At 41.2% G+C, this 144,179-nt stretch overlaps 1 protein-coding gene across 45 annotated transcripts; it reads left to right on the plus strand.

The window, feature by feature from the left end:
* Window positions 1-1,583: 1,583 nt before the first annotated feature.
* Window positions 1,584-57,694, plus strand: SEMA6D (semaphorin 6D). 45 transcript variants are annotated; one of them, XM_077939354.1, is made up of 21 exons: window positions 1,584-1,917; window positions 3,103-3,272; window positions 5,158-5,287; window positions 43,190-43,352; window positions 43,754-43,865; window positions 44,426-44,486; window positions 44,609-44,671; window positions 44,781-44,882; window positions 45,112-45,202; window positions 45,657-45,776; window positions 46,476-46,564; window positions 47,307-47,524; window positions 47,631-47,762; window positions 48,106-48,261; window positions 48,351-48,524; window positions 49,323-49,463; window positions 49,559-49,636; window positions 50,059-50,159; window positions 50,518-50,574; window positions 52,063-52,230; window positions 53,984-57,694. In XM_077939354.1, the coding sequence occupies exons 4-21, from the start codon at window positions 43,244-43,246 to the stop codon at window positions 55,270-55,272; spliced, it is 3,261 nt and encodes a 1,086-aa protein (XP_077795480.1). In that variant the 5' UTR covers window positions 1,584-1,917; window positions 3,103-3,272; window positions 5,158-5,287; window positions 43,190-43,243; the 3' UTR covers window positions 55,273-57,694. The 45 variants fall into 45 exon arrangements, with proteins under 45 accessions (XP_077795480.1, XP_077795485.1, XP_077795482.1 ...); XM_077939359.1 differs by having other exon boundaries at window positions 50,098-50,159; XM_077939356.1 differs by lacking the exon at window positions 3,103-3,272 and adding an exon at window positions 18,855-19,064.
* The last annotated feature ends 86,485 nt before the right edge of the window (window positions 57,695-144,179 follow it).

Raw genomic sequence — 144,179 nt, forward strand, 5'->3', positions numbered from 1 at the left:
AGGACAACTCAAGAGCTTTCTGTCTCCAGGTGGGTGGCGATTTGATTCCTCATCAAGCCAATGGCCACCCCCTTGCAATCTTTATGCAATGCACAGTATCCTCTGCCTGCAGAGAGGCTTGCTCCCTTGATGGAGAAAATACAGAATAACTGGACGCCAGGAAACAGGCACAGCTTTCTGGGTCAGAAGTTGGCTGGGGAAGGGCCCTGACTGCCAAGTAACTTGCAATGATGTCAGAGCCCAGCACAACCAGAAAACACCAACTAGCCAGCCAACAAAAGACCTAATAACAGGAAAAAAATCACAGAGCTGTGTTGCCAAAGCTGTTCTTTCCGCCCCCTACTCTTTTCTTCTAATTGGAAGAACAGCAGGAAAGAGTCTATATTTTAAAAGACTCCTCATCCTTCTCTCGAGCCCTTCTTTCCTTGGCTTACACAGTGTTAACTAGGGAGGAAACAGTTCTCCGGATGAATCCCGCAGCAGTTGCTGGGGGTGTCTTTTTTGAGTTCCTTTTCAAGGCTGTCCTTGGAAGTTTCAGAAACAACGAGGACCAGGGTATTTTTCCTAAATGTAAACATGTAACTGTGTTTGGGAGAAAGCAGGAACCATTGAGGAAAGGAAGTCCTTTCTGCGTCCCTCTCTTCTCTGTTTCACGGTAATTAACCATACTCAAATGAAAATTAAAAGTTTGGCGGAAAAAGCTCTCTTCTTTCTTTTTCTTTAAACAGGGGCATCATGGTTCATTCTAGCCATTTAGAGCCCTCAGTGATCCATAATTCAACTGGAAATTAATAAAACACAGCCCGTTCTTGGAAATGAAGTTTGAATTAAAATCCTCTTGTTTTGGAATATATGACTTTTTTTCCCCTTTCATTTGTGACAGTCAATTTTAAATGATGCCACTTCAAGGACATTTTCATTTCTCCCACAACATATTACACGAAACACTTGCCTGTAAAACCGGCTCATTAGCCTGCAAAATTATACTGTACAGAATGGCTTTCATTCAGAGTAGAAATGGGATTTTTAGTAGGCAATTTCTGTATTTTATAAAGATAAAGCAATGTTTGATTGCTTCTTCCCAGCTGTTTTGCTTAGTGGTTATAAAGAGAAATGGAGTGGGGGGAGGTAATGTGGGGGCGGGTTTGTAAAGATGTGCTTAAAAAATAAATCTTACACTGGAAAACTAAGGCAGAACTTCACGAAACAACTGCGTCCGCAGCTCTCCTGGGCTGCAGTGATTTGTCCTCTGGGTGTCTGGAGGAAAGCTCTGAAAGAAGTGAGCGAGAGGGAAAAAGAGGGAAAGAGGGAGGGAATCAAAAGGTTGCTTCGCAGGCTGCAGCACCCACCGCGATCTGGATGACTGAGACACTGGGAGTTGCTGGAAGGAGCAGCTCCTCAGAGGTGGGGAGAGGGAGGGTTCGCAGCAGAGCGCCGGAGAGGAGGGACGCGGAGGCCACCGAGGGGTCAGCAGAGCCGCGGCGCCAGGGTGGGGGCCTCCAGGCGGCGCTGGCCACGGCTCACCCGCGAGGGCTAGCGCGCCTGGCCGGCCGCGCCTCCTGCCGTCCGTACCCGGGGGTGGGACCCGCGCCGCGAGCTGCCTAGTGCGTGGAGGGAGCCAGGCTCCGGCTCGCCCGATGGATTGACTTGGAGATGGATCGAATTACACCATTTGCCGTGCATCGGTTTGTTTTGCTCCTGCTCTGTCCGGCGGCAGCGGCGGCGGCGGCGGCGGCGGCGGCGGCTGCTGCTGCTGTAAGGGGTGGTGGCTAGTTTAAGGATTCTATCAAGAAAGGCAAGACCTAAGGAGACAGAGGGATATCTATTTTTACAATATTTTTCTTTATTTTCTTTCTTCCTTGCGCGTGGCAAGCTTTTTTTTTTTTTCTTTTTTCTTACCAGCCTCCCCCCAATGAGGTAAGACCGTTTTCAACAATTTGCTAATGCTCTTGTGGCGCCCGGTGGGGGTCGGAACCTGAGATCCCGTATCGGGTCTGTGTGTGTGTGTGTGTGTGTGTGTGTGTGTGTGGCCAGTGGACGGTTGATTTCTTTTCCAAGCTGCTCTCTGCCTGCCGTGTAAGGGACGCGCGAAGGGCTACAGAGGTTTGGCGGACGCGTCAAAACTGGCAAAGCTGGCGGCTTAGGGGGAGGGGCAAGTGGACTTGGAGGCCCTCCTCCACTGTGCACCCCCTTGGAAAAAAAAGCGGAGGGGGCACCAAGTAAAAGTTTCTTGCCAGGCAGAGCCAGCTCGGCGTCCCCTACACATAGTTGGGGGGAGCAGGGGTTGCTTCGGTGCCGGGCACGGCGTCTCGAGCCAGCCGGAGAGAGCCGAGCCAAGGCCGAAGGAGCCGCCTGCAGGCTTAGCCGCCCCTCCCGCCCGTTGGCCCTGGAGCGGACGCTGGGACGGCCGGGGTCTGGCAGCTCCGGCCCGGCTAGGAGCGGGCGGGCGGGCGAGCATTATTCGCCTGCGTCCTGGAGAAGGGGCGCAGCGCTGCAGCTGAGGCCGGAGCAGCCCCTCGCGGGCGCAGGATACCTGTCAGTGAGCCCCGGGATTGCACGGCCCCCGGGTAGTGCTTGCCGGCGAGGGGCAGGGACTCGGGTGATTTGGCCACCCCCATCCCCGGCCCCCCTGGCCCGGGCACCGGTTCCGTCCCGGAGGGCGGCCACTTCCCACCGTCCCTCTCCCCCTGCTGGCAGAGCGCGCTGCGGGCGGACTCCCGGGCCCGGAGCTGCCCACCGCCCACCCCACCTCCCACCCGGCGCCCGGTGTCTCCTCCCGGCCGCTCTCCCCAGCAACTTTCCGTGCTTTGTTCCCCGGCTGGAAATGCTTTACGGAAGCGTCTTGGACAGGGTCTCCGCCAGGCGGCAAGAGCTCGGTTCTGAGATGTGTTACGTTCTCATCTCCCCATCAATTATGGATGGAAACAAATAAGGAAGAGTCAATTTTGCATGAGCCCCTTCTCCGGCTGCAAGAGGCGTCCTGCAGCCGGGAGGGAGCCGCCGCTCGCGCCGGCAGCCGCTGGCAGGGGCTTGGTGAGGAGGAAGGTAGGGAAACTTTTATTTCCCGTCTTGACAGCGGCGGTGTTTTTCCCTGGTCTGCAGAAACTGACACAGCAGCCGCCTTCCTTGGGCAATTTAGGAAGGCTTGAAGCTTCCTCTGTCGTGTGTAATTCTTGGATTGAAATGAAAGGTCATAAAGGACTTGAAAGTGTGGACGAGAATTGGGTTTGAAAAATTTGTGCTCCATCCACTCTTGGGACCACTGCTGTCAGGTGATTGTTTAAATCCTGAACTTGTTAAAAGGCGAAATGTCAGGGAGCTAGCGGGTCTGGGGGTGTGGAGGGGGACTGAAGTCCCGGTATAAATCGCAGCGTTTGAGGAACTTAAGGCAGTACTCTGTGTTCTGGGGTGACCAGTCGGTAACTGATGTTCCAGCATCCCGAGCCCTCAGCGCCGTCAGCTGGGTGATCTCACACAGAAGGCGCAGCACATCGTTACTATAGATATATAGACTTCGTCAACAGTCATTGGACCTTCTGTCTGCCACTACAGCGGGGCTTTCCTTTAAAAATAACTGTAGTGTTTCCTGTTACTTGGGGTGAAAGGGCAATGAGTGGGACGATTTTTCCCCAAAACTTCTGGCCATTAAGAATTTTAAGTCTGTAGTAAAAATTATGGGTGCTTTTTAAGGTTGCCCTTCCCCCTGCTTGATATTTGGGGCTATGAAGTGGATTCTTTTGTTGATTCCAAAGCTGAAGTCCCAGGGAAAGGTCTAACATTTTTCTAAACTGGTTTGATCTCTGTCCCTTAGAATATGAAAAATACTTGTTTGAAGACAATTTTCAAGGTTTCTTCTTTGTAGTATTAAGAAATCTCATCTCAGACCGCTCGAGGGAAGGATTTTACTATCCTTTGGTGGCTTAAAACAATAGGTTTTGATACCGGTTTACTCATGCTGTTAAAAAATAAATCCCCTTACTCTCTTAGGTGTCTAACTCAGGAAATTAAGTTGTGTGTAGTCATGTTTAATGTAGTGAGTGACAGGCATATTCTGTCAAGCTGGCAGATATTACACAAACATTTACTCTGGTTTAGATAAATAGAAATTGCCAGATAAGCCCTGAGATTTGGGTCTATATTACCATGAACCTAAACATCTAGAGATAAATAAACCATAGCTCAGTCATAGCTGAGTTTTGTTTTTTATAGTTACTGCCTGTGCTTTGTTTGGTTTAGGTCTCTAGAATGTACTTCCAGAAAGACAGTTAAATAGATAACCCCAAGGCTTCCAAAATGTGTTGTTGAGCAGCCTGTTTTCTTCCATTGGCACATTTTGTTAGATTAACAGCCAGCAACTATTTCTTACTGCATCCTACAGAATATTCCTACCTGGCCTTATTTCTAGTAGGGATGCTATATCGATAACCCTTTTTTTTTTTTTTTTTTTTTTTTTTTGGAACGTTTCTGTGATTCAGGAGAGTATGCCAGAAATATTGTGACTTCTTCATCACCGACAGCTGGTTAACTTGAGTTTGATTTAGATTTGTGGGCATTCTGCCCTCTTCCTCTTCTTTCTCTCTTTTTTTCTTTTGGTGCCCTTTAATAGCACCATCTGGTCATGTCTCCCCTGGTTTGATGGGTTGATGGATTTGAAAGATGGCTGTGATGTAAATCCCTTAGTCCTTAGAGTGAGGGCAGCTTAGAAATCCAGAAGACTTCAGAGTTCTTGCTTGCTGTATGCACAGAAAGGCTCTGTCCAGTAACTGTGATTGGGGTAAGCAGGCCCCTACATCAATGTCGGGGTTTCTATTGCTTGAAAGGCCACAAGCAAGTAAACAGGAATCAGAGCCTTGATTCACAAAGATGGCCATAATTGCTAAAGACTTACCGAAACTGGAGAAGTTCTTCACTTCTTGCTGCTCCATCATAATAAACCTTGGTAATTAGCTTAGTCATTGTTCTTGCATGTGAGTTTCACTAAGATACAAAGAGTGAAAAATGCATCTGAAATAGGGTCATTTTTCACCCTTTTGATGCGTTTTATGCAGAGTTAAGAGCCTGGCTGAATGCCTAACCATTAGTAGTGTAACCATAGGAGGTGAACTCTTTCCTTGGCATATTGCGAGATAAAATATTGTCTTTTATTTTAATTAATAGACTTCAAGCCTGCATATTCTAGATGCCTTTCTAGAGGAAGCAAGAAGCAGTTGGGGTGTGCCAACCAGGCAGTATTTATTGAATATTTATCATTTGCAAGGAGCTGTGCTAGCCAGTGTTCCAACACCAGGTGAGCCAGATATGTTTCTCTTGTATTTTCAATTGAACAAAAATAAAAAGAAATAAAGGATGGGAAAACAGACCTTTTGACAAGAAATGTAGATATGCTCCTTTCTTTAGAAGTGTAGTATTTTATCCTAGAGATTTTTAAAGCAAGATTGCCCGTATCAGATACTTGCAGTGGTGCAGCCTACCTGCCTTCAACAGTAGTGAATGATTCAATGTACTGTTAGTGTAATTCATGCATTGGATCTGTCCTTAGAGTGAGAGATCTCACTTTCTGTGGCTCATGTGAATGGAGACTTAGTGTTAATATCTACCAAAGCTAGTGTCTTAGGTTGCCGCTGATCCTGTGAACAGCTGCCAACTTCCAATTGGGAAAAAAAAAAAGTGTTCTGATTTATTCCCATGACACATGGAGAGAATAAAAATCACATAACTATTTTAAACATACCATAACACTTTTTAGTTGAGGTGGCTATTGTCGGGCAGAGTTTTCCTCCTCACACCCTGACAACACTGGCAGTGCCACTGACAATTGAAGCTGCTTGCATTTCTCCCAACAGGAAAACTACTAGACGTTCTTACTTTGAAAAACAACCATTTATGTAACCAAGGGCGATCAAATCAGTGGTCCACGCAGATACCACATGAGGTGTACTTATTTCTCAAACTTTCCTTTTCTATTAAGCTTTTGTTAACTCACCCAGATTAGCATTTTAACAACCCTGAAGTGAACTTCTGCCATTCTCTCTACTTGGACACAGTATGTAGATCATCCATCATCCTGTCCTTGGCTACAACAGGCTGCTGGCTCCATCACCATTTGGAGCTACACGGAATCCATCCGACTGTGAACAGCACAGCTGGCTACAGCAGTTTTTTCTTCCACACCACTGGCAGTATTGTCTGGCTGTGGTAACTAAAGTTAACACCCAGAGCGGGAAGTTTCCATTGTTTAGCAACCTGTCCCAGGCCCCTCATCCAGTTCTGGGGTTGCACCTGCTGAAAGGCCCTGCCACCTTGCAATCGCGTGTTCCATTTAAAAGGAGGCTTGCCCCAACCTTATACCACCACAGAAAGATTCTTGAGGCTTGTAAGATCAAACCACCAGAATCACAGAATTAGAAGGAGTCATTCAGCCACCACTCATCTTGCACCTTCAGAACTTAAGTCTACTTGAAAAGGGGAGGAAAGGAATGAAGTAGCCTTCAGCCTGTGATCCCAAATGACTGAAGACAGGAAAAGACCTACCTAGTTTCTTGGTGAACTGAGCATGTTATTGCCATATCCCTTTTCACAAAGAACATGCAATGTACCTAAATATGGGGCCCTTGTCTACTAGTGCCCAATACTTTCTGTCACCTTTTTTTTGTTTTGTTTTCTTCTTTTTACTCAATAAGATATCTGTTATAGTGGCCATTGCTTGTTAAAGCAAGAATAACATGAATTAGCTGGCTACATCTGTAGGTTCTGTTGCCAAACTTTTTTGTTTGGATGTTTAAACTTTTATAATTAGGAATCTAGTTTTTGGAGATTGATGTGTCAAGGGGAGACTGCTTCATGTTGGGTGTGAGTTAGCATGTAGTCTTCTCTCCATAACATTTACTAGTGAAATCAGCCACAAAACATCTGAAGGATGATGGTGATGATGATGGAGGCTGAGGAAGAAGAGGAGAAAGCAGCAACCACAATACTAAACACTTGATGTTAGCTTACTAAATTCTAGGCACCATCCTAAGATCTTTATATTGATTATATCATATAACCCTCAGACAGCTCTGTAAGGTGAATTATGTTATTATTGCTGCTTTATTGGGAAACAAAGTGAGGTACTGAGAAGCCGTCATTTTCCTGAGGTTACACAATGGAAAGGTGGTAGGGGCAGGATTTGAACTCAGGCTTCCCGACATCTCAGCCCACTTTTTCACCACTGCGCCGGATTGCTTCCAAGAACACAGACCGTCCTGCAATTTTCTGACTTCCTAATATTTCTGACATTTGTTTTTCAATGAAAAAGTCATGATTTGGGAGAAGATTGCATACTGAGTGAAATGATACGTACACTGTGGATATGCTCTTAAAGCACCATCTTTTTTCTAATCTAAATCATATTGTTATACTTTTTAAATTTTTATTCTGATTGGCCATATAATTATTACATGCCCTTCTTTTCAAGCATCCTAGAACGGTATCTTCTCCCACCATTTTTCTCCATGTTAGGCTTTCCTGTCCAAGATTACAGTGGCATAGGACAAATGGCAATATTCATCACTCTCCACCAAAAAGTGCTTCTGCGTCCGGGTGCGATTGACATTCATTTCCCTGATCTTGGCAGGTGAAGATCCATTACGTATCTTTGTCCCATTTCCCAGGAGTATTTATGGGCCCCATCAGCAAAGACAGTGAGAGCTGCAGCTGTTCAAGCATTAGTGACACCAGTATGGAAAGTGTATTACTGAAGTTAAAGTCTCTATTAGATTGTACTATACATTTTTCTTAGTTATGATGGAGGGAAAATCTTTCAATCTATGTGAGTAATCACATACATTGTTGAGAAATTCTCATGCATCAGCATTATTTTTTGTTCTTTTTAATTCAGGATCTCTATGAGAGGAAACAAAGGGAAATACGCATGACCACTACACATAATACTGAAATGTAAGGTTCTCAACATATATTTACAGGAAGGAATATGGGTTTTTAAAGCCCAATATGTTGGTACATATATAATAAGGCCTCAGGAAGATCTGCAATTACTTAGCCTATTATTGGAGTCTGTACTTAAAAATAACGTCAGGAGATTCTACTCAGCTGAGGAACTGGCACATAAGAACCAGAGCAGACGAAGCTCTTTTAGAAAATAACACTTCCACTCCCCAGGAGCAGGCTGTCAGGAAAGCAGGGACTGAGATTCCCCTCTCCATTGGCCTACGCCTCACTTGTTATTATAAGGGTCTTTACAAGCTTTTTTTTGGTCTACAGAGTTGTCTTTATTTATCAGTAAGTCCTCAAGCCTCCTCTGGGTAATTGGTGGATCAAATAAAGATGTTTTTAAAAGCTACAGAGGGAGAAGAGGAGGCAGAAGAAGGAATAAAGAATGTTGCAGTTGTTCTTGCCATTGCTAGCACTAACATTTGTTCATTCTGCTAACTTTTACCCTGGGTCTACTCTGTACAAGTGGGTACAGAGCAGGAGAGGGCTCAAAGAGGAGCATCACACAATTCCCAAGGTCAGGGATCTCACTGAGTGCTGCAGGAAAAACAAGGTGTACAAATAGCTGAAATGTTGTGTGTTTTAAGTGCCAGAAAAGATATACACAGTCTTAGGGAAATTGAGAAGAGTGAGAGGTTATTTCTGGTGAGGGTGATCAGGGGAGGCTCTGTGGAGTCACTGATATTTGAGCTGGTTCTTGAACTAGGTAGGATTTGGACAGGTGGACAGTGAGGAGTGGTGGTGGGGGAGGTGTTGAGAGGGAGGGAATTCCAGGCATACAGAACAGCTTAGGCAAAAGCCCAGGGGTGGGGTGGGGGTGAGGGTCTAGATCAGTTGTCCATATTTACGCCCTTACCTACGACAGACTTGTAATTCAGGTGTGAAGAGGCAGTTTGCCATACAATCCACAAATATTTATTGAGCCTGGTCTACTATACTTAGCCATTCAGCAGATGGCCCTACGGCTTAAGCCATCAGAATGAATAGGATCAATCTTGTGGCAATTCACTAGATTGCTCCGTGATCAGGACTAAAACCCGCACATCAGCTGCCAACTGGTTCAGTGATACACATGAACGTTGCAAGGAATAAGATGATTTGCCTCAAATTACCCAGCATCGAGTTCCTCTCATAGAGTTGTTTAGCAGAACCAAACTGGAAGGCTGTGGCTTCATTGGCTTCATCTTTTTTCTTAAACTTGAAAAGGTTCTAGACATAGATTCTATAATAAAGAATATGTTGCATATGTATATGAGGATTTTTGGAGGGGAGATAAGGGAATGTGAAGATAGGAAGTGGAAGAGAGGACAGACACAAATTGAAACCATGCTCATATGAGTTGGACTCTAGTTGCTGCTTAGACTGCAGGTTCTTTGAGGCTATATTGCGCGCTCATCACTGTAAGTTAGCAGAGGGAGTGACACGTAGTAGATATGCAGCAAGTGTTTTCATAAATGCAAACTAATTGAGTTTAACTTTTCATTACATTGCAGATATAGCTTATCATGGCTGGTAAACGGAAAGGAATGAGGTTGGAGCTATGACAGCCTTTTCCTAATAGAGAAAGGGGAAATGACTTGGAACGTTTTTAATACTTCCTTTTGGAAAATTTCATTTTAGGGTTCCCAGGAGGAAATCATACCTCTTTCAGGGCCTGAGTCTTCCAGAGAAACTCATCTGCCACTAATGGTCCCCAATCCCCCACTTTCCCACCTCCCTCACCTTCCTTTGTCCTGCCATACTCAACCCCCTCACGCAAGATAACCTGTTTGGACATTAGAGTTTCCAAGCCATCGTTAACCCTTTGATTAACACAAAGTATAATCAATCCATGGTTAAGTTTAATAGTGGAGGTAATAAGCTTCATGAGAGGAAAGACCAGAAGTTCTGTGTAGTGTAAGTATGCTTATTAAAACACATAATAAAGGAAAAATAGAATGAAAACAGTTACATTAGGGAATGATCAAGTCAATTGCTTTGCCAAGAATTGCTCCAGTGGTTCAATTTTCTATGGTATATTTAAGTCTGTTACAAGTTAATCGTTATATGACAGACAGTGTTAGAGACGAATCTTAAGTCTGAAGAATCACTGCCAATTAAAGATCAATCAGAAATTATAAAATAGGTCAGTAGGGAAAAAGGATTAAGCATATACAAATTCAATATTGGGAACTTCTCAGGAATATTCGAGTGACATAAAGCAGAGAACCTGTTTAGTTTAGTAATTGGTCTGGCTCCCACCCAGTTGCTTGTCGAAGTGAAGGGCAGGCTGCCTCCCCCTGCGCAGAGCACACTTGCCTACAGACAGGATCTAAAATAAACTGGCCTGGTTCAACTAGACTAATAATAACAGCTAGCACTTACTGTGTGCTTACCATGTGCCATGGCACAGTGCCTAGCACTTCAAATATGTTATCTAATTTAATCCTCACTCTACCTCTGAGAGTATAGGACTAATAGCTAACCAAGAGCCAACATATATTGAGTGCTTGTTATGTGCCTGATACACTTTTAAGAACATGTATTAAATCATTTAATCAGCATTCTTTGACATGAGTAATATTATTGTGAATATTCTCATTTTGTAGAGGAGGAAACTGAGTCATGGGTGATGAAGTCATTTTCCTAGGGTCAAACAGCTAGTGACTAGTGGAACCAGGGAACTTGGACCCATGATAGGCAGTGTGAGTAAGAACATGAGCTCTTGGAGTCTGCTTGTTGTGGGGTGTGAGTCTTGGAGTGTGACTCATATGCTGTGTGATCTTGAACAAATTACATCACCTCTCTGAGACCCATTTTCACCTTATAAAAGGTGGATGATGATGGTAGTACCCACCTCCTAGGGGTATTGTGAGACACACATGAATTAATATTTGAACAGCACTTATAATAGTGCTTGGCATGTAGTGAGTGCTATAAATATATCAGTGTCTGTTAAATAAAAATAAATGCAGGCTGGCTTCAGAGCCTATGCTTTTAGCCCTTGTACTGTGCTATCTTTTCACATGTGATTTTATCCTATCTCTTTAACTAATATATGTACCTTGAGGCCAATTCCACAACAGCTACCCTGCACTCCCACTCGGTATACTTGCCACACATTCAGCCAAACTGGAAAGGGGAATTTGGAAGGAGAGGTTCAGTGGACTGGAGATTTTACTCTAGACCTTGGCACCTTTTTGAAGATCCCTAAGCCCGAGGTCAGCTGTTTCAGAATTGTGGTGACAAAAGCCTGGCTTCCACTATCGGTTCTGTTGAAGGACAAAATATCGATAATTAGCACATGTTCTATGCTGGTGGCCCCAGGGTTGTTAAAAATGTGAATAATGTCATAAAAATTTAAGCACACTCCTGACCATCTCTGTCATCACCCACATCTTCGATCTCTACAAGTGGTCTTCAAACTTTAAATTTCATCACAATCATATAGGGTTAAAATGCAGATTTCCAGAGCCCCAACACCAGTGGGTCTGTTTTGCTGCATCTGGAATGAAGCCCAGTAGTCTGCATTTTTAAGGAACACTTCAGGTAACTTGTGCCCATTGTCCCTTCACCACATTTTGAGAAATGGTGCTTTAGTTTAGTCAGAGCTCCTCAAACATCAGTGTGCCTACAGATTGCCTGGCATCTTGCTAAAATGCAGATTCCCATCCAAGCAAAGTGCTAGACCTCAGGGTTACTGTTGGCAGGCCACTCCGTAGTAGATCTAAGACCTCTTGCCTACGGTGCGAGGAGAATGATTATGAGCCAAAGACATCCCAGCTAGCTCATGAAAGACTAAAGAAAGTAATAAAATCTGCTCAGAGCTAAAGTGGCTTCCCCCCCTCCCACCCTCCCAGTTTGCAAAAGATCTTTATAGCGAACAGAAATTTTGAAAGAAAAAGGGCACTCACTTATTTCTGCTGACTGGCCTGTATCATTTCATAAATGAAGTCCTGGGCCAGTATTCATAGCAACAGTTTTTGATTTAATGATAAACTGAGATAAGGGTAATCAAACTTCATGCTTCAGGGCATAAGGTGATTGCCTGCTGCGGTCAGGATGGAATTTTTTCCCTTGTGCTTTGCACAATTGACTAGATGCATTAGAGAGAGTGCTCAAGCCGTGCTTGGAAGAGCTGGAGGCCCAGCAGAAAGCTCCGCTGGCTGAGATCATATGGGAAATGGTTTGGGTGGCGATGAACAACCCCCATCATCATTTGGCTTTAGCATTTTTATGTCATATTAAGATTCTGTGTACTGTATGTATTTCTATAAGCCACACAATGAAGCTGGGAGCATACTGTATTTGGAAGCAGATGCCCTGTACTCCAGCCCTGGCCAACAGAATGAGCTTCTGAGTTACCTAGGGAAAGCACTCCCCACATGGAGACTCAGTTTCCTCACCTGCGGATGCCTTACTGACCCTGCACAATTATAATGAGCATTAAATAAGACAATATGGATAAAAGTGCTTCATAAAAACCAGATAGTTGTTGCTCTAGTGAAAAGTATTATTATGATACAATGAAATATACTTTGTGGAATCACTTTATTATAATCAGCCATATGTAAATTCACACTCTGTGTGGTGACATCATAAACATAATGACAGCAAACATTTATTGAGTTCTTAATCTGTGCCAAGCACTGAAGTTTTATTTACATTCTCTCATCTAATGCTCATGTCAGCCTTTTGGGGCACATACTTTTACTTCCTATATTATAGATGAGGACACAGATGCTCAAGGAGCATCACTTAGCTTCCAATCACTGTTGTAACGAATTTCCACAAACGCACTGCCTAAAGCCACACAGATGTAGAATTTTAGTTCTGGAGGTCAGAAGTCTGAAACGAGTTTCCCTGAGCTAAAATCCAGATAGCGGCTCCAGGACAGAATGTGTCCTTGCCTTTTCCAGCTTCTCAAGCTGTCCTCATTTCTTCACACGTGACCCCTTTCCTCCATCTTCAAAGCCAGCAATCCTATGACTGAGACTTCTTCCGTAGTCACTTCTCCCTCTCCGACCCTCTGCCGTTCTCTTCCATCTTCAAAGAACTCTTGTGGTTAGCTTGGGACCATTCAGATAATCCAGGAATCTCCCTATTTTAATATCCATTACTTAATTATAGATGCAGAGTCCCTCTGGCCATGTAAGGCAGCATATTCACCCATTCCAGGGATTAGGGCATGGACATCTTTGTTTTTAGGGGTGTGGACGTTATTCTTCCTCCCACAGTGAAGTACCTTGCTAGGAGCGTGCTGCCAGAGTCAGAATTCACACCCAAGGCTGTCAGTTCAAAGTCCACCATCTCAACTACTCACTATAAACCCTTCAATGTACTCAGTGAAGGAAACAATAAAATCATAGAATGTGAGTGGTGAGGAAAGCCCTGTTGCTTTGAGAATAATCCATTGGGGACTTTTAAATATAATCATCATAGTATTAACAACACAAACATTGACCTGATCTTCAAGTCCTGCTTTGTACTAAGCATACTACATGGAGTCATTCATTTATTTATTCTCAGCGTGTATATTGTTTATCCAATTAACCAGATTTACACGGATCCCTGAATCCATTTGTCTTTCACTGGATAACTGAAGGAACAAGGAGCATTTGGGGGGCCAAGGGACCACTTTGGAGGTCTATAGGAATGTGTTTTGATGGAACTACTACTTCAGCAAAGGGTAGTTGAAGAAGGATGGCAGGGGCAGTTGGGCCATCATTTTCTGGCTCTCGCACTGCCCCTTGGCAGATTGGATGGGGTTTGTCAGGTAAGACCAGCCCACTCCATCCGCTGATAGCCAAGACCATTTCCAGCCTGTGAGGACTGATACCCACAGAGACCAATCAGACAGTCAGGAGCCTGTATTCTGCTAGGTTTCCAAAGAACTATAGAAAGTTATCAGAGATCCCTCCCTCACTCTCTTACCCATCTCTCCCGCTCTTCTCTTCACCACACACTTAGCTAATCTCTGAGGTTTAATGTAATTTTCAAGTTCAAAATGTGTGCTCATTACTGAAAAGGCTGTCAGAGCAATTTGAAAAAGGAGTAGGAACACAGAGCTGAGAGTCTGGAAAAACACAGCCTAGCTGAACTGTTAGACAACCAGATTACCTGTGGACAAGGACTGGCCTTGCTAGCCTTAGTTTTCTCCTTAGAACAAAGAGAGGTGGTGATGGGCGGGAGAGAGTCTATATGACCTCCAGAGTTCTTTCTAGTAGTAGGATCCCTTCATGCTATGTTTATCTTCCTATTTTAATCCCCTAGGCAGTACAATCAAATACCATGCTGATTTTAGAAAATATGAATCTACTTTATGAACCTGCATGTAGCTACCTGCAAAAAGAGACAGACACACAGATAGTCCAACTTCTCAAATTTATTATTGCCATTTACATTTTATAACACTTTGCCCTTTTCTTTTGGGATCACTTAAACTTCATTGCTGCTAATATAGTTTTTAGACTCAATTTTCAGAAATACATAGATAATATTTTCAGTTAGCAGTAATTGCACCTCATTCAGCTCTCTGGGGTTGATGCGTTACCATTGCACAATTTCCCAGTAATTTTCAGTTATATCCCCAAAGAGCCACCCTGCCCCTCCCTGCCATTGAACACATAGAACTGAGAGGGCAAATGAGTTTCAAAGTAGAGAGCCAAACCTGACTTACTGGTAGTGGCTGTTGCAGCTTGTGCTACAGAAATTTGTAGGCCTGCATCCAAGGTCAAAGAGAAAGAGAATGCCTTCATAGGTTGGCAGTGTTCTATGAAAAAGGGAGAGTGTATGGTAGCCCTCAGTGAGCATGGTCTTTGTACAGGTTGATAAGTGTTTAATGCAGATGTCATCTGAAGTGATGTCCCAGCTAGCTGCAAGAACAGAGCTTCAATTATCTGATCCATGGGAAGGCAGATAAGTAACTTCCAATGCATAAAAAATCTTGGCAATTATTACTTTACCCAGTTCTTGCCATTTGATTTATTTTGTTGCCTTTTTCCTCAATTATTCCTGCTATCTTTAACCATCAAAGATTCAAAATATATGGTAAATGATTGTGCTACTATAGATATCGCCTTCACTCCACATATATGTATATGTAAGTATGTACGTTTGTCCATGCTATACATAGGTGTATGTAAATATAGACATATATAAAAATATAATACACCACACATGTGCCCCTACAGAGATTTTAAATGATAGTCTTCAACATCAGACAGACGTAGGTTGGAAACCGATGCTGTTTGCTTAACAGAGTTGAGAAATTGGGTATATCACGAGACCTCTGAGTCTAGTTTCCTTTTCTGTAAAATGGAGAAAATATTCTTAAAGAGATGTGATGTCAGTTAAAGATAATGCATGGAAATTGACCGTCACAGTTCCTAGAACACAGTAAGGTGCTCAATCATGTAGGGTTTCCATTGTTAGTATGCTTTGGACTACAAGTAAGAGGAAACCTAATTTAAAATTGCTTAAACAATTAGGGTCTTATTAAGTCACATAATAAGAAGTCCTGAAATGTGGTTGCTCCAAAGTTGGTTAATTCTTTGGCTAAACAAAGTCATCAAAGACTAAGGTGTTTTCCATGTTTCTTTGCCATTCTCAGCCTGTTAATCTTCTCCTTTGCTAGCTCCTTTCATGTTCCTAGTAAGACTGGTACACTCCAGGTGAGAATCCAACAGATCAAGAGACAAACTCTCCCAGGAAACCTTTCCTACTAACAGATTTCCCCAGGCTCTCATTGGATAACGTCATGTCACCTGCTCATGTATGAAGCCTAAAGCAGTCTTGGTCAGGGGAATGGGACCACTTCAGTTGACGCAAATGGGAGAGATTGGCTTACCAGTGGATACATAAACAAAATCACCATTTTGTTATAGAGAATTATACATTGTTATTTATACCATTGTTATTTATACATATTATCTATACACAGTGTACATTAAACACATTTGTGAATGTGCTTAAACTATTCAAAGTTTGGTGTTTGGCCAGCAATATTTTTCTGCATGATTTGAAAATTTTGCATACTTGGAACAGAACTTGAATTTGATTAGGTAATTTAAAAAATAAAAGATACGACATTATAAGAAAATGCTACAAAAATGTAGGCAGGATTCATAAAACGATTTTACTTTCACTATACTTTCATATTTTTTTTTGCTTTAGCTTCTTTTAAATGAGAAATAAGATACCCCTGCCAGATTAACACTTTGAAACATCATAGTAAACACGAGCCATAATTATGAAGGCACTTTTATCTCTTGAGAGGTGGAGACACAAATGCTAACTCGATTCTCTTCAACTCTGTAAGACATTTCATGATTATAAATTCACATTTTCTCATGGTTCCTACTTCAAAAAGCTCATTAACCCTTAAAGCTCTAAAGTTAAAGATTTGTAGTATTTCTGTTACATGTGATAAATTCTGTATCTACTGAGGACACGTACCCACTCACTTTTTTTTAATCCTTCTTATCACTTAATGAAATACACTACAGACTACCTGAGTGGAACTCCTGGCCTGGCTCTGAGTCCTCCTTCACCCTGTCCTGTTTAACCTGTTTTCCTGGTACAATAATACAATAAATCAGTCCTAAGACATCATAAAATACGGGTGAGGACGCTTCTCCTTTACCTCTCTTTGTACAGCTGATATTTCTTTGCAAGAAGCTGTAAAAATTAATCACCTAAATTTTCAATATTTGAAATTTCTACTTTCAGTGTTTTATAGTTGCGTTTTTGTTCACCAAGGTAAAACTTCACTCAGGCTTTATTGAATACAAGTCTTGTTCCTTAAGGGAAAGCAATAACCCTTGCTTCGCTACTCTCTCTATATTCAGTTTGCACAATTTTCCTTCCCAACTGTGCATCCTTGTGAGTCCAGAGAGTCTGGAGTTCAAATTCTGAGTCTGCCACTTAACCTCACAGAGCCTAGTTTTCCTCACTGGAAAATTAGGATAGTATTTCTACCAAATACGGATGTTATTGGTCTTCAGGAGGACATATATGCAAGGCACTTAGCATGGTATCTGACATAAACTCAGTAAGTTATAGTAGTTTTGGTTTTTATATTTACTATTTTCAAATCAAGGATGTTTGGCAATATACGAAACATTCTTTATGAAAGGCTTATGGATTTTATACATGGATTGGTTCCTCCCCCAGAAGATGTATTTGCATGGCTACTTCTAAAAGCATAAAGAGACAGAGAAAATGTAAGAACAATTCTGCATGTGGCATTTCTTGAGCCCATCAGAGCACAGAAGCAGCACCACATGTATACACGGCCACTCATTATTGAAGCTGATTCTGGAGACTTGTTTGTGGTGGGTTAGGAAGGTTTATCATGTTGTGAAGTGTTTTCAGATGATGAATTTTGGAACTTAAAGGATGAACTAAGTACTCATAGTAACTTTCTGGATTAGCTCAACCTGACCCTCAGTCTTAGTAGTAATTTTTAAGATGCTTCTAGGTATAGAATCATCTTATTCACTTATACATTCATTCATTTATCCATGCAACAGATGATTTTAGAGCATGTTCAGTGTTCACAGAGCTTTTCTTCCCCTTTGCTTTCAAAGCATCAAAGGCCAGTAAATCATGGAACAACTACATGCAGCATCAGTTTCCTGGGTATGTGACCTGCAGCTGCACTTGGTCCCATGCTTGGAATGTTCTGCTGTCGCCATCTTGAAATCCTTAATTTTTTTCAAACAAAGAGAATCCCATTTTTATTTACACCAGGCCCTGCGAGTCACGTAGCTGGTCCTGACTTCTCCTTTTCACCAATGACATTTACTCTGTATTGAGCTGAGTAAGCACACATGAGTTGAAAAGAACCATAGACTTTGGGTGTTGAGTTTCCACAGTGTCTCATACTCAGGAAGCTACCTAATTTCTGGCCCTTGGTTTTCTCAGCTGTAAACGAAGGCAGACTACACATGGTCTCCATGAACGTGGCTGGTAATCTTGATACCTTAGGAGAATAAGACACAGGTAAAATAATGCCAGGCCTGAGTTTGAATTGTAAGTGTGGTGACTCTACTTTCAAAACTAGAAATTACGGGGATTATGGGCATTATGGGGCCAAAATAAAAATGGAAATTAGCACTCTTCTTGAGAAAGTTGAGCTGTGTAGTTGAAATCTTTGACTTCTAGCCTAGGCCTACATACAGTTTGGTGGTTTTTAAAATATAAAATCAAATTGATTGAGCACTGGTATTATTCTGCTCATTTAATTTGGATCTGTCCTTTCTTTTCTATAGATTTTATGCTAATTTCCCAGGGGAGACTTAACTCACTCCTGTACTTTTGCCACACTTAAAAAAAATCTATAGCCAAGACCTTAAACCTCTAATATACAAATATTGACATCCCTGAGGATCTTCTGATTTTCAGCCCAAGAAGTTTTGTGTGTTGGGAGATCATAATAAAAAATATGTTGCCAGCCCTCTGGCATGGGTGCTAACCAATCAAAACAGACCCCACAATGTGGTACCAAGTGATTGGCAGCCCTACAGTCTTACATGTCAACGATAACTTTTAGAGAAGGCACTACAGTATAGTCATCATGGCCCAAATACCTGTTCTCCAGTGACCCAGACTCTCCAAGATGCAAGAAAGAGGTACCACTAAACACAGTGAGTCTGTATTGATTCAGTGTGGGAACCAAGATCTCTCCTAGTTCAGTCAGCTTGCACCTCTGCAAGCATTGCTGCAAAGTGCGTGTTAAAAGTTATAGCTCTTCAATGGCAGACACAGACTTCAGATACACTTGTTTTTCATCAACTTAAGGTCATTGACAAATGGAAATGATAAAAGACATTTCAAAGAAAACAACTTCAAATTAACTGAGATTCCGCAATCATTTTTAGATACACCTTCAGTTCTGCTTGAAGCCATCATTTCCTTGAGCAAATTTGAGATCACAAGAGAATGCAATGCTCAGAGTGTCTCTAATCACCCGCCTAAACATTCGCATCATTAAGTTAGTCTCTCCACTTTACAAGCCTGCTGTCGGCCTGAAGAGATGGAAGAGATGGGGAGCTTTTCCATAATGGTAAAAGTCCACAAACAACTCCAGTGTAAGTCACAGTATCAAGCCAATTAAGATCAAACCTGTGATGCTTAGTTCTACACATTTCATCACTTAACTATTAAGCAATTTTTACTTTGACACTAATCAAGAGGTGTTAATGCAGATTCTTTTAAACAACTCAAGTGATTTAGGGTGTGTGTAAGAGACAGAAGGAGAGAAAGGGAATGATTGTCTTTTCTACTTTCCAGAGCTATCTTTGGGCCTCTTAAAATTTGTTATCCAGTTTGTGGGGTTTGTTTATTTATTGACTTAGTTTAATTTAATTGTATTTAATTTATTTTTATTTTATTTTGGTGGAGAACATTCTGACTTAAGTCTGTTGGTCTGTTTTATTGTGTAGCAGTAGGCTGTTTAGCTTAGAAGCCTGCTAAGAAATGAGGGAGTTTACATTTTAGCTCCCAAGCCCCTAATGGTTGGCTAACTAATGTGTTTACATCTGTATTAGCATTGAGTGGGCTGATTTGGAAGGAGCCACAGAGATAAGAGAAGTCTGACTCCTTGTTGCCATAGCCCAGGCAGAATTGCAGAATCACCCTTATCTGCTATGATTATCTTATGACTGAGAAAAATGCTCAATGTGACCAAATTTTGAAATAGATTCAGTGTTCCAAGCAGCTATTTATCTTCAAAGTAAAATATAAACAAGTCATATGTAGAAATTTGTTTGTGAAAACACAGATTTACTGTTTTGCTACATATTCAGATAGGAATTTACTTAATGCTTAGTTTGTCACTTATTTGGATGGTGGTGATGTAGGGTGACGACTACAGTGAAGAGCAAGAAGGCTGGCACAGAAAATGTCCTTACTTCCTGCTGTCATACACACAGGACTTTAAGCGGGATTTTGGAATTTAAATAAGCCAGGTCTTCATTCTCCATTTCTCTGTGCATGTTTCAGAGTTGAGGAAGATCTTAAATGCCAGTATTTGAACAACTGGGATATAAATGTTTTTGGCTTTAAATATTCAAGTACACAATTGCAATCAGTTTTTTGTTTGCTTTTACTGGTGTAGATTTGACCACTGAGAAGTTTAAGCCAGGTTTTCTTTCTCCTGTGTGACTGTAATTTTAACTTTTAATACAAAAGACAATCCCTGTAATACCAGCACCAAGAGAACAGCAGTGAACAGCAGTGATTTGGAATTGGCATGGATCTTTGTGAAAATCAGATTAAAGTTCACTCTAAAAATAGCAATTGCTATTGCTAATTTTACTTTAGCACTTTATATTTCAGAAGCTTAGGAAGGAAAAAGTAGGAGGTAGAAAGGAAAAAGTAGGAGGTAAGAAGGAAAGAGGGAGCAGAAATTATAATATGCTAATTTAGCTGAAATCTCTTAATTACCTTCGTGTTTTCTTAGCGTACACCCACAGTACAAATTAAACAAAACATAATCAAGGACTTGTTCTCTAGGAAGTTATCCTCTAGAATAAATTACATATTCCAAAAATCATATCCCATAGAACCCCAGTACTAGTTCTTGATTTGATTCAACAGACAGACAATAACTGTCTTCACCAAGAAAAGGAGCTGTTTATTTGGATGGAAGGTAACTTAATGTTTTTTAGTGGAGCATCTTCCCATGCTCCCTTTTTTAAATGTTAAAAAAATTATAAAGTATTACTTTTAAAGGGGAAAAAATCTAAAGTAACTTAAATTTTTAAAAATCTATTTCCTTCTAGTATTTGTCTATATGTATCTCCAGTTTTATAAAGTTGTGATCAGTGAACATACAACCTTATATTTTGATTTTTTTTCATTCCTAGTATTGCATCGTAAGCTGAAGATTACTGGTTTTCATTATTATTATCTGAATGATTGCATCATATTTCATGAGGCTAGTGTAATATACTTTTAACTACTTCTCTGTGTTTACAATTTTAAGCTGTTTCCAGTTTGTTCACCATTATAAAATAAGTTTCATTTATTTCCTTCCTACTTTAGATTATTTGCTAAGGGTAAATAACCAGAAGTAAAATTACTGAGTCAAAGGTTGGTTTTAAAAGTGTGTGTTGTGTGTACGGGAGCATGTGTGTTACACATTGCCAAATTATTTTCTAAAATGATTGTACTAATTTACCCTGCCATGTGCAATGTATTGATTTCATCCCAACTTTACCTGTATTATCTTTAAAAAAAAGAAGCTAATTTCACTAGTGTAAAATTGTACCTCCTTTGTGACAATTTGCATTTCTGGTATTGCTATCAAGAAGGCTGATTTTTTTTAATTTCTTCTAAAAAAAAGGGGGGGATACATGTGCAGAATGTGCAGGTTTGTTACATAGGTATTTGTGTGCCATGGTGGTTTGCCGCACCTATTGACCCATCCTCTAAGTTCCCTCCTCTCAGCCCCCATCCCACAAGAGGCCCTGGTGTGTGTTGTTCCCCTGTCTGTGTCCATGTGTTCTTAATGTTCAACTCCCACTAATGAGTGAGAACATGCAGTGTTTGGTTTTCTGTTCCTGTGTTAGTTTGCTGAGGATGATGGCTCCAACTTCATCCATGTCCCTGCAAAGGACATGATCTCATTCCTTTTTATGGCTGCATAGATAGTATTCCATGGTGTATATGTACCACATTTTCTTTATCCTGTCTATCATTGATGGGTATTTGGGTTCGTTCCATGTCTTTGCTATTGTAAATAGTGCTAAGAAGCCTGATTTTTTAAGACTGGGACAAGACATTTTAGGGACAAGTTTCTACTGTTTGACACATAGAAAAGCAACCTGAAGACTATTACTAGGGAATTGTCATAACATCTGTATTCTGACCAAAGACTCTCTGTTTCCCTGCAATATTTCCAGCTTTGACAGCTAATTTTAATCTTCAGCTGGACTGAGAGGAAAGAGCAAAGGAAGCAGGATTTCAGGATTAAGAGAGTGCTGAGGGGATCCAGGGAAGGATTCATTTACCCAGCCACCTAAGAAACCATTCCACAACCTAGTGCTTAAAACTACCACGATCATTTGTTTAGCCCTGAATCTACAATGTGGGCGGAGCTCAGCAGAGACTTATCACTACTCTGTGTAGTATCAACTGGGGTGGCTCCAGTAGGTGAGGGGGGGTTCAATTCTAAGGTGGTCATTCTCATGGAAGGCCAGTGGGTGCTGCCTGTCAGCTCAGGGCTCAGCTAGGGCTGAAAGCCATAGCCTTAGTTCCTCTCCCTATGGGCCACTTCATGAGGACGTCTTCACAAGCACTTTGACTTTTTCATACTTCAGTAGCTGAGTTCCAACAAATGTCCAAAGAAATAGGAAGTGGAAGCTGCTCATGTATTAAGTCCTGGGCCCCAAACTGGCGTAGCATCACACCACCACATTCTATTATTCAAACAGTTGTAGCCCAGAATCACAGGGAGGATATATACACCCACTTCTGAATGGAAACAATATAAAAAACACTTAGAGACTGTGTTTATAAACTGTCATACAGAATTTTCAGCCCTTTGAGAAGCTGAAAAACTAGATAGTTGGAGCACAGTGGACTAGTAGATATTATAGCACCAACCTCCACCTCTGCTTTCCAGAGTCCAGGGATGGGTTCTCCATTAACCTAGTCTACCTTTTCCACAACAAAGAATTCGGCCAACCGTCTCTTGGACTGACTTTTGCACTATGGGGAATCTGCAGTATTCCACCACCCCCTGCCCACACAAGCAATCAGGTCTCAGGGCTTTTAATCATCTGTGTAGTTGCTCTTTCCTATTAAGATAGATTTTAGAGGTGGGTCTGAGCGTGTGATACATCTCAAGAAGAATAATGACATGCATATTTGGTCCATGTACACTGGCAAGATGCTTAACTTCTAATGTGTTGACAGCCATATGTATGAGAATCCTGCCTGATTGCTGAGTGGTTGATTTAGGTGTCTCTATTACTAGGAAAAGGGAAATTATTTGAACTGCAGTTTCTTGGTCCAGTCTTCCAAAGAATATTCCAAGAGACAATTTGGAACATAGAAGAAGATGTTGAAATCATCAGAGTGGTCTTCAGAAAAGGTTAGAATATGACAGGGCAGGGGACACAGCAGAGAGGAAGCATAATGATGCTAATAATCATGTCAACACAATAACCATAATAATAGCTAATACTAATTGTACTTATTTGCATAAGTTTAAGTTTTCCGTATATTAAGTCTGCAACCCTGGAAATAACCATTTTAGATAGGTTCAGTTATTATCTACTTTTAATAGATGTGAAGTGAAGTAGCTTTTCCAAGATCAAACAGCTGGCGGGTGGTGAAGCCAAAATATTCATAAAGTAGAGCCTGCTTTCCCATTGGTTTATATGAGGGTGCTTATCCTCCAGTGTGGTGAGAGGATGACCATCATCCAGGAACTCCCGAGGGTTTCATGCATTGCCACTCCTTTTTCAGCCATTTTGTGGGGTTGGGTTACAGTATTTCTGTTGATAGTTGAAAATAGAAAGTAAAAAACATGGCCAGGCATAGTGGCTCACGCCTGTAATCCCAGCACTTTGGGAAGCCGAGGCAGGTGAATCACCAGGTCAAGAGATCGAGACCATCCTGACCAACATGGTGAAACCCTGTCTCTACTAAAAATACAAAAAGTTAACTGGGCGTGGTGGCATGCACCTGTAGTCCCAGCTACTCGGGAGGCTGAAGCAGGAGGATCACTTGAACTCAGGAGGTGGAGGTTGCAGTGAGCCGAGATTGCACCACTGCACTCCAGCCTGGTGACACAGCAAGACTCTGTCTCAAAAAACAAAACAAACAGAGAAATGTAGACAAGCCTTCCAGAGATAGAGACTTGCCTTCTGACGTACTTCTCCCTCGTATCCACTCTCCCTGGTCAGCCAGATACTTAAAAGAAGGGTTTCAAAGGGAGCCTCTCTTTAACTCGGAAGGGTCCAGGAGCCAGAGGAGCGAGCCGTGGGCCCTCAGTTTATTTCCAATCTAGAGCACCTGAGCAGGGAGGTACCCAATATACTCTTCTCCCTGACGTTGGGGTAGGTCCCTGCTGCACCACTGCCCTGTCATGCCTGGAAACAAAGGCTTCAAGTTAGGTCTACGATGATAAGGAAGAGGCCTCTGACCACTGAGGTCCCTTAACTTCAAAGATAGAAAGGTAGGAGGAAGAGGTGGCAACCAATACGGAAGACTTAGGGAGACAGGATCCCTCGCTAGCTCCCTGCATGAATCTTCTCTTGTATTTGACTTTTTCATAGAAACTTTTACTTATTTATTTTTCTGACACAGTTACCTGCTAGACTATTAGTCTAGAAGGCGGAAATAGTGCTGTTCATGTCTTAAAATAACCATCATAAAATCAAGCTAAAAAACTATGACAGTATTCTTATCTTAATAAATTCTTAAGTTCCTCTTTGTCCTCTCTGTTCCTTTTCCTCTGTGTTACCTTTTTCTGCTGCAGGGATTAAGACTACAGACGTTGGAGTCAAACTGACTTAAGCCCCATTATTTAGTTTTGTGACCAAAGGCAAATTACTTCATTTCCTCATCTGCAAAATAGCACCAACCTCCTAGGGGGTGCTTAGCATAATGCCTGGTGCTTTGTTAGCATGCAACCCTGGCTTGTTACAATCAGCTCTAATTTTCCAGTCTGCAACATCTATGTATTACACCTAATTCCAGGTGTGTCCCATGAAAACAAAATAAGAAGGCTAGGCACGGTGGCTCACGCCTGTAATCCCAACACTTTGGGAGGCCGAGGCGGGCAGATCACCTGAGGTCGGCAGTTCGAGACCAGCCTGACCAACATGGAGACATCCCATCTCTACTAAAAATACAAAATTAGCCGGGCGTGGTGGCACATGCCTGTAATCCCAGCTACTCAAGGCTGAGGCAGGAGAATTGCTTGAACCCGGGAAGTGAAGGTTGCAGTGAGCCGAGATCGTGCCATTGCACTCCAGCCTGGGCAGCAAGAGCGAAACTCTGTCTAACAAACAAACAAACAAACAAAAACAAAATAAGAAGGTTAGCAAGCAAACTCTTCTCTTAGTAGAGCAGGCATGTGAAATATTTTCTATTTGGGCCTGGGAAGTTATTCCTACTGACAAACCATAGATCCTGCCTTCTAGGAGTTCACAGTCTAAAGAGGAAGACAGGAGGTAGAGGAGCAATTCTACCCACTGTGGCAAATCCACAGTAGAAATGGATAGAGCGTCCTGCGAGGAGAGCGGAGAGAGGGATGGAGAAGGTCTCAGAGTGGCCGTGGGTCCTAAGGATGACTAGGAATTTGCCAGTCAGAGGAGCTGCAGAAGGTGTTCCAGGTGCAGAGAACAACAGGAGCTAAGGGCAGGAGGGCCTCAGCTGAGCTGGCCACTCACAGAGGAACTGCAGCAGTAGAAATAAGCTTGTGAATACTGATTTGAGCAAAAGTGTAAGCGATGTCAGTATAGCAGGGTGATGCAAACTGCGACTAAATAAAGCAGTGATAATAATACAACTTCTTCGCACTTGTATAGCACCTTTACAATTTATAAAGTATTTTTACTCACATTTTCTCACTTGTTCCTTTAAAAAAAAACCATGGTGAAAGAGGGAGTCAGCAGATGCATCCTTACCTCATCTCAGAAGAGGTGAGGTAAGGAGGGAGGAGGGAGCAGCCAGCAGTGCCTTGCTGCACTGGAGGGATCCCTCCTGTCCTTCACACTGGCCTCCATTCCCTCTTCTCCCTTGGGCAGCTTGGATGCTGCTGAAAGACAGTAAGCAGAAGGTATAACCGACCCACTTGACATAGAGCCTAGGGCCTGGGGACTGGTGATTAGAGCACCTCATAAACCAGGCCAGGCTGCGTCTACTTCTTGAATGTCCACTGATCTGAAGGCTGTCTGGGACTGTCAGCACACATGACATGAAAGAGGCGGCTCTACCTCTCTCCCCAGCTTGGAATAGATGCAGCCCCTCGGGAAGAAACCCACAGGTCCCTCCAGTTCTTTCCCCCAGTCCAGCTAGAGCGCCTTTCTTACTCTGGTTGTAATCCTACCTTATCCCTGTATCCTTCATACAAAGGACCCCACACCCTTTGTGTTTCCTGGTTTTGTAATCCTTTCTTTTTTGTCAGAGAGCTGCAAGTCTCTAGAGTGAGAGTAGGTGGGGAAAAGGAAAACCAGTCACACTTTTCCCTCCAAAGATAATGAGGCTAATTTCTCTCAATCTTTTCACCAATGTTTAGCCTGGTTGCGTGTCTAAAGAAAGCAACATTCTTTTTTCTCTATACCTCCCCAGGATGCCTCCTGTGATTAGAATAGAATTTGGGTCTCTAGGTCCAAGGCATTGGTCGATTTAGGAAATGGGCCAGACAACATCACTGGCTCACTGCTAAGTCCTATATGTCCTTTCCAGCAATTTCAAAATCAAGGGAAGCCCAAATCTCACTATGGTCACATCTGCAGCTGCAAGGACAAATGCCTACCAGAAATACTGCTGCATAATTTAATGCTTAATTTAATAATTTAATGCATAATTTAATATGTTGGTGTGTGTGTATGTTCATTACTGGTGATCGTGGATGACCTGTCATTAGCAGTTCATCATCAGTGGATAAAGGGCTCTGTGGAGATTTTTCAACTTTTTTTTTTTCCTTGAGAAGGCACAGGGTCTCACATAGAAATTCATTCAACAAGAACTATTAAAACCCTGTGGACTAACCACTTTTTTGGGAGTTTATTTATGGACATAAAAGACAGTTCCTGAACTCAAAGAAACCTACAGTGCGGGGGAATAAGTTATGAAAAGAAGGAACATACTATCATGTGATATGTGCTCTGATGAAAGTGAGCCCAGATTTTCATGGCCGAAGAAGGAAAAGAAGGAAAATCCTGGTGGGAAGTGATTTCTCATGAGGAATCAGTCATGAAGAGGAAGGGACAAGAAGAGCACTCCAGGTAGTGATGGGGACAGCACATCCAAAGGTAGAAAGGTAGGAGGAGCTGAGTTTGCACTGGAATGAGGGGGTGCTTTACCATGCCCAAAATCTAGGGTGTTCAGAGAAGTGGCATCCAGACGCTGTCCTCTGGTCCCTCTTGGCCTCATAGTTGTAAGACCAATGCTGAATGTCACTGTGGAACCTAGTTTTGATTTTTGTCAATGCAAATCCATTTTGAGCCTCTCTGAGATTAGCCCTGGAGGTCATAGAGCAGTGACCTGGAGACACATAACCCAGAAGCCTCTTCTCAGCAGTATGACCTCCAGCAGTTCTTTAACTCCTTGTCTGAAAAGCATCTATTTACTAATTCAGCAAATATTTGCCAAGTAGATAGTGAGTTCCAGATGCTATAGTGGGTAATAAAGATAAAGTATAGAACAGACAGACACGACTTCTGTTCTCCTGAAGCTGACACGAAGTTCAGTGGGGAAAATAGCTTCTGCCCTAAGCCTCTTAAGGGCAGCTTTAAGGACTAGAATAGATAAAACATATTTGCTTTGAAGACCATAAAGCACTGTAAGTGAAAAGCTCTTCCCCCAAACCCTGGTCTAGGCTGAATATCGATGAGAGCTAGGCACCCCAGTCCCCACCTACACACAGAAGTTTATTAAATCTCAGCTGCAAAGTACACTGGGAATGCAGAGAGGGGCTAAGAAACCATTCAGAGGTCCTGAGTGTATGTGAACTGAGCTTCCCACAGCACATCGTACAATTGTGTCTCCTTTAAGGAGACACTTAAAGGCCGTATTTCCCAAGGCCACATGGTTGTGGGGGAAAAGTGCACCCTCTGCCATTTCATCTGGGACGCCATCAGAATGCCAAGTCCACATTCGTAAGTGCCAGCGGAGGCTCGGTCGCTGTTCAAGGCATCAGTCAGTTTGTAGTACAAAGCCCATTTGTGGTTCGGCGTCACAGATCAGAGGCAGCGATCGCAGCGCTCTCCTGTCTCAGGGTACAGAGGGAGCACATGTACTTTGTATCCTAGGCAACGGCAATGCTACAGCAAAAAACTTAGACATGTGAATTGGGAGGAATGTTACTTTGAGTAAAGAACCGTTTTCAACCCAGGCACCAAACTCAGAATCATAAAATGTCACAACTTGGAAGGGGCCTTGGAGATCACCTGTGTTCTCATTGTATAGATTGGGAAACCGAGGCTGGAAGAGGCAAGTTGGATTTCTCATGGTCTGTCGGATCCTTAGAGGCTGAGTTAAGAGTAGAACCCAGATTTTTTACCTCCCTGTTATTTCCAGGTGTGTTTAATGTCTGGGATAAGACTAACATCCTCCAAGGTGATTCATAAGGAAGGTGAGAATAAATGTAGATAAGGGTAATATAATAGTGTTTGAAGCATAGTTATCTCTGGCATTAGAACCACACACCGTTCCTCAAGGTTGTACCTTTTGCCTTGAACAGGCTTCCTGGTACTCACCTCGTCTAATAGTGATTTTTATGGTGCTTACCATGTGCCAGGATCTCTAGTAAACTCTTTCAAGAACTCCTTCAGTCCTCAGCAACTCTATGAGGCAGCTGCTAGTAGTGTGATCCCGTCCCCAGTGTACAGGATAATGGAGGTACCAAGTGGTGAACTCGCTCACCCAAGGTCAGATCACTGGTTGCGCAACAAAGCTGGGGCACCTACCTGGGTAGCCTGGCTCCAGAGCCACATTTTCTGCCCCATACTCCACTGCCCAACGCTCCATCCCTGGCAGCAGCAAGAGCTGAGTTTGCTTAATACCCTCTTGGTCTTGCATCGATTTAGTAAAAATTAGGAACTGAGATTTTAAGAACGTGCATGGATTGACCTAAACTCCCATTTTGCCTCTGTGGACCCAGAGGTTCCAGAAGTTCATAGTCCATCAGATATGGAGCCTAGACAAAAGGCTGCAGGTAGGCACAGGTGCACTGACTCAGGCTTAGCCTGGGCCTTCCCTGAGCTTCGCAGGACATAAAATTCACCTGGGCTGTTTATTATTCTCATTCTTGGTCACAGCTCCATCTTTAGTCCAGAACTATCAAATGGAACCTAAATGATCATGGGCCACATTTCCATCAGTAGGACAAAATATATTTAAAAATAATTATTTTGTAATAATTATGAACTCACAAGAAGTTGTAATAATAGTACAGAGAGTTCCGTGTCCCCTTCACCCGAGAAGTACGTTTTGAAAAACAAGTTAGGATTGACTTACAGAATCCTGATAAGGTTAATGCTCTAGATCCTTCTGAGCAATCAGTAATCTTTCTCTGCATTTGTTAGAGACGGGCAACTGTTACTGTACTTTCAAATACAGAAGGCAAATATTAATACAAAGGCCTTATTTTTGGTGACCGAAAACCAAAGGACTTGGGACTAAACATTCTTGGCTTTTAAAATTTCACTTCTCTTCCTCTGGGTCGTTAGCGTTTTAACCCTTCTGAAAACTCATCACCAACTGTTTTAAAGCATGACATCACCTGAGAACCCCTGATGAGGCACTTTGCAGAATATCAAGCCTGAAGACATGAGCCTTTTAAAATAGAACGAAATCTCGTTGTTGGCAGTGAGGCTAACATAGATCATTGAACTCTGTTGTGACATCTGGGTTCTGCACTGGCTTCGCCACTCCTGGATCGTGAGTCTCTTAATTTATCTGCTTGTCCTTTGTCAGACAGGAATAGGAGCAGCAGCCCATCCTCAGTCCTTCTTTGCCAGGGTATTCATTTCTTTGAAAGCCTGAAAAGGCTCCATGGAGTACATTGAAAGCTATGGCTACACGGTGGTTGCATCAGACAAGTCACTAGCATCAGAACAAACATATTCTACTTGTCATCCCAGCCCAAAGGGCAGAACCAGGCATAGACCCAGGCCCTATTATCCTGAGCAGACTGTCACATGCAGGCCATATGGCAGCCTCAGCAGGTCATCTAGTAGAATAAGCCAGTGTTCCACAGCCAGGCTGAGTCCTTTGGCATCTGGGTCATCCCTTGGAACCTTGAGCCCTTCCTTTGTCTAGAATGGCTCCTTTTCCTGGAGGCTGAAGGGGAGGAGCCTGGCCTGGCTGGGATATGTGTATGGAGGAGATAACCAAAAAAGAAGGCTTTTAATTTCTCTTGTCAGTTAGCCTTGAAAGCCCTTCAGTTCCCCTGAAAAAAGGAGACACCATTGTTCATTTCTGCCACAACAATCTCCTGCTGCGTGTGTGTGTATGTGTGTACATATATACACACACATTACAAATGGTGTAAACGACATACCATACACAAATACAAAATAGTTTTGTATTTTTAGTAGAGATGTGCTTTCACCATGTTGGCCAGGCTGGTCTCGAACTCCTGACCTCAAGTGATCTGCCCACCTCAGCCTCCCAGACTGCTGGAATTACAGACGTGAGCCACCGCGCCCGACCTAATTATTGAATTCTTATCAGGCACAAGGGGTTTGGCTACATGCTTTACATAGGTTATCGCATTCTATATATATAGAGAGAGAGAGAGTAGAAGGTTCCTTATGCATTATATTTTCACAAAGCAAGTTATTATCTTGATATCTTAAGAGGCTGATATATTTTGTCATCTTCCTGGATAGCAGATTTTCTGCTTATGTATCAGGCTCATATTCTCATTAGTTTCTTGTATTATTTTCACTTTTAATGAGGATTGTTTCTAGGACAATTTTGCTTTAAAATGAATGTTATTCAATTTGAGTTAGGGCAGACAGGCAAAAACTTGTAGGCAAATTGTCGCTAGAATTGTGGTCCCCAGAGCAATGGTTCTGATCAGAGGTCAGATCCTGGGATTCTTGTCCAGGTTTGCTTAGAATTGGCAAAGACAGGTTAGATCCTGTTTTCTGTCCCTTCCTACCCAACTCTTGTTAAGTTCAGTTCCTTTTTGAATTATTAATATGTGACCAAAGTATTACTGATTCAGATATTCGTGTGCTTTGCTTTAAGAAAATCCAGACTTAAAGTGAAAACCTTGCATAAGAGGTTTTTAATTTTCAGAAAACTTAAGTCGACAGCTTTATCATGTACATAAAATATAACTCAAATAAAATTGACCCAACTTTGAGTAAGGCACTGATTTTAAGAGCAAGGCATTAATAAGGATCACCCAGACTTCCATAGCCTCAGCCTCCCCTTTCTTCTCTCCCATGGTATCTACTGCCACCTGCGTTTTTTTCTCTTCTGTCAAAATCCAGCGTGTTCTGATTCGCTGGGTAAGATCAGATCTTATAAATGTCTTCATACTGGTTTCTGGCTTATGGTATGTTCTATCGTTACTTAATTTATAACTGGAAAAAAGGCCATTGGCCAAAGAAAAGAATTTCCCATTGCAGAATTTCAGGCATAACCCAGTCATTAGTCAAGCTGATTTTCATTTTATATTTGTTTGTTAGGTAGTGAAGAGTCACATAGGATCCTTCTCTGCCAGTCCCATATACCCACTCTCTAATCTCAGGAATAGCCCTGCTTTTCTTCCCTTTGCTCTGGGAAAGCTGCAAAGTAAGCAGGAATTTCAGTAGTGGAAGTGGGGTGGTTGACAGAAATCATTTAGTTATTTGGCCTGTGTTGCCCATTTCTGGTGGGCAGTTTGTTAATGATGGGTAGGTGTGAAAAGAGGCATCTGTTGCCTTTTATAGAGAACCTCTTGGTTTTGCAGCACCTGAAGCTCATGAACTGGAGGCTAATGAGGATGCCGTGCCAGTGCTGCAGGAGAATGATGGTAGACTCAAGATTCGCTGTTGGGTTGATGGTGGAGAGCTGTTCATTTTGATGTGGCCTGTGTGCCACAGCGGAGTCCTGTCAGTGTTCTGCCTTCTTTCTTTATTCCTCCATTCATTAAGTATTTACTGAGGACCTGCCAGGTGCCAGGCCCTGCGTCTGATCCTGGCAGTAAAGAGGAAAATGATCCCTTGAGTAGCACAGCCCCGAGAAAATGTGAAAATCAGTAACATTGCTGTGAAGTGATAAGTTCTGCAATAGAAGTATTTATACAATATCATAGTATGACTAGCTGTCCTGAACGGAGCAGTGTGGCTAAAGAGGGAAGAATGAGAAAGGGGAGAGGGCCAGGTAAGTTTTGAGCTGGTGAATAGACAGTTTTCAAGAAGGACATTTTAGAAAGAATAGCGTGTGCCGAAGACACTGCTTTGGGATCCAGGTGGGGACGTATCAGTATGTGAAATGGAGAAGCTGGCAAGAATAGAATTGTGACGGATCTTGTAAATCTTGGAAATGAATTTAGACTTTACACATAGGCCTTCGGGAACCATTAAAGTGCTTTTAGACAGGGATGTAACTTGATAGCATTTGTGTTTTAGAAAGATCATTCTGGTGGCATTGTGGAGAATGCACTAGAGGTCTAGGAGAACAGAAACCAATGAAGAGTCAATTCTAGACCAATGAAGAGATAGAAGCAATGGGACGTACTGCCAGGTTCAAAGGAGAGGATGATGGAGAGGGGGCCGTCTAGGAAGACTCCCAGGCTTAAAACACAAGTGCCTGAGAAGGATATGAAAAATAGCAATAACAATAATAATAGTTGTAAATCTTTTTTTTTTCTTTTTCTTTTTTTGGAGATAGAGTTTCATTCTTGTCGCCCAGTCTGGAGTGCAGTGGCACGATCTCAGCTCACTGCAACCTCCGCCTCCCGGGTTCAAGCAGTTCTCCTGCCTCAGCCCCTCGAGTAGCTGGGATTACAGGCACACACCACCATGCCTGGATAATTTTTGTATTTTTAGTAGAGATGTGGTTTCACCATGTTGGCCGGGCTAGTCTCGAACTCCTGACCTCAAGTGATCTGCCCACCTCGGCCTTCCAGATTGCTGGGATTACAGACGTGAGCCACTGCACCCAACCTAATTATTGGATTCTTATCAGGCACAAGGGGTTTGACTACATGCTTTATATAGATTATCTCATTCAATCATCATAATAATATTAGTGCTATTATTATCCTCATTGCAGGCAGGAAAACAAGAAAGTTTGAAAGTGAAGTAACAGGCCCCAAGTCACATGGCTGGTAAATGGTAGTGCTTACATTTGAAGCCAGGTACTCCGAGCTCTAAACCTATGCTCTGCAGGAAATTCAGCAGGAGGAGACATCAAGGCAAAGTATCTTAAGTTCAGTTTTAGACTACTGAATTGAAATTGCCTATATTTTACCAAGGTCAAAATATCTAGCGGGGAGTTGGACAGCTGGATTGGAAGTGAGGAGTGTGGTGTGTGCTGGACGTGTGATCTGAGATTAGGGAACTGGTGGTAGTGAAGAAGGTAGGTGTCATGTGAGCACATCTCTAGAGACCCGGGATGGAACTGGGAAGAACGACATCCAACGGGCAAGCATGTTAAGACAAATTTGGGAAGACGATGAAAAGGAGCAGCTAGAGAGATGGGGAGAACTAGGGGAGTCAGAGGTGGAGTTTGAAGATCGGATGGAATGACCAGTAAGATTAAATGCCTCAAGGAGATGAAGGAAGATTTAAAATGAGGATTGCCTTGGATTTGGCAATTAGGTGGTTGATGCATAGACATTAAAGTTAGGCTAGAGTAGGCTACAAATATAATGAAAAGTGAGAAAATGGAGAATATGGACTCAGGCTTCTCTTCAAAGAAGCCTGGCTGAGAAAGGAAGTGGGAGAGAGAGAAAGCAGAGGCAGCCTCAAGGTCAGGGGAATGGCTGTTTGTTTATGATGATAGTGACTCGAAATGCTTGGATGTTGAGGAGAAAGAACCCTGGAGCAGTGCGAATTACACCAGGATGTGTATCCCACTAGATAGGGGAAGTAGGAATCCCTCCAGCTGTCAGGAGAACATGGATTCTTAGAGAAAAAACAGGTTTCTACAGTTGTAATTTAGCAGCCTGCTTGTATTGCATAAAATCAGTCCAGATTGGTGAAGTGACTTGTCTCTGGCCACCTAGCCAGTCTGTGACCCCAGATCTCCTAGTTCTTGGCCTCTTTCCTCTCTTGCTGCCAGTGTCGGTGGGAGAAGAATCATCCCTGATTTGTTCCTCATGGTGTGAGTCTCCACTGCTCCTATCAGAATGCACATCTTCACAGATTCTGATGTGTCAGCAGGGCTTCAGCTGTGTGGAAGGTGAGTCACAGAGCTGCTTCGTCATTTCCTCCACATGCCATGGGGCAGAGTTTTAGGTGGTTAATTATAAAGTGTCAGTAACATAACAGTGCTAGAATCTTCTTCCTCTAACCTGGGAACTCACATTCCCAGAAGGAGGAAGGGTCTCAGAGTCAAGGGCCTTTCAGCAATCTCCTTATGGCCCACAGTGAGAGAGGATGTATGTATTTGTTCAGACTTGGCACCTGCACACAGAACCTGTGTGCATGAGGTAGGGGTGGGAGTAGGGGAGTAGCAGTGGTGATTTCTTAAATGGAAAAGCCTCTGCTCCTTTAAAACACCACATCAGCCAAGAGTTACTTAGTGAGCCTGGAGGCAAGGAGCACCCATGCTTTTCAGAAGGGCCCAGGGTAGCCTGCCCCAGCTCTACTTAGGGGTCTCCTGGAATCTGTTTATATATAGTGATGATTAATAACCTAGTCTTCTTACCATGCATGGAAGGTGAAAGAAGGCCTGCAATTCAGTGGATATTACCTTCTTCTATTCCAAAGCTTGTGGTGTCAGCCAAGCTGTTATACCATTCTGATTAAATACTGACAGTGATCATTAAGATCTAAAGCCCTGCCCAGAACACACTGCTTAGAATCTAGGCACACGAATGCTATATAAACCTAAACCTCCCTTTTATAGTTGATGTTAAGTTATAACCCTCCTTGTCTTGGTAGGCTCCAAGGTATAGCAATCAACGTGCTTCTCTTTGCTCTCTCTCAACTTACCTAAACCCACTGCTCCTTTTTTGTTTAGTCTCAGGAGGCTCTCATGATCCATAGTTGGTAAATGGATAATTCCTGTAACGCCAGGTGCCATCATTCTCATTGACTACAGTGTGAGCAGTGCCCCCTGAAATGTCCTAGACTACAGAGTGAATGGTGCTCTTTGTACCACAGATCTAGTTCCACCCCCTCTTCTTCCTTTAGTTAGTTACAGCATTCTCAGCTAAAAGAGTCCACGCTCTTGGGAAGTGGAAGTGCCGGGGGCCCATCCCCCCTGGGTCTGCTGTCCTCTGTTGTTTGTTTAGCGGTATTAAATCAATCTAAATTAGACTAGAGTCCAAAATGCTAACCTTGCACTAAGAGATTCAGCGGGGAGGTGGTGATTCAGGACACATGGTTCATTCTTCTGTTTATTCCTTTATTCACAGGTGATTCACAGTTGTCTTGGGAATTGACAACTGTGAGATATACTTGACCCAAGGGACTGAAAAAATCTTCCCTAGTTTCTGAAAAGTTAGAGGGACTTAACTAGGCCAAGGACGGGAGGCAGAAAGGGCCATCTAGAGGGAAAGCAGGAGCAAGGCTTGGTAGGTGGCATGACATATTCCAGGGCTCAAAACAGAGGCAGAGTGGTAGAAGCACAGGAAAAAGAGGGATAGAGGCCCAAAGTGAGACAGGACTCCTTGTGAGAGGGGGCAGGACTCAGAACCTGAAAAGCCTTGAAGGCCACATTTAAAAGATTTGGGCTCCATCCTAGGAGTAATAGAAGGTTACTGGAGGATTATGAGATGCCGTGATTAGGTATATATTCTGAAAAGATCATTCTTCTTGTATCTAGAAAACGAATGGGAGATAAACAGGCAGACAGAGAGGTGGGTAAACCATCAGAAGAATGTGGTATGAGGAAAAGCAAGGAAAGGCGGTGTTTGGAAAAGCTGTGAACTGTCAACTGCATCTAAAGCTACTGAGCAGTCAAATGAAATAGGACTGGAAAATGTCCATTGCCTTTAGGTACCTGTAGATCATCAGTCTCTACTGAGAGAGGAGCTAGAACACAGAAAGTAGAAGAATGAGCAGGAGGTGAGGAAATTATAGCAGAAGAGCAAAATTTGTTTCAGTGCCAGTAAAGAGCAGTGAAGACCCCCGGTGATAGCTTGAGTGGGCTCAGGGCTACAGAAGGTATTTTCCTTTTGTGTGTGTGATGAGGGAGACATGGACACATTTCAATGCTGATGGACAGTATTTAATTGGTTAAGAGTTACAGAAAACACCAAAAAGAGAGAAATATAATCAGCGTCTTTTTATTCCAGAAAAGAGTGAAGAGATTGGATTTAAAGTGTATGGGGGGCCGGGCACGGGGGCTCACACCTGTAATCCCAGCATTTAGGGAGGCCAAGGTGGGCAGATCACTTGAGATCAGGAGTTTGAGACCAGCCTGGCCAACATGATGAAACCACACCTCTACTAAAAATATAAAAATTAGCTGAACGTGGTGGTGCACACCTGTAATCCCAGCTACTTGGGAGGCTGAGGCAGGAGAATTGCTTGAACCCAGGAGGCAGAGGTTGCTGTGAGCCAAGGTTGCACCACTGCACTCCACCCTGGGTGACAGAGCAAGACATTGTCCAAAAAAAATAATAATAAAATAAAAATTTTAAAAAGCACATGAAAAAGAGTTGATGTATTTGGCAATGGGAAAGGAGAAAACGGAGGAAGCTCCCATGTTACAGCTTTCATGTTCTATGTGAAGTAAGCTGTGGGTCAGGAGGAAAGAATGTAAGTAGAAGAGTATGGAGACAGCAGATCAGGGCCTTAAAGAAAGTGGGAAGTTTACATTTATGGATTCGGGGAGTGGTCTAATATAATTGAGAAACATAGGATCTCCATGGAGTTTTTGATGCTATTTGTAGTTGATGACAAAGAATTCTGTTATATTACTAGCGACTTGTCCCAGAGTGTGGTTGTCTCAACTAGTGCTCAGCTGCTCTGGGGAAGGTGCAGAAGGTGAGTGGCAGAGTTCATTCGAGGTTAAGATGTTGCAAGAAAAGCTGACAAGGACACAGAGGATGGAGAAGTCAGCAGCACAGGCAGAATAATGGACATGATTGACTATTGACTATTTTACCTAAGATGGATAAAGAGGTATGTCAGAATCAGAGAAGACTAATGACCAGCAGAGAAGAGAACAGTTAGTGGGCTGAAGGTCCTGATGAGAAGAAAGTAGAGCAGTATGAGCAAGCTGGAAGAACAAGAGGATAGCATCAGAGCACACGATGCTTTACTTTATGATTCTGAGGCGGAAATCCCCATATGGAACCATGGGCTGAGGCTAGTAAAGTCTTTGTAAAGCTAGAGAACATGATTGGGAAACTATCAGGTAAAAGAGAGGAGGAGGGGCAGGACTTATACCAAAGACTTTTTGTAAGATCATGGAGGCACAAGGTCTGGAAGACTCATCAGGAAACTAAAAGGAAGCAACTCCACATTCAGATCCTGAGGCAGGAGGAGTAGGAGAGTCTAAGCAGATCCTCTTTGCATAGTGACATCTTGGGACGAGAGCTAGGGGATAGCTTTCAAATCAACATGGTTTCTCTCTGGGTTCTTTGGGCTAGTGATAAAGTAGGTCTACCCCATTTCTACATTCTCATTTCCTTTGAGCTATCTAGTTTTCAGGAAGACAAAGACTGTGTACCACTTTCTCCATCTGGGATTTGTTAATTTCAAATTTGGCTACTATGCTGTAAACATAAAAAGAACTTGTGGCCAGATATGGTGGCTCACGCCTGTAATCCCAGCATTTTGGGAGGCCCAGGTGGGAGAATCACTTGAGGCCAGAAGTTCAAGACCAGCCTAGGCAACGTAGTGAGACCTCATCTCTACTAAAAGAACAAAATAAATTTTTTTTAAGTTTAAAAATTTGCATTAACCTTCCCTATAAATTCCCCTGCCCAAAGAACTTGCCTTCAATATTTCTTTTAGTTTGTATCTGGTAACAACAAATCTTTGAGTTTTTATTTGTATGAAACATCTTTATTTTGCCTTCGTTTTAGAAGACTATTTTTACAGGTTGTAGAATTCTAGGCTCGAAATTTATTTTCTTTCAGCAACATAAAAATGTCATTCTATGGCCTGCTGGCTTCCATTGTTTCTACTGATAAGTCAGCTGTCTGTATTATTCTTGCTTTTTGGAAGGTAATATATCTTAGTGTTCAATATTTTAAAAATTTTTCCTTGTTTCAACATTTTGAGTATAATGTGTCTTAACTGTTATTTCCTTATATGTAGAACTTCTTAGAATTTCTTGAATGTGTGGCTTATAATCTTATATCGGTTTTGAAAATGTGCGCAGCCATTATCTTGTAAAATATTGCTTCTGTCCATTTCTCTCTCTGCAGTCTCAGGGACTCCAGTATGTTAATTCTTTCACAAAATCCTATGTCTCTTACTCTCTTGTCTGTCTTTTTCAAACTTTTTGCTCTCCTTATTTCTGTCTGATAATTTCTATTTGTTTGTCTTCTTACTCACTAATCTTCTCTTCACCTCTGGCAAATATGTTGCTAAACACATCTATTAAGAAGATGTGTTATTTATTGTGCCTTTTTTTTTTTTGAGACAGTCTCTCTTTGTCACCTAGGCTGGAGTTCAGTGGTGCAATCTCAGCTCACTGCAACCTCTGCCTTCCCAGTTCAAGTGATTCTTCTGCCTCAGCCTCCTGAGTAGCTAGGATTACAGGCGTGTACCACCATGCCTGGCTACTTTTTGTATTTTTAGTACAGAAAGGGTTTCACCATGTTGGTCAGGCTGGTCTCGAACTCCTGACCTCGTGATCCACCCACCTCGGCCTCCCAAAGTGCTGGGATTATAGGCATGAGCCACCGCGCCCAGCCTTGTTGTTGAATTTTTATTTAATTCTTTTTTATAGATTCCAGTTCTCTGGTGAAATTCTCCATCTTGTCATCTTTTTTTCTTGGACAAAAAAAGCACAGTTATTTTCAAAACATATATTTGGTAACTCTAATATCTGGGTTACCCGTGGGCCTATTTCTATTGTGTTTTTTTTCTCTCTCTCTCAGTTGCAGTTTTTGGAATTTCTGATAATTTCTACTTGAATGTTGAGCAATGTATGTAAATAATTGTAGTCTCTGGATGATGTTATCTTTTTCTCAAGAAGTGTTATCTTTTCCGGCAAGCAGCTGGAGTGGGAGATTATATCCATTCAGTCTGGGACTTAGCTTACTGGATTGGATTGGAATTTTTGTAAATCATGGTTTACCTCACATTTTTCTCCTCTTCTAGAGTGTAGCTTGTCAGGGGGCAAGATGATAGCCTTTGGTTATTTACTGGTACTCCCTTCTTGGTGGGTCCAAAACTTGTGACTGCCAGAAATTTGACTTTTCTTTATAGCTATACTCTCATTTTTATAGAGCCTTAAGCTCTATGAAATTAGCAAACATAAAATTATAAAAATGTAACAGTATATTATAATATAAATATAATAATATATTATGTATAATAATATAAACGTAAATATTATATAAAATCATCAAATCTCCATAAGGCAAAATCAAATGCTGAGTTTGGGGCTAAGCTCCATGTACCTCCCTTTTCCCAAGTATCCTGTCACTCATGCCCTGGTTATTCTGGCAGCTCTGAACTCCCATTAAGAGCTTTCCTCATCATATTTAGTATTTAACATTAACAGTGTATGGGAGAAGTTCATATAAAATACCAAAAACTGAATAAACATACCTAGTCAGGCATTCTTGCTCTCTGACTGTGTCACAAACAGGAATGACTTCATGTGGGAATGTTCTTTACCCTAAGCTTGCATGTGAGGAAGACGGTTTCCTCTTTTTAGGAGGCCTGTCCCTCTGTGAAGCTGTGCCTTATCCTCTAAGAATGCTCCTGTCGTTGTTAGGACGGTATACATAAACAGTTTGGCAAATATCTGTACAAGATGAAGGAATGAACATTGCTTTTGTTTTCCACCTTTTTGTGAGACAGGATGTAACCAGAATAGACATGATGATATTCACTAAAATTTACTAAAGACTTACTGTGGAGCAGGCTCTGTGTTAGATGCTTCGTACTGATTATCTCATTTAATCCTAAACAGAGCCTATGAGGTAATAAAGATAGTTATTCCCATTTCATATTTGATGAAACTGGGGCTTAAAGAGATGAAGTTAATTTAAACAGGGTCCAAGAGCCAGGAAGTAAATGGCACAAACAAGTTTGAACTCAGATTTTTCTAATCTTCAAGATCCATGTTTTTTTTTCCAACATTTCATCCTGCTGCTTGGCCTGCCTTTTTTCAACATAACTAGTATCATGATTTCACTGACCCCTGGACTCCTGATACATCTTCTTATATAAAGTCAGAGCTAAGTAGTCTGAGGGATTTACATGCAAAGACATCCCCTTTCTGGTACATTGCTTTCAGGTATTTCCAGATTCTTCCCTCCCCAACCCATCCTTTGAAATATGTATCACATTAAATGCCTCCATTTATAACTACTATGGCAAGTCTGAATGTATTTTTTTTTTCAAAAATACAGCTTTATGCAGAGACAGGAAGCAGTTAGTGGTAGGGCTTTATTTTGGGAGGATTAGAGTGGTAGGGGGTGGGGCATGGGGAGAAATTGCTTTCTGCAGTGTCAGATGAATGAGTTATAGGAAATGATAGCTCAGCCAGCAGCTTGGTGCTTGCTAGTGAGTCAGCAGTGATTCCATCCTCAGCCCCAGTGCTGGGATCACAGCTGAGAGACACTCTTCCTGTTGAGGGCTCCTCCCCGCCCACTGTCTGGGACATGGAGGCTCTGCTTACCTGATGTGAGCCATTCAGTTACCTGTAACGGAGGAGAAGGAGACACAGAACAGTCTTTTTGTTTCAATGCAGATGTTTCTACACGTCTTTGGGATTAATTGGTATTTCTAATTCTTTTTCCTGATATCCAACAGAAAGATTCAGTGACTTTCCATCTAGAGAATGATGATGTTTGGGACCGGTGTCAAAGCAGAAGCTAGTTCTTAGGGCAACATTTTTTACTTTTATACTACTTCAACTTTAGAAGGTATTTATAAATGATCAAAACAGTATGGAAAAGCAAGACAGGAAGACACTCCTTCAGAAAAAGGGGTAAACAAGGAAAAACCATCTTGTCAGGACAATGGAAACCATGTAGAGGTAGTAAAAAACTAGAACCAAATCATTGTGGTTGTTGGGGTAGGATAGTAGGATTATCGGTGATTGCTTTTTTGTTTTGTTTTATTACTTTATTTTCCAGGTCCAATACATAGGCACATGTTGTAAAATTTATTCTATAAGTAGTCCTTTAGTGTTTTAAAATAACTAGTTGTGAAAAATAACTGGCCAAATAACTTTAATATTTTAGGATATCTTTTCCCCAAGCCCTGATGAGACTCTTAAAGTCAATCTAGTCATACCCAGGATTTCCTAGTAGGAAATGGGTAGAGAGGTCTAACTTTTCTCAGAATTTCCTATGTGCCAGGCATTAGCTTCCTTTTCACTCAGAAGGTGCTATTATCCATATTTTACAGATCAAGAAACTAATGCTCAAAGAGATTGAAGGAACGTTCCCAGGCCAATTGTTAGTATGTGGTATAATTTCATCCATGCCCAAGTCCTACTGACTCCAAAGTCCACACTCTTTTAACTTTAGTACAAAATGATGCCACCACAGTTTCCATTCCACCTGCTTTTTGTAAGGCAGTTTAAATGCGTTAACGTACTGCTGGATTGATCATCCACGAAAAAAAACTGTTGGAATATATTATTCTCTTTCTGAAAAACTGGGACTCTAAAATTCACATATACTTGACTTGTACTTTAGTTAGAGAAATATTTAGAGCATTGGATAGCATGCATATCTGTGTGCTTCACCTGAAGTCCATAAAAAAGGCACAGTAAGTACCTGATTTAGTGGTTGGACTCCCCTGGAATTTGCAGTGACTCTCATGATCTCTCCTAAAGTTCTTAGATACGTAAGACTGATGATAAAGTAAATGTTTTGTTGTTCAGAACAGTAGCTGGAAGTGACAGTTTTGGTTGAGGGAGGGGTGTATTGTTGCAAAGTAGAACACTTACAGCTTCACAAAAATATCCATCTCATTGGCCCAACAGGGCCCTCATTTATCTTTTTGATAAGCTAATAACATTTAAAGATCTCTTAAATTTTTTACTGTTATTATAATGCAATTAATGCTGTGTTTTGATGGCTTTATTGAGGTATTTATATATAACAAATTGCACGTATTTAATGTACAATTTGATTAAATTTAACACCTATGAAACATCACTTCAATAAAAATGATGAATATATCCATTTTCCCAAACAGGTTTTTGTAATGCTGTATTTTTGAAGGAAAAAAAATTCAGTCATTTATGTTCCCCTTTCCATTTGGTGAAAATGAGCCTGGACAGGGACCCAGATTATGTGAGTCTGGACTCCAATCTTGCCTTAACTAGCTCCACACAATTCAGTGAGCCCTTTAATTATTTTTGGCCCTTGGATTTTCATCTGAAAAAATGAGGGGGTTGGACTAGATGGTCCCTAAGGACCCCTACAGCTCTGAAGTTCAATAAAGCTAAAAGGACTGGTGTACTTAGGGTATTGGTTTGTGTCCAAATGGTTTTATGTAAAAACGTGGACTTCCCTAGTGGCCTGGTGTCAGCTGTGCCACTTCATCCCTGCCTTGCTTTGCTTGATTGGCTATCATGGAATCATTGTATTTCTTTTAATTCCCTTTCACCCTGATTCAGGGTCATTCATGTCATTGTCTCCATGTTGGTCTTGCTAAGCATAGGGAAATAGTCGACTTAAGAATTTAGGGCTAATGCTTGGGTAATGCTGGGAATTTGGCAACACCATAAGCAAAGAGCTGAGGAGGGATTATGACAGGATCATCAGCCCTCTGGCTATTTTTGAGGCAGCTTGAGCATTTTATGGGGGGCAGAGACAAGCTGTATTAGATATATTTCAGGACTGGGGGAAGGGAAGAGGATTGGAATTTAATTAAAATTCTGATCCCAACTTTGCCCATCTTCTTGCCAAGTCAGCAGCTAGCATTTCTGTTCATGGTTCTGGTGACTCTGCTGTGATGACATACGATTACCTCCAAAATTCTTGTGAATTTGCTGAAAACTTCAATATGCTCAACCAGATGCTTTAATCAGGACTGGCATGCTGCCATCTTTTGCCTGTGTTTTTGGCGATACCTAATCAACCACTGCCAGCATTCCTGGTGGGAGAGGGGATTTGGAGGGAGCTGATGGTGAAAACTGAGCTGATGACAAACAAGAAACCTATTTCATTGCAGCATAGCGATCTTTCCAAATTGCTTCTGTTTTCCAGGTAGCTCAGTGGCATTTCTGAGCAGGGGCTACCCTGACTTCACCTTGGCCCACCATGAGGGTCTTCCTGCTTTGTGCCTACATACTGCTGCTGATGGTTTCCCAGTTGAGGGCAGTCAGCTTTCCTGAAGATGATGAACCCCTTAATACTGTCGATTATCACTGTAAGTCGTCTCAAGAACAGTCTTCTATTCTGAGAAGGAAGCTTTTCTGTTTTTCATTTTCTAAGCATGTTCATTTTCAGAAAGAGGCAGAGATTTTTTATGTCTTAAACATGAATTTGCATCTGAATTTATCAGTAATCATGTCCTAGTGTTTGGAGAAAACGGGACAGTTTTGTTGGGCGCTTTTCTACAGCAACCCGTATATAGGTTATATATGTTGAGTTAAAAGAAAAAGACCATTTGCTGACATTCACTGCCTTTTATTCATTTATATTCAAGACCTTAAGAGAGGAGTTTAGTTAAAACCCTTCTACAACAAGTATATACGGCTAATCAATGCTGTTTATTGATCCCTCAGCTCCATAATCCTGAATGATGGTTTAGCCCATTTTTACTTGCAGATTCAAGGCAATATCCGGTTTTTAGAGGACGCCCTTCAGGCAATGAATCGCAGCACAGGCTGGACTTTCAGCTGATGTTGAAAATTCGAGACACACTTTATATTGCTGGCAGGTAATTTTCCTCTCATTGGTTTATTAGATTAAAATTCTTTTCTCTAGTGGTGCTTGCATTAATGTGTCTAGTTCATGAAAAACTAATATGTGATTGTGATCAAAAATTGCAAGTAGCCAGAAATATTCACTGAGAAGAGTCAGTGTTGTGTACCAGGAACAAAATACAAAGCTCAAGCCTTCAGCGGTGCTATTTTATTACTGCCATCAAGAAATCATACACCATTCTTTTTTCCTAAAGCAGCAGGGGAAAAAAAAACCTTTCTTTATGCGTTTTTAACTTAGAATTATTCAAGCAAATATCAGAAATATGTCTGTGCTAATACCAAGTAGCAGTTTGACCCATGCCTGGAGAGAAGAGCTTTCTTCGCTCTCTGACTACAGTGATGTATAAAAGCATCTCACTAATGAAAAAGTACTCTTTGTTGACTTTGTTTGAGACAGAGAAAATCCAGATGATCTCTAAAACACAATAAAGGCAGATCTGTAAAAATAAAATAAGAAGCAGCTTAACATTTTTATGTATTCACATGATATGTTTTATTGCCTTATTTCCAATAGGGATCAAGTTTATACAGTAAACTTAAATGAAATGCCCAAAACAGAAGTAATACCAAGCAAGGTGAGCAACTGTAGTTGGCAAATTTATTTACATTCCCTCTGAACCTGATTAATTTTTCCACTCCCTCCCCCGAAAATGTTCCCATTTAAAAACTGAACTTTGGTTTTGCTTGATTAATACAGAAACTGACATGGCGATCAAGACAACAGGATCGAGAAAACTGTGCTATGAAAGGCAAGCATAAAGTGAGTTAAACAGACAAATGTTTGCTAGATTTAGTCTTTCTGTGGGCTTGATACCACAGTGCCAGCACGTTTGAATGTCTGATATTAATGTTACTACTACTTTCTTTAGGATGAATGCCACAACTTTATCAAAGTATTTGTTCCAAGAAACGATGAGATGGTTTTTGTTTGTGGTACCAATGCATTCAATCCCATGTGTAGATACTACAGGGTAAGTATACTTTATGCGATGTGCTTCTTTTGATCAACTTTTCTCCCTTCGCTGGTATGCTGTTAGAGTTGAAACCTTTCTGCTTTCCAGTAATTTGTTTTATCTCTAGTGCTATGAAAGAATAAAGACAGAATTCTTCAAATGGAATTTTAATACAAATAAAACAGTATTGCCTTCAGACAGGCACATTGAATAGATATGACACTGGCTATTTATTTTTCTTTTGTAGTTGAGTACCTTAGAATATGATGGGGAAGAAATTAGTGGCCTGGCAAGATGCCCATTTGATGCCAGACAAACCAATGTTGCCCTCTTTGCTGGTAAGATCCTCTAGCCTAATGAATATAAATGATTAATGACATTGAAGGCAAAAAAGGAATGTAATGGAAGAGTAGAAGTTAATAACTTGGATACCCACCTTGATCTAAGTGTTCGAAAGGCTAAAATCTATGCACAAATTTCCAGAAAAAAAGAAAAAATTAAGGACAAGGATATTTCAGTGCACACTATAAGTATTATGACACCCTGTTGTTAACTAGGCCAGTGACTCCAGATAAGTTGCTTAACTTTTTGATGCCTAGATCCTTCATCTGTAAAATTAGATAATCCCATGGCTGACCTGTCACACATTGATGTGAGTATCAGGTGCAGCCCTATTTGTATAGATAATGGTAATACTGGTGAGAGCACTGCAAAGGGCATAGCACGCTACTGAAGCAAACACACTGCAGGATAATTATGGTTATCTTACCAAAATTATAACTTTGGTTTCAGATGGGAAGCTGTATTCTGCTACAGTGGCTGACTTCTTGGCCAGTGATGCCGTTATTTATCGAAGCATGGGTGATGGATCTGCCCTCCGCACAATAAAATATGATTCCAAATGGATAAAAGGTACCTTTGAAGAGCAGTGTCATGGGGTCACCAGGAGAGTGGATGGCCCAAGTGGGGACAGCAGCCATAGCCATCGAGACGTTCAGCACATGACTTTATATTGTTTATTTAGAACACATAAACACTGCTTTGGTTGTGAACAGGAGCATTGACAGGGAATGAGGAGACTAGTAGCCACCTCAGGAGAGTAAGTTCATCCAGGTGTTTATCCCAGGTGACCTCAAAAAAAAAGCGGGGGGAGATTTCATCTCTGTGTGTACCAATTTGTCTAACCTTCTAAATGCACATAATACTATTTGCCATTTACCCATCTTGGAAAGTTAACAGAGAGAATCGATTAGTCCGTATGAGAGCCATTTTGTTCTTCAGAGTCTAGAAATCAAGATTTTTTATTTTCAGTGTAAGAGGTTTTCTTCCCTAGTTAAATAGGTTAATGAATAAATCTGTTGAAACAAAGACCTTTGCTATAGTTCAGTTCCCTGTAGGTCTTTTTACAGTCCATTAGCTGACTTTAGAGACGACGGGTTCCCTGAAGCTTGAACACACCCATATTGGGACTCCTCAAAATCATTGGCAGATTGGAGTTCTTGTTGGCTTGAATGTAACTGTGCAACATCTGTCAGTCATGCCTTGCAGTCGGGGTCTTATGCTAATTGAATTATCCTTTAGGAACCAGTTTGTTTTTAATTTTTCTTTCAGAGCCACACTTTCTTCATGCCATAGAATACGGAAACTATGTCTATTTCTTCTTTCGAGAAATTGCTGTCGAACATAATAATTTAGGCAAGGCAAGTGTATGCATTTGGCTTGAATCGTGGACTTGTACTGCATGAAATTGAGACCACTGTGATAGAGTTAAGGATGCTCCCTTGGCATGTTTTCCAGCTCTCAATTCAGTGTACATAGGGCCAACTGCAGAGAGGTGGGTTGCCTGTCATGAGAATAATTGCTGGAAAACATCTGAACAATAACCTGAGTGGGAACACCAGCCTTGAGTTTTGAGAAGATTTCCTTTTTTTTCTGCAGCCACAGAGAGTGTTCTACAGGTACCCTTGAGCTATGGATGCTTTTTTTTTTTACTCTTTAGAAAATCATTCATAGTCTCTTCTTTCTCAGTGTCAAAAGGCAGGATAGAAAGTAGGGACCCCATTCAATTTTTAGTGTTTCAGTGAAGGCCCATGTGATTTTAAAGTATTACAACCCCTTCTATGCCAGGTTGAAAGACGACACGTTTCATTAACAATACAGGAAGCAGAGTTGGAGACCAAGTGCTGGAATGGTTTTCATTCAGCAAGGCAGATAGCTCACTTCTTGGGGAGCATGTTTAGCAAAACAGTGGCTCTTTTTTTTTTTCCATAGGTGAATCCAGTTTACCTTCTTACTGGACAGACCCCTAGAGAGAAGACTGCTAGATTCTTTTGAACCAGATGTATCTTTAGCATTTTTTGTCCCTCCCTTAAATAGCATCATTTTGTTTCCATTCCTTTCCATGCTCACAACCCCATCGCTTTGCTTCTGTCTGTTGGGCAGGCTGTGTATTCCCGCGTGGCCCGCATCTGTAAAAACGACATGGGTGGCTCCCAGCGGGTCCTGGAGAAACACTGGACTTCATTTCTGAAGGCTCGGCTGAACTGTTCTGTCCCTGGAGATTCGTTTTTCTACTTTGATGTTCTGCAGTCTATTACAGACATAATACAAATCAATGGCATCCCCACTGTGGTCGGGGTGTTTACCACACAGCTCAACAGGTGAGCGCAGGACCCCAGCACTGCACAGATGTTCTGTACATGCCCATCAGAGCCAAGACAGGCTCCGTGTCGCCAGCCTCTTCCTGATGGTTTTCTTCCTTTTCAGCATCCCTGGTTCCGCTGTCTGTGCATTTAGCATGGATGACATTGAAAAAGTATTCAAAGGACGGTTTAAGGAACAGAAAACTCCAGATTCTGTTTGGACAGCAGTTCCCGAAGACAAAGTCCCAAAGCCAAGGTAAATGAAAAAGTCGAAAAGGGTTTTGTCTTGAACAAAACCCTCCGGTCACTGGAAGAAGCCCTCCTCAGGGAGCAGCTTGGCCAACCTCCCACACCAGGAAGGGGTTTGTCTCTCTGCAGCATCTCAGACGGAGCCAGCGGATATAGCCTTGTGACCTGCAAGCTCATGAGTGTGAATGGAGAGCCCGTTGAGTTCAGGGGCATAGCATTGCTCCTTTAGTTTCACTCACTCTCCTTCCTCCCTTGACCTCTTCTCTGAGAATATGCACTTATTCCTTAGATACAGTACATGGTGTGGCAGGGGCAGCCAAGAGCATAAAAGAACGCTGTTTTCCTTTCAGGCCTGGCTGTTGTGCAAAACACGGCCTCGCTGAAGCTTATAAAACCTCCATCGATTTCCCGGATGAAACCCTGTCATTCATCAAATCTCATCCTCTGATGGACTCTGCTGTTCCACCCATTGCCGATGAGCCCTGGTTCACAAAGACTCGGGTCAGGTGAGATCGTATGGGAAACACTCCTTCCTATCCAACATTTTCTCTGCCCGTTGGCCTCCCCTTCTGATCTGTGCTGCCGCCTCTCGTAGGTACAGACTGACAGCCATCGCAGTGGACCATTCTGCCGGACCCTACCAGAACTACACAGTCATCTTTGTTGGCTCTGAAGCTGGCGTGGTACTTAAAGTTCTGGCAAAGACCAGTCCTTTCTCTTTGAACGACAGCGTGTTACTGGAAGAGATTGAAGCCTACAACCATGCAAAGTAGGTGTATGTTACGAGAATGCCCTTCAGTACTGCTCAAAAATTTCCGGCGTGTATTTCATCTAGTCGTGTCCTTTTGGCCCTCTAAATTAGCCATGGTTTGGCATAATAGTGTTTTGTGTTTTCTTCTCATTGAAATAAATCTTGGGTTTGTTTTTTTCCCGAGCCTACTAGGGCAAGGAGGGTGAACGGTTGATGAGTTTAAAAATCATTCAGCCCTTGTTTTTCACCTGTAGACTATGAGAACATTTTAACAGCACCTCTCTTATCTTGCAGATAAGATGCTACATGCAGCAGACAGTTGTGAGCTTGCATACACACACACACACACACACAAATATACACGCACATACATACACAGAATGTAATACTAGTTAAGCATTTCCTTCCTATCATTAATATGTAAGAGAATATTTAGACCATTTTTAAAAAAACAAGAAATAAAAGAGAGAAATGGGACTAAGGAGAGAACCAGAACCATCTAACACAGGAAAATTTAAATGCATTAAAACACGATCCTTTTTATTTCTATAGTCAAATGCGGCCTTCACAAATGCAATTCATTTCTATCATCATAACAGGAAAGCAATCTTTAAAAACCCTTTGTCCAGCCTGAAATTTAACCAACCGTGCAGAGAAGTAGAAGATGAATCACGTAATTATTATTTCCCAAACTATGTACTTGCCTGGTTTGTTACCAAGAATATTCCTTATGATTTCCCAGCTCTCAGTAATTGCTAAACCAAACCACACTTGACTGACCAAACATATGGCTTCAAAATGTATCCCACAAAATAGGTGCAGTGCTGAGAATGAGGAAGACAAAAAGGTCATCTCATTACAGTTGGATAAAGATCACCACGCTTTATATGTGGCATTCTCTAGCTGCGTTGTCCGCATCCCCCTCAGTCGCTGTGAGCGTTATGGATCATGTAAAAAGTAAGCTCGTGTTTCTTTACTTACCCCGGGTCTTGCAGCATCAAAACCTTTGATGATGAGAAAATCCGAGTTACATTCTGTTTGGTGTTATACAGGTCTTGTATTGCATCTCGTGACCCGTATTGTGGCTGGTTAAGCCAGGGATCCTGTGGTAGAGTGACCCCAGGGATGCTGTAAGTACACTTTCTCACGTGAGCTAGGATGAACTATCCTCTCCAGGGTCTCTAAAGCTAGAAATTGTGGAAAACTTCCAATTACACTACTTTTTCTTTCTTGCTTGCTTTCTTGCTTTCTTTTTTTTGTTTTTTTGTTATGGAAGAAACAGGAAAATGAAAACCAGGAGATGTGAGAAGGAAGGGCATAATAATACTTAAGGGAAATGGTAGACCTAATAATACTTAAGGGAAATGGATGGAGAGAAAAAACCAATTCTATTCTGTTCTCTTCAACATTCTAGTTCACTAGTTTTTAACAGAAATAGCCATTTTAGCAAGTTATGTTAAAATGTTTAATTTTTTTTTTTCTCTCTGCACATTCTTACTAATCAGTCTGTGTTCTTGGTTCTGCTCTGGTTGTCACTTGTGTTCCTATGAAGGCTGTTAACCGAAGACTTGTTTGCTTTCCATAACCACAGTGCTGAAGGATACGAGCAAGACACAGAATTCGGCAACACAGCTCATCTAGGGGACTGCCATGGTAAGACAGAATCTTCCATTCCCACCTGGAGCTGCTTTTTGACCACCTTTGCACGTGGACATTATTTTACAATCAGTCTTTTTAATGACTCAGGACACATACCACCTAGCATTTTAACTTAAACTTCGCAAAAGCTGAGCTGTTTGATCATGGGGATACATTAGAAAAGAGGCTTACTTTTTTTTCCTTCACCATTTACAATTTTGTAGGAAATCTAGAGAGAGATAGTCTAACCAGTAGGTTAATCTTTTTAATTTATAGTCTTTTTTTTTTTACTTTTTTAGTTAATTGGAATTCATAAATTTTTGCTTTCTTTTGGTTACTTTTCACTGATTACTTGTTCCTTTAATTCTTTTAGAAATTTTGCCTACTTCAACTACACCAGATTACAAAATATTTGGCGGTCCAACATCTGGTTAGTTTTTTTTAATTTTTTTGAATTAACAACCTTTTCTTTCCTTCAGTTCAGCATTTTCAGCCCCTTCTCCCCTCCTTTTGCGCAGTTTGGCAGCCCTTCATTTTTCTGCTTTGATTCATAATCCCACTGATGGTACCAAAAGACTTTTCTTACTGAGCACTTCACCCTTGTATAGCATGTTAACACTTCATCATTGACCAAGCCACATCCTTTAAGAAAATTCAAATGGGCTAACATAGACTGCATTCCAGCTGCACGCACGCCCACCCAAGCTTTCTTCTTTCTCACCTCTTTGCATTGTGAATGTTTCTTCTGGTCATCTGTATTTAATGGATGGCGGAATTTCATTATTTTTCCCCATCTCTCCTCACCTTTCCTATGACCTAGTAAACAAATACACATTTCCCATAAATGTGTATTTAAAAGTTTTAGAGATCTTTGAATGGTTTGCGCTCATCCTGCGAATCTTTGAATGTTGTGGTCTCGGTCGTGTGAAAAAGGCTTCAGTGGAGTGAAGCTGATTTTTGATGTATTAAGATGTTCAGTGGGCTCTCCAAGCCTCTCTGTACCTGTTTTGGAACCTTCTTCTGTAATCGTTGCACCAGTCAGAATTGCAGTCTCTGAGGTTTTAGCCTAAAAGCGTAGGCTTACATTTTGAGGGAAAATCTATTTGGAGGAAATCAGTACTAGACATGCTAAAAGGTTAAGTTACTCCCGGTCCTATTGCTGCTTCTAAAACTCACCAGCAATTCCTTTCCTCAGGGGGAGAAAAAGATGGCAGATCTTATATATCAGAATATCCTCGTTCAGTTTGTAAATGCCATTGCCTTTGCATTAGGTTCTGCTAACTCTTTGGAAGAAACTCCCCAGCAGTTTTGGAGAGTACAGGCAAAGTCTGTCCCTCCTTCGGTGTTTTACTGTCGGGGGCAGAGCCTCAGTGTAGTGAATAATCTACATATGGACAGGAGGCCACTAGTAACAACCTCTTAGGCAGAGCTGGTTTATCACATCCAAAATCAAGTCTCTTCATAGACTTAACCAGATATTTTCCGACAAAATTCCATCATAGCTTCTTCCCCAATAAAGACTATAGATTTTCTAACCATCTGTGAAAGTGCTTTTTAGGATGCATAAAAAGAAATGAAATGATGTCTCACAAGAGAAGGAAGAAACAGCAACTAATCTGCCCTGGGAATTATATTACCTTTTTCATGAGTGTCATTAGTAACCACAGGGGCTTTCCTAAGAGCCTTTCGAGTATCTTTAATTTTGAAATCTGCTTAATATGTCTTTACTGTTAATTTTCAGTTTTCATTCACTCCCTTGAAAGGAAAGAATTTGATGTAGCTTCCTCAGGCGTGTTTTTACAAAATCCTAGAGCAAACGTTCTCATGAAATTTACTCAAACTTTATTTAAAAATGCAACAGACCAATCAAAAAAATCTTGACATTATCCATATTAATAAAATCTGTTTGCCACCACAGACATGGAGGTATCTTCATCTTCTGTTACCACAATGGCAAGTATCCCAGAAATCACACCTAAAGTGATTGATACCTGGAGACCTAAACTGACAAGCTCTCGGAAATTTGTAGTTCAAGATGATCCAAACACTTCTGATTTTACTGATCCTTTATCGGGTATCCCAAAGGGTAAGGCCTCAGCAGGGACCTCATCTCTAACTGCATGGAAACCTGATCCTTAATATCACTGAGGAGTATGTGGTTCTCCAGAGGTGAGCCTCACTGGAGCTTCTGCGGTTGTACCTCCACCGCCCCTAGCTACAGTCTCTCTGGCTTTCTGTGGTTATATCTGAGTGCATTCCTTAAAAGATAAAAGAGGTGGAAAGCTGTTGGAGAAAAGGCTGCTGAAGCAGCCACTCAGACAATCTAATCTGTGTTGATTTCTGTCTGAAGAAGCAGAGAGCGTGCTGGATTTCAGGAAATTTCAAGGGTCACCGCAGCAAAAAACAAAACTCATTAATTGCAAATATCCTGATATCAGATGTTTTGTCTAGGAACCTTTCCCAGCCTCTTGTTTAGCTTCCATTCAAAATGCAGTCTGAAAAGGATATGTGAGATGCTAAGTTGCTTGAATGCCACAAGCAATAAAACATAACAGAATGCTTGTCCATAACTATCATTTTCAGCCCGTAATAGGAGCAGTTATAAAATAGCTGCCTGTTGAGTTAGCTTATTAGATATATTACTCTAGGAAAAAAAATCTATTCTTTAGTGCTTACTAAACTATGGTATCAGGTTTCCAATCAGTTTTTATGGCAGCGCATTGTCATTTATGATTTATATCGGTTGATTTTCATTTTATGTGTTTTCGTTGTAAACAATTTTATAATCATTCTTCATTCTTCTTTCTGCTTTGCTTTCTTTAGTAATACCATTTTTTTCTCCTTTTCTTTCTTGGTCTTTCACAGTGCCACTGAATTCCATAACATTAATTAAACATTAATTAAAAACAACTAATGTTCAAAGGCCTTAGCACTAACTTAAAGCAACAGAATCTTCAAAATCACTCTGACTTACCTTACTCTGGGATAGCTGTGTTTATAGCATGTAACAGACTTGAATACCTCTTAAACTAACATTTTTTAATTAATTGTTAGATGTCTGTGGTTGCATTAAAAGGTTAAGTTTAATTTCAATAATTATAAACTAATTTGCTCTTCTTTTTCTAGGTCTAATTTAAATATTTTCAAATATCTTCGGATAATTTGACAATTTTCTTAACTAATACGTAGTATGTTTCCTTAGACTGTCTGGATTTCTTACATAGTCGGTCATTCAAGAGTGCTTCACCCCAAGATGGAATGAAAAAAAAATTCAAGCAAACATGAAAGTCTCTTTTTATAGCTAACAGTGATCAAGCAGATATTTTTGGTTTGTGAACAAATTATGTGTTCTTATTTAAGTTAGTATAATTTTATTGGGATATTATGTTAGCATAATATATATTTATGCTAATTATTACAGTTTCCTATATCCTAACAGCTACCTTTTAATCCTGAATTAAGAGAAAATTATGCCACAAAACACATAATGAGTTTAAGGTTAGCTATTTAGAAACTATGCACTTCTAACTATTTTTTAGATCAAACTCTTAAACTTTCTAACATATAACAACTATTTATGAGGGATTGGAGGAAAAGAACAGAAGAATACCGATCAGTGGGAGATTAGAGTTATCCTGGCATTTGCAGCAATCCTGTATGTCTCTGGGGATCCTAGTTTGATTAAAGACAAAATATACAAGGAATTTTGGAGTCTACTTGACCCTCCAAGCTAAGCATACGAACCATGTGAAGGTCTTGTTGGCTCGTTGAAAGCCATTTGCTGTTTATTATTATTTTTAAAAAGCACCTCATTCACACATCTCATGTGTCTATTGCAGGTGTACGATGGGAAGTGCAGTCTGGAGAGTCCAACCAGATGGTCCACATGAACGTCCTCATCACCTGTGTCTTTGCTGCTTTTGTTTTGGGGGCATTCATTGCAGGTGTGGCAGTATACTGCTATCGAGACATGTTTGTTCGGAAAAACAGAAAGATCCATAAAGATGCAGAGTCCGCCCAGTCGTGCACAGACTCCAGTGGAAGTTTTGCCAAACTGAATGGTCTCTTTGACAGCCCTGTCAAGGAATACCAACAGAATATCGATTCTCCTAAACTGTATAGTAACCTGCTGACCAGTCGGAAAGAGCTCCCACCCAATGGAGATACTAAATCCATGGTAATGGACCATCGAGGGCAACCTCCAGAGCTGGCTGCTCTTCCCACTCCTGAGTCTACACCCGTGCTTCACCAGAAGACCCTGCAGGCCATGAAAAGCCACTCAGAAAAGGCCCATGGCCATGGGGCTTCAAGGAAAGAAACCCCTCAGTTTTTTCCCTCTAGTCCGCCGCCTCATTCCCCATTAAGTCATGGGCATATCCCCAGCGCCATTGTTCTTCCAAATGCTACCCATGACTACAACACGTCTTTCTCAAACTCCAACGCTCACAAAGCTGAAAAGAAGCTTCAAAACATTGATCACCCTCTTACAAAGTCATCCAGTAAGAGAGATCACCGGCGTTCTGTCGATTCCAGAAATACCCTCAATGACCTCCTGAAGCATCTGAATGACCCAAATAGTAACCCCAAAGCCATCATGGGAGACATCCAAATGGCACACCAGAACTTAATGCTGGATCCCGTGGGATCGATGTCTGAGGTCCCACCTAAAGTCCCTAACCGGGAGGCATCGCTATACTCCCCTCCTTCAACTCTCCCCAGAAATAGCCCAACCAAGCGAGTGGATGTCCCCACCACTCCTGGAGTCCCAATGACTTCTCTGGAAAGACAAAGGGGTTATCACAAAAATTCCTCCCAGAGGCACTCTATATCTGCTATGCCTAAAAACTTAAACTCACCAAATGGCGTTTTGTTATCCAGACAGCCTAGTATGAACCGTGGAGGATATATGCCCACCCCCACTGGGGCGAAGGTGGACTATATTCAGGGGACACCAGTGAGTGTTCATCTGCAGCCTTCCCTCTCCAGACAGAGCAGCTACACCAGTAATGGCACTCTTCCTAGGACGGGACTAAAGAGGACGCCGTCCTTAAAACCTGACGTGCCACCAAAGCCTTCCTTTGTTCCTCAAACCCCATCTGTCAGACCACTGAACAAATACACATACTAGGCCTCAAGTGTGCTATTCCCATGTGGCTTTATCCTGTCCATGTTTTTGAGAGGATGATGTTGTAAGGGTACCTTAAAACAAGAGACTTGCTTGTATTTTAAGAGAACCAAGTGGCCAAAGAAACTCTTTCTAACTTTGGCAACATCAGAACTTGCCACATGTAGCTACTGCAGCAAGGCTTCTGTGTACTTGCCTGAAAACAAAGGAAGGTGCTGGTCATTCCATTTCTTTTGTTTGAAGCTAAAGAGATGTGTAGCTCCCAGGGGCTACCTTACCAGTATAAAGAGCTGATAACAGTACTCAGAAGAATCTGTGAACAAATACTTGAAAATGGGTTCAATGTTGACTGCCATTATGTGTGGTCTTCCCATTAAATGTGAACGTTTTAATATGTATGCATTCACCTTGCCTCTTGCACAAATGTCGAAAAAAGATGGTAATGTCTCAAAGAAATGAACTTGTAGATTACCACGCAGTTTGCTAAAAATTCAATCTTTGACCCAAGCTGTAGCATTTTTTTTTTCATGTGTGGCATTTTTTTCATGCCACCAACAAACTTGTTGCGTGTGTGTGTGTGTGTTTGTGTGTGTGTGTGTGCTGTGCCCACTAGGATTTGTTTAGGTGCCCATTGCATCTTTTTGTGCTATGGAGTTGTTTACATTGAGCATAACTGAACGAGAGACAATACTACTTCCCACAGGAGTCCATTGGGTTCAGCTTTGAAAGAGGAATAGAATCGAGGCTCCTTTGACCATCAAAATGATGAACTTTACTTATGTGGTACCCAATGCCAGAATGTAAGAGTTGCAAGTGATTTTGTGCTGCTATTCATTAAAACTTCTATTCCAGTCTTGCCAGCTTAAGGAGATCAAGATATTAAGAGGTATCCTTGATTTATTTTCCAGTATTCAGTAGTAAAATTTTCCTGTCCACTGTGAATCAAAGCCTGAGTCACTCTATTTAACCTTAGACACATTAATAAGGTTTTATTTTTATTGTGTTTGGTTTTTTCCCGCATAGTAAAATTTCTCCTCCTTTAACTCCTCCTACCCCCCAAGGTAAAAAACAAAAAAAACAAACAAAAAATAGAAGACGAAAGAAAGACATATGAAAGGAATTGTAATTGGCTTAACAGAAACAGTCTGTGAAGACTAACAGTGGTGCAATCATGTTGTCTGTGTTGTGTTATGTGAGAATTTTCTCCTAAGTCATGCAGGTAATGACAATATACTGTAAATACCACATGTGAGTTTACCTGAATCTGTGCATTTTGTGCCTTATTCATGAGAATGATAGAAGTACTAAAATATGTCAAGTGTTTTCAGTATAGCACATTATTTACTGAGTGCCAGTTGTAAATGTTTTTCAACCAGCACCTGAAAAAGACTCTTTTCAAAAAATCACAGAAACAATCTAGAACAATTAATTGTTAACATAATCCAACCTCAGAGCAGCATTACATTCTTTGCCATGATAAACATTCCACTCCTGCTTTCCTAAGGATGAAACAGTGATAATGTGAACTCAAATGAGGTTTCCTGGGTAATGTGACACCTGCAGAAACTATAGAGCGTCATTTATACGTAGTTTGGCAGAAACCACTTACAGTTGATGATGCGCAACCCTGCTGACTGTTTCAGTTAATATGCTGCAGACCACACAGTTGTTTAGTGAACCAAATCTAGAAAGTACCAAGGCAGAGGAATGCTCCTGCTGTAGTCAGGCAAATGAGTTCAACTGGATTTCTTTTGACAATACTGTTGGTACCTATTACTTTGGGGAGGACAGGTTGCAGAAGACCAGATCATTTTTATACAGAATGTGAAATACTGATACAGCTATTCTTTTTTTTTTAAAGAACATTGTTTTATAAAGAACATGATTTCCAGTGATCTCTGGAGGCGCTAAAGCTAAAATTTCTGTTCTTGAAACACTTCAGCTTTGCAACTAAAATATTACAGATTAATAATAAATTAAACCAACCAATGATAAACACTACTCAGTCCACCAACAACAAACGTGTTTGAATTCACCTTACCAATATTAATCCCAGCGTGTGTAAAACGGAACAGTAACTCTATGTGACCCCAGATAACATTTTGTAACATTGTACTTCCTTGTAGTTTGTAATGTGAGTTCAATCAGTATTTATGTTGAAATTTCTAACATGAAATCTAGTCTCTATCCTGTTAATTTAATTTTTAAATGCTTTATCCATTTGTGCAAAGGTAAACGCAGATTGTATCTTTTTTAATGGTACGGCATAAAAAGTAACCCTCAAGTGAAGTGGCTCTATACTGTTTTATAGAGTACTTTAACATGTATAGATATCTTGTAAACTTGTATTGTGGATGTGTAAATAATACGTACTTTGGGTTTTTAACACCGCATGTAAAGTCAAAATAAAATATACAAATCATTATATCTTGCCTCTTGATATTGAAGAGGTTTACAACGTATTATATTTTTTAAATATTTTCAAGTCAATCGACACTGGTAAGAGTTGCTTTTAAAATCTGCCAAAATATTCTTGGAACAGTTGCTCTCCAGTCATGGTTGCACTACCGTTCTCTCCTTGGAAGGCTGGTACTGAAGGTCAGAGCCCCTGAGAAAAATGAGAAACTGCTCAGAAAACCAGCTGAACTGTACTGCATCAACAGTCAAGACGCTTTAGGCAAACAGAGGTGGTTCACATTATCCATAGATCTATCTAGTTCCACAGACATTTTTAAAATTCATGATTTGTTTTCCTGCATGAAATATTTCACATAATTTCAGTTCAAAATTATAACTGGCAAACAGGGTTCCCGTGAACATTTCTTGCAATTTGGTATAAGGAGTTTCTCAGTTCCCTTGTTTTAAACAAATAGAATAAATTAGGAGCTATCTAAATATCTAAATATTGAAATGGAAGGTAACAACATGATTCTACAGCTCTTTCTTAGCACCTAATGAGTTGGTGGCTGCTGTCATTGCTTCTCATGGATATTGACAGTGGCAAGCCACTTCTGAGAAAGACAACAGGGGTGCTTGTAGGAATCCCTGCCCTTTTGGTTCTAGCTGCCACTCCTGGCCAAAGCCCATCTGCAGCTCCCGTGTGGTCATGTTTTCTCAAGGACCTTCAGCAGCATCTTTGCTGAACAGCAGAATGGCCATATTCCTGTCTCGAGTCTTACTCTCCCTGATAGTGTCATCTAATTAGGGGTGCTGCATTTCAGTGTAATTTAGTGGTATCAGAAGTCCTTGTTTATTCCTATCATGGCATGCAATACTCCAGAGACATGAGGAAAAATTTGCAGGAATCCTTTTGTGAGAGAGAAAGACCAGTGGATGACCTGTTTGCCCCATTTCACAGCTCCCAGCACCACAGGTGGTGCCACCAGCCAGAGAGCCTGACCTTGGCCTTCCAAATGACCCCATCATTGGCAGGAAGTCTGTGTAAGTCTGCACACCATTATAGTGCTGGAGAAGAGGGTGGAAGGTGTCTCCTATCTCACTGACTTGCCGAAGTCAATTTGTAACTCAGATTTTGAACAAATGGATGAAAGAAGACACAAGGGAAATGCATCTTCAACCTTGTCTTGCTCTGTCGCCCAGGCTGGAGTGCAGTGGCAGGATCTCGGCTCACTGCAACCTCCGCCTCCCAGGTTTGAGCGATACTCCTGCCTCAGCCTCCCGAATAGCTGGGATTACAGGCACCCGCCACCATGCCCAGTTAATTTTTGTATTTTTAGTAGAGAAGGGGTTTCACCATGTTGGCCAGGTTGGTCTCGAACTCCTGACCTCAGGTGATCTGCCCACCTCAGCCTTCCAAAGTGCTGGGATTACAGGCATGAGCCACCACATGCAGCCTCCTCCTAGGCTTCTTTAGCATTGCATTATCACTCATTTGCATTGCCTGTTTCCATTAACTTGGTGTTTATTATACCTACTGCCTGTTTACTAGTTTTTCTGAGTTCAGCGACTTTTTTCTCTTCTAAAAAATGCACCTTTCTTTTCTCCCTTATAGAAGTTCTTGGCCTTATTCCATCATAGACATTTTTGATAATTTAATGAATGCTATGGACTGAAAGGCGCATTTCCCTTTCCTCTCCAGGACATTTACAGTCCCCTAAAATCACATCTGTGAATCCTCAAGATAAATGCTCAGATCCCATTAGAGACATAGGGTAAGGGAACTTGGGATTTTTTTTCAAAGGGAGCACATAAAACCAGAGAGTAATGGGACAAATACAATAAACTAACCAGGACAAGGCACTGTGCTCTGGTTCCAGAAATTCCATCGACTAAGCACTTGGTTACCCTGGGAAGGGGCAACTTTGAAGCCAGATGCAACACTTGAAATGCTGATACAGGCTAAGAAGAGAGGGCATCTCATCTTCTGCCAGGTAGTGTCATGATGACCCAGGTGCTGGTCTGGCACCAGGAGGACTCACCCTCCTGCCATCAGAGAGAGATCAACTTTCTCATCTTCTCCCAGCTGGTCTCCTTCATCTGCTTGTCAGAGGAGGGAAAAGAACAAAGTGTCCAAAGCAGCCCTAGGTCCAGGTCCAGGGAGCTGGGTTCTAATCCTCACCCCATCACTCATCTAGGGATTAAGGGCACTCCACCTCTCCTGACTTTGGTAAAGAGATGATTTGACATCCATTTCTCTGACAGTTCTATGGTCTCTGTCAACTCTGCAATTCTATTATTTTATGAATGCTATGCTTAACTATTACAAGTTCAATAGCTTGGTTGGTAGTATGTTTATGGATGCATGAGGCCTGCTTCCTGTTAGATATAAGATATATGTGAGATTAACAATAAGTTATGACAAACAGTGCACTTCAAGCCATTTACCTTGGATCTATTAATATATTTGACGTTTACACTTTTTGCATATATAACATGTGAAACACTTAAATCTCTGCCAGTGTTGCATTTTTTATCAAATAGATGTGATATCATAAACAAAGAAGAATGGAACTATAATAAAATCAATCTTTAATTCTTGAGGGGATGGAGGGTGCAAGGCTAGAGGGGGAGGTAATGTCTTGGTCATTCAAATAGTGAATCAACTAGAATTCATATGTAAAGAAAAATAGCATATTTTTAGCCCCTGTCTTATAATATAATTCTTTTTAAAAATTAGGTATTGATTACTGGTTGATAAATCTCATTTTAACATGCACTTGAGTACACTTAGCCTCATATGCAGGGTTTGGGTAAAGTATGAAAATACAGCGTTATATATGCACTGTTACTTGTGAGCGTTCTTCGTCAGTGTGAGATGGACCTACCCAATGCTACTGTAAAGACTGACTTCCGACCAGTTAGAGCAGTGGTAAGAAGGACAATTTGTCAGTGTCAAGCAGCCCTGTGCAGTGGAATGTTCCATGCTGATGGAGGTTCTAAGTCTGTGCTGTCCAACCTAGTAGCTTAGCGTATGTGGTTACTGAGTATTTGAAATGTGGCCAGTATTTGTGAGGACTTACTACACTGGGCAAAGCCATCTACAAGGCCACCCCTGCTGCTGCACCACTGTAAGAGGTCAGGCTGTGGCTCTGAATACAGCAATTCCATGAGGTATTTAACTCTGATTAAAATATAAGACATGCCTTGTACATTTTGTGTATCTACCCTGGGGCTTCACAGACAGTTGAACTCACAATTGATCACCCAATCAATCACAGATCTAGTTTGAGGTCTGTTTTCTGATTTAGAAACTATAATAAGCACATCCATTGACTGCTAAAAAGCATCAGCGCTTGGCTTATGTGGACAGACTTCTCTTACATTTTCCTGGTGCTTTTGAGCCCTATTCAGTTAATCCCCAACATGCCTTTTTTTTTTCTTTTTGAAAGGGATAAGATTGTCATTCCCATTTTCAAGGTACAGAAATTAAGATGAGTGTGAGTGTGACAACTGTGGACATGTAAATGACAGTCAGTTCAAAAATCAGGGCTAATTCACATTCTCACACTCATGCCCGATGCACAAGCTAACACCCTCTGCGAGAGGGTTGAAAAGGGAGTATCGGTGTTCAATCAGTGAGGATGGCCTCTCTCCAGCACTTCATGTATAATGAGGAGAAACAAAAAAGGTAGAATAATTACAGTATCCAGGAATACGTGCCAAACTTCTAATGAAAAACAGAACATTCAGTGACATCAGTCGCATGCTGAGCCATCATAATGAACATGCCAAATCAATTATTTGAAAAAACAATCCATGGGCTGAATTGACAAGGTGTGGGCTGAAAGCAACCAAAAGGATGCATTCAGAGATGCTACAAGAAACTAACTTGATGTGTCCAAATGGTACCCATCTAGGTTTCTGGGCATCTTGCCAGATCTACACCTGCGGACTGGCAGAGAGTCTCTGGGGAGAATTTGTTTATTTCTTACTTTGCCATTTCTTCATATTGAGCTGTGGTTGTATATTGGGAGTTAAACACAGTTACAGTTTTTCCACTGCTCCCTATGGTTGGGAGATCTTTAGGAGTCGGACTATCTTAAAGAATGTTTTCTGATCATTTGAGCTGCCTAGCCTTTTGTGAGGCATTAGAGTAAGCACACAAAAAAAACATCTGTTGAAGAAACAAATTTGGTGATCGCCCCAGCATCTTACCCTAAGTCAGGTGGCAGGGCCTTGCCAGACATTTGCAGCTGTTAATGCTAATAAACATAGTAAAAGCATATAGACCTTCTTAGCATTTGCAAATCAGGTTTTCAAATAAGAGGATTATAGCATTCTTTAACCATTGTCAAAGGAGCATCCCATGGGTTTGGGAGACAGCTTTGGAAAGTATAATAAAGAAATGGAACCCTTGGAGTACTTTTGCAAATGTGAAAGTTTAGAGAGTTTTAGGGAGCGTTTGGGATATGAATTAGGCTCCAAAGTTCAATGACATCTCAGGTTCACAGATAGAGTCAGGCAATTTGGAGTTTTGTTGGTCTGTATGTTACTGGAGTGACTCATAAAATTGAGATCAATTCTTAAGATTCAATCTGACCTGATGAGAGCCTCTTCTGGCTGCCCAATTAAGGCTTCACCCTGAAAAATTCCATCGGTTTTTCAGGACTTACTAAACTATTATTTCCAACTACCTATGGAACTCACACTTCATAGAAGTAGAAATGATTGACATCATGTGGTCTGCTTAATTTACATGAATATCATAAATGAGAGAAAAGAGCAAAACACTAAAATGGAAGAAAACAATAGAGTTCAAATTATTTTAAATATATGTACATATATAGGAGTCTAGAAGAAAACATACAAAAATATTAAAAACCGCTTAGAATCATTAAAACTGACATATTTTGAAACATGCTTCATTCAAACACATTTTTGAAAATTCTCTGTACATTTTTATTCTAACTTTGTTTTAAAAAGGAAAAAAAAAAAATCCTGGAAACAGCCCCTGACTTTGTTTAGTTATCTAGTCTCAAGAAAAGATGAAGACTTTATTTACCACTGAAAACAAACTCCCAAAAGTTTGATTTTGCTACATGGAAGGTATCAATGATTATGATCGACCTTGACATTCTTTGGTTCCTAGAGTGTCTAAATAAAATGTTTCTTTTTCTTTCTTTTTTTTTTTTTTTTGCTGGAAATACTGGGAATAAACCGATGAAATGTGGAAATTATAAAAAACCAAAAGACAGAACTCGGGACAGAACTAGGACCCAGGCAGAATAGCCAGGCAATGGCAGAGCACGGTGTGGGTACATGGCTAGCGTCCAGAGCAGAAACTCAGAATGGAGATGCTGTGGCAGCCTGGGCCTTCTCTGTGTCTCAAAAGGCAACCACACAAAAAACTGGAAAACCCCATTTTCTCCTTTGTCTTTTCTTTCCTAGATTCAAGAATAACAGAAAGCAAGGAAGCAGATGAAAAGAGAGCAGGTAGCTTTGAGGACAATGAGATTATTATGGTAATGACAACTTGGGAAAATATGAAATAATTAGCAGAGCAAACTCCTCTCCTCTGTGACAGCATGCCAGTCAAGGATGTCAGGAAAGCCACACCCCTTTGCAAAGTTCCCTGCCATTCCTCCCCTCCCCCTACTTTTTAAAAAGTAAATTTTCTCAATTTAACAAGTTCTCTTTTAGGAGAAGCAACTCTGCTCCTCCTTCTGTTGTAGCTATGGACTACCTTAAGGGGAGAGATGTTTTGGGGGTAATCTCAACCAGTCTAGCCAGGCAAAATGGAATTGGCATTTAATGGCCTGGTTGTATGTCATACTATTTCATTAGGGTTTCCACAGTTCCAACTTACATCAAGAATGTCAATACCAAGACCACTCAATAGGAAGATCTTGTTTCCTGAAAATGAGCCTAGGAATCAAAAGGCATAAAGCCACCATAGAGAAAATTTCCCCCATTGTTGAAAAAAATTAAGTTATTGCATAACTGGACATCTCAGAGGCATTCGAACCAGAGCGACTCCATTTTGAGTGAGGGCTAGGAAAATGAGGCTGGGACTTGCTGAGCTGCATTCCCAGAAAGTTAGGCATTCCTAGCCTCTAGATATTTACAGTTAAGGGAACAGATTGATAACGTTTACTAAACAGACGCAGACTTGGGATTGTCCTAATAGCCTGATATCTTGAGAACAAAAGCATTCCTAATTTTGCTTGAAAGATAATATATCGATTCTTACGAAAATTAAACCTTTATCAAAAACCTTTGTAGCAGAGCACATCTCCCCATAGTATTTTTTCATCATATATATGTGTGTGTAGATATATGTGTGTGTATATATATGTGTATATATGTATATATGTGTATATATGTATATATATGTGTGTGTGTATATGTGTGTGTGTATATATACACACAAGCATTGGACCTAGGGTGGACGTGTTCCTCCTACTTTTGGAAGCACCCTACTCTGTCTATGGAGTAGCTGTCCTTTCACAACTTTACCTTCTTATTTTATTTATTTTTTTTTTTTGCGAGACAATAAACTTTCCTTTGCTTTGCACTGTGGATTCGCCCTGAATTCTTTCTTGCAAGAGATCCAAGAACCCTCTCTTGGGGTCTGGATCGGGACCCTTTTCCTGTAACAGACGTGTGTCTCTTGGTTTTAGATCAGTCACCCACTGCCAGGGAGATAGCTCTGGAGTTAGAATGCTTCTACTGTACATATGAAATCTCCCCAGTTGAACAATTTCTAAATCTCCAGCATCTACAATGTGTACCCTGGGAACACTGAAAACACATTGGTCACATTTTGAGACCCCTGCTGCACTGGGCCTTATACACGTTTGGTGAGAATCAGGCCAGGCCCTAGCCTAACAAAGTTATTGCCCTGAGCCAGCATTGATGGTAGCCAAGAGCTACAACATTTTGCAGTTTTTCGCTTTGAATCTTTTATGCCTTTGCCAGTGATATTATCTTTTGCTTCTTTTCCTCTCATGTTTATTTGAACACCAGTATATTTAGGCAGTTATTTAGAAGACATACAAGAAAGATTCAGGTTAACTATGTTTGACAGAAATCTATAAGATAATCCCTGTATAAACGTGTCTAACAACTATTTGGTTTTGTTCACATCTGATTAAAACATAACAGGAAAAGTCACAGTTCATAAAAACAACACAACAAAAATTCTTGGCAGAATGGTTGAGTTTTAGAGCTTTGTGAAAAAACTCCCTTTAGTGTCAGAATAAACACTGAAAAAGGAAGGCAGGGAGTCTAGAAAGAATGAATTCCCCTTCAGCCCTATAATTAGGATCCTTCCACCATGTGAGTGGCAAAAAGCATGGGGAATGTGGCATGTTTGGAAATGTAAAATATCACTCTGAGGTCTTATATTTCCCTCAGGAGAGAAGGTAGCTTCCAGAAGCTTAGGAGGGACAGATTAATTACAGGCTTTCATTGGGAAAGCAGAAAGAGAATGAAGGATCTTAGAAACTAAACGGGAATGTCAGAAGACCCTGAAAACTTCTCTAAGAGCAAGCAACTAGTTGAAAGACAGAAGGCCACGTAGAGAACATTCTGCTTCATAACCATATTACCCTGACATCCCAAACAACAAAGTATGAGGGAGGCTGGGAAACTCTGTACTCATGCTTAGCTGGACTCTTTGATAAATGTTGAAGGAGATAGAAAGGAAAGTTGAATAGGAAGGAAAACTGGGAGAAGCTGGGGAGCAATGATAACATTTAAACACTAGTAAGCTAGGTACCTAAGTGTTTCTACACACTTAAAAGGATTGTCATAATATGCAACATAATATTATTTTGGTAAATAAATAATGACACACTTCCATTCTATAAGTATATGTATATTCTATGATTTATATAAGCATTGAGTAAATTATTAAAGGATAAACACCAAGTGTTAACGTATGTTACTGAGTAAAGTGCAGGAAGTCAAAATGGTAATAACAATAGCAGAATGTGACAGGGAGGATGACCACAGTAAAGAGCGTGTATGATATCATCCCATTCCTGAGTACATATCCATATCTACATCTATATAGACACACAAATACTGTGTCTTTATATCAGGATAAAGAGATGTGTGGAGGATCAGCATATTTGACTGTCTACCTACTAACCACCCACCCACCTATCCCTGCTCTAATTTCCCCACCTACAGAGCCTGAAAATGCAAAATACTTCCTTTTCCAGTCTCTCTTACACTGAAAGCTTAGACATGCGACTCAATTCTGGCCAATAGAATCCGAACAAAAGTGTGGGAGGGCTTTAAGGGAGGTTGTCTTTTCTAAGAAAGAGGGAATACATGAAGAAAAGTCTGCTTTCCGGTAGTGGAAGCAACAGATGGTGCATGGATCAGCAGCTGCCATCTTGATACCACGAAAGCAGGCTAGGGGAAATGTTCACATGCTGAAGATGGCATAGTAAAGAGATTGAGTGCCCTCAAGTCCTTAATGGCTATGTAGAGCTGCTAAACTAACCAATTTTGAAGACTCTCAGGTTTGGATTTCCTGTTACAGAAGACATGAATGCTTTTGTTTTGTTTTGTTTTGAAATGAGTCTCGCTCTTTTGCCCAGGCTGGAGTGAAGTGGTGCAATCTCGGCTCAGTGCAACCGCCGTCCCCAAGGTTCAAGCGATTCTCCTGCCCCAGCCTCCCAAGTAGCTGGGATTACAGGCACAAGCCACCATACTAATGTTTGTATTTTTAGTAGAGACGGGGTTTTGCCATGTTGATCAGTCTGGTCTCGAATTCCTGACCTCAGGGGATCCACACCCCTCAGCCTCCCAAAGTGCTAGGATTACCATAGGCATGCGCCTGGCGAATGTTCTTCTTGTCCCATTGTTGGTCAGGTATTGCTTCTTCTAGTCAAAAGCACCCTAACAGATAGAGTAAACAACATGTTCAAGATGGTCATCTCATAGTGGATGAATTAGGAGGGAAGATCGGGTGAAAATCTCCACCTCTCTCTTATCTATTTATCTGTCCTGTATAATTTGTTTACATTGGTGCTTTTCAAGCCTGGTTGTACATTAGAATCATCTGGCGAGGTTTTTAAAACCACCAAAGCCTGGACTAGATCCCAGAATAATTAATCAATTAAATTAGCATCTCTAGGGTGGGCTCAGGCATTGGTATTTTAAAAGTGGTCTCCAAAAGATTTTGATGTACAGAGTTGAAATCCCTTGCTCCGTGTTATGTCTTCTCTATGTATTATACAAATGCTCATGTGTGTATTTATCATCTACCGCTACGAAACAAACTCTTGTATTAGTTTCATATTGCTGCATAACACATTAGCACCAACTTGGAGACTTTTAACACTCATTTATTAGTTCACAGTTCTGTAGGTCAGAAATGTGGGCCGGCTGTACAGGGTTCCCCACTCAGGGTTGCACAAATCTATAATCAAGGTGTTAACTGAACTGTGCTCTTATCTGGAGGCCCTGGAGAAGAATCTGCTCACAACTGTCTCAGACTGTTGGTAGAATTCAGTTTCCTCTGATTGTAGGACTGAGGTCCCAGTTTTCTTGCTGGCAGTCGGCAAGGGCTGCTCTGACCATCCAGAGGCTGTTTTACTTCTTGTCATGTGGCCCTCTACATCTTTAAGACAGTAAGGCCATATCAAATCCTTCTTTTCTTTTTTTTTTTTTTTAAAGGAGTCTCGCTCTGTTGCCCAGAGTGCAGTGGCGTGATCTCTGCTCACTACAACCTCCATCCCCCGGGTTCAAGCAGTTCTCATGCTTCGACCTTCTGAGTAGCTGGGATTACAGGCATGTGCTATCTCACCCAGCGAATTTTTTGTATTTTAGTAGAGACTGGGTTTCACCATGTTGGCCAGGCTGGTCTTGAACTCCTGACCTCAAGTGATCCGCCCATCTCGGCCTCCCAAAGTGCTAGGATTACAGGCGTGAGCCACCATGCCCGGCCTCAAACCCCTCTTATTCTTCATATCTGTATGAGCTTTTATTCTGCTACCAGCCAGAGAAAACTTGTTGCTCTTAAGTGCTCACTTAAATATTTTAGAAGATCACATAAGGATCCTATTAGAAGGTCAACGGACTTGGGGCTTTAATGATATTTGAAAAATCCCTTCACAGCAGTACCTAGATTAGTATTTAATTGAATAACCAGGCAATGGGAATCTTAGAAGGGCAATCTTTAGGAATCTGTCTACCACAATACCCTCAAATTTGATGGCTGACAACAATAACCATTTATTTCCTTACAGTTCTGTAAGTTAACAACTTGGCAGGGCTCATTTGGGAGAGCTTACCTCTCCTCCTCAGAGTGTCGACCAGGCTTACTTGTGCATTTGCAGTCAATCTGTTAGTAGATTTGTCTGTGAGATTGGCTGTCCCCGATGGCCTCATATACCTTGGGTCTTGGCTAGGACATCTGGGACAGACGGATCTGTATTGTCAAATGGTCTCTTTGTCTCCCTGTGATCTCTTAACCTCAAAGAGGCTGCCTAGACTTCTTTCAAAATGCAGTGTTCCAAGAGAATGAGAGAGGATGCTCCCAGGCCTCATTAACAAGAGGCTTGGAAATCACACAAAATCACATCTGCCACCTCTTTTTGGTCAAAGCAAGTCACAAAGCCAGTCCAGATCAGAAAGTAGGGGAAATGGACTCCACCGCTTGATAGAGGAGCTGTAAAAAGTGTATAGCTGTATATATCACAGTGAGTAATCAATATTTATGATGATATATTAACAAAGAGGTGTTTGAATGGTTTTAGAGGTGCAAAAAATCATGGGTAGATGGATTTGAGTTATTCTCAGCTATAGCCCAACATAGTTCAGTTGGTTCTGACTGAGAAAATCCCAAGTGGTTAACTAAAATAGCATGTTAAGGTGTGACCATTAGATGCCAGCTATTCAGATGGCCAAAAACAAACAAAACAATCTGCTTCTACAAGTTTAACTTTTCAAACCTTAGAGTGGCTACAAAAAGCTTACAATTTTAGGTCCAGCACTTTAAAGAGCATTGTTTCTTTCTCAGAGGGATGTTTAATAAATGAGAATGGGAACATTTCTCTTTCTTAGTTTGAAGATAGTCTTGTTGTTTGCGATTAAGAATATGGAAGATGTTTGAGACTTTGCACTTTACAGAAATGACAAATAATTGAGCACATTTAGCTTATACTAATCTCATGAGGACACATTGTCTTCTAAAACTGTACACCTTTAGACCATGTAAGCTGGGTAAAGTATATTTGTTTCCATCAGTAAGCAATAGAATTAAGGCAACCATACCTATGTTTGAACTTAAAGCCCCTTGTTCATTGAAGTTTTCACTGTTACTTTTTGAAAACAACAAAAGCTTAGACATACATCAGATTTATCATCAAAGCAATCCATCACTTAACCATCAGAATAATCTTTCTAAAGCAGCCTTGACCACTAAATCACTCACAGATTACTTAAAATGCTTCAGTCATCCCCTATAGGAAAAATAATAAATAATAAAATGCAACATCCTTAGTCTTATATACAAGGCCCTTCCCAACATGACTTCCCTGTTGGGAAGAGGCTTACTATCTCCCATCCTTTCCCTAAATCGGCTTAGAAGACAGGATTGTTTATTCAGTGATTTAGTTATTCATTCCTTCAAACAAGTATGCATTGAGGGCCTGTTATGGACCATATATAGTCTTCTAGTAGCTGGAAATTTAAAAAATGATCAAAGTATTATTTCTCTCCACAATGGGGTCAAGGCTTATTGGAAAGACAAAGATAAAATAATGAATGGCAACTCGAGTACATTTTGTATGATGATTATTCTTTAACCCAGATACCCTTTTGCAACTATTCATTTATTTAATGTACATTTATCGAGTGTGTACTGTTGAGCCTCATGAGAGCACCCAGAGAAATCAGTGGAAATGCCTTGAGCTTAAGTTTTCCACTTTAACTGGGCTTTGATGATGAATAAAGAAACAAAAATGAAAAACACAGAATAGGCCAGGACAGTTTATGTATCTTTTCTTAAGCAGGGCCAATCCATGCAGGGGAAGGGTCTCTGGTCTGGGTAATTGCATAGCGTGCTGGAAAGTACCGCTGCTCTGTCACCAATGAGAAAGCACCTGGCTCAAGAACAAGCCAGGTTGTGTACATTGGTGGGGCTGTGAAATGAACCAGTTGTTCCCTGAAACCGGTGGTGGCAGACATGGCCTCTGGTCTTGGAAGGACAAACGACAAACTCACATTCTCTAAAATCTGTCCCCCTTCTGCTTTCTCATGTTTCCTGCCCCTGGTTCTTGGGAAATGGAGAGAGAAGCAGTAGAACTGGGTTAAAGGGATAAAGTAAATAAGCATTGCTCTGGGATCACATTGTTTATTTTTTTCCCATCATTTCCCATCATGTCAAGTGATCCCTGGGATAAGACTGAGTGAGAGCTTGGGAGATCTAGGTTGAGCATGCATTTCTGACATTCCACAGAACCCCACTCCACTCCCATTTGCCCTTGCACTGAAATGCTCCACTCATAAAATGGGACAACGGAAAACAAAAAAGAGAACGTCAACAAAACAAGGAGAGAGAAGATACAAGTTAAAAGAGGAAAGGAGAACAGCATGAGGGTGAAGATGGACAGATTCCCAGAAACAGCAAACTCTAAATCTCCTTCATGTGCCAGAGGCTCCAGTCAAACTAAGATTTCTCTTTCCTGCACATGCAATCAGGGTTTTTCAATCACCAGCCATTTGCTTCTCCCGTTTTATTCTCTCCACTTAAAATGTGCTTCTGCCCATCACTGCTACATGTCTGAATATCCTCTCTCTCCTTTGAGGTCCAGGGCACACACAGCCACCTCCTCTATGGCAGTTCCTTTGATCTGTCGGCTGGTAGCAATCTGGCCCCTGAGAACTTTTTAGTCTTTATCTGAACTCCTCCTATGATCCGTAAGACTTCTTACATTTCAATCAAATTACGTGCATACGTGTTGTTTCCCATTCTTGACTGCAAGCCTATTGCTGGAAGACTCCCTAACTAACACACTTTTGTGATCCTCTATAGTGCCAAGCTTAATCCTGAACATAACAGACCCTCAAATAGCTCAAGGCCAGAGGACTGAAGGTTTTAGCTCAGTCCGGCCTTCCTGCCTCCCTCTCCACATGGCTTTCTCTGCCTCCAAGTGCCAGTAGCCTCACTCTTCTTTCTCTTTGGGGTCTGCAGTTGGTCATCACTCTCTGCTCTTACTGGATCCCAGAGAATGCACTTCCCTTCTTGTTTCCCTACACCCCACTGACAGTTTTATAAATTCTCTATTAAACTCACTCAGGCTATCCTCATTTGCATGTGTTGTCAGTTTCTTGCTCAGATCCTAACTGACACAGAATTTCATCAATGGCAACAGTTACAGCTACTAGCTGCTGAACCACTTTATATACATTTTCCTCTTCTTTGTGTTTACAATAACTAAAAGCTGGGTACTTTTAACCTAATTTTACTCTTGAGAGATTCAGTGAGGCTAAATAATTTATCCAAAGTTGCACAGCTTATAAAGTCTCAATTTAAATAGTACCTTCTCACAAAAGACCTTCCCTACTTAAAATAATCACTTTCTCCCTAGCCCTGCAGTCACTATCCCCTTCATAAAACACTCATCATCAGATATTCTCTTATTTGTTGGTGTATTCGCTACTTGTCTTCTCCAACCAGAATGTGTGTTCTGCAGAAACAGGGCTCTGTTTCCTTCATGGCTTTATCCTCGTATTTGACGTTCAGGAAATATGTGTTGCATAAACAAGTGATTCTCCACCTTCAGTCCTGTGCTCTTCCCTCTACACCATGTCATCTGTCACAATAGCCTGGGATTATTTCCTTTCCATTTGCATCAACATCTTCAAACCCAGAGTAGAGATCAGTCAACTCTATCCATATCAAATTCATATTAACTCTTTGTACCAAATTGAGTCCTAAAATTGATTTTGATGCCTTCAAAGGAAAATTAAAGAGCCAAGGAGTAGTGTGTGTGTGTGTGTGTGTGTGTGTGTGTGTGTGTGCACGTGTGTTTGTATAGGGGTGGGGGAGAGGCAGGGAAAAGAAGTGGGAGGAGGAGGAGAGAGAGGGAACAGGAGGAGACAGGGAAATTCTCCAGGGCTGCAGCTGTACTGAGAGCTGTTTGTGGGCCTCTGATAAGGAGCAACAGGCCTGAGCACATGCAAGGCCTGGTGAATTGCTGTCTGAATTGCATTAAAGATTGTAGTCCTCTGGTAACTCACAGAGCAATGCAAAATCTTCAAAGACCTGTGCCTTAAAGAAACAACAAAGTGAAACTAGTCATAATTTAATAATAAATAAATAAATAATAAATACATTTAATAAATAACCCTGCAAAAATTTAAAACCAAATAACTCACTATTTTGAAAAAAATTAAACAGGAATACCATAGGTAGTGTATATTCCATAAACACTTTACAATCTATTCTGTTTCAGAAAAAGTTTCACATTCTCTATTAAATATACTGCTTGTAATTATACGATTTCACCTTTAAAATATGTTCACACTTCACAATTTCACATTTAAAATGTTTTAAAATTTCAATATAAAAGATTTCAAGTTCTTATAATCTTTAGTCATTTTCAAAACAATCAATTTTGGACATAAAAATTATTGTCCATTTTTTGTTCCATAAACTACTCTTTCCGCAAGAGCTGGTCCCTGCCTGCTGGATGTTTGTATGAACTCTTGTTCTGAGCTTTCTCTGTTTAGAAAGGACAGGATTAAGTTAAACTGTCATTTCACCATTGTCTATTCTCTGTTCCCCACTTCAAATTTCCCATGTACATCATTATAAGGGCATTCCCGGAAGTTTTCCAACAATCATAAACTGTAGTTCTCCAGGCTGCGAGTCCTAAGGGGAGGGAAGGAACCTTGCCCAGCACTCAGCAAATTAATGGCACTCAAAACTATCAGGTCGTCTGGCTGGGTGTACTCAGGGCTTCCTCAAGAGGCTAAACAACTCCCTTCTATCATATTGCTTTCTTTCCATATAAAAGAAGTTCTGGCCTGTTGGCAGACTCATAACTTTGATACTGTGTTAACTGGATAACTACAAGAACCTGTTGCTCCTTAAAAACTGCTTCTTAGAAGACTGGTATGGTGACTCATGCCTGTAATCCCAACACTTTGGGAGGCTAAGGCAGGAAGATCACTTGAGGCCAGGAGTTCATGACCGGCCTGTGCAGCACGGCAAGACCCTGCTTGTACAAAAAAAAAAAAAAATTTAAATTAGCCGGTGTAGTGGCTCACACCTGTAGTCTCAGCTACTTGGTTGGGAGGCTGAGGCAAGAGAATCACTTGAACCCAGAGGTTGGAGATTATCAGTGAGCTATCCTCGTGTTACTGCACTCCAGCCTGGTGACAGAGTAAGACCCTGTCTGGGGAAACAACAGCAACAACAAAAACAAAAAACTGTTTCTGAATGAATATGCAAAGGGGGAATTAAGCCCCTGCAATTAGCACTGACCAGAACAGGTGTTTGCAGGGAAACATCATAGTTTCAAATGAGAAAAATGGGACAGGAACAGACCTGAGCGACTCTGTCTGTTCATACATAGAGTGATGAAACCAATCATTACTTAAAAAGGACCAATGGTTAAAGATGAACACCACACCTGTGTAAGTGATAAGGTGACTCTTTAGCAAACCTAGGTAATTTATATAAAGGGTTGTTTTTATTCTTGTCAAATCTTTATTTGTACTGTACCTAAAATCCTTGTATATTCCATAGAGATATTGTTCATCAGAAATCCTTGAAATCTCTGAAGTGACCACATTATCATCATTTTTGGAGAGGAAGAAACTCCACGTTGCAGATGTCCCAAAGATGGACCATGGCATCTATCCCTCACCCTGACAATGAGGATGCAACTCAAGAAGGGTCACATACTGCTGAGGATAACTTGGCTTTTCAGGGAGTCTCTGGGTTGAGCCCATCTGTATCAGCAGATTCATGGCTATGCCCAGATCTCCAGGGGTGGTTTTAAAAGGGGGAGCCTCACAGAATCTGCATAAAAATTGTGCCTGTCAAAGTGATTTGCCCTCTCTTGAAATAACATCACTTTGTGTTTGGGCCAATAAAACTTTAAATTTTTTCTTTAAAGGAAATAAACACAATAGTGTGTTTTGAACTGTCTTCTTACATTATCTTCCAAACAAATTCTAATCATGACCTTGAGATGAACGCATTTTATGTCCCAGTTGTGGATCCAAAAATAAGTTACCAAAGAATGGGGATGCAAAGAGTATTACATAGAACATCGAGCTCAATGAGTTTTTTGTTTGTTTGTTTGTTTGTTGTTTTAATGCAGCATGGTGTAGGTTGATGTGCACAGGACTGGGGCTCAGGAGACTTGGAGCTAGTTTCATATTTGCCATGCAAGTTTACAGTTTCAGTTTCCCAAGAAACAAGAGGTTGCATCAACTAAGATCACATTTATTTCATGTCTTTGCTCTTGTGATAGTTTTTGCCGGCGGGTGAGAGGCTCCAAAGCCAGTGTGCCTGCAGTTGCATCATGATCTCTGCCACTTATTAACCGATATGCTGTATGAATTTGCCCTCCGCCAAAGACTAAACTATACTGTATCCAAATCTGTTCAATGGAGTCAATAACCATATGCATCTCTCTTAGGGGACTTGTGAAGATTAAACTAGTGTTTAGGCAGCATTGGCACTAATAAGTACCCTGCAGATATTAGCTATGATATTTTACTTATTATTATTTTGTCTTCATTGAGGAAAGCTAAACAAAAGCTTCTCATGGTGAGGGGAACATTCAGGCAGAATGATTGTAAAAGTGCGCACACAGGCATGGGCTTGACTAGTAAGGTTTTTGAGTAGGGGCTTCCGTTTTCTAATACCTGAATGATGAAAACATGAATGTCCTTGAAATGCTGCACAGGCTTTCACAGATGCAACCTTCTTCCCAGGAAAGTCACTTCTTTCTGGATAAACAAGTCAGGCCCCATCCAGTGGCAGCACTCCAAGTGAAGCCTCTTTTTTTGGTGTGATAGGAGTCTGAAATAAGCATTTCAATTAGATTCATTAAGACAGTTATTACTTGGTAATTGAATAGCAACAGATTGCAAAGGAACACTTATTGAGGTCTAATAAGTATGTAGGAGAGAAATCTTCTCCTTCTGTAATTCCATCAGCTATAAACCAGTGTAATTAGATTCTTACTAACACATTCAAATTGAAGGGAATGTTGAGGCATATAATTGGCACTTAGGAAGATACCTGTATTGTGTTAGGGTGCCTTCCATTTACATACTTATTAAGTGTCAGTTTAAGCTGTTAAATAATTGAGACTACTGGACAGTAGTAGGTCAAGCAGTTAAGCAAGAATTAAATTCTTAAACATATTAATAAATCAGGGTCAGATATAGCTTAAAATACAAAATGCAACTTTATTGTGTCCAAAACTTTGCATCAATACACACACTATTTTGATGCTTCTCATGAACAAATTCAGGACTCTAAATTGATTTTCTCAAGTATAACAGGTACATTTACTTATTTACTCATTCATTCATTCAGTTGCAACTATCCTTTGAGGAACTACTATTTGAACAAAAAAAGCAAGTTATTTGCCATCAATTTGATGATGGAGATAATGGTTCTATATGAAAAATCTATAATTGGTCTCACAAGCAAAGTGTGCTTGGAGAGCAAAACCACAAGAAACAAACAAATTATTTTCATATTATCTGTTTTAAGTGGGACACTATTCTCTCTAGAATTTCAATTTCCCACCAGTGATACAACTAGGTATTTGTACCTCCTAAATCAAAGTACAAGCTTCAACAATGGATCCTTATTTCTCATTATTTTCAATGCAAAAAGATTACCTGGTGCTAAGTGTATAGCAAGTTAAATTAAGTACTTATAAAACCTCATATAACGTTTTGTAATTAAAATGTATGTAATTGTTGGAGAACTTATCTTTAATTCAGTTACATTAATAAACAACCAAAATGTGGATAATCTAGTTTATCTTTTATTGAAACCAATCATGAGAAAATATAATTTCATTTTAAATACAAGAGTCTACCCAAATCCAATCCCACAGAAAATTTATAGGAAAACACAGGAAAGCAAAAATTGCTGCATATATGTGGTTGTTGTAAATGATTCAGATTGCATTTGTAAGACAGAAGACTCACTCGATAGACGACTGGGGCAAAGTGCCACTTTTGTTACAAAAGCCCCCATAAGGCAAAGAAAAGCCAACCATTACTACCACGCCCGCTGCTACACTCACACCAAAAACTAGGACTGGATTATATCCATTTTTGATGTACTTCATATGAGCGAACCTTGCCAGAATGTGTACATGTTGCTAAAAGTTGTCATTGCAACATCTTTTTCTGTCCCCCATCCCTTTTTTTTAGCTTCCTACTTATCTAGGAGAGGACAGAGAAGCAGAGAAAATGTCTTCTTTACTATTCTGGCACCATTTTGATTTTATTATCAGAGCCCTGGTAATATCACCACCTTATATTTATACATCCAACTCCTTATCTAGCAGACCAACCTCTCCCCTCTCCCTCTTTGTCACAGATACCATTGTCTCCCTCGTCTTTCATGCCCACTATCATGTGCCTGCATCTGACTCTACCCTTTTCTCCCTGTCACTAAGAAATGGATGTCACTAAGCCTTGTCACTTTTCCCCTATAACATCTCTAAAGCTCCATCTCAGTTCTCCGTGTCTCTAAAACCTTTACCTATGTTTTATCCTGTGTGAAGACATAAAACGAGCTTATGTGACAACAAGGGATTTATCTTAAACATAAGGGAGAATTTCCTGACCATGAAACACTAGAAAAGGCTCCTGAGTCTGCTGCGATGTTTAAAAATGAGAGACTCACTTTGGACGGGAATAATTTTAAATTTTCCAAACTACTCATCTACTTACTTGGGATCATTCTTCTCTCCCAGATGCCGCCCTCATACCCCAGTTCCTTCAGTTCTTGTTCTTGCCTTCATTATTTCTCCCTCAACTAAGTACATGATTTTCTTTACTGCTGATACCTTAGAATTTCCTTACAGATTCTCATGAACATTTTGCTAAACAATCACTTCAACGACTATTGTAATAGAGACTAACATGTATTAAGCTCTCACAATATGGCAGGCCCTGTCATAAGTGTCATAAGCACTTTGCATACATTATCTCATTTAATTTCATAACAACCATGTAAGGCAGTTATTAGCATTATCCCGATTTTCCAGTTTGAGGAAATGAGACTTAGGTTAAACAACTGGTGCAAGGTTACGTGGTTATTAAGGGTAAAACCTGGGTTTACACGTAGAAAGTCTGACATCAGAGTCCCTCTCTTTTAACTTTCGGGGCACCAAGAAAGCTACTTTATTAAATTTCAGGTTTGTTTCCAATAGAGCAGATGTTTGCTGCTTACCTATCAAGTATTCATTCCCACTCTTTTTTTAACAAAACATTACCCAGAATTTTCATGGAAAAAAAAATCACTCATCCTCAAACTGTCCTGAGTACTTGTAAGAAACGGAAGTTACTCAAAGCTCCAACCAGCCCTTGTTGGTTGAAGCCAAATGCAACATTCCACTTCCTTGTCAGTTATAGCAGGGGCATTGACGTGTCTGAGCCTTGCAATTCTTGCTTAGAATGCTGGGATTGAGGTGTTCTTTCCGTTGCTGAATGTGAAAAAGAAAACATGCCAACTGCTACTGGCATCCACCTATGACCACAAGAAGAACCAGTCTTGAGATAAAACTACTATATGCTCAGTCTGATTGCTAGGGAAATATTTATTTATATATATAAAAAGGCTACCATCCAGAAGGCAAAATAGAGACATTAAAAGAAACTGGTCGAGTTGTTTCAAAGCCCACCTAACCTTTGCATTTCTTCTAATGCAGCCCAGTGAATCTCTTTTATTGCCTTAAGACAACTTGAGTTGGGCTATTTCAAGGGTAGAAATGCATCCCTGTTTGCCTTACACACCTGCTGTCATGGTGTAACTGTTAGTAGTGCTTCCTTGCACTCTCAAAGTGTCCTCGTCTGTATAATAAATACTACAGCCACCCTAGTTTTTGTGTAACTAGGAACAAGTCCTAATGAATGCATTCAATTCTTCATCCAGTTTGATTTCGTTTTTGGGCTTTTGGAGAATACCCTGCAACTTGATATGAAAAGATTAAAAAAAAAAAAATTAACCCCCCACCACTCTGATAAATGAGTCATGGTGAATTTGACACATCAAATTTCTGAACCCTTTTTACTTTTGCCCAGCTAAGAAAAGTTGTCTTCCTGCCCAGATGAAAAGGTCATCTGAGAATCTGAGATTCAGTGAGTTCCTGACTGCTATAAGCTACACCTAAACTTAGCTGATCACTGCTCACAAGCATCTATGCCAGAAATCTAGAAGCATCTTATCCACATTCATTTTGTCAGCAGGTGAACACTAGGCTGTTTCTTGCTGCTCTATAAACAGTCAAATGTATCCCTTAGAATAGAAACAACTATGCATCACTGAACATCATATTGATGTCCTCAGCATAGCACATCAATGCAGGCACCCTGGGAGCCAGACGGAAAAGGTGTTCTTGGCACCCGACTCAGAGCTGGAACGGTGTACTAAGTTAACTACAGAGTCCTGGTAGGAACGCTAATTTTAGCAGGGAAAGAGAAAGAGAAAATGAGGAGAAAATAGTTCTAACAGAGACTAATAATTGAGAACCTTGGGATTTATTCTGAAATGCAGCACAGGGTTTAGGATGTGAGCTTCGGGGAAGAGAAAACATAATGATTACAAGGAAAAAATAAGGAAGACTAAAGTAATTTAATTACTCATGCACTTCCCATCCTTGAATGATTCCTTCCTCTCAAATTCTAAGAAAAGCTTTGAAAAGACGTACTTTTTTCTCCTGATAAAACCTCATCTCCTAACCTTTTATAAAACTTTAAAATAGCAATCGTGGCAACTAATAAAGTACATGTAACAGGGTGTCCCGGCTGGGCAGAGAATGGAGCTCCATTATTTTGAGTGTACTCCTTTGCATGTAGTAATTGAATCTAGCAGGGGAAAACTTGAAACTCATTCAATGAGGCTGGTTGGTCTCAAGGTCCCCACAGATCTGCACCCAGTGGAAAGTCTGGAGTGGAGGATCAGATGCAGAACTGCTCTTAAAAGGGGATGGGAGTTCTGACCACAGCCTGGAGGACCCTACAATATTTGTCCCTAACTAGGGCTCCAGGAATCTGTGTTGCATAATAAGGTATTCCAAAACTTGATAAGTTAAAATAAGGATCATTTTATATGGGTCAAGAATTGGCTGATTTCTTTGAACCATGTGGAGTTGACTGGAGTCCCTGGTATCCAAGTGGTGACTGGGCTGGGCTGAAGGGTACATGGGTTTCACTCCACATGTCTCAGTCCTCTTCCTCTCCATGGAGGCTCAGAGCCTCTCCACAAAGTTTCTCAAGCAGGGTACTAGTCAGGCACAGTGCTCAAAGAAGCCAAGGCAGTGGCTACCAGTCCTCTTAAAGGCTAGGCTTACATCTGACATAGATTCACTTGCACTATACTCTATTGATGAAACACTTACAGGCCAGCCCAGATTCATGGGGAGAGCAAATAGCCCCCACCTCTCCATAAGAAGCCTGTGAAAGAACTTGCTACCATTTCTAATCTGCTGCATCCAGCTGCAGTGGCAGTGTGTATGCATGTGTGCATGCATGTTTATGTACCTTGAAATGATTATATATCTCTAAATACTTGAGAGCTATTCATGCAACCTTGCTCTGGGAGCCTAACTTCCTTTCCACACTAAAAATGAAGTCATTTTCCCCCTTTTACTTCAAAAGTATTGCCCTAGGCATGTCTGGTACACCACTTTAAACCTCAGGTAGTGAAGAGATAGTCACTGTTATAGTGACGTGAGCAGATATCTGCCCTCAGAACTCTGAGGAACTGCTTGTCTTGGATTACTGATCCAGGCTTAGATCTACCACCTAGAGAGAAAGAAAGAACTGGATTGCTAATTGCTGTGATATTTTGAGGCTCAAGCTGAGTTTCTGCAGGAAATCCGGCCTTCCACCCTCTTCTTCTGACTTTGCAAGAGTGGTGATTAGGATCTCTGGCATTGGGGCTTGAGGTAGGCTTCCAGTTTCATTGACATAGAGAACAGCTAATGTTCAATTCCTGCAGGATTTGAGGAACAGTAGTAGAGACTGGAGCCATATTCTAGAATCCTAACAGTCTCTCTCTAGAAACATCAGGGCAAGGCTTCAGAGTCTCCAGGAAATACTGAGTACAAAATTGAAAAGCAGGCTCTTGCCTGTGATCCCAGAGCTTTGGAAGGCCAAAGTGGGAAGATCACTTGAGCCAGGAGCTGAGGCTGCAGTGAGCTATTATTGTACCACTGCACTCATGTCTGGGCAACAAAGCAAGAGCCTGTCTCTTAAAAAGAAAATAATAAGGCATAACAAGTCCAATTACCCTGGAGTGGGATGGGGCATGCAGTTAAATATTATTATATTTATTAGCTAATAATTTATTATTATATATCATTAGCTAATGATATTTGGGTGTTAAAAATTTGTGCTTACTGGCTGGTAAAGCCTGAGATGGGCATGATACACACACACACACACACACACACACACACACACACACACACACATATAGTGAAAAAAACATTAAAGTAAAACATCAGCTAGCTATTGATACCTGACTTACCAAAAGGAAAGATGAACACTACGGGAGAGTGACGCAAAGTAATCCCTTTTATTCTGTTCCATCTACCTTACTTCACTTAAACAGTTTGTGTTTCAGCCCCAGTAGGGAGTGGTAGTAAGTATTCGTGAGCTCCAGTTACGAGGCTTTTGTAGAGGTCCCTGGGGCATCCACACAACAGTCCTGCTTCATGCTGTAAACTAGGGCTGAGCAACCCTAGAATTCTTTTTTCCCCTGGGTTGTAAGTGCTTAAATTGTAGATCTGAAACTTGAAAGGAATGGAAATGCTTAATGGAAACATCATGTGTAATCATTTCTTGCTAGTGGCCTTTTCTGGTTTATTTCTCAGAAATATGAATACCGTATTTCACTATAAATGGTACTTTCATGAAGGGGAGAAATTATTAAAGAAAGAAAAGCTATTTGATCATCTTATTTTAAACTTCACTTCGAATTGTGGTATAACTCACTGTCTCTTAATAAAGTGAAAACTTTTAATAACAGTTGTGAATTATAATGTACTTGAGGCAATGCTGTTTAATGTTTGCTTTTCTTCCCCATTTTTAAGATAAATTTTTCATACAAAAAATTCTGTAATATTTAGAGGTATTATTTAAAGACAACAACCGTAGCACTGAGAAAAGAATAAATTGAGTTAAAATGGTCTTATTAAATTAGACAGGTGTGGTGGTGTGTGTCTGTAGTCCTAGCTACTTGAGGTGGGTGGGAAGAGGTTGAGGTGGGAGGATTGCTTGAGCCCAGGAGGTCAAGGCTGCAGTGAGCTCCGATTGTGCCACTGCACTCGCCTCTCAGTGACAGAGCGAGACCCTGTCTCTTTAGTAAAAGAAATAAAAGATCTTATTGACTGTCTTATTGACTAAATGTTTCAATGTACAGGAGGGCACATTGAAAAACTGTAAATGTGTGTGGTGTATGTGTATATGTATTTGTGTGTATGCAGGTATACACACATTTATACATATATATAAGAAAATATTAATAACCAATTTAGCCACCCCTTTTATGAAAGTAAATTTCTCAGATAACGTGAATAGTTAATTCATCTTTTGAAAAGAAAATGAAAACAGGAAACGATTGTTATTCATCATATAGATAAAATTGGACATAGAGCATATCCTCAAATCATTAAATTTGTTTTTGAAGAGTCTTGTAATAATTAGAAATATTAAGTTCACCGTAAATGGAAACTTGGGGGTTTCTTTCACTCCATCCTTCAGAAACAATAGGTACTTTTTATGTGTCAGGCTCTGTGCTGAGTGTCAAAAGAATTGGGGATGAAAAGTTGAATAGAACCTAGCCCTTGACCTCAAGCTAATAATCTATGGTAGGAAAGAGGCAGAAAACCCTTACAGTGCAGTGAGATAGGTAAACTGATAAGTACAGGAATAGGAGCACCTCCAAGGTATGTCTGCTATGGAATATGGATATGGTGCTGAAGAATGAATGGCAAATTCTGTGGAAGGTGATAGTTTTTTGGGTGGCAAGAAACGTGGAAAGATATCACAGACCTGAGTAGGATCTTAAAGTATAGCATACAAACAAGGTACGGAAGAGGGCAGAGGGCAAGAGGCTGTAATGATTCAGGGAAGATGTCATGATGCCCTGAATTAAGGAAGTACGCCTACTAGAATGGCTAAAAATAAGAAAACTGGCCTAAGAAAGTTTTGGAAAGGATGTGGAAGCAACTGGAACTCTTAGATACTACTGGTGGAAATGTAATTTAGGTGTAACCATTTTGAAAGGCAATTTCAGAGTTTCTTTAAAAGTTAGGGACTTGGATGCAGCTGGAATCCATCATTCTTAGCAAACTATCACAAGAACAGAAAACCAAACACCGCATGTTCTCACTCATAGGTGGGAACTGAACAATGAGATCACTCGGACTCAGGAAGGGGAACATCACACACCGGGGCCTATCATGGGGAGGGGGGAGGGGAGAGGGATTGCATTGGGAGTTATACCTGATGTAAATGACGAGTTGATGGGTGCAGCACAGCAACATGGCACAAGTATACATATGTAACAAACCTGCACGTTATGCACATGTACCCTACAACTTAAAGTATAATAATAATAAATAAATTAAAAAAAAAAAAAAAGAAAAAAAAAAAAAAGTTAAATATTTCACACATAGGTATTTATCTAAGAGGAATAAAATCATAGAAATATTTGTACACAAATCTTCATAGCAGCTTTGCTTGTAAAACCCATAAGCTGGAAATGACTTAAATGTCCATCATCAAGTGAGTGGATAAACCAACTGTGGTATATCCACAAAATGGAATGCTACTAAGAAATTAAACAAAATGAATTACTGATACCCACACATGAATGAATCTCAAAATAACGAAGCTGAATGGAAGAAGCCAGACAACAGAGAGTACATACTAAATCATCTCCTTTACAGAATTTGAGAATATGTAAAATAATCTATAGTGAAAGCGGATCAGTGTTTCCCTGGGGATGTGAAGCAGGTGTAGAAGGAATGACAAAGAGGCACAAGGAAACTTGGAGGTAATGATTATGTTCATTATCTCAATTATGGTCATTCCTTTCTAGCTGTAAACATGTATCACATGTATCCAACAGTACCCTTCAAATATATGATATTAATTGTAGGTCAATGTTGCCTCAATAAGGCTGTTAATTAAAAAAGAAACAAACAAACAAACAAACAAAAACTACCTGGCAAGTGGAGATACAAGTTTGCAGTACAGGAAAACAATCTAAATTGAAGGCAGCAATCGATACGTGAATAGTCCTTAAAAACCTTGGATGTAGATGAGTGTAGATGAGGGAAAGGAAAACAGAATCCTGTGGGAACGCCAACAGGGGACTGGCAGAGCAAGAGGACTCACGGTGAAGGCAGGGAAGTCACTGTCAGAAACATCTCTTTATTTCTTAGGTTGTTGTCTTGTTTTTGTCATCCTTTCATACTTGGACAACCCATAGTATAATTTTGAAATCTGTTCTCCAATGCTTTTGCTCTCAAGTGAGGAACGTAGACTTCCCAGATGGGTCACTCTGTCTACGTGGGACACTGTCTCTGATCTTGAGTGAACTATCTCCAAATAAAAAATGAAACCAGGAGAAAAATTTTTCCTTTTCTTGGGCAAATCAGTGATTTTATTGGTTAAACCTCATTTCTTCCTGTTTCACATGACATCACAGACTCATTCATTACCTGTAAGGTGTCCAGTTTGAGTTCTGCACCTTGAACTACTATGGCAAGAGTAGAAGCAGATAGCCCTGATTCCTCCCCACAGCATCACCTGCTGCCCCAGCGTGCTGGAGTTATGGGTGACCCAAGCACGGTCTAAGCATGAGTCCACTTAATATGGCATTTTCCAACCAGCATAGTTAGGTGTTTGTTGTTGTTGTTGTTGTTGTTGTTGTTGTTGTTGTTTGAGATGGAGTCTCACTCTGTCACCCAGGCTGGAGTACAGTGGTGCAATCTCGGCTCACTGCAATCTCTGCCTCCTGGGTTCAAGTGATTCTCCAGCCTCAGCCTCCCAAGCAGGTGGGATTACAGGCGTGTGCCACCATGCCCAACTAATTTTTGTATTTTTTTAGTAGAGACGGAGTTTTGCCATGTTGACCAGGCTGGTCTCAAGCTCCTGACCTCAGGTGATCCACCCGCCTCGATCTCCCGTAGTGCTAGGATTACAGGTGTGAGCCGCCGTGCCTGCCTCATAGTTTTTAACATTCTCTTTGGCATTCTAAATATTATAAAAATAAAGGAATTGGCTGGGCACGGTGGCTCACGCCTGTAATCCCAACACTTTGGCAGGCTGAAGCGGGTGGATCACCTGAGGTCAGGAGTTTGAGATCAGCCTGGCCAACATGGTGAAGCCCCATCTCTACTAAAAATACAAGAATTAGCCAGGCGTGGTGGTGCATGCCTGTAGTCCCAGCTACTCAGGAGGCTGAGGCAGGAGAATTGCTCGAACCCAGGAGGTGAGGTTGCAGCGTGCAGAGATCGTGCCAATGCACTCCAGCCTGGACGACAGAGCAAGACTCCGTCTCAAAAATAAATAAATAAATAAATAAATAAATAGATAGATAGATAGATAAATAAAAATAAAAATAAAGGAATTAACACAGAAATGAAGATGGCAGTCATCATATCTCCTGCCATCATTTTCTTCAATTTGTGGAGGATCTATAATGTATGAACAAAACAGATAGGGTAATTGCTCCCTAAAGCTCATATTCCAGTGGTGATATACACAGGAACCAAGAAAAAGAAACATTAACAACATGATTCCAGTAGCAATAGGCCTAGAGAACATTATAATATAAGGTTGGTATAACAACTTGCTTCAGATTGTGTGGTCAGAGGAGGGTCTCTCTTTGGACAAAATCTTTGAGGTCTGTTCAAAGATTAGGCTTCAGTAGAGAAAGTTAGCCACCTTATCCTCCGGGGGAAGAGAGTTTCAGATGGAGAGAAGAGGCCACAATGAGGCCCATCGATGGGAGGAGTCCATGGGGCTGGAGTAGAGTGAGTGAGTTGAGAAGTTTTCATTCATTTAATGAATGAATCGGAAGACATAGAGGTAGAGAAGGAGACAAAGGTCAAAGTTCATGATGTTCTGTTTGGATTTTGAGTGTTTTGAAATTGGGAAGGAGAGAGATTACGGTGATAATCTGAGAAGTGATTTTGAGAAGATCACTCTGGCTTCTTTGTGAAGTGCAAGACTGGTAGTAGGGAGGCCAGTCGGGGACAGCTGTAATCTAGAGATGGTGGATCAGAGCAGTGTTGATAAACAGGAAGCACAGTGTGCACACCTAAGACGTATTCTGGACAAAGAGCTGACAGGCCTTGCTGATGGACTGGATGTGGGTGTGACGGAAGGAGGCATTCAGGAATGACTTCTGCCTGGGATTTCAACATGAGCAACTACATGGGTAATGATGCTTTATCCTGAATTGGGAAAGTTCCATGAGGGAGAAAAAGATTCTGGCCCGGTGGAATGATTAACAGTTCTGGTTTAAATGAGTTAAATCCTTCTCAGGACACAAGACCTTCAGCTGCCTCTAGCTGCATTGCCTTTTTTGTTTCCAGGGTCAAGGAAGCAACAAGAAAAAGCATGTTAGCCACCTAGATTGACACCTAGGTGACAGAGGATCAGGAGAGCAAAACTCAGACACAGGGCGCTGGATCCCATGCCAGGAACCCAGAAACCAGGGGACACAACAGAGCTGCAGGGGAAAGCTGACACGGATCAGGTAAGCGCTGGCAGATCCTTGGGAAACAGGCCAGGTTGACAGGGGATTGCAGCATGGCTTAGAGGACAGAGAGGAAAGAGGCATGTCAGAATTAACACGGAGAGGCCAGTTATGCCCAGACAGATGTCCTATACAACCTTCTATAAAATATCCCATATTTACCTGATGCAGCTCTAGGGCCACCCTTCTGAAGGACATAAGATCTACTGGAGACATAGCTTATCCCAGTTATCCCCTGCCCTGACGTTTTTACAGAGAGACACCTAGAACCGGCTTCACAGATATCTTTTCCCACTGCCACATGCAGGCACGCTGAGAGACGTCCCCTGTGAAGCTTAGTGCACCCCTTTTGAAGCCGTAAATCCCAGGTACCTCTGCAGGGCAGGTGCCTAGAGGGATTCAAAGAGCCTCTCCTGCTCTCCCACCTTCCCTCAGGTGGAAGGTGCTGGCAGAAGAAGTCAGCATAGACTATAGGATATGATCAGCTTAATGGGCTCTGCCACAGCACTGAGACCTGAGGCCTAGTGTGCTGGCAGAGGAGTGGAAGATCTGTCCATTCTAGAACCCTGCTGCTAAAGCAGAATCCACAGACCAACAGTGTTGGGCTCACCCGGGAGCTGGTTAGGAACTGCAGACTGTGTGGGCCAGTCACCCGGGGGGCTTGTTCAATGCTGGACTCTGATTCAGGAGGTCTGGGACAAGTCCTGAGAGTCTGCATCTCTCCCTGGTGACTCTGCTGCCACTCATTCTACAACAAGCATGGCACTAGGACACCTGGTCATTTCACTGCGGGTTACTCTCTCCATTTTTAAGGAAATGTTTTTAAAATTGGAAAACATAGTTAGGTATTCTTGGGAAATCCATCTCATTATTCTAGGGACGAACAATGCTGAAGTCAGGGAGGGCAGGGGAGTAACAGTAGAGGGAGCAGTGGGTAGAGAGGAGAGAATTGTTAATAATAATAGTTGGTCTGAATCCAGCTGTTTATGCATGAATCAGACTTGTGCATGTCTTCCAGTAGTCAATTCTTTCCATCTCTCAGGTGCTCTGTGTTTTTATATTGTTACTATTGGTCATTATCATTATTATGGCAGTTAGGATATAAGACAGCTCCCCTAGTTACTAACTGTGTGATCTTGGGCAAGTCATTTAACCTCTCTGAGCTCCAGCCTTCTCATCTGTAAAATGGGGATAGTAATTACGCCTCCCTCCTTGAGTGGCTGTGAGACTGAAATGGAGTTAAACAGAGTATGGGTTTAAGCAGTAATGATCTAGTGAGATGTCAATTGTTGGTACTGCTGTTAGGTATTATACTACACTGACACGCTTGTCCCGGAGCGGACTTGGATGCCTTTTCCTCAAGCAGAAGAGAGAAATTGAATCCTTGATGTTAAAATACAAAGTCTATAAACGGGTCAGAATAGGGGAATTATTGGAATAAAGTAAGCAATTTGTCTGAATTAGGTAGGTAACTACTTCTAAAAGTTTGACGTGCCTCTGAGAATACATCCACTCAGCGGACTGTGGAGAAGGATTTGCCAGGTTTGAGTATCCTGACCTTACTTTTTGTCCTTGTCAAGTGATAAGACCAAACCTGGACTCTCTTTCAGTGGCCCAGTAGCCAGAGCCTGGTCCTGTGCCTGGCTCATGGAAGTCACCTGATGCCAAAGTCCAATGTCATGCTGCTGATTCAAGTGCAAAGAAATGATGCTATCAGAAGAGGATAGAAAAGAATATTTAGGAACTAACAAGAAAGTGAATATGCCTAACTCATGTCAATATCCCATTACTTCTTTCTATTGCTTGTTAAAATTTGGAATAGAAAGGAGGAAGGACAGGGAACTAAGATCTGATTTATAGTACTCTACAAGTCCATTTTAGATGCTATTATCCCATTTAATTTTCACAACAACATTATGGGTTAGATAAAATTTCCACTGTTTCAGAATTGAAGAGACTGAAGCTCATACAGGTTAAATTACATGTTTGTCTAAGCTCACACAGCTCATAAATGATGGGGCTGGGATTCAAACTCAGGTCTGGCCTGACTCCAAAGCCCATAGTCTTTCCATCATATCTTGCTGCTTCCTGAGAAAGACACCAATTTGAGACATGAACAGCAGCTACACAAACAGTGTCGATACACCGTGGGTTCTCAAAGCTTTATGTAAGGCAATTGCTCTCAAATACTAGCATGCATCAGAATCACCTGGAGGGCTTGTTACAACACAGATTTCTGGGCTTATCCCCAGGGTTTCTGAATCAGTCTTCTTGGGGTGGGGCCAGAAAGTCTGCCTGTCTAACAAGCTCCCAGTTGACACTGATGCTGTAGTCCGAGGACCACACTTTAAGAACCAGTGGCTTATAGAAGTGGTTTCAAACTCGGCTGCACGTGAGAATCACTCTGGGAATTTAAAAATGTTACTGTCTAGGATGCACCCCACATCAATTACGTCAGAATTTTTTTGGGTGGGACCAAGACATCAGTGATTTCTAAAACTCCTCAGGTGAGCCAGGAGTGGTGGCTCATGCCTGCAAAAATAATCCCAACACTTTGGGAGGCCCGGGTAGGAGGACCACTTGAGGCCAGGAATTCAAAACCAGCGTGGGCATCATAGTGAGACCACATATTTACAAAAAAAAAAATTAATTGGGCATGATGGTGCATGCCTGCAGTCCTAGCTACTTGGGAGGTTGAGGCAAGAGAATTGCTTAAGTCCAGGAGTTCAAGGTTACAGTGAGCTGTGACTGCACTGCTGTACTCCAGTGTGGGTGACAGAGTGAGACTCTATCTCTAAAAAGAAACAAAAAACTCCCCAGGTGATTCAAATGCACAGACAAGTTTGTGAACCTGTGACTGATGTACGGCCATGACGATCCAATCAGTGGATTTAGCTGAACATCTGTGAAATATTGATAGACTGTTGTTCTTAAAGTTATGGTATAGGGAGGAGGAGCAAGACTGTTTTTTCTGGGGAGGCTTCTTGGGTGGAGAAACCCACTCAAAATCTATGAATGGGAAGTTCAGTAAGAAAAAGCTCTCCTTTACCACGTTTTCTGTTTCCTATTCCATTTTGAAGGAAACCAGTAGCCTGCTGACTGTCTCCAGCCTCTGTGAGCAACTTCTTTAGAAACTCTCCTGCGTTCAGGGGTGGAGCCTGTGGTTTAGAAGAAACAGTGCAAATCAAGCTTCATTGCGGTCTTCAGCTCACAAACTAAAAGTAAGCACACTTGACTATGCTAATACCATGCAGTGCAGCATGACAACAGCCAAACTTTGGTAGTAGATTTAAAATCAGAAATGTATGTTGCGTTTTTTTCCCCCAATCTTGCAATCCTTCCCTGACACACTATTTCCCTGCTTTTTTGGTCATGTATTAGAAGCTTATGGGTTCTTAATTTTTAATAAATGAGATATTGATTTGTTTTGCAAAATACTCCAGCAGGTAAACTTTAATTGACTGTTCCTAAAGACCCAGGCTATAAAAACGCCATCAGACTCCACAATTACACTTTAAGCGTTTTTACTTTGGAACTTCAGGAAATGGTAAAAAGCATTCCTGCCTCAGTGGCATCCTTTGGAATCATTTGACCTCCTTAAGAACAAAGCTGTGTTCATTCCCAGAGGAGCTGTCCAATAGAACTCTGCCCTCTCACATCCCGTTATTTCCAGAGTGACTTTTTCATCTCAGACATTTCAGCTTGACTTGCGGGGGGTAAGAGGGGGGTATCTTTGCTCTGTTCAGGATCACACATTAGGGAGGAGAAAAAAAGCAGCAATTTTCTAGGGCATCTAGAAGTCAACTCCTTCATGCCGATCAAGGAAAGGGTGAGGTTTCAGAATGTAAAAAAGTTCCTAGTGCCTCGTGGCCAGCTCACTTCAGCAGATCTCTCTATGAGATGCTTTGTAAAATCACATCCTTGCTTTGCAACTTATTGAAGTGGGTTGCTCATTGACAGCGAAGAAGGGAGACAGAGGAGGTGGCAGGTCAGAGGATAGGGAGGATCCTCTGAGCACTACATTCCAGACTCTGCAGCTGTATTCTCTGTCAGATAATTAAACATTAACTTTTGACACTAAAATTTAAAAACATGGCTATTAAACTAATGTACGAGGCCATCAGGCTAAACAGGAAAGCCTATTTGTAGTTGCATTCTTGGTCCTGGGGCTATACCTTTGGGTTTTGAGGCATGGACTGACATGTGCGTTTTTCAAAATATGGCAAAACCCAGGACTTAAAGCCATCAGTAAGTCCTAAAGAGTTTATGAATCAGTTCATTCAGGAGGTCCCACATTCACACTGCAGTAACATTCTAAGTGGCCCTCAAGCCGTTCCCAGCCAAATGCTCTACAGACATCCTGAACAGATTAGTGCCAGCATTTGGTGGTGGGTACACATAATTGCCTACTTACTGTTTCCTTAATTTGATTACTATCTTCCCTCAGTTTGGCCTACCTGCTGTAATAGCGGTTATCCTGTCAAAAGGAATTATTTCATACTGTGCAAAGATTCCGTCAGGGCAGCATATGGTGCTATGCAAATAAGTAAGGATGCTGCAAATCACCTCAAGTGGAACCTGAACGGGATGACATTGGCTGATACCATCAAGCCGGGAAACCTCCATTAAACAAACTGCCAAATAATCACTAGCCCCTGGTAAGTGAAGCTGATACGATTTTCTTTGTTTTCCCACATAGACACATTCACTTTTATATATTTGTAAAAACGATAGCTGATTATGGAAAAAAATTCATGCAATAACGAGTACAAAGAGCAAAGAAAGGAGATCATGGGGAGGCATCCCAGCTAAGGAGCCTGACACAGAAGCTTTAGGAAACTTTAGGGACCATGATTCTGGCTAGCTATACACAGACGGAAGGAAGGAGGTTAGGAAGCAAATTTCACAAAAAATGAAGTTACTGTGCAAACTATTTTTATGAAAATATATTAAGCTTCATTTATCTAAATGTTAATAATGTATAAGCAAATAAAGTACGACAAAGTATAATGGTCTTCACATAAAAGTGTTTTAAGTTTCTAAAAGATGCCTACAGTTTGAAAGAGAAGATTATGGACAACATTAAGAGAATAATTTTTTTGTATGTTCCCTATTCTGGCCGAGTGCTGTGGCTCATGCCTGTAATCCCAGCACTTTGGGAGGCGGAGGTGGGCAGATCGCTTGAGGTCAGGAGTTCGAGACCAGCCTGACCAACATGATGAAACCTGTCTCTACTAAAAATACAAAAATTAGCTGTGCATGATGGTACACGCCTGTAATCCCAGCTACCTGCAAGGCTGAGGCAGGAGAATCACTTGATCTCAGATGACAGAGAAAGACTATCTTGCAAAAAAAAAAAAAAATCCCTATTTTGACTTAGGCAGTGATTATTGATCCTTGCAATAAATTATAAGGCAATTAACACACAGCTCTCTCCATCTGATGATTATTATTGGTTTTATGCTCTAGGGTCTGGCTTTAACATTTGTGAGGTTGTAGCAACGGTAAAATGAAAACTTACTTTCCCTATGCCTTAACATTTAAATGTTATAAATGCTAACTGTTAAATGAAATACACTTTATCCTCCTACCTTGACAAATACACCTTTATAATTACAAAATTGAAAAACACGTGTATGCGTAAAATGATAGTTTTTTTTAACATGGTTAAAAGTTGGGAAATATTGGCCGGGCGCGGTGGCTCAAGCCTGTAATCCCAGCACTTTGGGAGGCCGAGACGGGCGGATCACAAGGTCAGGAGATCGAGACCATCCTGGCTAACCCGGTGAAACCCCGTCTCTACTAAAAAATACAAAAAACTAGCCGGGCGAGGTGGTGGGCGCCTGTAGTCCCAGCTACTCGGGAGGCTGAGGCAAGAGAATGACGTAAACCCGGGAGGCGGAGCTTGCAGTGAACTGAGATCCGGCCACTGCACTCCAGCCTGGGCGACATAGCGAGACTCTGTCTCAAAAAAAAAAAAAAAAAAGTTGGGAAATATTGTAGAGAAGCGAATATAATTATTTTTAATCCTACTGATGTATTTCAATGTTTTAGTAATAAAATGAAGATATACATAATTTACCAAGTATTATGTATTTATTTTTTATACTTTAGAAAAATCACATATTATGTTTTTATAATTGAGATTTTAACATAATTTGTTTTCTACTGGCAGTAATAAACCAAAGCATTCAAAATAAAATGTAATTTTCTATAATACATGAATATGTTTAAAGCCAAAGTGTAAAGTAGACATAGAAATTAAAAATCAAAATTATTTTTCATATGGATTTTCCCCTGAGTTGTCAGTTGTGGTTTATCGTTGAATGCTGTCACTTAGATATTTTTTTCATGTAGTTATGATTTGCTTAAATGCCACAAGATTCTTGCCTTATAGTGTGAGTTACTTGGATATAGAAAATTTCGTATCTGTTTTTGGCTGACACAGTGTTTTGCATAGCCAGACAATAAGTGCCACATAATATCTTATTATTACTACTAAACTACTAACATCTCCATAAGCATTTCTTTGATTATATATTTGAACTTTGTTTTTTTTGTTTGTTTGTTTTCTTTTTCTTGTTGAGACAGAATCTCGCTCTGTCGCCCAGGTTGGAGTGCAGTGGCACGATTTCGGCTCACTGCAACCTCCGCCACCTGGGTTCACACCATTCTCCTGCCTCAGCCTCCCGAGTAGCTGGGATTACAGATGCCCACCGCCATGCCGGGCTAATTTTTGAATTTTTAGTAAAGATGGGGTTTCACCATGTTGGCCAGGATGGTCTCAATCTCCTGACTTCGTGATCTGCCCGCCTCGGCCTTCCAAAGTGCTGGGATTACAGGCGTGAGCTACTGCGCCCGGCTCTCTATTTGAATATTTTAAGACTCCTTTTGTTTTGTATCACATAGGAGAGGCAGTATAACACAGAAGTTTAGAATATGGACCCTGAAGCCAGATCATTGGTTTCAAATCTCAGCTCTGCCACTTATCTCAATGTGATCTTGGATAAGTTACCGAACCTCCTTGTGCCTTGTTTTCCTCACCTATGAAATAGAGACCTACTTTCATAGGGTTCTTATAAGGAGTAGGATACATAAGTCATATCTATCACGTATATGTGTCTGCCTTCCATATTTATCATTTTGTTGCTATTACTTTATTTTTTAAATTCAACATTAAAATTAAATTTTTATTGTTACTTAAGATAATTTCATCAAGTGTGTAAGCAATGGCTCTGACAATGCTTATATCCAATGTTTTTTCTACTTTTTGTTTATGTGACCTTCCTCTTTGCAATAGTTCTATTCTCTCTTCCATTTCTTTTCTATGCTCTTCCAGCTCAGTTTTCAACTTTTTAAGCAGTCTTACCCCATCTTTTCTTTGATATTCCCATTTCTTTTCTTTTTGAGCTTTTTTAACTTCAGAAAGTCCATGCCATCTTTCATTTTTCTAAGACTCTAGGACACTAGTTGGTGAACTCTTCTGCTTTCTGTGATAATAAATTGACTTGTACTTATGTTAGATACTCTACTCAAACTAACTAAGTGTAAAGGGGCTTGCATTTGCTCATTGCACTGAAAAGTCCTAAGGCAATGTAGCTTTGGAAACATCTGAGATCTCCACTGTTTCTTAAGCTCTTTACAAGTGGTAGCCATGATGGTTGCTCTCAACCCAAGACTCACATTCTACTGCTTAGCAACCCAGTTAAGAAAAAAGCATCTTTTCTCAGAGCACTGATAGAGAAATTCCAGGGAAGACTCTGCTTGGCCCAGATTTTGTCACATGCCCATTCTTGAAGGTATCGTCTGACTAGGCAAATGGTTGTTTTGATTGGTCAGATTTGGGTTACATACTTCTGGCTGGAAAAGTAGGGGAAAGGGATTGGAGTCACATGAAATGAGAGGGGGTTAGTTCCCAGCTCAAAAAGTGGGTACTACCAGTAAATTTAGGAGAAGGAACATGTTGACTGTGTTCCTTTGCTTATGTTTCTTCCCTGGTTTTCCACCACAAGAATCAATGCCTATGTTCTACATGGGTTCTCTTCTGTTTAATGACAATCTTTGAATGAAGCTGTCTCCACTGAGGTCAGCTGGAATATCACCTAGAAGCGGAGGACGAGTGAATTGGCCAAGTTCATGGTTTTAGTCGGAATGTGCTATCTTGATGATTCTCTCACTGAATTTGCTACACCTCCCCAGAGGTAAGTCATTCTTCTGTTTTCAGTAATTCCACCTTCTGAGAACACAAGAAGTCAGTGAAGTTCACGGTAAGGCACCCAAATCTCAAAGACCCAGTGTGTGATTATTGCTTCCCTTTCTCTGTCATCTGAGCATATTTCTTGCAGTCTGCCTTTCGTAACAGACCCTTGCGTGGGCTTGAGCACTTTTTCCTTTATATCTACCTATCACGTTGATGAGGAATTAATCCATATTGATACATTTCCTCACTATTCTGATGGCCCATCCAGGCCCCTAGATTATTGAGCAAACCTTTTAGGATTGTGACATTGCTTAGAGAAATGCATATCCAGCCAGGCATGATGGTTCACACCTGTAATCCCGGCATTTGGGAGGCCGAGGCAGACAGATCACTTGAGGTCAGGAATTCAAGACCAGCCTGGCCAACATGATGAAACCCTGTCTCTATAAAAAAACACAAAAATTAGCCGAATATGGTGGTACACACCTGTAATCCCAGCTACTCAGAAGGCTGAGGCATGAGAATCGCTTGAACCCAGGAGCCGGAGGTTGCAGTGAGCTGAGACTGCACCACTGCACTTCAGCCTGGACAATCGAGTGAGACTCTGTCTCAAAAAACAAACAGAAATGCATATCCTTCCTATAGTTTAGAGTACCATATATTGGTTTTCACTGCTCTCTCACATTTTATCCCAAACGTCATTATATAGTGTACTAGGTGTCTGTCCCTTGTAAAAAATTGCCCCAAAACTTAGAGGCAAAAAACAATAAATATTTATTATGCATAGTTTTGGGGAGTCAGAAGTTTGGGAGTGGCAAAGGGTCTTTATCTTGTGTCAAGGTACCTGCTAGAAGGGCTGTCATTTGAAAGCCTGATGGAGCGGAAGCATCCACTTCCAATACGATTCACTCCCAAGCTGTTGGCAGGAGATCTTAGACCTTCACCACTCTAGCCTACCCATAGGCTGCCTCAGTCCTCATGCCATGGCAACTGGCTGTCCCCAGTGCCAGTGATCCAAGCACAGAAGCTAGAAACCACACTGTCTTTTATGGCTTTGCTTCAGAAATTGCACTCCGTCCTTTCTGCAGTATCCTTTTGGTTACAGAAGTCAGCCCTATTCCATGTGGGAGAGGATGCTAACAAGGGTATGAATCCTGGGCCAGCTCGGAGGCCGCCCACCACCGGCAGATAGTCCTCATGGTTTAATAACAGAAACAGCTTCAAGGCTTTTCTCAGTCACTTAGTAGCTCTTTTTGTTATTATAGAATGGGCAGACAATATATCAAAATTTGGAGATAAATGCAGTGCATATCCTGGAGATGACTAAAACAAGTTTCATGTAAAACCTGCACCAGTCTGTAGGCATGCCACATGCGGAAGCAGGTCCCTAGCAGAGACTGAGAGTATCCAAGTTTGGAGTCACTTCCATCATATTTCCCCATAAGCAGAAGAGCAACTAGAGTCTCACTTGAGTCAGCATTCCCTCTTTCTCCTTTCAAATCAAGTTCTAATGTGTGATCCTACCTACTGGAGGCTGCTGGCTGAAGGGACAATTCCCCGTCTAAACACATGTTGTGTTTCCCTTCAAAACTGGGGGCCTGAACACCACCCATCAGCTTCCAGATAAAGTTCCTTTTGACCCCATATCTGGCCTGCACATACCATCCACAGGCAGGGACAGCCACAAACACCCTGTGGAAGCCTTCCCTCTCAGCACCTTCTCCTCCCTCGGCACCCAACTCCCTGCCCTCCCAGGTGCCTTTTCTGTTTTCTTTTTTCACAGATCTTGTTTTCAGCTAGCTGTCATTTAACTGTCAACAAATTTCCTGGAGGCATTACCTGATGGATTATACACACTTAACTCACTCAGAGGCATTACATTTTAATAAGGCATATTTAAGGCAAAGATGTATTCAATACCCAAAGGAATACATCCTAAACAGTGAATTTTAAGCATCAAGGCTGAAAAGGGTACTAGATAGGACAAGAGAGAGATTTCGTAGTTAAGAGGCCCTAATCATTGCTTTTCCAGTCACTGGCCACTGATATAATTTGCTTTGGGAGCTTAATCTTCATCCCTTTGTCTCCTATGTCCTTATTCACAGCTTGATTTCCAAACCCAGAGCTCACATACCATTTCTCCTCCAGAGTCTGTTCCAGCTCTCCTGGACAGCTACTCACATCCATTTGTGCCTTGCCCTGAGAAATGCCTCTCCTTCCTATCTCTCTACTTTTATTCCAGTGGTGCCTTCCTCATCTTTCTTCCTCCCTTCCCTGAATTTCAAAATTTGATCCATCTTCTAACTTCCAACATAAACATCCTCATCTATAAAGACTTCCTCAAATTCTCCCAGGCCAATCTCATGACATCTACCTCCCAGTATCTCCTCCCAACACCCCCTTCCCCGACACCATACCCTTTGAAGACTTCAATGGAGCACAAGCTTCCGGGAGGGGGAGGTCACCATGCACCGTTGCTCCTGCTCACCTTGGTATACTTGGCTCCCAGTATGAGCTTTAACACTGTCCCCAGTGCCAGTGATCCAAGCACACAAGCTAGAAACCACACCGTCTTTTGTGACTTTGCTTCAGAAATTGCACTCCATCTAGGCACCTAATAGAAGTCTCATAGGTGTTTTTGTTGGTTTTTATTTTTTTTAAATCAATACTTACAGTTTCTGCCATTAATTAGCTGTGTGCTCTTAGTCAAATCGTTCCCATTTCTCTGGGCCTCAGGGTCCTCCATTTTAATATGAGGAAATTGGACAAGGGTATTCGTAAGGCCTTTCCAAACAATGAAATGCAATGCAAGAGGTTGGACTTCATGTCCCAATCTCTCTAAAGTGAAGAATTCATATTTTCTTCACAGTACGATAAGAAGAGTGAGTTTGTTTTTAAGAGTACTATTTACACATGTTTGTACAAATCAATGAACATTCCCATCTCTACTGACTCATATGGCCTGGAACGCAAGTTCACATACCAAAGAGAACTGAGAAGGGGGATGAGAAGGGGAATTTATCAAGGTAGGAGCACCACACCTATTTTTACTCCATGAGTCTTAGGCAAGGTCAGCCTCCCCCTCTGCAGAATGGGAAAGTTCTGGATGATTCTCTGAACAGCATGGGGTCAAGGATGACTGCAAGTCATCAGGTGTCATCATACCTGCCTTTCTCCTGGATGTCTTTGCTTATCATTACAATTGAAATGCAAGAGAAACCCTAAAGGAAATGTGAAGCTGAGAAGGACACAGCTCTCTGACCGTGACCACAGAAAGTGATAAGCACAAACACGTTCCTCTGATGGTTTCACATCGTTGCCTATTCTGTCCAGCCCTGATGGGTCTGAGCAAACACCCATTTTTAAGACAATAAGAGGCCTGACATTTGTTGTCTCTACTGCTAAACCTTTTTCAGCTTTTGCACCCATGCTCTGTGCCTGGGGTAGACTCTGTAGATGCCAGACCCAAATCCCTTTAACTGGCTGGTGACTTGACTTTACCTGCTGTGAGGGGTAAGTGCTACTGGCTCACAGCTTCCCCTTTCTCCAGATAACTGCCCTCAGAGGACAGGAGCCATCTTGCCAGCATCATTCCCCCAATGCCCACAGCCAATGCCTAAGGGACATGGGATATAAAGGCCAACCTTTTATAAGGGGATAGCTGTTCTGTGTGGTGTGGGCTCCAGAACTTTCCTCCCATGGATCAGATTAAGACTCGGCCTCACCCAAGACCAGATCCTTGCTATGCTTCTCCCACTGCCCTCTGCTGTGTCAGGCTCTGCTTCTAAGGAACCCAACCTAATTTAGCTCATCTCTCTTCAGTCTGTGATTCCATAGAACCCCCTTGTAGAAAAGCTATTTTCACTGGCAGGCAGACTGCTTTGCTGCACAGCTGCCCTTTGGAGGTTTTGTGTAATCCTATTAATATTTGTCTGTGGTTAATTTATATTTAAAGGGCTAGTGGGTTTCTGGCAGTAACATCTGTAGATCACTGGGAGGAGGAACCTGAGGCAGCATAGACTAGTAGAAAGAGTATGCCTTGGCATTGAAGGGAACTGAGTCCAGCTCTACTCTCAAGGGTCATTTTGACCAGGAGTCAGTTGATATATCTCTTGGGTCACAGTTGACTTCTCTGTCAAGTGGAGAGAGGGCAGAGGTGAAGCCTAAAGTCTCTTTATGTTCTGCTGGGTATTCTAGGACTTTAAGATTCATATTCTTCTCTCCATTTTCATCCAGAAGGAACATGCAGAAAGACATGCCCTTATGCAGGAAGGATACATGTGGACAGAGTGGACCCTAAACTCAATTATCTGTTTCCTATCTCCAAAGCAGAAAAGCCACACACATACTTTAGTGATATTTATTCAGCACATAGTGCATTCAAAGGGCTGGTTTTAAATAAAATGGTTTAAGCACCTGCTTTTTGGTGGGAAGCTGGCAGCAGGGCTTCCTCATTTCACTTTGGCAACCACTCAACATCTGCTCTCCTTGGCTGTTTGCATTCATAAAACTATGTCAGCATCTGTTGCAAAAGACAAAACCTGCTCAGATCAGTGCAGGACTCATTTGTAAAAATGAAAGTGCTCACTGAATCAATCATAGACCACATTGTTCATTTGAAGAGTGGAGACTTCACTTGCTCTTCCTTTCCTTTTAACTTTTCGAAATGCTTTCACATTTCCTTCTTCATCTGGTCCTTCTGGCAGCATCATAACATACTATCATTTGTATTTGGAAGGAAACTGAGGCAAAGTGTGGTTGTATGACTTGATTTTTAAGTGACCGAGAGTTAACATCAAAGCAGGCCCAGAGCACCCTGTTTAGGCTCTCAGCTGCCTGAATTCCTACCACATCACACTGTCTTTCAAAATGGTCTAGAGTTTTCCTCAGTGTTTCTTAAGAATTGTGCACAGGAAGTTTTCAAGGAGGGGGGATAATTGTTCTAGAAAAATGAATGGTTTCCCATGGCCTAAGTTTGGGAAATGCTGCAGTAAGCAGGCTTCTTTACAATGAGACATCTTGGAGCCTTGGATGCTGCTGAAGTGTTCCAAGATTAGGCATTGCATTTAGGATTTCCAAACATACTGGACCACACCTCCCTTTATTCCCAGATCACCTTGCATCTTGGAAAGCATTCCAATAAGGCAGACTCACTGGTGTATATGATACCCACAGTTTGGATATTTGGATGATTTCTGGGACCAAGTAGGCATAGTCTGCTATTGCAACTATTTCAGTGATCAGTAATCTAATAGCTTGGTTTTGTTTGCATGTTTGTGTATGCATGAATGCTGACAACTCTACTTGTTGCAGTGTGAGGAGTGTCATCTCTAGCCCTTTGGCTTTGAAAAGGTTGCCATAAAGAACATACTGATCACTCTCCTGTAGAACTAATTCAAATCTCAAACCCTCTCAAAGTTTTCAGCAGGCTAATGGGGCCTCGTGACTTCCAACAATCTAAATATTCAAGGTGTAGCAGTTCTGACACAGCCTGTAATCTCTTGGTCTTAAACTTAAGACTTATTCAAGCTCTTTTTTTTCTGAAAAGCTCTACAGCTCTCCAAAGCAGATTGACATCCATCTATAATTACAAGCACTTAATTGCCCATATATAATAAAATCTCAAAGACTGCAATTATCTCCTCCACATAGACATATACCTCTCACAATTTGAAACCAAGTACCTTTGTTGGATTCAGATTATGTATTAATACTTCCCCAGATCACTCTGCCCTACTTGTCCCTAGGTCTTGGATTTTGCTCAGTGGAGATTCCTGGCTACGGTCTCCCCATTTCCTATCACCACTGGCAGCAGCTCAGGCATCCTATACAGACCTTACTGGATCCATGAAAGCCTGGGACCTCCTTATTTTGGGGAAGTGAATGAAACCAACCATGGAGCTGGGGATTAGCCTTCTCCCAAACAGGTTGAGTAACACAGGCTGCCAATAGAGGGGAGGAGGGGGTAATTACCTCAGTGAGAGTCCTGACTAGTAAGAGGTAGGAGGCAGAAAGAAGCCAACAGAAAAACTCTACTCCTATCCTCCTGCTGACAGGTAGTTCTGAGGTGCAGTGGTTCCTCGTGCTACCTCCAGAGCCCTCCAAGCAAGTGGCTGTGTGTGTGTGTGTGTGTGTGTGTGTGTGTGTGTAGCTATGGCTGGCTCAGAAACCACCACCTTTGACTTACTTCCTGTGTCAACTTCCCTTGACTAACTCTTTATGCTCTGGACTTGTATCTCCCAAGGAAGCATTAACATTCAAACTCTTCCTTAAGCTCTGTTCTGGGGAACTCAGGCTAACGATTCCATACATTTCCAAGAGTTTTCTCTGTTTGTAAAGTTATCATAATCATAGCTCATGTATACCGAACCTTACTATACAAACTGTTCACAGACAATACCTCCCACTGCCCACTGCATGAAGATAAAATTGTGATAAGCCACTGCCTGTAACACATTGTTTATTCTTATTGGTGCTAAAGTAGATCTATTTCAAAGTCTTTTCTGTGGATGATAGATGTAAGTGCTCATTAAGAAAATAATTATGCTCTAGACAAGAATGCTGCCAGATTTCTTACTGTTTAAGTAGGACTAGCTCATGATTTTCTACCCCAATCCTATTCAAGGGATAAAATGTATTCAGATAAAGAGGGGGAATAGTATATGTGCTATATTATAGAGGTTATAGATTGCACACAAACCTAGGAAGAAAGACAGATTCATCTAATCATACATTTTAATAAAGCAATTGAAAAAAGTGGTTAATTCCCTATCCTTTTCTGGCACAATCATATAAAACTAAATTTGTATAAAACTTGATTCTTTCCTGGGGCCTAGATAATCCATAGCTCCCTGGACTGGAGATGAGACCTTTTCAAACCCTCATCTGGACAGATGTTCCTATAAACATAGATTATTTCCATGAAATGCACTTCCATTGGCAAGGAAAATCCCTGTCTTCCCAGAGGCGATTGTGAGAATCAGGAAAAACAGAACAAGCTGTGCTGCAGTAACAAACAAGCCAATTATATTAGTGGCTTATAACAGTAGGAGCTTATTTCTCACTCTCCCTACATGTCCATCAAGGGTTGGCAGGGCCCGTAATCCAAGTCATCCTCCCTTTGGCAGCAGCAATCGCCGAAACCATCGCCAGTCACCTTGGCAGGTAAAAGAAGTGTGAATTATGTAATAACTCTTAAAGCTTCAACACAGAAGTGACATAATCATTTCTTCCCACATTTTAGTGAGCAAAGCAAGTCAGATAGTCAGATGGCCACACCTTATTTCAAAGGAGGTGGGGAAAGAAATAGTTCTACCAAAAGTCCTAAAGAAGGAGGAGCAGAATATTTGCTTACAGCTCTAATGACTGGGGCTCTATGCACTGTCACTAAAGGAAGAACCTATCCTGGGAAAGACGGTCAGTAGAGCAGTTTTGCCGAGTACAGCTTGCCCTCTCTGAGGTCGCTGTAGCTATCCAGATGTTCTCTAATATTGGAAGGTGGTGTGCCACAGGTGCATGACACACTACCACCTGCTCTGCCTCTGACTCAGGCCACCTAGTGTAAATGTGTAAACACTTGTCTAAAATCCCCATCTAAGAGAGAGGCAAACGGAGCTCTTCCTCTCTGGGCTAAGCAGCTTGGATAGGGCAGAAGTAGAAGCCTGCCAGCCCCATTGTGGGGCAGGATGGTATTCAGAAGTCATACCCTGACATATCATCCACTGTGCTGAAGGTTTACATCTCCTGTTTCTGAAACTGAACCCTGCCAGTAGAGGTGAACTCCCTAATGATTTGGCATCCAGAATACATCATCTCCAGATTCATCAGCCTGCTCTGGAAGGCTTTGCAAATGCAATCCCCAAATCGTCTGCAGAGAGCATCCTGTCAACCTGGGAGTTGGCTTGTTTTCTGTGGTGCTTTCTTAGCAAAAACCAAAAAGCTATTTTCCAGAGAGTTCCTTTGAATGGTTCCTATAAATCAAAGACGAAAGACATTGTGGCCAGAGGCCTTTTAAATAAATTTTTGGTCTTTCTTCTCCAAGCTTTTAAAAGACCACATCTTCAGAAGCCATTTAAAAAAAATCTATCTAGGGCTAAGTAAAGAATAATATAGAGCAGAGATAGAGGAGAATTTTCCAGAAAAAAATGAAGAAAGAATAGAACAAATCATAAAGAGTTTTTAGATATAGGAACCTAGAAGCATCTATACTGGACACATTTTTATAACTATAAAAATGTCATTGTTTCTTCTTTAACCCCATTAAATGGGGCAAAGGAGAAAAGCACATTTCCCATTTTCTCCTCTGAAGCGATTCCCCCATTATGCTGTCCGTGTGCCCAGAGGTTAGTGCATTAGCATGACCAAGCTCCAAAGGTCACATCTCCCAGCTCAGAGCCTCTCCGGCTGCTTGGAAAGCAGGCCGCAGTTTAATGAGACAAGTTCCCCTTGGAGACTCCTCTCCCCTCGAGGAATTCTGTAAGTGCTTTATATAAAACAGTAATAGGATGGTTCAGCCAGACTCTCTGGCTCAGATACACTAACTGGTGCTCCCTTTGGGAAGAAGGAGCAGGTAGCCGAGTGAGAAGACCATTAGGACTGACTGCGCCCTGTGAGCTAGTAGTCCCCGAAGCCACTTTTCTTGCCCTTTGTAAGCAAGAAAGGAAGTCGGTGAAAGGCTGATCAGAACAGACTTCCTGGTGGGAGATAAAGCTGTCCATGGACAGACTCTGGATGATAATGGGCAGAGAGTGATTTAGTATCATGATTACTTCTGAACAGAGGCTACACGCATTGGGCCCAGGAAGCCCAGTGGAGCTGCAGGGGAGTGACCAGTGAGAAATCCACTAGGCTGGACACACACAGGACAGCTGAGCTGCCTACCCTGGCATTAGAAGGAGCCAAGAGAAACCTCTGGGAGGCCTTAGCAACACCTCCCAGAGCTCTGGGATGCATCCGATAAAAGATTCCCATCTGTGGAGAATTTCTCTCCTCTTTCCATACACACTTTACCCCTGTCCTCTGAACTCACAGATTTTTAGTTTACTTATGACTCCAGGCTTCAGGGGTACCTGAGCCTCTGCCTTATTTTTATTTATTCACTTTTTCCTGACAGGTTGGGAATGTTCTTGAGATTTACTAATGACAAATCAACAACTGGAGTTAGGGAGAAGTTAGTGAACGCCACGAGCAGTGTCAGAATGAAATCAGATCTGTGGTGGGACTTGAGATGGAACTTCGTGAGGCAGGATAAGGAGTGGCCTGAAAAAGACTGTGCTTTTCTTTTACTTTCTTTTCTTCTTCCTCTTCCTTTTCTTCAATGTATGGTATTGATTGAGATCTCACTGTCAACTGCACCAAATAAAAATTCTATTCAACCCGTGGAATAATTTTAAGATACGTCCACAAATTATTTGACATTCTTCCCTTTATAAGAGTTGGAGACTAATTCTCCTCTGCTTGAATGTGGGCTGGACTTCATGATTTGTTTCTAACAAATAGAATAAAGTAGACGTGACAGTGTGTGACTTTAAAGACTAAGTAACAAAGCTTTTTGTGGATTCCTGCTAGTTTTCTTTCACTCTCTCACTTGGAGCACTCATTTTGGGAGAAGCCAGCTGCCATGGCATGAGGACCCTTGGGCAGCCTGTGGACAGACCCGCTCTGTAAGGAACTGAGGCCTCCTGCCAACAGCCATGTTAGTGCACCATCTTGGAATCAGATCCTCCAGCCTGTCAAGCGTCATTTGCTGCGGCCCTTGTCAGCATCCGACTGCAGCCTCACAAGAGATCCTGAGCCAGACCTCCCAGTTATGCTGCTTCCAAATTCCTAACCCACAGAAAGTAAGCATGAGATAATATGTATTTCTTGTTTTGGGATGATTTGTTATGCAACAACAGATAACTAAGACAACTGGGATTGTAGTTCCTATCACACAGACGGTAGCCCGAAGTAAGTAGCAGATGACCAGAGTAAAGTCTGCACCACAGTGTTCTCTAGTTAATGCCACAGTTTATTAGCACTTGCTTTTATAAAACACTTTGAAAATCTGAAGGCGGCGGTGCGAGGGGTGTACAAGAAAAATGAGGCAAAAGCTTTCCGGTCTGTGCATGGTATTGGCCAAATGAATTTGTTATTTTAGAGCATCACAAGGTTTGTTTCTTTGTGCCTTTCCCTGGGTCATGCGAAAAAGTCTTCCAGTTGAAGCTGTATTCAAAGCAGTGGTTACATGTTCATCCAGTCATCATTTTAAAGTAAATTAGAAGACATATTTTTCTATTCTGTATTTAGACGTTGGACTGGCTAAATTGGAGCAGAAAGGAAGAGAAGGAAAGCGGGCAGAAACGAGTAAAAATGAGAACTATAGTTTATATTAGCTTGTCTATGAAGCACCAAAAAAGTCACGAAATTTCATATGTTAGCAGCTAGAGAAAAGGTGTCCTCCCACAGTTCACGTTTTTATGAATTTGATCGCTAAGCTTTTCATACCCACCTTGATTTATTAGCCTTTCTCAGCATTATATCTTATGGACCTGACAGAAGAACACAGTGCGATGAAACATCTGGTAAATTTTTCCAGATCCTATTATGAAATATCTTCAATTTTCAATTCAGTGAAAAGTAAACAAGTCATTGTCTTCCCCAGAAGTGATTCACTTTGCTGTCAGAACCCACGGGCTGTAGGCGATAGAGGTTTCAGAGTCCTTCCTCGGGCCGATGGGCGCATGGGGCCCCATCTTTTGCAGTCCGGGTTAGCAGGAGGGGCCAGGAACCTCTTGGATGCTTCACCTAAACAAAGACATCTGCTTGCTCAGTGAAGGGGGCATTTTTTAATTTTCAAGTAATGTGCTTTGTTGTTGTTCAGAGGTCACTTATGAGTTGACATTACATCAGCAAATAGTAATTTGCTTAATTTCTGCAAAAATACCTCGTTTCATTTCCATTCCAACTTTTCAACCCAAACACACACACACACACACACACACACACACACACACACACACACATACACACACACCCCATGGCTAGGCTTGAAAAAGACAATGCAGATAATGTGGCCACCTACAGCTGCTTGTTGTATTACATTGCCAGCTTCTTTCTCAAAGGAAAGCATTCCAGCAGATCTTTCTGACAGCAGTCTGTCCTGGACTTAAATTAAAATGCACATTTCTGAAAACTTTTTATTCATTAAACAGAAAACGATGCCCAATAGCTGGAAAAGATACTATCAGCTTGGTATTTCAGGAGATTCTTTTTTCCACAGGCATGTTTATAGACATAACATATAGAGATACTAAGCAGATACACTTGACTGACAGACAGGGAGGCCTGAACCATAAGGACTTCAAACAAGCACGTACTAGCTTCAAGTGCACTGAGCATCTGCCAAGAGACTGAATGACTCAGAACCAGATGATTTTATAACGACACATATGGAGAAACTGAGGTCGAGTGTGGGAAAGAAATTTGGTTAGCGTTTCACATAAGTGATCAGTGTGGTGCAAACAATTCAGATGTTAGAAAGTGGGGGAAAAAAAGGCAAAGATAAATGCTTCCAAAATTAGAGTGGGTTGGCTTGATTCTGAAATCACTGCAGCAACTCCATTACAGAGGCTCAGAAATGGTCCACAACAGGACATCTGAACTGTGGCTAGCATCTGATCCATTCGAATCGTCAGAGGCGGTCTCCACAGTTCACAAAGATAAGCTCGATGATTGAATCTTATTAATATCACCCATGTCAATCACAGTGCTGGCCACGTAATACGCATTCAAGAACTGTTTATGCAAGAAAGGGTGGAATTGTTTTCATCATTTTGGATCGTACCTTCTACATCAGCTGTGTACTTCCTGCTTTTCTTCTTCCATTTGAAGCTGAATGAAGACAGAGGGGGATCCACTCCTCCCTAAATCTTCTTCCTTGAAACAAATGAGCCTGCTGGAAACCCTGAGTCTCTGGCACCATTGTTAATACAGTTTCTCTGTCTTTCTCTCCTTTTGATTTCACCTTAATAAGCCCTAAGCCTATTAATGCTTGTACCTGGGGAAGCCAGCAAGGGGAGAAGAAGGAACACCACCTGCATTTTGACCTTCCTTTTCTCCAGGAGCCAAATTATGTTATTTTTGTAAAAGCATCCTCCTTTTTTTCCTAGTTATCTCTCGGAGATGATGGTGGGTCTCCTCCGTGTGGGGGCTGCTTATCTTGGTGGGGGTCTGGTGGTGGACTTTTAAAGTTGGTCCAAGCTGAGCTGGCTGTCTGCAATTCTTTGTGCTATGTATTTACTTTTTTTAAAAAAAGGAAGAATCTATTGCTGTCTCCTCTGGTGTGCTGGTGTAGCAAATGTGAGTGAACATTTTCATTTTCAGCTCCAGTTTCTTCATCCCTTGCAGTGGAAGAAAGACAGTAGGCCAGGAAACTCAGAACTTCCCAGGCCCCACACTCATGCTCAGCTTTATGGTAAATATTGTAATACTGCCCCAGGAAAGTAGGACACAGGCATGGGAGAATGTCTAAAGGCAGTCTGAGTGCGCTCCAGTCAGTAGTATTTTCTTCTATGACAAATAGTTATCCTTTTGGTGAAACCTGTTTAAAAATGCGAATCCAGGTTTGTTATAGTTGGCCTCAGCCAGCAAGCCTGCAGGCCTGCCAGGCCGAGCAGCCATGTGTGACCCTGTTCCTTGAAAACAGCTTCACCCAGGGGTCAGGCGTCTTGTGGAAGAAGGGTTTGCTACATTATAAAACCAAGGCAGTGGAGGCCAGAGCTAAGAGCAAGTGGCCTTGGAGTTTTCTTATTTGATATGAAAAAATTGGCAAGGCCTATTTTGCGGGGAGATCAGGGTTCAAAAAACAGTGGTCAGGAAACACTGGATAAGGCTAAACTTAGTGGTACAGAGAACTTTGATTCCTCCACCAGCCTCTTCATGTAGGATCAGATAGGAGAGCTGGTGTAAAAGCAAGCAGCCAGCGGTAAAGTGTTGAATATGAATGTGCGGGCTCATCACGGGCTGGCTGCTGAGTGGGGTCATCTTTGTGGCCAGAACTGCTGTCTGTTAGCTCAGTTTGATTGCATGGGCCTTGCTGGCCTGGAGGAAGCAGTGACAGAGGCAGACCCATGCTTATCCAACCTCAGTGCCCATAATAGAGAAAAATTAAAGTAACACCTGAAAAATAAAAAAAGAAAAACAAAAAATGGCGACACAGCCAGGCAAGAAGCAAATGAAGACAGGATGGCTCTGAGCTGTGTACTCTCCTTTTTTTCTTATTGTAGGCTAAACTATGTTCTATAGAATGCTGAACTTCCACAAACATCTAACCTAAATATCCCCTGTATTAGGAAAACAAAGTCAAATTTCATAAAAAATGAATTAAAAGGGAGCCCAAAATACTATTTTCTGAAACTGAAGGCAGCTTTTTGAGTATAATGAGTAGGGTGTCTATGTGTGCAAAGATTAAGAGTGAGGGCAGGTAGCACACTTTTATTTAAAGGATTCCTGGTTAGGGAGGTAAGGGTATGGTCAAGAATGGGATTCTCAAGACAAGAGAACCTAAATTACTGTGCACAGTAAGGCAATAATAACAAGAACTTGCTGTCATGTGAAATGAGGTTTTCATTTCCTCTGTTCCAGTCTCAGTAACAGGGTAGGGAAGAGAAGAATAGACAGGAGATTCAATGAGGAAAGCATAGGTCCCAGCAATAAGATGAGGAAGGCAGGGCCCAAGGAAGGCGCTCTCAGGACAGGATGATGGGGATGTGTCAATACTGAGAACTCAGCAACTATGACGTTGCATAACTGCTGTGGTTTGAATGTGTGTTCCCCCAAATTCATGTGTTGAAATCCCAACCCCGCTGGGATGGTATTGGGAGGTGGTACCTTTGGGGAGGTGATTAAATCATGGGGCAGAGCCCTGATGAATAGAGTTAGTGCCCTTATAAAAGAGACCCCAGAAAGCTCCCTTACCCCTTCCACCATGTGAGGTCTCAGCAAGAAGATGGCTGTCTATGAACTAGGAAGTGGGTCCTCCCTAGACACCAAATCTGCCTTGATCTTGAATGTCTCGGCCTCCAGGACTGTGAGAGGTAAATATCTGTTGCGTACAAGCCCCTGAGTTTATGGTATTTTTGTTACAGCAGCCTGAACAGACTAAGACAACAAATGCTACAATCACTCTCCGGCTTTCCTCACACCTTAAAAAGAGCTTGAAGAGCCATTAACTTTAGGATCCACCTGGTGACGAGGCTGCTTTGGGTACACTGTGCTCACACTGCAGGTCACAGGGACCCAGAGGCCAGAGAGGACTGAGAAAGTGAGCCAGGTTGGGAGAATGCTGTCAGGTGACACCAGGACACATGGGGACCATCTAGGAATTCTCAGAAATGTCCCCCAAAACAGTCAAAAGCATGGTCATCAAAATGAGGAATGAGCTGAAGCTATCTTACTTTAATAGTTAAGCCAAAGTGAACCCAGAAGGCTGGGAATTGGGAAGACTGTGTCACGTGGCCACAGACACTGCTCATATTGATGAAAAACATAGATACCATGTTGTTCTGTGAGCACAATGGTGCCCACGTGCACACCAGGATAGACAAACACCTAGTTTCAGAAATGCTGATTCGGCTGTCCCTCCCATCTTCCATAATTCCTGGCCCACTTCCTCATCTCCCTGCCTCCTCTCCTGTAATCTTCTCCTCACATCTCCCTGGCTGTGTAGCAATTAGCAAGCCTGGCGGTGCAGGTCCTGCAGAGCCTGGCGGCTACACCGTCAGTCAGCAGCTTTGTGCCAGCCAAGGAGTGTGGGAGGCTGTGATGATTTATTGAATTTATTGTTTCTACTAATATGAGTAAACAGGCCAAACTACTTTTTAAAAACCAGAAGTGAAACTACTTCTCCCGGGAAATCATTAATATAAAATAAAATGATTGGGCCGGGCGCGGTGGCTCACGCCTGTAATCCCAGCACTTTGGGAGGCCGAGACGGGCGGATCACGAGGTCAGGAGATCGAGACCATCCTGGCTAACACGGTGAAACCCCGTCTCTACTAAAAATACAGAAAAAACTAGCCGGGCGAGGTGGCGGGCGCCTATAGTCCCAGCTACTCGGGAGGCTGAGGCAGGAGAATGGCGTGAACCCGGGAGGCGGAGCTTGCAGTGAGCTGAGATCCAGCCACCGCACTCCAGCCTGGGTGACAGAGCGAGACTCCGTCTCAAAAAAAAAAAAAATGATTGGTGGAGAGCTTTAATGTAATATCATGCTAAATGTATAACAGCACAAGGTTAAATTGCTTTCTGCTATCTGTTCATTTTGTCTTACAGTCTAACACGCTGTATGATATTATCATTAAACCGCATAAACTGTTACTTCCTCATTGTCCTGAGACTTGAGTAAATACTTTATTTTGGTTCTTTAAGTTGTTATTTTTTTGAGGGGGAGCAGGGGTGGGTGCTTATTTCTATTTTTAAAATTTATTATTACTGAATTAAATTTACATATAAATAATGAGCTTAGAAAAATATATTCACCCGTGAAACCACTACCCTAATCAAGACATAGAGTATCTCCATCATCCCAGAAAGTGGCCTTATGTTCCTTTCCAGTTACTCCTAACCAAAGCCATCCCCTGCAAGGTCACCACTGTTTCCATTTCAAAGGTTAGTTCAGTCTGTTGCCGAACTTCATATAAACAGGAGCATGCTGTATGTAGTCTTTGGTGTCTGATTCCTTTGCCTCACAGGTTTTTAATATTCATTCATGTTGGTGTATGCCCCAATGATTTGTTCATTTTTATTGCTGAGTCCTATTCCATTATATACATGTAACACAATGTGTATATTCATCCTACTGTTGATGGACATTTGGGGAGTTTCCAGTTTGGAACTACTGTGATTAAAAGCTGCTATAAAGGTTCTTATGCAAGTCTTTTTGTAGGTATGTTTTCATTTGTCTTGGGTAGGAGTAGAATTGCAAGATCAAAGAGTAGACGTATGTTTAACATTAAAAGGAACTGCCAAACAGTTTTCCAAAGTACTCACAACGTTTTTCATTTCTACCAGCACAATATGAGAGCTCTGGTTGTTCCACATCCTTGATGCCTTCTTTGATGGTAGCCATTCTAGTAGATGTGAAATGACGTTTCGTTGTTGATGTAGTTTGGATGTTTGTCCCCTCCAAATTTCATGTTGAAACATGATCCCTGGTGTTGGAGGTGAGGCTTAGTGGAGGTGTCTTGGTCATGGCGGCCGATCCCTCATGAATGGCTGGGTGCCCTACTTGCAGTAAAGAATGAGTTCTAACTCTATTAGCTAATGTGAGAGCCAGCTGGTTAAAAGAGTTTGGCATCTCCTCCTCCCTCTCTCTCTTGCTTTCTCCCTCACCATATGATACGCCTGCCCCGCCTTCACCATCCACCATGATTGTAAGCTTCCTGAGACCTCACTAGAAGCAGATGCCAGCACCACGCTTTTTGTACAGTCTGCAGACCTGTGAGCCGAAATAAACCCCTTTTCTTTATAAATTACCTGGCTAGCCTCAGATGTTCTTTTACAGCAACACAAAATGGACTAACACAATTACAGACTTAATTTTTATTTCCCTTATGATGATGTTGATCCTATTTCCATGTGATTATTGGCTATTTGCATATTTTGTTTTGAGAAATCTCTATGCAAATATTTTTTCCATTTCATTGTTGAGCTATTATCTTTTTATGTTATGGTTATTTATAGATGTATTTACACATTCTAGATAAAGTCCTACTATGTTCTCCAGTCTGTGGCTTACCTATTTATTTTCTTAACAGTACTTTTTAATGAGAATTTTTTAGTTTTGACAAAATCTAGTTTATCAACTTTTTTCTTTTATATGTAGCATTTCTTCGTTTCCTCTAGGCAATCTTCACTTACCTATTTGAGTGGTTTTTCCGCTGAATCTTAAAAAAAATAATTTTAAAAGTGTTCTCAATAATAAAAATGCCAGATTACCTATGATTTTAAAAATATCTCTTTATTTTTATTATTTTAATTTTGGTTGCCCAAATGCAGTGGTGTGCTGGTAAACTGATTTCAGGTTGGGCAGGGGAAGCCCTGATTTATAGTATTTGTCAATTTCCATGGTGTGCATACTGCCACCATGGCTGATTTTAAACTGTGATTTAAAAACTGGCTCACAAAATTCCTGAATATTTGACAGTGGGCTCTCATTAGCTATTATGAGCCCCTCCAGCACACCACTGCAAATGCCACATGAAAACATGTGGCCAAAGATAAACCCTTAGGGAAACATTGTTTCCAGGAACACTAGAAAGATGCCATGTTTTGAGAGACACTTGGTCACCCAAATTGGAGCAACAGTGACCATGACTGACCTCAGAGTCAGATCTGACTTCCAGCTATGGTTCATATACACAGAAGTGCAGATCAGAGTGATGGGAAAGCCAAAAATTCAACACTGAAAATGATAAACTCACTGTCCTGGTAAATTAGTTTAAGAGTAGAGGGTCTGCTGATATTCCAATTACTGATAAGATGAAGAGGCAACTATCACCTGAAAATGCTAAAAGGAAACTGTATGGGAAACTGGAGGACCTCATAGGCTGGGGCAAGAGGATAGACACTGACACTGTAGACAAAGGGAGCAGAGTAGAGACCGACAGGGAACGACTCAGGAAGCCTCGGGACCCACGGATGTATCTTCTACTAGTAAGTTCACCCGGAGTAGGAATTGAACGTTAAACCACAAATGCCAGTGAGAAGGTAAGTGGATATGTATCATCCACCCCTGCTGTGGCGAGGGACATGCTGACGTTACACCACAAGAAAGGACCATGGGCTCAAAACACCTTTGAGTAATAAGGAAGAGTCTCATACATTAGTTTCTTTCCATCAAAAAGATAAGAAAATTCATAGTAATCTCCTACCATGGTAGTAAAGAAAAAGAGGCATTTCACAGCAATCAGAGTGGGGAAAGCCTAGAGATTTACAGCTGCATATGGTTCTCTGTAGCAGCAATAACAGAAATAGGGAGCAGGGAACATATTTTGAAAAACCTATATTCTTTTAAAACTAAGCTTTGACCAATTATAGACAGATTTGGAAGCATTTCCAGTTTAAATATATTAAAGTTATTTTATGAAATATACTATATGTGCATATATATACATATATTTATATTTAACTTAGTTTAAATCGTAACAAAATGAATCCACTTATACTCACTAATGAGCTTATATAGTTGTCCTTCTGTATTCATGGGTTCAGCATCTGCCTGCAGATTCTGCAATCCACAGATTACAAATATTTTTTAAAAAACAATTAAAAATAACAATACAAAATTCAAAATTTAAAAATAGAACAAGAACTATTTTCATAGCATTTACATTGTATTAGGTATTCTAGAGATGATTTAAAGTATATGGGAGGATGTGCATAGGTTATGCAAGTTCTGTGCCATTTTATATAAGGGACTTGAGTATGGGGGATTTTGGTATCCACAAGGAATGAATCCTTCATGGAATACCAAGGAACAGCTGTATAATAAAACTTCCCTAGTGCCAGTACTTGATATTCATCCCTTGATCCAGTTTCCCCACTTCCCTCCATTCACAGAGGAAACTTTTCTTCATTTCAGGCCCCAGTAGTTTTCCTAACTCTACTATCTGCTCAGTCATGAACTAAAAAGATGTTGTTGTTGTTTTATAATTTATCTCACAGTTTTATGTGTCCTATATTAAGAGATATTTCTTTCACACTAGTGTGTCAAATTTTTAGAAACAGGAAGTCCATATATTTTTAGGATCACTAAATAATAGGCTTGTAGGGGATCTGCTCATCAAGGTGCCCCCACCCACGTGCTCTTTCTCAGAGAAGCTGCCCCACCCTCTCCAGCACAGCAAGCTGCAGAGCCTTGACCTCATCCACACCCCACTCCTGTTTACAGCTGATTACATGAAGCTTAGACACCTGAAACAAGCAGGGCTTGATAATAGGAAAATGGACATCTAAGTAGCTCATCTTGGCTACTGGGTTTAAGAAGTTATGTAGAACTGGGGCTGAGGGTACTGCTTTCTCTCATATTTACTCTCTTCTGCAGAGAGGAAAGATGAAGGGGAGGGACTTTCTAGTCTAACTCCCTCATGATTCCTAGTTGTACTTCTTGCTTATTGGTAATGTGTGCTGCTTTTTTATCTTTTCAATGACTGTATCTTTTTTACATTTTTGTTTGAAAAGTTTTAATGAGGTTCTGTTTCTTAGGAACTAAGTTTCTCTGATAAAGACAAGCTCATGTTGGCTTGAGGAGAAAGAAAATTCTGATAGAAGCTACAGTGGCCCAATGTGAGAATACATGAGAGTCTAGCCAGGAAAACATCAACATCTTCGAGCATTTCCAACAGAGAGAATTTAATGCAGGGAGCTGGTAACCCACGTGATAAGGGAGCTGAGCACCAGTCAGAAGATGATGAGAAACCCAGAGTTTAGCAACAGCAGGAAGTCACTATCACACCTAGTCTAGAGGGACAAAGAGAGCAGGGGGTGTTACTGGAACCAAAGGTTTGGGTTTTGTTGGGGGTTGGGGTTCTGGAACCACGAAGGGCCTGTCTGGTGAGAGATGGAACCAAGACAGAGGCATAGCTGCTGCCAAAGAAACCATCCATGGCACAGTGTGAGGGGAGAAATACTTCTGGACTTCTTCCTTTCCCCATTCTGCAATTTTCCTGTTAGTGTCTTCCACTAGGTAAATTCGGCCAGAAGCCAATTGACCCTGAGTACGATAATGTGGAGAAGAGCAGAGGAAGGAAAGAAATGAATCTAAGGTCCAGGACTGGTACAGTGTAGATGCAAGGCATTCTTCTCTCTTTGTCAGCAGAGTGAAATAATCATGAATATCATGTATATGGAAACAACTTAAGTGGCCAACGATAGGTAAATGGTTAATTGGTTATAAAATATTATGTGGCCTTTAAAAATAATATTTAAAAGAATCTGCAATTATATGAGAAAACATATAGTTGAAGGTTATGTAAAAATTTGGAAAAATATTACATATAATTTCAGCTACTTAAATTTATGTAGAAAACAACTGCCAAGTATGTATATCAAAAGTTAAATATTGTTCTATTTTAAGATAATAGATCTTTGTATTTTCTTATTTATATATATTTTTTGTATTGGGAAAATTATCAACATTGAGCATCTATTACTATTATAACTGGAAAAGATTATCTGTATCAGCACTTGGAATATGGAATCCACTGGGGAAATGAACACAGCTCCCAGGAAGTTTATCTGCCATTTGGTGACATGACTATTAGAAATGATAGTCATGATGCTCTCATCTTCCTATAGTATTTTGCATTTTATGAAACACTTGTACTATTTTTTCTTTATAATCTCATGAACTAGCTTTTCCTGTCTTGCAGAGAAAGAAATAAAAATGTTACAAGATAAGACTAGTACTAAAAGTGAGAGCCAAATTCGGAGCCTTGGTGTCCCTTGCCAAAGCACTCTGGGAGTCAGTACTCTTCTCCAACTACTTCAGAGTTTCCTCTTTCAAGACACATGATAGGAACATACTTTTCCACTTCCTGGGAAGTGTGGTCATGTGATGTGCCTTGGCCAATGAAATAGCAGCATAAATAATGTGTTTTACTTTCTGGTAGAAACTTAAAAGCTGGCGTACAATTAGTGACAGTCTCTTTCTACAATCATGGTCATTGTGGGAACACATCTAGAATGAAGCCTCCATAAGCCTAGGCCTTTGAGAATCCCATCCATTCACCTGCTTTGGGCAATAATATAGCACGAACAAAAAATAAGCTCCACTGGGCTAAGACACTGAGATTTCAGGGATGTTTGTAAAGTCTAACCTAACCCATTTTGATCAAAACAGAATTTATTTTCTTCACAGCACTAAAATGTGTATCTGATATTTCTATTCACATCCAAAAATAATTGAGTAGTGACTACTTGTATAAACAGTCCATATACTGTACAAAAAATAAAAATATCAGAGCAGAATAGTAAAAAATATATGTTTTATTTGTCTAGAATAACTTTATAAGTGATACAGAAGTAATTGTGTAAACTCAAAAAGAGATGGAAATAACAAATGTGGTTTGGAAAAAATCTCCTAGGCACTACTTTTTTGCTTTCTCTTCCTCTTCTCTTCTTTAAAAAATGTAAATTGGTTTCCTTCCTTCCTGTATCAAAAAGCCATTAAGGCAGACCCAAATATGTAGGTGATCTGAAGTAAGCAGGCTCAAGTAGGGGTTGGGCTTGCAAGCAAGGAGGGGGGCAGCCAGGTGGGGTCAAGAGATTGATTACATACTGGGAGACTTAGGTATTGGGAACACTGGGTGACAGCTTTCTCACTGTCAAGGAAGAGAAGTACAAATATGAAAAGGAGAAAATTTAAAATAGACCCTGTGGTATTGGATTGGAATTGGAAGTAGCAGTGAGAATTCATGATTTTCACTGCAGTTGAAAAGTAAAGAATGAAAGAATGAATACTATCTACATAGACACACACACACACACACGACTGATCCTCAGGTGTCAGGGGAAGAACAGGATATGTCTGAAAGTGAGTCTGGAAAACTTTTTGGGACAGAAAGTAAGGAAATGGTCAAAGAACGATGAGGAAATGCCCGGAGTTCACATACATAGGGTCTTTTATTGACCAAACTTGGGCAACTTGAGCATCAAAATAAATAATAAGAATTGTTTATAATCCATTGAATTAACTAGAAAGCCAAGAGTCTAGACTGATATGAATAAAGAAATGAATAAATTCATCAGTGAAAAGGGAAAATTCTTCCTTATGACAGGAAGCCAACTAATAAATGTAGAAGGAATGACAGTATTGGAAAATAACCATTTAGCAACCATCACAATAATCATTAATTTGGACAAGAAACATATCGATGAGTGCAAAAACATGTGGTTATTGACTTCAAACTATACTACAAGGCTGCAGTAACCAAAACAGCATGTTATTAGTACAGAAACAGACATATAGACAAATGGAACAGAACAGAGAACACAGAAATAAACCCTCACATCTACAACCATCTAATATTTGACAAACCTGACAAAAACAAGCAACGAGGAAAGCATTCCCTATTTAACAAATGGTGCTGGGAGAACTGTCTAGCCATATGTAGGAAATTGAAACTGGATCCATTCCTTACACCTTATACAAATATTAACTCAAGATGGATTAAAGACTTAAATGTAAAACCCAGAGCTATAAAAACCGTAGAGAAAATCTAGGCAATACTGTTCAGGACATAGGCACAGGCAAAGATTTCATGACAACAACATCAAAAACAATGGTAACAAAAGCAAAAATTGACAAATGGGATCAAATTAAACTAAACAGCTTCTGCAGAGCAAAGGAAACTATCATCAGAGCAAACAGACAACCTACAGAATGGGAGAAAATTTTTGCAACCTATCTGACAAAGGTCTAGTATTTAGAGTTTACGAAGAACTTAAACAAATTTACAAGAAAAAAGCAAACAACCCCATTAAAAAGTGGGCAAAGGACATCAACAGACACTTCTCAAAGGAAGACATTTGTACAGCCAACAAACATGAAAAAAGCTCAGCATCACTGATCATTAGAAAAACACAAATCGAAACCACAATGAGATACCATCTCACACCAACCAGAATGGTGATTATGAAAAAGTCAAGAAATCACAAATGGTGAGGCTGTGGAGAGAAAGGAATGCTTTTACACTATTGGTGGGAATATAAATTAGTTCAACCATTGTGGAAGACAGTCTGGTGATCCCTCAAAGACGTAGGAGCAGAAATACCATTTGACCCAGCAATCACATTCCTAGGCGTATACCCAAAGGAATATAAATCATTCCATTATAAAGATTCATGAGCATGTACGTTCATTGCAGCACTCTTCACAATAGCAAAGACATAAAATCAACCCAAATGCCTATCAATGATAGACTGGATAAAGAAAATATGGTACATACACATCATGGAATACTATGCAGCCATAAAAAGAAACAATATCATGTCCTTTGCAGGGACATGGATGGAGTTGGAAGCTGTTATCCTCAGTAAACTAATGCAGGAAAGGAAACCAAACACTTCATGTTCTCACTCATAAGTGGGGCCTGAACAATGAGAACACGTGGACACAGGAAGGGGAACAACACACACTGAGGCCTGTTGGGAAGGGGCGGGGAAAGGGAGAACATCAGGAAAAGTAGCTAATGTATGCTGGGCTTAATACTTAGGTGACGGGTTGATAGGTACAAGAAACCACCATGGCAAATGTTTACCCATGTAACAAACCTGCACACATACCTCAGAACTTAAAATAAAAATAAAATAAAATAAACGTTGGCTGGGAACTAAAAAAAAAAAAAAAAAACAAAACAAAAACAAAAACAAAGAAACATGGGTAAAAGCTAAACGAGGAATGGGATTTTACATTGTGTCAAAGTACAACCCATATTATATTTATTAATAACCAAGAGTCATTTTACAGTGAAGAAATCTGGCAGGCACCATTTCAATCAAGTGATCAACCTTAACACCACCAGTAACCTGACAGATATTGTGTGCCACTTGAGAGAATGCATTGCAAAGATCACAGCATTTGTGGTATTTCCTCCATAAAACATGTCATTGATGTCTAATCATGAGAAAACTTTGGAAAATTAAAATTGAAGAACATTCAACAAAATGACTAGTCTACAATCTTCAAAAATGTCAGGGTCATGGAGGTCAGGGAAGACTAAGGAACAAGAGCATATGTGAGGGTTTTGTACACTTTTTGCAACTTTTCTCTAATTTGGAACTGTCAAAATAAAGTATTAAACAAATCTCTTAGCACGGCACAATAGGTTCACAGCAGCCACTAGAGGAGGGAGGGTCCAGTGGAGCAGAGGGGGGCACTTTGCCGGAAGAGAGGCCTTGAGGCATCGTCAGCATTTCTCACAGTATCACCCAACAAAATCAACCCTCTTGTGAACTTCCACTGTTCCATTGCAGTGAGTGGGTGATGGGCACTAACAGTCTTGCTGGCTGGGTAAAGATGCTTTCCAATTTCTGCAAATTCCCCATTTGGAAGAGTCAGATAAGATAAGGGAATTCAGTGAGTACAGGCCAGGGAAGCAAGAGGAGAAGGGCACAGCAGGCGAATGAACCAGGGTCCAAGAGAAGCTGTAACCCAAACCGCTAAGCAGACAGTAGCCCTAGTGAGAAAAGCAGGAGCACAGAGGACACGTCAGTGGGTAGTGTAAGAGCTTGCAGCTGGGGATCCCTGCAAAGGAAAAGAAGGACAAGGTAAGGGCTGGGAGGCCACCACCAGATAGCCAGGGTATAAAACTGGGGGAAAGCAGGCCAGATCAGAGAACCAAAGCGAAAATATGTAAAAACGAAAGACAAAAAGTAAAAATATATCAAGCTGATAAGAAGCAAAAGGTCAGCAGGGCCTCAGAGATAGGTGGATTATTTATTGGTGTTAGAAAGTGAGATTACAGAAAACTGAAATAAATTCTGTGCCTGAGAGTTTATGGGAAAGGCTGGCAGATGGGAGACAGAAATATAAATTCCAGGAAGAAAAAAAAAGCACAGCTAGAAAAAGCAAGGGAGTGCACATGTTGATAATATAAAGATTATACTACCTGGAATGTGATAAAGCATCAAATTTGGAGAAATCATAGCCTAGTGTTCAAAATTGGCAGGGAAAAAATAGCGACACTTCTCTTTAAAATTGCATCCTAAAGACAAGAAGCTGTTCTTACTCTGTAAAGAGATGAACATGCTGTGCTCAAAACATCATTCTGGAATCAGAGGAAGTAAGAAGAAAGAGGGAAAGTCTCATCTGACATTCCTAGTCGGGAACCTCAGTCTTCTGATCTGACTGGTGGGAAGACACACACAGAATTTACCTCCGCAGCCTGAGGGCATTCGTCTTAGCATCCTTAGTACCTGATACAAGAGCCAGTCACACAGTAGTTGCTCAACACGTTTTTTGTCACTATCTGAAGATTGAACGTTTTCCCCAAAGGATAAAAGCAAATAAAGAAAAAAGGGAAGAGTCTATTATTAGTTGAGATCTCTGGGAGAGTACCAGGAATAAATAATTATGGAGTAAACAGTTACATTAAGGCTACCTTTTAGGATTTCATGTTAAAACATTTTGAAACAAACTTGCAAAGATTTTAATCAGCAATTTACCACCATAAATGGTTCCTGTAAAACTCCTAGAAGATACCAATGAACATACCCAGAACAACTCCTACACATTCTTCTGTGAAATGCATTTCCCCGGTCTCTTTCCCCCTCCACCCACTTGAGTCAGGTGGTCCTAGCTTAGGCTGGAAGTCATACTACCGGGATATGCAGATGTAGCATCGCTAGTGGTAGCCCACCTGCAACTGCTCAGCCTACTCCAAAGACTCCTGCAGACAGTTGCCCTTCACACTGACTGCCTGCTGTAGTCCCTGCCTAAGCAAGAGTCTGGCTGCAGAACAGGTCCAGCCACAGTGCCCAGGCAGCGGAATGCTTGAGCGGTAGTGTCCCTAGAGAGAAACGTTCAACCAGTGAGAATGGAAGATGATGGCTTAATAGCCCAGTGTCTACACCCTCCGCTGGGGGCAATTCTGAGATGTACTTCTCACAGACTCAGAGGGTCCTCAGCATGATTGAACTGTGGATGCCAATGTCATTACCAAATTCTGTACTGATCCTCTTCCTGCCTCACCGCTCCACTGCTTCACAGTGCTCTCTGGGACAACGCTCCCAAATTAACGACTTGCATTCAAACCCTTATATCATAATTTGCTTTGGGGGAGAACCAAACTAAGACATCAAGGATGAGAATGTAACCTAAACAAGGGCAATCACAGTCCTGCCTTGAATGTTTTCAGATTAGAGCTAAGGGAATAAAGCCTCTTCTTGTTGGAGAATCTGGGAAAATAAGAATAGTTGCTGGTGAAAATCAGGGTTCCAGTTTGGCAGAGAAAGCTGGTGTATTAGTCCATTTTCATACTGCTGTAAAGAACTACCTGAGACTGGGTAATTTATAAAGGAAAGAGGTTTAATTGGCTCAGAGTTCCACATGGCTGGGGAGGTCCCAGGAAGCTTACAATCATGGCAGAAGGGGAAGCAGGCATGTCTTACATGGCAGCAAGCAAGAGAAAGAGAGCATGTAAAGGATGAACTGTCAAACACGTAAAACCATCAGACCTTGTGAGAACTCACTATCACAAGAACAGCATGGGGGAAACCACCCCCATAGTCCAATTACCTCCCACCAGGTCCCTCCTTCGACACAAGGGAATTATGGGGATTACAATTCGAGATGAGGTTTGGGTGGGAACACAGAGCCAAACCATATCAGCTGGTAGGGGTGAATGAATTCGTATGCCCACCCAGGTGTATTACATTGCACATTCTCAGCAAGGTCAGTAGGATGTGAGGGGTTACTTCCCCTATTTCTCTAAGTTTCACTAGAGACCCCAAGGCTCAATTTTAATAAAACAGATGTCAGAGACCCTCCTCCAACCCCATTTTATTGAGTTCCTTAGCTCAGGAGATTTAAAACACATTTTGCCAAATATATAGGGAAGAAGGCGAATAATGCATTGAGGGTTCCAAAAGTTGTAGTGCTTCAATGAGCCACCACTACACACCCACTAGAGCAACTCAAGTTAAAGTGCTGGTGATGATGTGCAGCATCTGGGACTCCTAAACACTGCTGGAAGGGATGTGAAACAGCACGACCACTCTGGAAAACAGTTCAGCAATTTCTGAAGATGTTAACTATATAGGCATCATACAACCCAACCATTCCATCTCTAGGTATTCATCCAGAAGAAATGAAAGCATGTGTTCACACAAAGACTCGTATGTGAATTCTGAGAGCAGCTTTATATGTAATAACCTCAACCTGGAAGCAACCTAAATGTAAGTGTGGTACACCCATCACCTGTACAATGGAATACTACTCAGCAGTAGAAAGGGACAAACTTTCCAAACACAAAATAACCTGGATGAATCTCGAAATAATTATTCTAAACGAAGGAACACAAGTCAACCCTCCACCTCCAAAAAACAGAAAAGCAAACCAGATTGATTCCATTGACACAAAAATCTAGGAAACACAAAGTGAGGAAGCAGATCAGTGGTTGCCTGAGGACAGGGGTCAGGGAGGCATGGAACACAGAGTGGCATGAGAAAACCTTTGGTGTGATGGATATGTCATTATCATGATTATAGTTTTGGTCATGCGTGTTTGTGTATGATAAATCCATCAAATTATACATCTTAAGTATGTGCAGTTGTTTTGTACATCAATTATGCTTCAATGAAGCTGTAAAAGTGCTAGTACAGATATTTTGAGAGACAGTTTATGTGCCATATATTCCCTCATAACCTCCCCTCTGAGGACAGAGGTACACCCCCCTCTTTTTCAGCCAAGTGAGAAGGGCTTGAAAGGACCCACTCAGAAAGTCTGATATATGTCCTCTGGAATTTGAGAGATGAAGAAGATGACACCTAATCTACACCTAAAAAAAAGTCTGAATGCTCCATCAACCTAAGGGGGCAGAAGAAAGAGAGAAGAGGCCTGCATAGGAGATGGATGTGTCTCCACCAAAGGTGGGTAAATAAGTATTTCTTGTGGTCCAGATAAGGACTCTAGAGAAAGGAGCCAGACTAGGTCATCTTGCAGGAACTATACAGATAAATACTGTAGGGCAACATAACCCAACAGGCTCTGTATGCTATCTGCCCCTAACAATTTTGAGGCCTTGAGGCCTACAGTATATAACTCTAAACATTAAAAATCGGGCCTGGCACAGTGGCTCATGCCTGTAATCCCAGCACTTTGGGAGGCCAAGGCAGGAAGATTGCCTGAACCCAGGAGTTCAAGACCAGCCTGGGCAATATGGTGAGCTCCCCTCTCTCTATATATATATATTAAAAAAATAACATTTATACATCAAGCTAATTAACATAAGTAAAATGGGTTCCATCCCCTTATCTTGACAAATATGCCTTCATCGGTATCTTGAAGTCTAGGTTTCCATTTAGACTCTTCAGTCATCACTGTATCCTATACTAGAAAGTGATGTGCAGAGAGCCCAAGCTCTTCATTTTTGGTCTCTTGGCCATGATGAAGAGCCATGTAGTTCTTCTCCTCTTCTCCCCCAACTGACTCCATCCCTCATTATGACAACCTTGTAGGCACACTTGTAGCTACCCCCACTGCATGTCTAAGCTCCATTCCATGCCCACAAACAGCCACCCACTGGATCAGGGGAATGGACACCAGAAGCAGTCTGCCTTCGGGAAGAGGGACACAGGGAGAAGCTTGCTCAAGCCTTAGAAGCAGGTTCAGGAACACTGGGCAGGAGATTGGGTTCCAGGAGCATGGTCTGAAAGTGAGGAGAGTGTTAGACCATGTGCCATGTGCCCCCGGCTCCACCAACTCCTTGCCCCAGTTCCTGGCTCTACTCAGGAGTGGACGGTGCGGCCTGGACTCCTGAAAGCCTTGGGTTGATGGGGTGCTGTCAGTGTCCAGTGGGAGACAGCACTTCAGGGAATTGTAGTCAGAGGCCTCATGGGAAAAGTACCTGAGGAAACCACAGACATATCCTACAAGCAAAAGAATCAGTACATTCACATTGGCCACACTCAGAAAATACAAACCCTAGGGACCAAGGGCATGGTGCACTTTTTCCTGTTACAGTCTTTCCTCCTTGGGCTCAGTCCTTTCAAGGAGGAGGAGGGGGAAGAGGAAGACAAAAAGAACTGCATGCCCTCCCTGCCCTTGTACGTGTTTCAGCTCGAGATGGGGAAACAGTTTAATTTGGATGAAAGTTTAGAGTTTTGTTATTAGGCTGAGCTGGACATTTTATTACCTGAAAGGAATTGCAAAAGCTCTGGATCCTGCAGAAGATTTGACTAGAGGGGATAACTGTCAACAGAGCGGTTTTGCAAGAGAGTGATGAAGAAGAATAAAGCTTCTTCCTACTTCATCTGTACTGAGTTCAGCCTATTCTATGTATTTACATTTATCTGGGAGGGGGAGATACCTGATGATGATCAGGTCCCTGCATCTGACTGTCCCTCTCCGTTTTGCCTGAAGTAGAGTTGGGGTTTGATCTCTTTTATTCAAAAGGATTATGTGAAACCCAATCTGTCTGGCTGAAGCAGGCTATAAATCTGCGGGTCTCGTACCCATTTCTAGCCACTCTTAAGAGAGTACTTTATGAATTTTCAAATAGACTCTGACTACAGAGAAGAAAATAAATGATTTTGTAGAGAAAGATTTTTTTTTTCCTTTTTGTAAAGGCAAAATAGAAAGCTATGCCCTTCTGATAAAAAAGACTTTCAGGGAAGGCTCAAATTTAGGAAAGACAGAATCTTGACAGTCATGGAGAAGAGTTGACCATCCTGAGAAGCAAGGAGGCTGTCAGGGCTATCAGTTAGACTACCTTGTTGATGGGGAAACACTGGAAATTGAGGTTAAATGACTACACGGAACTAGAGATCAGATTGTCCTAAAGTCACAAAGCCATCGTCATAGCATGATAAGCGAATGATGCAAAGAAAATGATTCAGGATGAATCTGAAAGATACATTGTATTATAATCTGAGGTTAAGAACACACTAGACTATAACAATAAAGGGCACAGGATTATAGGCTAAATGTGTCTTTCCTTAAAAACTGTTTTCCAAGTGAAACAAAATCAGCCTCTTCTTTCTCAGTGATTTGACAGGGGAGTTAAACCAAATCTGGAGAACCATGCTGGCATATACTGATTACAAAACTTCTAGAAACGCAGGACTCAAATAAATGGTGACAAGAAAAGCCACTGTGAGAACAAGTTTCATTAAAAACCTAAAATATTAATTGAATTCACTCAGTAAAGTGGAGAGCTCTCAACATGAATGAAGCAATAGAGAACCCAATCTTCCCTTTCTCTTTCAGAGCAGAATTCGCTCCTTAGACTGGACTGGCTTTGTTGTCCTAAAATACAGCTCTGGCCAAAAGACTGGATGGAAGCTGCTGAGCAGATGGTGCCTCAGCCTGCTCCGAAGTTCTGAGGTGGACTGACTCCTTGGGGAGCCATGGATGGAAGGGAGATGAGAAAAGACATCAGAGAAGCCAAAATCCTTTGCAGGATCACATGGTGGCCGTCCAGGAAAATCCTTTATTAGACAGGACCACGAGACACTAAGGTGGAAGGAATTCCCTCCTGCATCTCTGTTCTCAACAAGCAGTTACTGAGCAAAGCACTATTCTTGGTGCTCAGGCACTGTTCCAATCTTTGAACGCTAAGCAGATGTCATTGTCACTGATGAAGTGTGTAGCTGAATCACAGTGAGAAGATGAAGGCAGACAGTGAAGGCTAAGATGAAGACAGAAAAATGGCTTTTCTCTGTCTGCTAAGAAATTTAAAAATTAAAGTTGGAGTATTGGTGTGCATGAATAGTGTTTGCTTTGCAATCAGCATTGATTAGAGAAGGAGCTTCTTTGCATTTTGAGGCAATTTTTTTTTGTTGGCCTTTCATTTTGGGTGGCTTACTTACTGCAACACAGGGTAATGCACTAGATAAACTTTTGAAGTTACTCCAGATTTAAAATTCTGTGTGCTTATGTTTTCTATTTTGCCTTATTTTTAGAATGTTTCTAATCTGACATATGCCTGTTTAACTGCATTAAGCAACTTGAGGACCAAACAATAAATGAATCACAGCCTCTGATTTTAAAGGAGTCATAGATGGAGATAAAACAAGGGCCCAAATGACATCCTATTTTTAAATTGCTTTCAAAAAAAGTAAAAATGAAGCACAACAGAAAACTACTCCAGACAGGTAATCACAAAAGTTGTAGTAGAATGATTGCAAACATTTTTCCAAGTTTTTATTCATTTCTCCCCACCCTTTGTGATGTAACTTTGCAGTTTCTCCCATAGAATGGTAGAGTCAAATTCCCTAAGCCTTGAGTTGGCCTTGTGACTTGCTTTGGGCCACAGAATGCAGCAGAAGTGATGGTGTGCCACCTGTCAGCCTAAGCCTCAAGGAAATGGCAAGGCCATTCCTTCTTTCACAAACCTGTCTCCACCATGAGACCGATCCTAAGTTAACCCACTACAGGATGACAGGTCATGTGAAAAAAGCATAGTCGTCCCAGCTAAGGCCATCCTAGGCCACCTCACAGCCAACCAACCCCTTACATGTGAGAGAGCCAAGCCAAGATCAAGAGACCTTCCTGCCATCACACAGCTGTCTTCAGATCCATGGGTGAAACCAACTGAGACCGTAAGAACCATGCAGTTACCTTGTAGGCAAAAAATAAATAAATAAATGTTCATTGCTGTATGTTATTAAAACGTGGTTATTTGTTATGCAGCTTTATTGCGACAATTGATAACGGATACCCAAGGCTTGATGAGACAAGCGTCTTTGAGCAAAGCCATGAAGAATGAGGAAGATTGTATCAGGGAGTTTAAATAGAGGTCCAGGCCAAAATAACATCAATAATACCATGGAGTGAGAAAGCTGAAGGTACTTTCACAGAATGGCAACAACCCAGTTTAATGAAAAGCGTTCAGTGTTTGAAAATGACTCCTATCATGGTATCAAGAAGAGGAAGTGATCCAGAGAGTGGTCATTCTCTAGATAAGCTGCTCTATTGAAAGAGGGTTCGTTCTGACACTGGGCCCCCTAAGTGCTGGGGCTATGGAGATACAGATTGCACTCCTCACTGGACTGGGCCAATAAGTGCAAGAAATGGAAAGAGTCAAATCTTGTAATTGCTCCTGTTTTAACACATGCTTCTGAGCAGGGCGAGAAAGGAAATAGTTTCTTGAAATGAAAATAACATGATTGGATGGTGGAACGGAGAACTGGAACGAGTGAATACAGGTGTTTTAGCTGAGACCAATTTTTTATTTCACTGAAATTTAGAAGCACTCAAATCAGATTTTTGTATCGGCTTGTTGTTCTGCCAAGAAATTAAATCTAGGAACTTGCAGGTGTTACTGAGGTGCTATCAAATTGGACTGCCTCAAAAATCTTTGGGGAAGTAGGTGGCATATGAATAATCGATACATAGCTAATCCCTTTTTAGAGAAACTGGAAGGAAAACAAAAACACAGTGTTGACTTCCTCATATTGATTGTTTGCTTTTACTTTACGTTCCCCCCTCCCATTTCCTGTTATTGCCAGGATGCTAGGTGACCTTTCTGTGTTTAATTACTCAAAAGAAACACACAAGAAATGAATGCCAGGGGAAAAGAGCGTTCTCTATCCCTGAATGTCTTATCAGAATAACCACCCCCATGCTCTTTCTTCTCTGTGTAGGATAAGTGATGCTTGTTTGAAATAAACAGAAAATAAAATGGAGAAAGCATATGGCTGTAAGGCCAGAGAAAGCGGAGCACAGTGGGGGACAACTAAGCACAAAGATGTTTCTCCAAGTAAAAGTCTCTGTGTCATTCTTTGGAATACAGTGGTTCCTAAATGGCACATTCCTGGGAATTCTTAAAACAGAATTCTCTTAAAACAGAACTCAGACACTTCCATCGGGGACTCTGAATAATTAGATGCGGTTTCCTTGCCCAACCGTATGGCTATTCCCAACCTGGCTATTGCATAGACAGAACCTCTGATATAAACAATGCTGAAGAGAGAAAGAAAGATGCTTCATAGTTATTGCTACTCAGTCAAGTGTCACACACCACTCTCTCCAACAAGCACAGAGGAAGTAATATTAATGTCTTCCCTCATTATTTTATTTGTACCCAATGCCTTTGGTGCCTAATAAAAGCTATTTTACTGCCCTGGATTGTTTTCTGATTTAGTGACTATTTTATTTCACTCTTATGAGGCTTGATAAGAGGTGCAGGGAATGACGCAGGAGAACTTCAAGTTGAATTATAAGATGTCTCATTTGCAGTTTGGGCACCGAGACAGAACGACTCGACTCAATTTCACAGCCCTCGAACCAGAGTCCACACTGACAGTGAGGCAGTTCAGAAGCCTTGAGGGGGTGCATGTCAGGGATCACCATCCAAATCTATAGAGAAACAACTTGGAAATTAAAACCTTTCACTGAGAGTTAAGAGAACAAAGCAGTGTGGGAGGGGATGAAGTGGCAAAGAAAGGGATTATGTCTGCGTTAAGGACTCTAATACTTGAGATATTCATCCCTATTATGCCATCTTTCTAAGAGCAGAGGGTATGAAAGGGCACACTTCAGTGTGCATGCTTAATTAGCCATCTCAGTGCTGTAAGTTGAATGCTTGCATCTTCCCAAAATTCATGTGTTGAAATCCTAAGCCCAAGATGACAGTAGTAGGAGGTGGGGTCTTTGTAAAGGTGATTAGAGCAAGAAGGCAGGGCCTTCATGATTGGGGTTAGTGCTCTCATAAAAGGGATCCCAGAGAGCTCCCTCACCCCTTCCACCATGTTTGAGCAAGAACTTCACAAGGAGACTGCCATCTAGGAACTAAGAAGCAGGCCCTCCCTAGACACCAAATCTGCCTTGATCTTGGTCTTAGTCCATTCAGGCTGCTATAATAGAATATCATAGACTGTTTATAAGCTCCCCAGTCTATGATATTCTATTATAGCAGCCTGAATGGACTAAGACTACTCAGTGACTAACCCAGATTTATGAACTTCACCAAATGGACACCAGTCACCGCATGGCTCCCCAGGCCACACTCTGTTAAACTCAGACCTAAACACCTAGTTGAACTACTTCATATTACTTTCCCTTTGCCTTAGCAGATTAACAGTTGAGCTGAAGGAAATGAACATCCTCATCTTTCCTGCACTGGACATTTTCTCTGGGGGTACCAGCCACTGGAGGAATGATGACCATAGAGTTTCTTGATTAAACTCATGATCTCAGCTCTTCCGGTCACAAGACCTAAAAGTCGCATCTTTAAGTGCTAGCCTGAGAACGACGCACATGTCAAGATTGCTCAGGAAATGTGACTTTCTTATCTTGCTCACAAAAAAGGCATTGTTGTTAAAGCCGGTCAACAAAATTGATTTCAAGGGCTGAGATAGTGATTTTTCACCTGTGCCAAGAGAGCAAGTACTTTTTTCCCTGTCTTTTTTTTTACAGACAATCATTTAACTTTGCCTATAGAAGTCAGTGTCCCAGTAACCTCCTTTGGACATGTTAGAAATGGTGTTGAGAATAGACTTCATAGTTTCTACCTTCTGCTTATCACCTCCCCAACAAACGCCCCCTTGTCTCCAATTTCTACGTACAAGAGTATCGGTTTTCATGTCTCAGCTTGAGATCCTTGATTTAAATCTCTGATTTATTTTTATTCCTGTCCCCAGTGCCAGTGTGGGAGAGTTCAGACATGTTTTCATATTCACTGAGATGTCAGAGAAATTAAAGAAGAGACAGATTTTTCATATCAGTCAGTTAAAGACTAATTACAACTGTGCTTTCCAGCAAACCAGTGATTGTAGGCTAATTTTCGGTTATGAAACAGAAACTGAGGTTAATGAGGCTAATTGTGTTTACCAGCATTTTTGAATAAAAGAAAAGAAGCCAACTCAATTTTGAAGAGACTTCTTCGTCAGGAACAAATTGGGGAAAATTGCTACAGTTGTATCAGCATTTCCTAAAACTGCTAAGTGCCATGCTTGGGAAACTAACATCCTTGAACACAAGCTAACAGTCCAGAAAATCAAGTCCTTAGACAGTGAGGCTTTCCTGATCCAAAAGGTATTGCTGCATGACTGTGATAGCTGAAATCTTGAAAGCAGTGCCACACAGAGACATTCAAGTGGTTAGCCCTCGATTCTGTCTTCTTGGGTAAGGGGGAGAGGCAGGAGGAATAAGCATATGTTGATGTCTGATAAACCAATATTTTGGCTTTGCTGACCTCTAAAGCTTGAAGGAGGTGACACAGGAACGGAACCACCTGAGAAGAATGCTGCTTCCAGCAGGAAAGTAATGGGTAACCCTGACACCCCAAATGTGAAGTCACTGCCTCGTGTATTGGGTTGCTCACAAATGGTAATCCCTACTTCCCAGCAATTCCAACCAGCAAGAAGATGGGCTATAAAAACTCCTGGGGAAAATCATGAATCAAGAAGCCAGTTTCCTAAGGCCATGAACTGCCACCAGGTAACAGTACAAGCATTTTTTAAATACCGAGTTCATGGGGAAAAACAGAAATGAAAGGCCAACATTTCCCATGTGGGCCCTATCGGCTTGGTGTGAAGGCTCCTCCCCTTTGATTATGCTAGGCCATATGGCAGAGTTAACTGTGCTCTAGGAGAGGTTGATATGTGGCCACCAACATCAGATTACTTTAGTTCTAAATTTAGGTTTCAAGATCTCAATGTTTCTAACGAGGCCCCTGTAGAGGATCCTTTGGAGGCATTAGGCAGACTCTAGTGGTACAGTAGCTTTAAGAAGGACAGCAGTATTTTGAAATGCATCACTATTTGGGTTGCTCACAAATGGTAATCCCTACTTCCCAGCCATTCCAACAAGCAAGAAGATTGGCTATAAAAACTCCTGGGGGAAATCATCAATCAGGAAGCCAAAGTTTCCTGACCTCAGTCATTACCAAGACTATTATAATTCTGTACAACACACCCTGTTTTAAAGGATATCTGGGGTCCTTCAACTTCAGATTGTTTGAAGTAATCACAAGCTATTGATATTTGTAATGATGGTAATGTGTCCATGATCCAGCTAGGACTAATGAAGCACAGGACGTATGCCTGAAGAATACAAGAGAAAAAGATGACAGGGCTTGCACTAAAGGAGTTTACTCTCTTCCAGGGAGACCAATCCCACCCACAGTTGACAAAATTGGGCATGAAATAAATTGTATGTTTTAAAGGATGGTCACATTAGGTGTAATTACATGCCATAGTACAAGATACAACATGTGGTAAACACAGTCAGAAATCAACGATAATTCACATTCACCAAGGCTCTGTTCAAATGCAATTTCTTTTGCGGTCTCATCCTTCTAGTCACTGTTAGTCACCTTTTCCCTTGTCTATCTAACTAGTTTTTCTTTAAACCATAAGCTCTTTGAGCATAAATATCCTAACTTGCCCTTATATTCTTCATAGCACATAATAATGACATAAAATATACATTCAATAAATATTTACTAAAATGCAAATGAAAAAAGGGAAGATATTTGTGTTTTCTAGAGGTTACTGGGGAAAGTGTTATGGAGAATATAAAAAGTAAGCCAGAGCCACAAGAGCTGGAGGGAGATAAATTTAGGTAAGAAAAAAGAAGTTGATTGAGCACATACAGAGAAAGTAACAAACTTGTTTGAGTGGTAGGGGTGGAGTGGGGATCAATAATGAGAAATCTGATGATAGATGAAGGGTTGTCATAGATGAATGCAGAAAGCTGAGACAGAGTTTAGAGAAAATAGTTAAAGTATAAGAAGCTTAGGTTTGCCAAAATTCAATTCATTGATCCTTTATATCCTTTTATGAAATGCATGAAGGTGTTTCTGGGATGGGCTTATGTGAGCTCAGAAAAATGTTTATGACTGTGAGCTTGCAAGGCTGGATGTCTGCTGCACTGGTCCTTTAGAGGCTGGAGTAGTAACCTGCTTAGGTCAACAATGGAGGTTCAGAAGTAACCCTATGTACAGGGAATGCTTTTCGAAAGTCAGGCCAAGAAACTATTGTGGGGATCCAGGCTGTGTCTGAATGCGCAAAATATCCTGGCCAACTCTGATTAGTCTAACCTGCCTGGCAAACTAACATGGTCTTGGCTCTTAGGATCTAAGTACTGGCTCTCCAGATTCAACAAGGTTAATCAGTCATTTTCCCCTGTGGTAACTTTTTGGATATCACAACCTGTGCAAGGCACATATTTTCACATTAGATTTTCCTACTCGCTCATAGGATCTGCAGGCTTAGTCCAGAAGAAAACAAGCCTATGGCCATTCTGGTGTGCAAAGACTGCAAAATCATCTAGGGATGGTGGGCTGGCTACTTGGTGGTCACAGGCCTGAGTGTGAACATCCCTATTCATACCAAGAGCCATTTGGTCACAATAGGGCTTTGAGGTCACTTGAATTCTGACATTCTACCCAGCAATCTCCAGAGTTCTCCACAGCAGATCCAGGCCATGGGTAGTTCACAGTGGGCACAGAGCCTCAACTCATTAACATTTTATGTGTATGAGATAACTGCATCTTGTTTCTGAATAGAAAACTAGTACAGAGTGGCACCCAAATTTCCCCATGTCCAGGCATTCTATGCACCATTGTTTGCAAAATTACAACAAAATCATGCATTCCTACTATTTTATAACAGGAGAAGGAGGACAAGGAGGAGGAAGATAATTGAGGAGAAGAAGAAGGAGTAGGGGAAGAAGAAGAGGAGGAAAGAGAAGGAGGAGGAGGAGGAGAAGGAAGAGGAGGAGGAGGAGGAGAAAGAGAAAGAGGAGGAGGAGGAGGTCGTCATTATTGTGGCTACCACCACCAAAATGTAGCCTGATTGTTTCTCATATTTTCTAATCCAACATTGCAGAAGACTTTCTAATCTCCATCTTTATACTTAGAATTTAAAAATATCCTGAAGGTCAAGAAAGAAGTAGGCAAATTCCCAGGACAGACCCAGCCCTTATGCTCCTCACAACCTGCCCACTCTTGGCTTTTGCAACCTTGAGTTCAGCTCCAGTCACTTCATACCACCTGTCGCTCCCACACATTCTCTGTGCTTTCCTTCTTTGTTCCCTCTCCTAGGCTGCAGCCCCTCACCCTCTGCCAAGTTCTAGAAGTGCACAGCATTCCTGAAGGCCTGGCTCAAATACCATCTCTTCTGGGAGGCAGGCAGAGCTCGTCACTCCCTCTTCAGCACGCCCACCCCTGACACTGAGCACACTTGTCCACTACCTAATTTGTCATGTTGTCATGAAGTTAGTGTTTTGATGAATGTATCCCTTGCTGCTTTGTGAACTAAGTAAGGACATAGTATGGGGTTTACTCTCCTCATAGGCTGGCATAAAGTAGGTGTGCAGAAATAACATTTACTGGATGAATCAATGCTTACATGCATGAGCGAGTGTATTAAACAATAAAGTTAAAGAAAGAAAGAGCCCTCCATTTTCATCTGAGAGAAATCCTTTCTAAATAAGACAAGGATAGATTCTTCCATGGCTTTAAACTACTCTTTGGGCATAGAGCTAAAGGCTTTGAACTTAGTCTTAGAGGACTCTGGTAACTGATACGATACAAAGAACTTAGGAAGATATAAAAAGAACAAAGGCATTCTGTTACCTCACCTGAGAACAGAGAGAGAAAATTTTCTGACTTAACAGAGTAGACTCCTATTGCTGCATATTTGTGTATATGTGAGTGTGTGTGCACACAGGAAGACACACCTGTGTGTGGGGGGGAGCAGTGTGTGCATATGGGGCAGGAGTCAGGGCATAAGGATTGAGGAACACATGGAGAATATATCTGAGTTGGTAGAGTTAATAACAGACTCTCCACAATTACAGGAAGCACTTGCACACTGAAAATAATATAGAAAATTTGTCCTCACGTGGTGGCTCACACCTGTAATCCCAGCACTTTGGGAGGCCAAGGTGGGCAGATCACGAGGTCAGGAGATCGAGACTATCCTGGCTAACATGGTGAAACGCCGTCTCTACTAAAAAAATACAAAAAATTAGCCGGGTATGGCGGCACACACCTGTAGTCCCAGCTACTCGGGAGGCTGAGGCAGGAGAATGGTGTGAACCCAGGAAGTGAAGCTTGCAGTGAGCTGAGATTGCGCCACTGCACTCCAGCCTGGGTGACAGAGCGAGACTCTGTCTCAAAAAAAAAAAAAAAGGAAAAAATAAATTTGCAGATTTCTAGAAACAACTTTAACCCTTAGTCCTTTAAAAAAGAAAATAAAAATATGGACTGCTTGTGATTGCAAAATTCACTCTTCTCCATATTATCAACTTCTTTGTATTCTTCTATTTTCAAAAAAAAATGTTAATATTTTGTCTCCTGGGTTAAAAGCAGTAGAATTACTATTTGTCTAGCTGGACTGAGTTCTGTCTTCTCAGAATTAGGAAGGCAAGAGCTTAGCATCGAACGGGCTTAGACCTCACAAAGCCATTCCTGGCAACAAACAGAAAGTAAAATGTACAGATTTAACAATATGAGACGTTGCTATAGTAAGTCAGTATTTACCAGGTTGACTGCATTATGCAGTATAGAAAATTGGTCTATTTGTAAATATTACGTAATTTCATATACAATTGTGTAATTATGATTTCATTTTAAAAACAAGCTGCTGAGCTGGGTGTGGTGACGAGGGCCTGTAGTCCTAACTACTCAGGAGGCTGAGGTGGGAGGATTGCTTGAGCCGAGGAGTTTGAGGCTGTAGTGCTCTATGTTTGTGCCACTACACTACAGCCTGGGCAACAGAGCGAAATCTTGTCTCTAAAAATAATAATAGTAACAATAAAATAAAAATTAAAATAAGCTGCCATCTCTAACATACATTATACAGATTGTAAATAAGTCTAACATGCTTTGGAGGGAAAAGTCTCATGTAGGCCCAGTTCATACTAACAAAACTGCAGTCTGGAAACAAGCAGTTAAAGGGATATCGCTTGCCTCAAATGTTTTCACTATTTTTTCTCTAAAATTATTGGAGTAGTTGCCTAAGTTCTCCAATTATCTATGTATGTGTAGCTATAGATGAAAACTTGTTTGCTCTGAAAATAAAATACTTTCTAAAGCATTTGCTAATGCTTTCTAAATGAAGGTCAAGAAAAGAAAGAAAAATAGTATGTTTTGTTGGAGGAATGTTTCAAGTTTAATTCAATTATAGAACCTCATGATTCAAAGGGACTTCAGGGATTGTCTGATAGAAGTCTTCATTGAATTATCGAATCCTGGCCCAAGTGGACATCAGCTGCTACTTGGCTCTTCTAATGACAAGAAGTGCAAGAGAGAGCATCTCATTTGTTTCCTGAAAGTTCTGATTGTTTAAAGTTCTAAGTACAACCGGCCTCCTGAACATTCCATTGTAGTTCTTTGATCTGGAGCCACACAAAAGCTTCCTTTTTTACATGTGAGCTTTACCCACTACCCTCAGCCTGGAGGAGGATTAAAGTTTCAAGGAATCATGATAATATCCCACTAGGAGAAAATCAGGGCAAGCTCATGGTCAGTGCCAATAAACCTTTTAGGAGTTATGGACCAAATGTCCAAATTCCTATGTTGAAGCCCTAATCCTGAATGTTAAGGTAGGTGGAAGTAATTAGGTTTAGATGAGGTCACAAGGATGGGCCCCCCATGATGGGAATAATGTCCTTATAAGAAGAGGAAGGCACCAGAGTGCTCTCTCTCTTTCTGCCATGCCAAGCACAACTAGACGTGGCAGACTGCACACCAGGAAGCGGGTTCCTACCAAGAATTCAGCCATACTGGTACCCTCATCTTGTGCTACCCAGCCTCCATAACTGTGAGAAGAATTGTCTGTTGCTTAAGCCACCCAATCTATGTTATTTTGTCATAGCAACCAAGTAGACTAATGTAAGAAAGAACCTATAAGCCTGCTCTGTCCAATATGGTAGTCGTCAGCCTGCCAATTGTGATTATTGAGTGCTTGACATATGGCTGATCTAAATTGAGATGGGCTGTGGGTGTAAAGTACAGAGCAGATCTCAAAGCCTTATATGAAAAAAGAATGTAAAATATCTGGTTAATTTTCTATATTGATTACATGTTAAAATAGTAATCATTTGTAATATTGCATAAATTAAAATAATTTATTAAAATCAATTTCATTCGTTTCTTATTGTATAATGTGGCTGTTAGAAAATATAAAGTCATGGCCGGGCGCGGTGGCTCAAGCCTGTAATCCCAGCACTTTGGGAGGCCGAGACGGGCGGATCACGAGGTCAGGAGATCGAGACCATCCTGGCTAACACGGTGAAACCCCGTCTCTATTAAGAAATACAAAAAACTAGCCGGGCGAGGTGGCGGGCGCCTGTAGTCCCAGCTACCCGGGAGGCTGAGGCTGGAGAATGGCGTAAACCCGGGAGGCGGAGCTTGCAGTGAGCTGAGATCCGGCCACTGCACTCCAGCCTGGGTGACAGAGCGAGACTCCGTCTCAAAAAAAAAAAAAAAAAAAAAAAAAAAAAAGAAAATATAAAGTCATATACGTGACTCATACTACAGTTGTATAGAAGAACACAGCTCTAAAGGCAAGCAGCTGTTCACAGATGTGACAAATGCAAGTCTAGCCTGGCCTCTGCTTTATCCTTTCTTACTTCTGCCTTTCCCTAATCCCATTGGCCCATGTCACTTCTTTTCTGCGTGTTTGCAGCAGGGTTCGCCCTTGTCCTCACTAATGTCAAATCAAACCTCAAATTTTTATGTGGCTTCTCAGTTGAGTACTCAAAACTCAGGACCACATATTTGAGAGCTCTAACGATACAGTAATTGTCCCTCAATAGGCTAAGCTCCATTCACTCAAACACTCAACAATTTTTTCTGCAGTTACCACATGCTAGGTATTCTATTGGGAATAGAAAAATAAGTGAGATAAAGTCCCCTCTTGTATGGAACACATGCTTGACTGGGAAGATAGATGTTAGACAAATATACATACATGCACATACCATAACTTGTCAGTTCAAAGAGTGAAAAATTCTGTAGTGCAAGTAGTATGACCAGAGGATCTTGTATACCATGGAAATCACAGGGAACATTTTTAAGGAAGTGGTAATGAAAGGAAGATTTGAAAGGCAGGAAGGAATCATCTGGGTGAAGACCGAGAGAAAGAACTGTTTAGGTGTGTGGTGGCCTCAAAGTAAGAAAGAGCTTGGCCACATTCAACTAAATGGAAGGAGGCTGATATAAGCAAAGGGTTTGGGGTCAGGAGGAGAATGGGCCAAGATGAGGTTGGAGTTGGAGGCAAGGCCTGCATCAAAAACTGCTGCAAATCATGTCAAGAAATTTGTACTTTAAGTATACTGACTGCCAACTGAAAGATTTTAAGCTCAACAGTGACAGGATGACAACTGTGTTTTGTTTTTGTTTTTGTTTTTCCAAAAATGATTACTCTAACAATCATGTGCAGAATAGACTACAAGGGTCCAAGAAAGAAAGCAAGAAACTAGTGAGGCTATTTTTGGTGTTTGGGAAAGAGATGTACGTGGCTTAGTCTCGAGGGAATATAGACTTAGATAGTGGATGGACTCAAAATAAAATCTATAGAACTTGGAAGAGATTGTATAGAGTGAGTGATGAAAAAATAGAGATCAAGGATTGCTTCAAGTTCCTGGCATCAGCATTTGGAAAGATGAAGATGTCTTCATGAGCAGAAGACAGACGAAAGAACAGTGAAGACAAAGATCAAGAGTTCAGTTAGACAGCCCAAGATCTCTGTTCTTGGCAAGTCATGTACACTATAATTAAAAAGGGCCAGATGGGGTGGAGGTCAAGGGTATGGTGAGAAGCAATAATAGTGATGACCTTTCTCACAAATAAGAATGAGCAAATGTTTTGACTTATCCCACATTAACAACAGAAACTAAGAGGCATCCTTCGTCAAAGGTTTCAGAAAGAATCTTGAAAAACATAAAGGACAGTCTTTTGATGACTAAAATTATGACCAGGAGTGAGTATATGAAATTAACCTGACTGTTTTTGGGTACGGCTGCCTAACTCATGACCAAGGGAATGTGTGCTCACCTGAATGCAACAAGGTTAAAGCTGGAGGCACTGGAACTATCTATCAAGCTTAACATTTGTCTTCAGAGATTCTTCTCAAATATTTACAAAAATTGTTAAGAATCCTGAACCTAAGGCCATGCACAGTGGCTCACTCCTGTAACCCCAGCACTTTGGGAAGTCGAAGCAGGCAGATCACTTGAAGCCAGGAGTTTGAGACCAGCCTGGCCAACATGAAGAAACCCCATCTCCACTAAAAATACAAAAATTAGCCAGGCATGGTGGCACACGCCTGTAATCCCAACTACTCAGGAGACCGAGGCACGACAATCACTTGAACCGAGGAGGCAGAGGTTGCAGTGAGTTGGGGTTGCACCACTACACTCCAGCCTGGGCAACAGAGCAAGACTGTGTCTCAAATAATAATAATAATAATAATAATAATTTTAAAACAGAATTCTGAACCTAACATTGAAGAAAAGAGGATGCATTAGGTGAAGGAGTAATAGAAAGCATTTTATTTGTAAACATGCGTCTCCTGGGAAGCTTATAGAAACTGGATTCTTTTGTGCTTTCTAATTGGCAAGAGGAGTAAATTCCTTACCAGGCAAACCTAGAGTTCTCCCTAAGTCTCTCACCCTGCTGAATATAAAGGAAACCCCAGAAAAGAGGACAAGTCTACTAACTTCCAAGGAAATAAAATATGCCTATGCTGCTGTATCTTTCTTACAGCCACAAGAAATGATCCATGGAAATGAGGAAGTAACCCAAAAACCTGGTCTGTTGGAAGTTGAGTTTTTGATGATTCAAAAAGCAGGTACCACCCTGTCTGCATAAGGAGGTCCCCTTCTTGGGCCCGTGACATTGCCTGTCAAATCTGAAGTTCCCACTGTGAAGGAACTGTGAAATACTGACTCCAGATCCAGATTTTCTTGTCTTCTGGAAACACAGCGCTGCTCCACTCCCATACTTGAGCAGACAACTTCTCCTCCCTGTACATTCAACTCCCATATTCTAACCATGGATACTATTCCAAAATCTTACTATACTTATGCCCTTGTTTCCTGTATTATGTTAAAACCTCTAGTTAACTATGCTGTCCATATTCTGCACATTCACATCTCTTAAATACATACATAATTTTTATATTAGAGATTCCAAATTGCCTACAAAACAATTACAAAACATGTCAAACACACAGTAAGGACTGGTCAAGTATGAAATAGTATAAAGTAAAAGTATTTCAAGGCAAACAAACTGACCTAAATTCACAGCCAATTGTTCTGCATTGTTAGGACTTCACTAATGATTGTATTTGTTCCATCTTGTCAAGGTTGATCTGCCTTTATGCAATCCATTGATCTACAGACAAGAATTAATTATGGAACTCAACAACTTCTGTCAAAGTAAGGAGCTTAGTTTGAAAATACAGTTTTCTGTTACAGGTCTTTGCTGATATCTTCAAAAACTGAAATTCAGGCAGTACCAATATGAAAATAGAAAACAAATCACAACAAAAAAACCAACTCCATGCAAATGTAGGCTTAAATGTAGGATGAATATATTTGTATCTTACCTTTTCCTGTACCTTTTCTCCTTCCACCCTGTACATGCCTCCCTGTCACCCATCCATTAGCATTGTCAAAGTTGTTTACATTCCGTTCTGCAATCACAAGCAAATGTACTTCGTATAAACTGATGGTAAACATTGGAAACAAAAACCTAAACCTGTTTACATTATCATGATCATGTAAATACTGTTCATTGCTGTATTGAACAGCATGCCAGGATTACCTCTTCTTTGTAGGTCTCACCTTGGGATCCTTGAGTCATTGGTAGGAAAAGTTTCTAGAATCAAAGCTCAAAGCATGTTTTCCCATTATACTCAATTAATTCTATAAAATCAATTTACATTTGACTTTGCTTCACGGTTGGACCATTAATCTCCTTCTTTTGTTTTCCTTGGAGTTTCTAATTTTTTTTCATTTCAGTTTGTGCTTTTGCCTTGAACATATCACCAAACATGTCCAAGCTATCTTGAAAAGACTTTGTAAATATTTTTATACTCAGAACCCAAACTCTCTTTTTATGTAGGGGAATTTTCCACAGGGTGTGTCTTTTGGAGTCAAAGCCCAAGTTCCTCTATTGAAAGCTCAAAACGCCCCAGTCTACTTTGCTGATATCCTTTGCCTCTAGACCATGAACAAGTTACCTAGAATTTGCCTATCAAGACTTTAAATTAAGAACTAATGACTCAAAGAAGTGGGCACCATGAAGTGTTAAGTCTGGCTGGTAGGGTTGACAGCAGTGGCCAGAGTGATGAATTTATGTAGACCCCAAGACAGTGGTATTAGGGTGTCCAGTGCCCAAGGCCAGTGGCAACCGTGAGACAAACTGCATGTTCAGCCTTCCATGGAGGTGGGAGTGGTGTCCCACGGGTCTAAAGCTGTGGCCTAATTTTGGCAACTCTCTCTGGCAGCTGCTCAACTGCCCCTTTTCTTCCACTTTTTTCAACCTGATATTTCAAACTAATCAGTAATGAGATGTACATTTTCTAAATACTTACTGTCCAAAAGGCTTTCTATTCTGAACTCCCACTTGAGTGGACATAAACTTTGAGCTTGAATATCATTTTCCATCAAATTTGAAGTTTCTTGTTTCATTGTCTTCTAGCTTCTAACCTTGCTTTTTGAAAAGACTGATGCCAGTTGCATTCTTTTTCCTTTGTAGGGATTTCGGAAAACAATTCCTGAAAGATTTACAGGTCTTCTCTTTATCCCTGCTATTCTGAATTCACAAGACTATGTCTAGAGAAGGTTTCGTTCTATTATTTGGAATCAGCACTTTGTAAGTCTTTTCCATTGGATGGTGCCAGTATTGCGGCTTTGAGGAAATTACATTTTCTGTTGATTATTTACTTCCCTTTGTTTTCTTAATTCTTTCTTTCTAAGAAGCTTATTAATCCAATATGCACTCCCTGGATGTTTCCTTGCCCTATGTCTCTTATCTTTTTTTGCATTTTTTTTTCCCATTTCTGCCTTTTTCTTCTATTTTATCAGAAATACCATAGACTTTAATTCTTTTACTGATTTTTTGGTTACTTTTGGCAATTATGTCTTAATCAGTAGAGGCTTTTTCATTTTTCTTGTTCTCTCAGTGTCTTTTTATGGCATTCGAATCTTGTTCTGTGAATATATTTTCTAATCTCTCTGAGTTTATTACTTAGGAAGGGTTTAAATGCTTCTCTTTCATTTTATGAATCATTTCTTCTCTCCATAGCCTTTGTTGTATGATTTGGGTTCTAATAGTTCTCCTCATTGGCTTTATGCTTTTTACTTTCCATTACTATTTACACAGAAAACTGGGTACAAAAATGGTGTTCCTCTGATACCGTAAAAGTAAAACTGCACCTTGCCAGAATACAATACAATTCATATTGGCAAGGCTTTCCTATTTTTTGGCAATAAGAAGCCCATGAAATTATAATTAATGTGTAATGAAGTAAGTAAGGTGCTTCTCTGGACAACGTATTTCCATAAAAAACTCATCATAGAGCGATGGAATGATGTCTATTGTGAAGCCAGAATACAGGCACAAAAGCCAAAATACTTTCCATGTGAACCAGGCTCCAGGCCCATGATGACAATACTCACACTTTCTAGGGGTCTGAGAATCACCTTCTTTTACTGCAGACAGACCTTCCCTACTGCTTCTATCTCCAATTATAATTGACCTTTAATCTCTCCCAGTGACCTACCAACTACCGAAGTTAAGGAAACCTTGTTTAGATTGGTGGTTTTTCATTTATTGAGGTCACTGACTGCTTTGAGTGTCTGATAAGAACATCAGCTGTTTTCCCCCAGAAAAACGTATATGCCTAAAATTGTTTGGATATGATTATAGAAATTTCAATTCATCCATAAACCTTGTGGCCCAGAGGTGAGAAGCTCTTTTCTATGTTATGAAAAGTCCAAATTTTAACAACTGACATACTATCCAAAAGCCAATGCAAACATCTAACCACCATATCAGAAAGTGTCCTGCTATCAGCATTATTCTAAGAGTAAGCAAAAAAGTGCGATAATCGTATTTTATCAAAAGATCTTCCAGTGACTGAAAACTAGAGCTTAAAAAGCAACTCAAATATCAAGGGTACAAGAGTTGGAAATTCCAGTCCCCTGATGAGGAAATCTAAGCTACGTGAAAAAGTGCAGGATCGCTTGAGCCCAGGAGAGAGAGGTTGCAGTGAGCTGAGATCATGCCACCGCACTTCTAGCCTGGGCTACTGAGCAAGACCCTATATCAATAAATAAATCAATACTTAATTAAAATGAAATTTTAAAAATTAAGAAAAGTTAGCCCCCAGCTTGATTTTGTGCCACTGGCCCAATAAACCAGTTTTCCTGTCTGGTGACACACAGGACATCTCTCTGGAGTTGATGCGAACATAGAGCTGCATTTGGTGCACAGAAGAAACTGTGCAGGTGGGAAGTCAGTTCCACAGACTCGCCATGAGTCTGACCCAGCTCACTGTTCTCTATGAACTCTTCTTCGTCTTGTCCCTGTGAAGAAAATATTCTACCTGGTCTGTCTTCTACTCTTTGGGTCTGGAGTGATGGAGTCTTGCAGTCCACAAAAATGGAGAGCTTCACAGCAGGGCATTACAATGAGGTCAAGAGTCACTATTATCCTTACAGATTACATCAAAAGATGTAATTTATCTTTTTGGAGTTTGAATCCAGAAGTGTCAAGGCAGCAAGGTGAAAAGCAGGAATTTATACAGCATGTTCTTGCCCACTTGCCCTCATACCTGGAGGAATGAGTCCAGGTTACATACTATAGCCTTAACTCACATACCTTAACTTCTGTATGGAAAAGTGCATAATCCTTGAAATTGATTCGTTTAGGAGTAATGACTAGCTATAAAAGCAAATTTTGAATTGCTAATTTAAAAGTCCACAGGCTGACTGACATTAAGATGTAAATACAAATTTCCCAGCACACACCTTGTATCTGACAGCTACATGACCACTATGTTCCAAAGAAGTCTAACAGCCACAGGCCATTGCTGGATGGCAGAGGTAAGAGACCTCCATGGGGTTATTTGGCTATATTTTATTACCAAGCTCAGGACTTGCTTGTGCCAGAACCGGGAGATGTTGACCTTTTATAATTGAGGCAATCTCCTTAAAGGTCAACCTTGACAGAAAAGACTGTAATTGTGGTTGGAATTGCCAACTCCCAGGGCTATGTAAACTCAGAGGAGCATTTGCTGTTTCCTTTCACTGCTCTTTCAGCAACTCTACTCAGGCCACGTGGGGTTTTAATATCATCAGCTGGGGGGAAAATCAACCAAATACAACAGCTGCCACTCCTTGAGGGCAGGGATTGGGTCTTTTTCCATCATGTTATCTGTAATATTTAGCCCAGTGCCCAACAAGTTTACTAAGTATTTGTTCTCTCGCTGACCAATTAAACAAATGAACAAATGGTCTCACAGTAAATAGTTATGAAATGCCAGCATTTTCCTGGAGTTTTCCCAGAGGGATGTATTCAATTTTACTATTCCTGGAAATACCAAGGGCTCTAAGCTACCTAAACCTAGAAGCAAAACAGAAAGGTAAGGTTTCTCGAGCCAATATATGTTTCCCACAGTCTTATCTGAGTTCCCCTTCAGGAGGAAGAACCTGTCATGTGTCTCAAAGCCTCAAAACCGCACCCTCATATAGGTTATGATGCTAGTTTTACAGATGAGGAAGCGGAGACTCAGACTATTTAAAGAGTTTTCCAAGAACCTATGGATAAGTACACATGGATCTGGGATTGGAAGTCCAAGTCTGTCAGATTCTGACATGTAAAGCTTTCTCCCCCACACAGTCCCAAGGGAGCCTTTGGAGTGGTCCTTCTTGTCCTCAAAGCCTCTCACTTCCTCAGAAGTTCCCACCACCTATAAATGAGAAGGATGACCTCATCAGGCTCCAATTCAGACACAGCATAGCATTTATCTAATGTGGGCTTGAAGCCCTTCACTGCTAGCTCTCTGTTGAGTCAAATTTCACTTAGAGTGAACATGAGTGTGACATGTGTGCAGTAGATCCTGGCAGAGGGTGTAGACCGTGAAATAAATGCCTGAACTCACAGACTGCTTCTTAGGTGTGCGACACTGTACTGAATCTTCCCTTGATGATGCAACAGGAGAGCCCAATCCAGTGCCTCTTCTACTACCTAACGCTAAATGTGTCCAATATCCTTCAGAGGGCAAGGTTTTGTGTAATGGGGAACACTCCTGACTCTACCTGGAGAATTGCATGAAGACCCAAGATCAGAAGCCAAGACGTCAGATCAACAAAATGCCACAGGGCAGGCACTGACCTGTCTCTCATTCAGAAGGGTGTGCAGTTCCAAGTGGAAATGGAACCCCCAGACCACCTGTGAATTCAGAAGGCAGCTGAAAAGTCTGGAGACTCATAGCGTACTGTCTCTCCCCGAGGTTTCGGTGCAGGTCACTCACTCAAGGGACATTCTCACCTCCCACTAGTGTACCTCCCCCAGCGTTCAGCACAGTGCAACAGGAGGTCAGGTGCTCCCAGGAATATGATTCATTATCTCTCTCCCTACCAAACGGGGATGATTTGACTGGTTCCAGTCCAACCCAAAGGTACTTCAGTAAACAGTGTTTTGTTTTGTTTTTTTTTTCCTGAAGATTGCCTATTTCTGTCTTTTACCTCCCTTGCATATGGCAAGGAGAAATAAGATAATATATGTGCGATGCTTTGAGCTCCTTGGGAAAGCAGCACTCTTTAAGTGCATGATATTAATAATAGCAATATTTCTGTTACCACGAAGACAAGCTGAGTCCATCTTTCACATGTCCTTTTAAGTCATTTTCCCTGCGGCTGCCTTTTCTGGTAAAATGGTTCTAAATGAGCCATACAAATCTCTAGTTTTAAAATACTCATTTGGGGAAAATGCTGGTTAGGCTCTATCTTACCTGGAAGGAGAATATTCCTATGTTTGTTTCTTGAAATGATGATGGTTCCGGTAGGTCAGGAATGGGAGGGCAGTCAGCCACCAGGAAACAGGCTTGTGAAATATGCAATTGGTGTGGAAAATAGAAATCCATAGATACCCTGCCCACCATGGCCAGGATTCCAGGCCCATTTCCTGCAGAGCAATGTGAGCAAGTGACAAGAAACTCCTTTTCTGAGAGTCATGAAACACAACTGTCTAGACAGCCAAGCCCCTCATTCTGTTAGAAAGAGACCTGACATTACTATTCCCAATATTAGCAAAAATACTGTGATGATGATGACAAAAGGCATCATTTATCAAAATCCTGCCTCATTCAGAAATTGTGCTAAACTCTATACTCCTTGTCTCATTTTATTTAATCCTCCCAATAAAACCACATGACATATATTATTATCTTTAAAACCCAGAGATGATTAGTAGCTAGTCCAATGTCACACAGCAATAATTTAAAATTTGAACTGCAAATTAAAAATAATATGCTCTGGTTATTTTTTTTTTAAATAAAGAAATAAGTGGAACCTGCTCCTTTACTGTACCCCCCACCACTCCTCTCCATCCATTCAGATGCATTTGGTGC

Source organism: Macaca mulatta, chromosome 7, assembly GCF_049350105.2.
Source record: "Macaca mulatta isolate MMU2019108-1 chromosome 7, T2T-MMU8v2.0, whole genome shotgun sequence".
In the NCBI taxonomy this organism is placed as follows: Eukaryota; Metazoa; Chordata; class Mammalia; order Primates; family Cercopithecidae; genus Macaca; species Macaca mulatta.

Bases quoted from the DNA above. Each gene is read 5' to 3' on its own strand.
- SEMA6D (XM_077939354.1), top strand. From the start codon at position 43,244: ATGAGGGTCTTCCTGCTTTGTGCCTACATACTGCTGCTGATGGTTTCC. The intron at 49,637-50,058 runs GTAAGTACACTT...GTTCCTATGAAG, and splicing joins AGAGTGACCCCAGGGATGCT to GCTGTTAACCGAAGACTTGT. The intron at 52,231-53,983 runs GTAAGGCCTCAG...TGTCTATTGCAG, and splicing joins TTTATCGGGTATCCCAAAGG to GTGTACGATGGGAAGTGCAG.